This window comes from Crinia signifera, chromosome 9 (genome assembly GCF_055691185.1).
Source record: "Crinia signifera chromosome 9, ASM5569118v1, whole genome shotgun sequence".
Classification (NCBI taxonomy): Eukaryota; Metazoa; Chordata; class Amphibia; order Anura; family Myobatrachidae; genus Crinia; species Crinia signifera.
In genome coordinates this window covers 31,553,330-31,656,133 of record NC_139225.1, presented here as the reverse complement: position 1 = coordinate 31,656,133, position 102,804 = coordinate 31,553,330, and the positions used below count along the sequence as shown (strand labels likewise).

Here is a 102,804-nt window from a genome sequence, read left to right as displayed (position 1 = left end):
CTAACCCCCTTCCTACCCAATCCCTCTCTGCCTAACCCCCCCTCTCTCTCTCTGCTTAACCCCCCTCTCACCCCATCTCTCGCTATGCCTGACTCCTCTCTCACCCTCTCTTGGCCTGACCCCCCCCCTCTCTCTCTCTCTCTGCCTTACCCCCCTCTCACCCCATCCCTCGCCACTTTCACTGGCACCAACTTTTCGGGGGCACCAACTTTTATCTTGCCTCCGGGCTACATGGACGAACTCACGCCACTGCAAGTATGAGTAAGGGATACACTCTTAAAATGCCCCAGGCTCCCAGTAATTCCTCCACCCCATAACCATACCAGTACTACATATACTGCTACTACACCCTTCCCTGTGATAGAGAATCGCATCCAATGTAATGGATCCCTTGGAACGCAATTACTTTTAATTAGCCCAAATATGGAGCTGCTTATGGTCACTGTTCTTCAAAGTGTAAGAAGGGCCATCATTACCAGTCCAGGGGGAAGAATGGGAGAATATTATGTACTGTATGTTACTAATTATTTATTTAGGGAATATACATGGTTGCCCAAGGCTGAATACTGAAGGCTTTGGCCACTGCTATGCTGACAGACAACAATCTATTTCATGCCCAGAGAAGCCTGGGGCTGGGTAGGAATGGGTAAACAATACAGGATAAATGCCACAGAGCAATGTCATTGGATTTGACATGATGTTTGGGGTGATTCAATACGGCCTTAAGGCCTCCTACTGAGATTGGCTCTCGCTGCAACATGAACATGTCAGGAGACATTCTGGCCATGCATGAAGGCATGGATTGCGTCCAGATCCTTGTTGCCCACTCCTTTCTATCTCCCCATAGTCCGGACCACGTCTCTAATGTGTAATACGCTGACAGTGGCTGCTGTGCGGTTTCATAGCAATAAGTAAACTCAGCATGAATGGGCATGTCATTTCTTTCTGTATAATTACTGAACAATGGTCCTAGAGGGAAATGCTGTCATGGAAGGGCTCATGAATAGACATACTGTACACTGCAGTACAGACCTGTCAGAACAATGCACTAAATGCATTATCATTATACGTACATATAGTGATCCAGATCGTTCCTGTCACTTTGTCCAGGCAAGCTTTCAGATAGTTATGTACAAGCAAGCAGAGACACACATGGACACTGGGGATAGAACCAACGACAGGTGCAGTGGTGTACGTTCGTCCCAGTTGCCCAGAGGCAAGATAAATATTGGTGCCCCCCTAATAGCGCTATTAGTAAGGTAGTAGTAGTACGTTTATTTATAAGGCGCCGCAAAGTGTCCGCAGCGCCGTACATAGCAAACAAAAAAACAAATTACAAGGTAACGTACAGGGTGTGTTGAAAAATACAGTATAAATAGGGGTATAGCTGGTAGAACTAAAATCAGCATCAGTTCAGAAGTAGGTGTGGAAATTGTCGAGGAGACTGAAGATGAAGTAGAGGAAGGGAAGAACAGGACAGGAGCACAGGTGAGGTAATGAGGTAGGGTGAGTACGTGAGGAAGGAGGGCCCTGCTCATAAGAGTTAACATACTAAAAATAGGTGGGTGGACGAACGAAATACAATAGGATAAGTAGGAACGGAGGGGAACGGAGGCAGGATAGGAGGATCAAAAGAGGTTAGGAGGAGGGATAGGCTAGTCGAAAAAAGAGGTGTACGTTCGTCCCAGTTGCCCAGAGGCAAGATAAATATTGGTGCCCCCCTAATAGCGCTATTAGTAAGGTGTCTGTCTCTGGTAAGACAGGTCATGGGGTCTAATACAGGATGTTAGGAGGTGGTGTCAGCCAGAGAAGAGATATCAATGCCTTTTAATTAACTGTTTCAAACTCGCAGGGGAGGAGGGGTGCCCCTTTGGGAGCAGGAGCCCCATGGCAGATTACCCCATTGCCTCCCAGAGTTATGCCTCTGGACATGAGCTATCAAAGGGGTCCCTGATATCATAGATCCAAATATGGAAAAAAAGAGTGTCCCCTCCACTGGCGCTTTGTAAGATGATACATCCCTAAGTACTGGGATACGATTCTCCTAATATACGAAAAACAGCAGGTAGATGTAATAAATACCATACGCCCCTCTTTTAAATACATACAATCCAAATTCCAAAGAAAAGGGATTCACCGTATCCACATGTAAGATGGTCCCACTCAGGTGTGATGGGTGGTTGATGATAATAGGTCCCCCCCCTAGATGGTGGAGAACATGGACAGAAAATCCAGTCCTCAAATTCGCAATGACAACGGTGATCCCGGGATTCGCCATCGGCAACAAGGAATGCTGGGTAAGAGGTGCATGCGTCCAAAAACACTATCCAGGAAAGTCCAGGCTTCAAGCGCTTTCGACCTCCACTGAGGTCTTTCCCAAGAAGAATACTCTTCTGGAGAAAGACCACAAGGCAGCTTCAAGCGCACTTTTACTTGAAACTTTTTGTGGTACTTGTGGATTATCACAGCTCCCATCGCAGGCCATATATAGTGGCATGCGATGGGATGCGATTTTTGCCGTTTTTGACAAAATCGCATGCGATCGCATGCGATTTTTAACAGAAAAGCATCCAAATGTATTGAAATTAGTATGAAACATGTTCAATGGCCCCCAAATGGCATTTTTGAGGCTGTACCACCCCCAATATCAACGCGAACCCGAAGCGTGGCGAGCGCAGCGAGCCCGCGAGGGGCGGCGGTACGCGTCCTACGACCTTTTCATACCCCCACTATCCACGTCGGCGTGGAGTTGAGAATAGAAAGTGTGGCGAGCGCAGCGAGCCACTGAGCCCGAAGTGTGGCGAGCGGACACGGACACCTGTGAAGCCCGCGAGGGGACGCGGATACCTGTGAAGGTATCCGCGTCCCCTCGTGGGGCTCGCTGCACTCGCCACGCTTCGGGCTCGGTGGCTCGCTGCGCTCGCCACACTATTCTATTCTCAACTCCACACCAACGTGGATAGTGGGGATATGAAAAGGTCGTAGGACGCGTACCAATGCGATGCGATTTTTTCATGTACGATGCCCATCGTGGGAGCCGTGATACTCCACAAGTACCCTTTTTGTTTTAGTCCCTGATACGATGTTTCAGCCATGCCAACTCCTGGGGTACCTCTAGGGCAGAACAGGGCATAGAGAGAGCAAGTCAGAAATGGGTGAGGTTTATTTTTTGATTCTTAGGTCCTGATCCTGATTTGCATAGAAGACAGTCACAATCCCAGATGCCTATGTGAGTAACCAGGATGGTAGGGGTGTGGCCTAACAATGGAGGCGTGGTCACAGTGCCGCACACTGCACAGAGCGGTGCCATGTGCCACCTCATAGAGATCACTCGCTGGGACATCACCCAAACAGGGGGTCCCCTTGGACCCTCTCGGCACTTCTGCTTACAACTTCCTCATGCTTGGTGCAGAAGATGCCCGAGGCAGGCAAAAAATAAATAGATCCCAGATAAAATGCCCCATTTTTGCGTTTGCGGCTGCAAAAACGCATACAGTAGGTCTGGGAAAATTTTCGGGATCCTATGTGTTTTCTCCAGCAACAGTAACATTTTCTGGGTGTAAATAACAAGGAAAGATGTAATTTCACAAAAAAATTAAGTTTTTCATTTTTTTTAAACTTTTCGGGGCTATCTGAACATCCCCGTGACAAAAAAAAAAGGTAATTCATGTAGTACAGTTACCTGTGCTTACCTTGGACAGGCAATTAAGTACATTTAAACCAATTCAATGCCTCAAAACTGTCCTAAATGACCACTCTATTCACTTCTATGGAATTCTGAAAACAAACAAAAAAACATCTTCAGTATTACATGTTTATATAGAATAGTAACTTGGCATGGCCATTGGTGGTAAGGATGGAGATAATCGTATGGTTTTAACCCTAACAGATATTTACATGCACAGCGCGAGGCAGCTCACAACTCACAGACAGATTTATTAAGCCAGTAAAGTGATAAAGTGGCTAAATCAGCTCCTAATTGTAATTTTTATAAACAGCCTAAAACTTGACACTTAGGAGATGATTGGCTGGTGCTTATCAACGACCACTTTATCACTTCACCAGGCTTAATAAATCTGCCCCAGAGCCACACCCTGGGCACCCTCCTTCCATAAGTGATCCTGTTACTTACAGTAACTGCTCTTCTAAACTAGAAATTATCTTTATTTGCTTTTGTGATGTTTAACCCCTTCCCGACATTTGACGTACATTTACGTCATGGCCGGGATGTACTTCCCGACGCATGGCATAAATGTACGTCATGGCTTTAAACTGTCACTGCGTCTATAGACGCGGTGACAGTTTGGAGATGTCTGCTGTCTCTGACAGCAGACATGTCCCAGCATGTCCAGGGGGGGCGGCGATGCCTCCCCCCCGTCGGCGATCGCTGTGATTGGCTGTTCAAATGTGAACAGCCAATTACAGCGTTTTCTGTGTACCGGCGAATAACGTTCGCCGGTGACACAGGGATCGGTGGTGATTGGTGCTGTAAAGTACAGCACCAATCACCACGGGGTGTAAGGGTGACACTGGTGTCACCCCACCTCACCCCACCCGCCCCCAAAGGCCGTGATTGGTCCGTCGGACCGACGGACCAATCACAGCCATGGAGGGTGATTTAAACTAACGGTGACTGCACTGCAGACGCCATTCCGGTCTGGAATTGCGTGCAGTGCGGTCACCGTGCCTATCTGCCGTGATATACTGACCTGATCCTTGCAAATACTTACCTGATCACTGCTTGTAGCGTGCTGGATGCTTCCTGGATCTTGTGACTTCTTGTGACTTCCTGTGTTGTGCTGCTGCAGTGTGATAGAGTTATAGATAGAGAGATAGAGAGAGATAGTGACAGAGAGTGCAATATTTTGTGTCTGCTGCCCCCCCCCCTGTTGTGCTGATCAGTATATCTGTGCTGATCAGCAACTTTTTGGGGGTGCTGGTTTTTTTTTTATATATATACAGCTGTGCTGTGTGTGCAACTGACTGCTGCCCCCCCTTTTGTGCTGATCAGTATAAATTAACTGATCAGCAACTTTTTGGGGGTGCAGAGTTTTTTTTTTATATATATATACCTGTCAGTGCTGCTGCTGCAGTGTCATAGAGTGATAGATAGTGAGAGATAGAGAGAGATAGTGACAGAGAGTGATAGAGAGTGCTATATTTTGTGTCTGCTGCCCCCCCTTTTGTGCTGATCAGTATATCTGTGCTGATCAGCAACTTTTTGGGGGTGCAGGGTTTTTTTTTTTTTTATATATACCTGTCAGTTGCTGCCAGTTGCACTGTCAGTTGCACCAAAGGTTGTGCACCTGCTGCCCCTCACTGGTAATCAGTGTCGCATCAGTGATCACCTTTTTTTTTTTTTTGAGGGTGCTGTGGGGTCTTTTTTTAATTTTTTTTTTACACACACTGTGATTTTGTGGGTGTCCTGTGGCCACTGTGCGCTGATCAGTGACGTACATCACTGATCAGCTTTTTCGGCACAGGGTTGATCTATTTTTTTTTTTTTTTTATCAAATTCCTGTTGCCTTTGAGCGCTGTTCAGTGACGGACGTTACTGACCAACATCTGTGCTCAATTTTTGGCGCAGGACCTTTTTTTTTTTTTGCACTACATACACACTACACACTACATACCCCCCCGGGTTGAAATAAAGTTTGTACTCCCCCTACACTGTACACGTGTTGAAACATTTCACTACCAGAAACACAAAAATAAAAATGGCATCCCAAATGTCATCCCAAATGTCATCCCAGTCATCCAGAAGAATGTATTCAGCGGAGGAGGCATATGCCATGCTTGCCTCTGACTCTGACACAGCCAGTGATGCAAGCGGGGAATTTGAAGGATTCATCTTAAGCTCCTCTTCCTCCTCTAGTGATGAGGGACCCCCTCAAAGACGCCCCCGTAGAGCAGCTGAGAATAATTGATCTCGTATGGACCCCACCACCAGACAATTTTGAGCCCCAGGTTCCTGAGTTTTTGGCCATCCCAGGAATCCAATTTGATTCCACAGGTCTCAGAGAAATTGACTTTTTCAAATTATTTTTCTCTGATGATTTTATAAATTTAATGGTGGACCAAACTAATTTATATGCCCAGTAGTTTATTGCTCAAAACCCCACGTCATCATTTGCTAGGTGGACCCCTGTAGATGCAGTAGAGATGATGACGTTTTGGGGTCTGGTGTTTCATATGGGCATGGTAAAAAAGCCAGAAATTAGGCAATATTGGAGTACAGATGTTCTGTACAGCACCCCACTTTACCGTATGGCCATGACCCGGACTCGTTTTGAGTTAATCCTTAAATTTTTGCATTACAACGATAATGCACAGTGCCCACCCAGAGATGATCCCACCTTTGACCGGCTATTCAAAGTCAGGCCGGTCATTGATCATTTCAGTGCCAAATTTGCAGAGCTGTACATCCCAGATAAATTCATTTGCATAGACGAGTCCCTTATACATTTTAAAGGAAGGGTTCAATTCCGCCAGTACCTTCCCAATAAGAGGGCAAGGTATGGCATAAAAATGTATAAGCTGTGTGAAAGCACCTCAGGGTACACCCACAGGTTTAGGGTATATGAAGGGAAGGATTCAAGAATTGAACCGCCAGAATGCCCCCCCTCCCTCGTAGGTGTTAGTGGAAAAATTGTCTGGGATTTAGTGCACCCCTTCCTGGATAAAGGTTATCACCTCTATGTGGATAACTTTTACACTAGCATCCCCCTGTTTAAGGCCCTTGGTTCAAGAGGTACAGCAGCTTGCGGTACTGTGCGCAAGAACCAAAGAGGCCTCCCAAAAACGCACATTGCCCAAGTAATGAGAAGGGGTGAAAGCAGGGCACAATCCACCGAAAATATGTTGTTGGTCAAATATAAGGACAAGAGGGATGTCCTTATACTGACAACAATTCACGGAGACAGTACCACCTCCGTCCCTGTACGAGGTACCAGTACCCACACCTCAAAACCTAATTGTATCCTGGATTACAATAAGTACATGGGCGGAGTGGATCTTTCAGATCAGGTACTGAAGCCGTACAGTGCCCTGCGGAAAACAAAAATCTGGTACAAGAAGCTGGCCGTGTATATCATCCAGATGGCACTGTATAACGCTTACGTGCTATTCCGTTCTACCAGCCAGAGGGGGACATTTATGCACTTTCAAGAGGAAGTCATAAAGGGCCTAATATTTGGGAACCAGCAGGCAGAGGGCCCCAGTACTTCTAGTACTGGCCCCCGTATTGTACCAGGGCAGCATTTTCCTGATGAAATCCCCTCCACTGGAAAAAAGGGCAGGACACAAAAAAGGTGCAAAGTTTGCTATAAAAAGGGAATAAGAAAGCAAACTATTTTCCAGTGTGACACTTGCCCCGACAAACCCGGCCTATGTATAAAGGAGTGTTTTAAAATATACCACACATCTATGGATTATTAGGTTCATCATTTCCCTGTGCTTCGGGGGTCTTGCTAATGCCACATAGCACCCACCATTCATTCCACCAGAATCTGAGCCGCAAAATCCAAAAATCACTCCTTCCCTTCTGAGTCCTGCCATGCACCCAACTGGTATTTTTTGGTCACATGTGAGGCATTGCCGTACTCGGGAGAAATTGGGGCACAGATTTTGGGGTGCTTTTTCTCCTTCATACCTTATGAAAATGAAAAATTTTGAGCCAGAACTGCATTTTTGTGTAAAAAAATGTAATTTTTCATTTGCACAGCCCAGTTGTATCAAAATTGGTGAAACCCCTGGGGGTTTGAAATGTACACTATACCCCTAGATGAATTCCCTGAGGGGTGTAGTTTGCAAAATGGGGTCACTTGTGGGGGGGTTCCACTGTATTGGTGCTTTGGGGGTCTTGCTAATGCGACATAGCACCCACCAACATTCCACCAGAATCTGTGCTGCAAAATCCAAATATCACTCCTTCCCTTCTGAGTCCTGCCATTTTTTGGTCACACATGAAGCATTCCCGTACTCGGGAGAAATTGAGGCACAGATTTTGGGGTGCTTTGTCTCCTTCATTCCTTGTGAAAATGAAAAATTTTGAGCCAGAACTGCATTTTTGTGTAAAAAAATGTAATTTTTCATTTGCACAGCCCAGTTGTATCAAAATTGGTGAAACCCCTGGGGGTTTGAAATGTACACTATACCCCTAGATGAATTCCCTGAGGGGTGTAGTTTGCAAAATGGGGTCACTTGTGGGGGGGTTCCACTGTATTGGTGCTTTGGGGGTCTTGCTAATGCGACATAGCACCCACCAACATTCCACCAGAATCTGTGCTGCAAAATCCAAATATCACTCCTTCCCTTCTGAGTCCTGCCATTTTTTGGTCACACATGAAGCATTGCCGTACTCGGAAGAAATTGGGGCACAGATTTTGGGGTGCTTTGTCTCCTTCATTCCTTGTGAAAATGAAAAATTTTGAGCCAGAACTGCATTTTTGTGTAAAAAATTTAATTTTTCATTTTCACTGCCCAGTTGTACCACAATTGGTGAAACCCCTGGGGGTTTGAAATGTACATTATACCCCTAGATGAATTCCCAGAGGGGTGTAGTTTGCAAAATGGGGTCACTTGTGGGGGGCTTCCACTGTATTGGTGCTTCGGGGGTCTTGCTAATGCGACATAGCACCCACCAAAATTCCACCAGAATCTGAGCTGCAAAATCCAAAAATCACTCCTTCCCTTCTGAGTCCTGCCATGCACCCAACTGGTATTTTTTGGTCACATGTGAGGCATTGCCATACTCGGGAGAAATTGGTGCACAGATTTTGGGGTGCTTTTTCTCCTTCATACCTTATGAAAATGAAAAATTTTGAGCCAGAACTGCATTTTTGTGTAAAAAAATTAATTTTTCATTTTCACTGCCCAGTTGTACCACAATTGGTGAAACCCCTGGGGGTTTGAAATGTACATTATACCCCTAGATGAATTCCCAAAGGGGTGTAGTTTGCAAAATGGGGTCACTTGTGGGGGGCTTTCACTGTATTGGTGCTTCGGGGGTCTTGCTAATGCGACATAGCACCCACCAAAATTCCACCAGAATCTGAGCTGCAAAATCCAAAAATCACTCCTTCCCTTCTGAGTCCTGCCATGCACCCAACTGGTATTTTTTGGTCACATGTGAGGCATTGCCATACTCGGGAGAAATTGGTGCACAGATTTTGGGGTGCTTTTTCTCCTTCATACCTTATGAAAATGAAAAATTTTGAGCCAGAACTGCATTTTTGTGTAAAAAAATGTAATTTTTCATTTGCACAGCCCAGTTGTATCAAAATTGGTGAAACCCCTGGGGGTTTGAAATGTACACTATACCCCTAGATGAATTCCCTGAGGGGTGTAGTTTGCAAAATGGGGTCACTTGTGGGGGGCTTCCACTGTATTGGTGCTTTGGGGGTCTTGCTAATGCGACATAGCACCCACCAAAATTCCACCAGAATCTGAGCTGCAAAATACAAAAATCACTCCTTCCCTTCTGAGTCCTGCCATGCACCCAAATGGTATTTTTTGGTCACATATGAGGCATTGCCGTACTCGGGAGAAATTGGGGCACAGATTTTGGGGTGCTTTGTCTCCTTCATTCCTTGTGAAAATGAAAAATTTTGAGCCAGAACTGCATTTTTGTGTAAAAAATTTAATTTTTCATTTTCACTGCCCAGTTGTACCACAATTGGTGAAACCCCGGGGGGTTTGAAATGTACATTATACCCCTAGATGAATTCCCTGAGGGGTGTAGTTTGCAAAATGGGGTCACTTGTGGGGGGCTTCCACTGTATTGGTGCTTCGGGGGTCTTGCTAATGCGACATAGCACCCACCAAAATTCCAACAGAATCTGAGCTGCAAAATACAAAAATCACTCCTTCCCTTCTGAGTCCTGCCATGCACCCAAATGGTATTTTTTGGTCACATGTGAGGCATTGCCATACTCGAGAGAAATTGGTGCACAGATTTTGGGGTGCTTTTTCTCCTTCATACCTTATGAAAATTAAAAATTTTGAGCCAGAACTGCATTTTTGTGTAAAAAATTTAATTTTTCATTTTCACTGCCCAGTTGTACCACAATTGGTGAAACCCCTGGGGGTTTGAAATGTACATTATACCCCTAGATGAATTCCCTGAGGGGTGTAGTTTGCAAAATGGGGTCACTTGTGGGGGGGTTCCTAACTTTTAGCATCTTATGGTGCCTAGAACCTACATGGTGCCTAAAAAATAATCTCATAAAAAGGAGGCTCCAAAATCAAGTAGGTGCTCCTTCTATTATGAAGCCTGTGGTTTGGTCAACGTGCACACTAGGGCCACATATAGGATATTTATGAAAACAAAAGAATTGGGGGAATCAATTTTTAGTCACATTTCTCTAGTAAAATGTACTGTGTTCCTTAGAAAAATGTATTAAAATTGAAAATCTGCAAAAAAAATGAAATTTTGAAATTTCACCTACACTTTGTTTTAATTCCTGTGAAACACCTAAAGGGTTAACAAACTTCCAAAATGCTGTTTTGAATACTGTGAGGGGTGCAGTTTTTGAAATGGCATCATTTATGGGGGTGTCTCACATACAAGTCCCTCAAAGTCACATCAGAACTGAACTGGTCCCTAAAAAAATCAGTGTTTGAAATTTTCTTGAAAATTTGAGAATTTGCTATTCATATTTTAAGCCTCCTAGTGTCCAAAAAAATTAAAAGGAGGTTGAAATAATGATGGCAACATAAAGTAGACATATGGTCTATGTTAGTTATTAACTATTTTGAGTGGTATGATTATTTGTCTCACAAGCAGAAAATTTAACATTTTGAAAATTGCAAAATTTTCCATTTTTTTTACGACATTTTGGTATTTTTCACAAAAAAACACAGACTGTATCGAGCCAAATTTACCACTAACTTGAAGTACAATGTGTCACGAGAAAACAATCTCAAAATCACTGGGATAAGTAAAAGCAAAAAAAAGTTATCCCCACTTAAGTGATACATGTCAGATTTGAAAAAAAGGGCTCTGTCAGGAAGGCAAAAACAGGCTGCGGCGGGAAGGGGTAAAGACCATTTGTTTCTGCCTTATATTATTTGGGGTAACCAGTCCTCACATTTTAGAACAGAACTTGATATGAAACATGACCATTTCTTATGGAAATGCCGTCACCCATTGCATTTTCTTCAAAACCTAATAACACCAACAAAACATAAAAACACTCAACAAATGTGATTATATCCACTTAAAAACCTTAGCCTCTCACTGAATATCTTATGGGCAAGGATGTAACTACCATAGGTGCAGGGAGTGCGGCTGCTATGGGGCCCAGAGCTGAGAGGGGATCAACCTCCCTGTCACAGTTACATGTGTTATATTTGGTGCAGGGGTGTGCAGCTTCATTGGGGCCCAGAGCTGAGAGGAGCCACCTTCCCTGTCACAGTTACATGTGTTATATACAGGGGTGTAGCTGCCATAGGTGCAGCTGCTATGGGCCCAGAGCTGAGAGGGGCCACCTTCCCTGTCACAGTTACATGAGTTATATACAGGGGTGTAACTACCATAGGTGCAGGGAGTGCGGCTGCTATGGGGCCAGAGCTGAGAGGGGCCATCTTCCCTGTCAGTTACATGTGTTATATACAGAGTGTTGCTGCCATAGGTGCAGGGAGTGCAGCTGCTATGGGGCCCAGATCTGAGAGGGGCCACCTTCCCTGTCACAGTTACATGTGTTATATACAGGGGTGTAACTACCATAGGTGCAGGGAGTGCGGCTGCTATGGGGCCAGAGCTGAGAGAGGCCACCTTCCCTGTCACAGTTACATGTGTTATATACAGGGTGTAGCTAACATAGGTGCAGAGAGTGCAGCTGCTATGAGGCCAGAGCTGAGAGGGGCCACCTTCCCTGTCACAGTTACATGTGTTATATACAGGGGTGTAGCTACCATAGGTGCAGGGGGTGCTGCTGCTATGGGGACAGAGCTGAGAGGGGCCACCTTCCCTGTCACAGTCACATGTGTTATATACAGGGTGTAACTACCATAGGTGCAGGGAGTGCAGCTGCTATGGGGCCCAGAGCTGAGAGGGGCCACCTTCCCTGTCACAGTTACATGTGTTATATACAGGGGTGTAGCTACCATAGGTGCAGGGGGTGCTGCTGCTATGGGGACAGAGCTGAGAGGGGCCACCTTCCCTGTCACAGTTACATGTGTTATATACAGGGTGTAACTACCATAGGTGCAGGGAGTGCAGCTGCTATGGGGCCCAGAGCTGAGAGGGGCCACCTTCCCTGTCAAAGTAAGGTGCTACAGTATATGCATGTTTCACCAGTGAGTGGTACATTTATTTATTAACAGTTTCTTATATAGGGCAGCATATTCCGTTACGCTTTACAGTAGGAGGTCCTTACAAACATAGAGGCCCTTACAAACTTTTGCTTTGTGACCTACAAATATCTAGTTGCTCCACTGCTTCCGGGAATTGAAGCTATATTGTTCTTTGTTTTGCAGATCACCTAAAAGTCCAAAACCGGATCCATTTAACCCTTTTCCTCCCGCAGAATTGACCACCACCTGCAGATTCTGTTCACATGCGCTTGCACACGGAGTTCATTCACTCTGTCATCATTCCAACTGTAGAAATATCTGCACTGTACAGCAATGCAGAGACCAAATTGCCACACAACTGAATGACGTTGTCTGATGGCCAGATGGGTGAGTATACACCCCCCACCCCTCCGCGCTCTATGGACTGTTTTTACGGAATGTCACATCATGGCTGGCACGAGCCTCCACTGGTTTCCTGGGTTACGTAAGCATTGCTGTATCACCATGGAGACGTAACCCTGACACACTCACTCACTGCACCCAGCTACGCACCCCTCTCTCTCCTAGCATTATGTCACCAGCCTGCCATTTGCTGTCAAGGAAACAGAAAGCTGTTGCTCACCTTGAGGCCTTCCGAAGGCAACGGAGCAGAAGGGGGGTGGTAGCGATGTGTGGGAGCAGTGTGCCGCCTGCCTTCCAACCATTTGGCCCCCGAGCTCTGTGTCTTGTGAACTAATTCCTTTACATGAGCGATTTACCCTTTAAACCTTTCTTTCGTTTTTAAATTGTACAATTTTTCATATCCCTCATAGTCATTTTTTTTTTTATTGTATCACAACTTAAATGCGCTCCCACGGCCAGCCTTTCCTACCTGGTTTACTCTCCTATTTACAATCCTCCTTTAGAAAACCCTAGCCCCTGGAGAGAGATAAAGTGGAGAGAAATAACTAACAACCATTTAGATTCTAACTGCCTTGTTACAGGCGGTGTTTGAAAATGACAGTTAGGAGCTGATTGGTTAGAACTTTAGAGTCTATATACCAAGTTTTGGAGAGAGATAAAGGGGATAAAGAGATCGAGCCAATCAACTCCTGTCAACACCGGGTGGGATCAGTGGTGTAACCACAAATTAAGCCCCCACCCTGCCAAAAAACAAACAGAGACGTTTCAGGGAGATTATAGTTGGTAATAGAATTTTGCAAAGTGCCCCATTGAGGGGCGTTTCATGCTCCTCCCAAAGGGCGTGCCTAGTTCCATATATCGGGAGATTGTGAAAAGAGATTGTGAACGTAGCACCTAGAATCGTGGGTGTGTACTGCTACATCTGAGAGGAGTCTTTTAAAATTATTTATATCCAAATGTAGATGATCCCCAAAGCACTTACTAAAATGCTGGGAAATGGTGCTGATGATTCAATGTAAATGTATGTATTGCTCATTCCATTTTCCCCCAAAAAATGTAACAGTATAATGTGGGCTAGGTGAAATGAGGGCGATTGTTAGACTAATAAGGGAGAGCAGGAGATTGCTGCTATTTCAGGGAGTCTCCTGCAGAATGCATGAGGGTAGGCAGCTATACCTAAGCCTCTCCATCACCCACTACCTGTACCAGATGCACTATGTTTCAAAAGTGATACAATTAGGAGTGATAAACAGCCAGCCAATCAACTCCTGCTTGCCATGTCACAGACTGTGTTTGAAAAATGTCAGACAGGAGCTGATTGGTAGGTTGTTTTTTCACTCTCCATTTTATCACTTTTGAAGCTTAGTGCATCTTGCCCTCAGTCACCCACTGCCTCTCTCCACCAACTCAATGTCTCCCACAGTTTCACCTAAAGCCTCTCTCTCTGTCCCTGCTTTATGACACCCTCTCCCTGTTACCCACTGCCTATTTCTATCATCTGCTCCCTGTCACCCACTGCCTCCCTCCATCTCCCACTCCCTATAACTCTTTGTCATCACCTGCCTCTCTCCTTCACCAACTCCATGTCACCCAAAGCCTCTCTCTGGCACCTGCTCCATGACACCATCTCCCTGTTACCCACTGCCTATTTCCGTCACCTGCTCCCTTTCACCCACTCTAAGGACTAGCCTATCTGCTGCATTTATTTTGATTGCTTACCATCTTAACAGCTGCAGTTTTAAAAAGGAATAACATCTTCCAGGATTTTTTTTTCCTCTGGTGCCGGTGATGTCACTGATCACATCTATGCTGGGAAAACTGGAGGATGCAATAATGAATAATAGGAGGTCATCTGATGTTGCGGCATAACACCCTTCTACGTACAGTAACAATAATGTCAGCATTTATTTTTGTGCAATGCGTCTGTATTGTAATTTGTTGACTTTGGTTTAGTATAACCTCTTTCTGTTCTATTCCAAGCTATGCAGCTTTTTGCCTTTCTGAGTTTTAATTTGCAAACAGCAAAGAATGGCTTATAGTCATTAAACACTCATCAAAACCCAGTCTATTAACACGGATTACCCTAATACCTGGTCTTTGCTTGGCTCCTCATTTATTCTGCCTAATTGACTGTGGTTGGCGAAGTTTATTCGCTGATTGACAGAGTTGTCCTAAAGTCATCCATCACTCCTTTGACATGTTTTGGATTTTTCACTTCCTACCTTCATCCAGGGCCGGCGCCACCACTAGGCAGGTTTAGGCATTTTTTCAAAAAGAGAAGGAAAGGGACTGTTTGGAGGGGAACGCACTAATGGTTTACTTTTAAGATATAACTTTTATTAGGTTATTTCTAAAAATTTCCTGTTTTTCAATACAGGAACTAGATCAACAGTGAAAGAATAGAGGTAAAATCACATACATAGACATAAACATTTAATGTGTTTTTTAGAAAGAAAAGAAAAGTGGTGTGTTTAAAAAATACACATAGGCCAATCCAGAAAATGTATGCGTCTGTGACTTGATCAGGTAGGTTGCACAAGTGTTCTATCCCCTTACTGAGTGCGGTGTGCAGTAACTGGAGTACACATCACACTGAAGACAAATGGTTCACTGATCCACAAAAAAATATATTGAATCAAGGAGCTATCATGTGACATATGTCAATTATTTTAGTGGTTTTTCAGTGCCATTTTGTTAATTAATTAACACATATATACATGTATATTGCCTCCTATGTTTTGGTATTGGCAGGCAAAAGGGGTTGGCTTATGATGCCAACATATGAGGTCTATATTTATCAGGGTCAGGGAAGAGTTGGTTTCAGAGACCCACCGCTGGGTTCTCTCCAAACTAAGTCCCTTTAGACCTTAGCCTCACTGGGAGTACACTGTGCAACACAAATATCAATTTTAGTCAATTAATTTAACATTTCAATTATAAGTCAACACAACATTCTGGTATTGGCCTGTGCCAACCTAAACCTGGCCTTGATAAAGCTGTTTTGAGACAGTGAAACGCATGTGTTGGCACAGGCCAATACCAGAATGTTGTGTTGACTTATAATTGAAATGTTAAATTAATTGACTAAAATTGATATTTGTGTTGCACAGTGTACTCCCAGTGAGGCTAAGGTCTAAAGGGACTTAGTTTGGAGAGAACCCAGCGGTGGGTCTCTGAAACCAACTCTTCCCTGACCCTGATAAATATAGACCTCATATGTTGGCATCATAAGCCAACCCCTTTTGCCTGCCAATACCAAAACATAGGAGGCAATATACATGTATATATGTGTTAATTAATTAACAAAATGGCACTGAAAAACCACTAAAATAATTGACATATGTCACATGATAGCTCCTTGATTCAATATATTTTTTTGTGGATCAGTGAACCATTTGTCTTCAGTGTGATGTGTACTCCAGTTACTGCACACCGCACTCAGTAAGGGGATAGAACACTTGTGCAACCTACCTGATCAAGTCACAGACGCATACATTTTCTGGATTGGCCTATGTGTATTTTTTAAACACACCACTTTTCTTTTCTTTCTAAAAAACACATTAAATGTTTATGTCTATGTATGTGATTTTACCTCTATTCTTTCACTGTTGATCTAGTTCCTGTATTGAAAAACAGGAAATTTTTAGAAATAACCTAATAAAAGTTATATCTTAAAAGTAAACCATTAGTGCGTTCCCCTCCAAACAGTCCCTTTCCTTCTCTTTTTGAAAAAATGTACACTATTGACTGTGAGGAACTGCACCCCCAGTGTATATATACATAAAAATTGGGGTTCTTCATAAAACCTTTAAACATAACATTTTTTGGTGTGCAGGTGGGCTACCAGCTCCCCAGTGGGGCAACAAAATACAGGTTTAGGCATTTGCCTAGGGCGCCGGCCACTGGAGGGCGCCAGTTTGCAGCAAGAGGTGCCCGTGGAGGTGAGTGGCACCGCAACTCCCCCCCACCCCCCGTACAGCGGTCGGGGGGCGGGTTAGCACCGGAGCATCCCCCCCTTGACTGGGGCGCTCTGGTGCCTTACACCGGCACTGCCTTCATCTGTACAACTTTTAGACATCCACACCTGAGGAAGGATTTTATACCCGAAACATCACATATACGGACATCACAAGGGAATTCTAAAGGAGACCTACGCATCAGGATTCCTTCTCAAGCCATCTGCGGTGTTGTCGAGCCTCTTGCCTGGGACTATGGGGGGTCATTCAGACCTGATTGCACATCTGCAAATTCGCAGGCCAGGCTATAATGGAATACCTGCACATGCGTACAGCTCGCAGTATGCATGCGCAAGGCCATCCTGCAATAAAATCCTGTGTAACTTGCCAATGGGAGTCTGGGGGCGTTGGTTAGCACTATTAATAATTAACTTGCACTATAAATAGTAATAGTACTATTGATTTGTATGGCTCAGCATCAGCCACAAAATGTACAAACTCATGGTGATGTCTGGGGTAATCTAAAGACAGAAGAAAGTCATATATCCGCACCAGCTGGGAAGGAACATGTGGATCCGAAATCTAGAGTCACCTGACGATATAGCTGCTGAATTGCATATATATAACTAAACCCCCCAGCCTGTGGTGGTGGTGGGGGGGTAGGGTTTGCTGGCATGGTGGGTGATGGATGCCATCCTGCCTGGGCTCAGGTAAGAGTAACTGCCCCTCCCCTTCTTGGTGCCACTGGTCCCATGTTGGCTGGCTCTGCAAACAGAAATCTCCTGTAAAATATGATCTGGCCAGTGAGATCAGCTGTATGTGTCCAATGGGCCCGGCCAGTGTGATCAGCTATGTGTGTCCTCTGGACCTGGCCAGTGTGATCACCTGCGTGTATCCGCTGGATCCGACCAGTGTGATCTGCTGTGTGTGTCTGATGGACCCAGCCAGTGTGATCAGTTCTGTATGTTCATTGGACCTGACCAGTGTAATCAGCTATGTGTGTCCAATGGACCCGGCCAGTGGGATCAGCTGTGTGTCCCCGATGGTCCCGGCCAGTGTGATCAGCTGTGTATGTCCAATGGCCCGACCAGTGTGACCAGTTGTGTGTGTCCAATGGACCTGACCAGTGTGATCAGCTGTGTGTGCTCAATGGACCTGACCAGTATGATCAGCTGTGTGTGTCCGATGGACCCGGCAGGTATGATCAACTGTGTGTCTGATGGACCCAGCCATTGGGATCAGCTGTGTGTGCCCAATGGACCTGACCAGTATGATCAGCTGTATGTGTCCAATAGACTCAGCCAATGTGATCAGCTGTGTGTGTCTGAGGACCAGACCAGTATGATCAGCTGTGTGTGTCCGATGGGAGCACGAGGAGCGTCGGGACCGCAGACAAGTAGATCTGTAGGTCCTGGTCACAGTCCCGGCAGAGGTGGCGGCAAGTGGAGGGGTGAGGCAGGGTTGGGAGGGTCTGAATTTGTCTAGGGGGTCTTACATTTTCTGGCGGTGGGGGCACATATTTTATAGTCACGCCACCGCTACAGCTCCCCCTGCACAACGTATGCACCTGCTGTTTGATACACATATTGTATCTCTATAACTATGTTGTCATATTTTTGGTTATTTTCTTGTTTTCGTTCTGCTTCTACTTTGAAAAGTTTGAGATTTAGAAGATTGAGTGTAATATATTCCATAAATCTTTCTTGTTTCCTGCCATGGTAGTCATAATATCCTGCAACTTAAAGAGCTTTAACTCATTCTACAAGAGGAGGAAAGCATTTATCGATTATATGAGAACCTGTCTTGAGATACTTATGGCTGGGTTCTAAAATGAGTCTCTTGGATAACATCAAAAGAATTTCCATAATCGTCACAATCAATATATATATTTTTTTAAAACCCGCTACAGTGTGGTTTAGATTCAGTTCCAAAATAAGTTTCATGTTGCTGCTTGTGAGTCCGCTACTGATGAGCGATGGATATTACTGCTAGGTGTCTGCCAGAGTGCTCCTGTGGGCATAAGAATCAACCCCAATATTTCGGAAAGATGAATTAGAACATGAGGCATTTCCACATTGGCATCACATAAGGGGCATGTCACACACACCCATGGGCATCCCACATCCACAGGGGCTATTCAGCCCACTCCTGTGACACCTTATTACCCCCCTCCCCCCCATTAGGCAGAGCCAGCACCAGTGGTAGGATTTTTGGCACCTCCTGTAAACTATACTACTTTGTAGAGGTCTCCTCAGACCTCCACATTTCTTTCTCCTCTACCCCCCCCCCCCCCCCCCAACTAACCCTTGCCCTGGGTGGGGGTGGGTGGTGTTCTGGGTCCATCTTCCCCGTTGCAGGGGCTGGGAAGCTTCTCTCCCCAGCTCAGCACACTCTGCTCAGTGCTGTGTGCTGAGCTGGGGAGAGGGACAGCTGCAGCGGCAGCCTACTCATCTCTTTCCCTGTGTGTGCGATGCCACAACCAAGCCCTTCCCCCTGCACACATTGTTATTTTTTGTCAGGGGGCCATGCCTCCACTGGAGGCCACACCCTCACTGGAGGTCACTCCCCTCCATTTTACCAGGGCCTGGATGACCTGTCGGTGCCCCTACATGTGCATCCTTAGTACATCATCTTCTACTGTATTTCATGCTCTGTGTCTCCTCCCGCTGGATTTGGGTTGCGCCCATGGGAACACCCAGTTTTTCCTGAGCGTCCCCGTAAAAATACTGGGCGTTCCCATGGGAGTTTGGGCAGGGTGCCGGGGGCTGATGTCACATGCCCCAGGGGCCCTGGTTTGACCCCCCTTCCCCCTCCTTCTCTCCCGGGCAGGAGCACACATGTACAGCATGTGCTGTGCTGACAGCAGGCTCAGCATGAGCACAATACACGTTGTAGGTATGTGCTGCTGCTGCTGAGCGGGGGGGGGTTGACAATAACACTCTCCCCTCGACTTTAAAAAGTGTTTTCACCCCCCTAATGTTTTGAGGGTGTGGCCTAATAGTGGGAGATGGTCATGCCTCCCACAATTAGGCCACACCCCAGAAATGTTACCAGTGCCCGGCATACCTCTCAGCTGCCCTGCCTGGGAGGGGAATGTGTCTTCGTGATACATCCCCTTGCATGGTTGGGGGTTGGGAGGGGGGGGGGGGCCATTTGGCAGGGCATGTCCTCTGGGAATCGGTAGGCTGTGAGCTTTGCAACTTACCGAGTCAACCAGAATTAGGGCCTAAAATGCCCATCATGTTGAAGCTGTTGATGTGCTGAGCAGACTGAGTTGGTGCTAAGAGCTGGATCCTTGCATCAGATCATGTGATGCAATGTCTCCGAGTCCCAATCCATGACTGGCATTCACAGAACCACATGGTCCTCCTGGTCTTCTCCTGCTGTGAGGAGAGGGCTGATGCTGATGTGAAATAGTAGCAGGAACAGTGATAAATGGGTCCAATAGGTGTAGGAAGGTCGCAAGTCCCCATACTTTAAGAACATTATATGCTATCAGATGCTTCAACGTGACCCTTGTATATATATTACATGCCATCAGACTTCTGCATGTTTCTATGCCATCAGAATTTTCAGCATACCCCATACATGCCATCAGACCCCTCCATAAGCCCTTGGAGACGCCCACATGCACCTTACATGCCATCATATATCTCCCTTGTACCATTTATGTGCCCTCAAACCATTCCAGTGATTCTTATTGTCATCAGACTTCTTCCCCACCTCATCCCAATATCTACTAGAGAGAGATGGGACATAACGTGCCACGTATAACTGTCCCATATGCCACATGTAGCACGCATGCCAGGAGATAGGTCCATCTGTAAATAACCTTAGTTGAAAGGGATATTAAAGTCTGTTCGTTGCAGTTCTCCTAAGAGGTGGGTAAAACACTGAGGTGCTGGAGACAAAAGTAACATTACTTTGTATATAAATTGTGCCCTTATATATATGTAATTGAGCGCTAAGGTTCCCTCATACACAGTAGCAACACCCAGGTTACAAATTGGACAGCGGACTCAACACAGAACCAATAAAGAAGAAATATCAGCAATATGTCAATATCTCTCGTCCCGAAAATCTAAGGAATTTTTAGGTTGTGATGTACTCTTCACAGCTTGGTCCTTAGTCTAAAACAATGTACTTTTCCATAGCGGAGATCAATTCAGCTACTTGCCAGCAGGTCAGAGAGATGTTATTCATTATAGATGTGAGAGGTGTCATGAAAAGACAGAGGAGACAAACAGGACAAGGACTCTTTCTTTAGAACTAGCGTTAAATGAATATTACATATCAATTCCCAAGCCAGCTAACACCTCCCGTCCCCGAATACAAAATGGCAGCGGCTCAGAACTAAGGGGAAAAAAATTGGCGTGGGTTTTTTCTGACCAGGTTCTACAAGGTAGAAGAGATGTAATAGGAGAAAGTCATTAATTGTAGACATCTTGACATCTGTTCTATCATTCAGAAGAAGAACAAGGGTCCAGATGTCAGTGACGTGGTGGATATTCCAGAGAATGTCATCTCCTCAGCATGTAATGTAACGCTTCCTCTGAAGGCCCCTGAGCACTGTTAGGTTTCCTCCACGGAAATACATTACTCAGGTGAAAGTGACATATAAGGGTATGGCTGAGAGAAAACAACATAAGGAAATCATTGCTTATTATACGTTTCCCCTGTGTCTTTAGAGGACACTGTGGACCAATGTCATTGTCAGACAGTGGCGGCCAATCATTTCCCCTAACAGAGCTGTCTATTTATCAACGACTTTTACAAAGGTCAATTTATCAATTCGCCCTCCGATCCTTCGTCATAGCTATATCACAAATATGAGGATGCAGGGATCTATTCATGAAGCAGTAAAAACGGCACAAGTAAACCATTGGAAAAGTTTAATCACATGATTTGTCTGTGATTAATCATGATTAATCGTATTGTTAGGCACACAAGTGCCGCTTACCTACATTCTCGTTGCCAGGGGTTCCATGCTTGTTGCCAGGGGGATTACATGCTTGTTGCCAGGGGGATTACATGCTCATAGCCAGGGGTTTCATGCTTGTTGCCAGGGGGGATTATATGCTGGTTGCCATAGGGGGTTACATGCTCATTGCCCAGGGGGAGTAAAATGCTTGTTGCCTAGGGGGGTTAAATCTTTTTCTTTCAGGGTACAGCATTAGAGACCCTGCACCTCTCCAAAGATGGCCACCGCCGCAAAGGAGACAGCACCTAAAGGTGCAGGAGTACTTCTAATGTGCCATTTTTGGAGGGGTGCAGGGTCTCTGTAATGCCGTCAGGCTAATTGGCTCCCAAAAAATGAACCCTAGAATGTCTGTGTGCACGTGTACATGTGGTAGGGAATATTGATTGTAAGCTCCACTGGGGCAGGGACTGTTCAAATATTCTCTGTTAAGCGCTGCAGAATATGTATGCGCTATATAAGAAACTGTTAATAAATACATAAATAAATAAATGTTACATCAAAGCTGACTCACTTCTCCACACTTTTCACTGCTTCATACATAGACCCCCTAGCCTTGTACGGCGATAAGTGTGGGATTTATCTTGGATTATTCAGACCTGACACAGTTTCGAATTCGCAGGCCGGGGCTATAATCTAAAGACTGCGCGTGCGCAAGGTCATTCTGCGATAAAATCCTGCTACTTTTGTTTGATCACTGGCGATACACAAGTCGATTGACAGAAAGTAGGCGTTTGTGGGTGCTAACCGGACGTTTTCTGGGAGTGTCAGGAAAAATGCAGATGTACCCAGCAGTATGAAGGGAAGTCATGTGACATCAGCCTGTTTCTATCGCAGCCGCTGAGTAAGTCCTGGGCACACACTGGGGAAATCCTTTGACGGTGAGTGGATTGCAAATGGTTTTGCAACTAATCGAAGGGCTGCTAAGTTTTCGCAGGCTTATTGCAACCTTGCACGGGAAGGGAATTCACTCTGGCTGGGCAGCAGCTATCTGTTCGCAGGGGCCTGCAAAGTAGCAGCCAAGCGATCAGGTCTGAATAACCCCCAACATTCCTGTGGCAGTGCCTTTTTACTACATCAGATCTGCAGCGAGATGAGGGAAACAGATGATAACATTACTGCGTTAAACATTATAGTTAGAGAAACGAATTGTCTCTGAAAGTAATTAACTCGCCAGTTTGTGGTTTTTGAGAAGATCCTTTTCTTTTAAGTAGACAACCACAAAACCTAAAACGTTGTCCCCCTACATAAAACCATATGTTTGGTTGTACGTGTGCATTCAGATTACATGTTATGGAAACCAGCGCAAGAACTGTCCGAAAAAGTTTCAGGATCATGATTATCTTTAACCATATAGTCATACCTCCCAACTGTCCCGCTTTCTGCAGGAACGTCCCGTTTTTTGGGGATGTTCCCGTGTTCCAGCCCATAGGCAAATGCAAGGGGGGTTTCTGGTTGCCCAGGAACCCCCTCCACTTGTAAAGTGTGTCAAATTATGACAATAGTACTAGTATATAATATGATTAATAGAGCTGCCGCCACATCAGTGTATGGGACAGAGCTGCTGCATATGACCAGTGGTAGTAGCTTCTTCTACCAAGTACACCAGGAAGAACAGACAGGAGCCTTATCATGAGGTGGGAGAATATGTGCTTAGAAAGTGCAGTACTGGTTCTACAGTATTATGTTTGTGCATTTATTATGGTACTAGGTGATTCATCGCGCCCTACGGGCGCTCTTCACACCGTCGTAAGGGGCTACGCCCCCTTAATTTGTGAACATTTGTATATGAGAAAGATGGTTAGAATTGTATGAAAGATGCCTGTATTGCAACTTGAGTTATAGGTGAAATGTGTTAAATAGAGAGCATATGATTTGGAAGGGGGTGTGTATTGTTTTGTTTAATTAAAAAGCAGTTACATAGTAAGATGTACATTGATAGTGTGGATGGTACAGTGACATTTGTGGGTGTGTGTGTGTGCAATAGTATAGTAGGATGTTTTTGAGTCAGCGGCTCCCCACTGACGGAGGTCACAACACAGGAAAACAGGATGGGTAGTGATAGGGGTGTGTGGGCATAAGGGGGACTAAAGAGGAGGGTGGGAGACACAGTGCAGCTTCTGCCAGTGGGTGAGGGTCCAACGTGGCAGTACAGGAGTACAGGACGGTGGCCCTGAGTCAGTGTCTCCTCCTACTGGGTGCGAGTTAGGGTGCATGAGAGCAGGAGGCTGGGCTATGAGGCATGATAGGGGTATGTGGGCAACACAGCGTCAGCGACTCCCCAGTTATGGTTCAGGAGAGCAGGAAGCTGGGTAGTGATAGGGGTGTGTGGGCATACGGGGGACTAAAGAGGGGAGCAGGGGTGCCGTGAATTGTGGGAGGGGCGTGGGGGTGCCGTGAATCGAGGGAGGGGGCAGAATTGCGGGAGGGGAGCGCAGGTGTCGGTGAATCTCGGGAGGGGGCGGGGGTCGCGCAAGGGGGTTGCAAATTGCGGGAGGGGGGGTCGCGGGGGGTGCCGTGAATTGCGGGAGGAGGGGTCGTGGGATTTGGGGGGTGGGTGCTGCAAATCGCGGGAGGGGGGGCACGGGGGGTTGCAGCGAATTGCAGGAGGGGGGGTCGCGGGGGCAGGAGGTTGCCGCGAATCGCAGGAGGGAGGGTGCGGCGGGTTGCCGCGAATCGCGGGAGGGGTGGGTTGCGGGGGTTGCCGAAAATCGCGGGAGGGGGGGTCACAGGGTGGGGTGGTGCCGTGAATCACGGGAGGGGGTGGTCGCAGGGGGGGTGCCGTGAATCGCGGGAGGGGTCACGGGGGGCGCCGCGAATCGCCACAAGAAAAAATCAACACAGAAAGGTCAACACATGTAAATGTTGACATAAGTGTTGCATTTAATTGGTGTCTATGTCGACACATGAGAATGAATATGAGAACAATAATATAATAGATTGGCCCTTAAGAGTGAAATCAAATCAAATCAACCATCTTTTTCATTTGTATCCTTAATTTAGCAAAATAAGTTGATTCACAAATCATTGAACTGAATTATGTCCGTTTGGGGGGGATGTACCAAGCACTTTGAAAGTATTTCCATCAAATCGTGGCATTGATATTTCTAACCATCGGGTTCTGATATCCATATTTCCCAACATTACAGTGGGACAGTCCCTTTATTTGGAGACTGATCCGCTGCCCCAACCATGGCTGGCAATGTCCCACAGGCGGGGGGGATGCAGTTGGGGGGAGAGGGATATCAGCGGTGATCGATGAAGAGATTTCCAAATCTTTGTCAAGGCCTGTCTCTGGATTGCACTACATCCATAGTTATACCATGTGGCTGCATTGAGTAGATGCACATGTATTTATTTGGTGGACTCCCTAACACTTAAAGACTTTTCCGGATGGTCTTCCTTATTGTTATAGAGGGTCTATGACATCATCCACTTGCTTCTGACCTGTTGTCCCAGTATAACCTAAGTGTGATCCTTTTTTAGAAATATTATCATTAAAGTTTTTTATTCAAATATCCATTATTGATTGTTTGGAATTTCAAGACAAAGATACCTAGATGTGATTGAAACATCCTTGTGAATTGTGAGTTATCAGTACGCTTATTTAAAAGAAACCTTTACATGAGTGCACCCCTGTTTTTTTGAGTGAGTGAAAAAGGTACGTTTGAAAAAAACTCTCCATACACCCCGTGCATTTTGGTGAAGGCTATCAAAGATACCTTTATGAGCGTTTAACACACACTCTTTATTGTGAGTGTCGTACGTCCCGTTCAAGTACTATCTATCTTCTTTTCAAAAAGTATAAAGTAATCCTACACATTAAATTCTTCTCTTTTTTTCACATACCATTATCTGGTGAGAATTGGAGAAGAAGGACGAATTGCTACAGACAACGCTCTGGATATATCCTAAAAATGTATCTGTAGACTGTGAAAGCGCCACTGTACTCTAACGATGCCGCCTGCAATCAGCAGCAAAGATATAGTGCTACGGATTGTTTAAGGAGGGCCCCAAATAGGTATCTTGGTATCTAGAGCCCCATGAGGTCTAAACCCGCCTATGACGCAGTATCAAACTCTCTGCAATATGAAGCCAATTCACGCGCATGACTAAAGTTTTCCAAATTCACGTGTTTAGAAATAAAACATATATCTGTAAGACATAGAGGGCAATATTTTAATATTTTATATTTGATTGTAAAAAATAAAAAAAAAAGATAATACAAATTCCTAAAGTTGTCCGAAAGTATCCACTGCTGATGCTATTACTGTGTTATACAAAAAAAAAAACATTTATCCATCAACACTGTTTTTGTACGCAAGACAAAACAAACCAACACATTTTTGATACTGTAGCTGGTGATGACAAAAACAGGTACATAAAATATTTTAAGCGTTTTACATTTTTAATCCCAAATCTTTTTTTTTTTTTTGCGAGCGACCTGCTTTTGGTGCAATATTTTTTTATTTCCTCTAGGTGGTAGTGTTGCTTCACTGGTCCATCCTGGAAGCAATTTAAAAAGGCATGCAATTAAAATCATTTTGCATGCTGTTTTTAATGCTGTTTGCATGATCCTGCATGAATTAGGGATAACTAAAGTGCTGTGCCATTATTGCAGGCGTCTTAATCCCTTTACTGCCAGAAGGGCGCTGCAAACTGGCAATGGAGGACTTAAATGCTCTGCACTGCACCGCGGCTGGAGTTTAACTCTTCCGCGGCTGAGCGCGCCCGCTGCGCTTTGCCCTGCAAAGCGTGGGGGGGGGGGGGGGGGAGTGTTTGTGACGTATGCGAGCATTAAAGTAATTAATAAAATGGAAAAAATGAAGCGAGAAGTTTCTGTGGGGTGGTAAATTTTATTCTAAAGTGTCAAGTAATTTACCAAAGACCCCACACTGGTCCCATGATCTGTTAGAAGGAATGTGTGTGCTCATTACAAAACAAAAGTGTCATTTTTCAATAGAAAAGGTACTGTACATGATATGCAATGACAATGTGCGCTGCACTGGATGCAAGCTGTTTATAAATCACCAATGCATTGCAGCCTGACTATACACAGACGGCACTTAGAGGGTAATTCAGGCCTGCTCGCTAGGATACGTATACTCGCTGCCTACCGAGCATGTACTGTAAATGCCACCCCGCCAAACGCCTGCCCCCCGTCGTCCGAATCAGATGTGCATGCACAGAGGAGAAAACATTCAATGTTTACTCAACATCGAATGATTTTTACTCTGTTCATAAAGAAAAGTACTTTTTAATAGAGATGCGCAGGCTCTGATTTACTCTGATTTCAAAGCAGGATCTTATTGGCTATCCCAAATCACATGACAGTTGTTGACAGTTGATAGCCAATAAGATCTTGATTTGAAATCAGAGTAAATCAGAGCCTGCGCATCTCTACTTTTTAATAGACGCTTCCTGACCAATTTAGAGCAGGCACTGACGTCATGACGCTCCAGACAGGCAGGGCCGCGCCTGCGTTTGCAGGTGTCCGCCCAGCATTTCCATTGGCTAATAAGCTCACCAGTAAGGCAGGGTTACAGAATTGTGGCTATAAAGGTTTAGTGCAGCTTTTGCCTACCTGAAATTCGGCAGAACAGAAAAGTTACCTAAAGCGTGGGATTTAGTTAAATTTTCTTGTGGCGCGTCATTGGCTTTGTGTTTATTATATATTTTTTTCTTTATTTTATTGTTTGTACTCTTTGTTGGATTCTTCTGTTCTCCTCGTTACATCCTCTCTCATACATGACTTCCTTTGGTACTTTGGTTAATCTTTCCCCAAATTACTTCCTGTAGTTTCCAAACTGGATGGCCAAGCGGTCAGTGACGCAGCGGAAGGTGGCGGGCTGCACCTCCCAGTAAGGAACCGGGTTACTGAAGAGGCTGATTCCGTTGTAGTAAGCGCGCTTCACGCCAAATCCCACTGGGCAGAAGTCATTGACTCCGATCTGGGTGATGTTGTTGGCGTGTAAGTAGATGACCTAGTCAAAAAACAAAACAATAATGACAAAAGGCAAACTTTTTTTCAGGCTCGACACTAAACAAATTCCAAATAATCCTCTGATCCGCCACACCGATGGAAGCCGCAAACTACTGTATAGATGCGCATATGATGCCTCGATGATCGTCCGTCTGTCGGCAGATTTCGGAAAGGTAGCTTGTAAAAATTATCCAGATTCTGCAATCCCTGCCGGGATTGGGGGATCGGGATTTTTACACATTTAGGGCCAGATGCACTAAGATTTAAAAGTGATAAAATAGAGATTGATAAACAGCCAGCCAATCAGCTCATACCTGACATTTTTCAAACACAGCCTGTGACATGGCAGGTAGGAGCTGATTGGCTGGCTGTTTATCACTCTCCATTTTATCACTTTTGAAGCTTAGAGAATCTGGCCTTTAATGTGCTCGATCCCCCCATTTTCCCAAATTCACTGCAGATGTTTAGGCCCCTTAAGTAGTACCATTGTCCTGCCGAATAGGGTCCCGATTCAGAACTGCTCCCTAGACAGCGTGTATTCACTGACGTCCCGACAGTCATGACCCTGGCCCGTTCTGGCCCCGCTCGCCTGTTTATCGGCAGGCGGGATTCAATGTCCCACCTGCCGATCGGCAAAAAGGGGGCGTGGCAGCATATACAATTGCGAGATACGGCTGTGACTTCGACAATCCACGGCTGTTCTCGGCAAAACGGGCCCGACAACTTTTAAACTCAGGTCTGTTCTGCCAAAAAAACTCTTTAATGCTGTCAGTAAAGACAGCACTGATTAGGTCCCGCCACCATTTCCCCCGTCGGAAAGAGCAGCGGGGGATTGAATACCCCCAAAGTCCCTTTGTTTCCTTGTTTTGTTTATAATGTTTCAGTTTTTGTTCTCTGCTTGTTGGGGCCTTTTGGACCCATCTTAACAAATTATATTATTATAGATGGGAGTCCCCATATGAACATCCCATCTGAAATAGCACTGCCATCTTAGTAAACATCCCCCACAGTGCCTAGATAGACAGTCAATAGGTTGACCCCAAAGGTCAACATGCAATAGTTCGGCAGGGTCAAAAGGTCAACATGGGAAAATTTGAAAGGGTCAAAAGGTCGACCGGGTCAAAAAGAGTTTTCAAATTTTCTGAGTGTCAATGTCGACAACTGTCGGCATGGCCCCCCATTAGTGTAAAGGCATACATTATATACTCCCTCTATGCCAACATGGCTGGTGAAGTAAGAACAAGCCGGTTTAAAAATATCATGAAAAACAAATGATTTGAAGATTGTAAGCTTGCGAGCAGGGCCCTCCTACCTCTATGTCAACCCAGTTTGTTTTATCACTGTTTCCAACTGGAAAGTGCAACGGAATATGCTGCGCTATATAAGAAATTGTAAATAAATAATAAATGTCAACCTTGACCCGTGTCTACCTTTTTCATGTCGATATTTTACCATTATCGACCTTTTGACCCTGTTGACCTTTTGACCCTTTGAGGTAGCCTTATTGACTGTCTATTTAAACACTGCAGATCTATCAACCGGAGCTGATAACTACAAGAATCCGTGTACAGCCTATAGAATGAGGCCTTAGTGCGCGCCCATCCCCATATCTGTGATGTGAAGGCCGTTACCTCAGATCCATCGCCGCACCAGCCTCCCCTGTGGTACAAACTCAATGCTCACATTTGTGACCTTTGCTAATTGCAAAGCACGGTGTTAAGACCGAGCTGTAAAATATGTGGTTTGCAATCTGCAGCTTCATGTGCGACCGGTAAATGCCAGCTCCCCGGCTCCCACCAACTTAGAGGTAAAGTTCAGCTTCATTTAAAAGTGTCAAATATATCTTGTGGGTGCAGCCCGTGGCTGCTCGCACATAAGCACCGGGGAGAAATCTGTGTTTTTCTATAACAAACCTGTCCACGCCGTTAAGGACATTTCCAGTTTCTTCTCCTGGACACTGAATTTATTTTCTCCTTCCATAAAATGTTATTGTTGTTGCCACGATTAGTAGACAGCTATTTGTTTATGCTTGTTATATTATTATTGTTAGTATTGCGCAGTGTTAACATTTGCAAGATCGACCTGCGCAGATGTTATTGGGTCCTACTTGTCCCCCTAAGAGAACATCCGGTGTGATGTTATTGCATTAGAATGCATTATGCTTGCAGCAGTGGCGTAACTATAGTCCCGCAGCCCCCGCGGTGGCGGGGTGGCGCTAAGAAGGTGGGAGGACGGGGGGGGGGGGAGTCTGCGGGACTATAGTTCCCACCGTCGCTTCTGCCCCCCCGAAAAGTTAACACCCTCCTTACCCCATTGCCGTCGCCGCCTCTAACCCCGACACGCAGATATGTCGGGTCCCCGGCTCTCCCGGCTACAGCTGCTAATAAGTGACACTCGGAAAATGACTGCCCCAATACAGCAGACATTATGGTTGCTAGAGGAGGCCACCGCCTCCCTCTAGCATCCTCAAAAACTGTCTGCATTATGGGGGCAGCCATTTTCCGAGTGTCACTTTTTATTAGGAGCCGGGGACCCAATAGATCTGCGTGTCTGGCGGCAAAGGGGTAAGGAGGGTGATAACTTTTCTGGGGTGAGGGGGTTAACTTTGTTTTTGGGGGGGTGGGGGCTCCCAAAATTCCCGGCAGGGGGGCGCTTTAAATGTAGTTACGCCACTGTTTTGCAGACACTCCCTTGCTTTAATGGGTAAGCTTGAATCTTCAGTGACGGTCCCTAGGACCATAGGGAATGCTGGGAAGTGGGTGTAAGTTCAGTGCAAAGTGTGTTTGGAGCCTCTGAGTCCCAATGATTGGAATTACAAGATTATGAACATAACATCCGGGAGGCTCCTGAAAATCGGGTGGCACTCCTGACCCTGCAGAAAAGTGAGCAAATCTCCTGCTTTCCATACAAGTTGTTCTCAATACCAAGGACCCCTCCCCATTCCTGCTCCCAGAGGAGGGGCAGCAAAATTGGTTAGTATGAATTTGGGTGCAAGCCCCAGGGGGCAATATATCTATCCTTGGAGATAGGTGAAGTGGAGAAGTCACTCAAAGCAACAAATCTGCCCCTAACTGTCACTTATCTAGCACAGTCTTTGAAATTACTTTTAAATGCTGATGAGTTGCATTTGTTTTTGTTTTGTTTTTAAAGAGAAATGTATGTTGTATACTCACTTGTAGGAATTTCAGGTCGGGCAGCCCTGCGGGGACCTTGGAGAGCTTGTTATTGTCCAGATGGAGCTCTCGCAGAATAGGGAGGGTGGAGAGACTTCCGTTCTCGACGTTTCTGATGGAATTGGACCCAAGTCCTAGCCTGAAATATAACAGACGCAGTCATCAGATTACAAGTACTGTGGTATGGAATTAGGGTTGGAACGAAACACCAGTGGTTGGGATCTGGTAAATTTACTAAGCTGGGAGTTTTATTGCAGATGGGATGTAGCTATGGACAATCAATCAGATTCTATTATCTTCTACAATGTGCTAAATAAATAAGTACAATTCGATTGTTGCTATGGGCAACATCCCATCTTCAGTAGACCTTCCATCTTAGTAAATGTGCCCCTCAGAATCGCAACAGCATAATCACAGCACTCAGGATGCCACAGAGTCCGGTATTTCAACTGTAACAGTAAATCAAAGCAATTCCTCCTGCAGACTAGTCGTAACTGCCCCCTCGTGCCCGCCTAACCCTAATGCCAACCCCACACAGCCTAGCCATAACCCTCCACCTAGTGGAGGGTGGGGTTTTCTGTTCTTGAGAGAGATGTTCCTTGCCCTATGTTCAGTGTGTCTTTGTTGTGATGAACAAAAATGAAAGCAGCGCTCTCAATGAATAATATGGTCAAGTGAATCAATTAATAAACATTTGTAATAAACAATTTAAAAATATATTTTAAAAATATATCAAATAAAGATTGAAGATATAAGCATGTGCAATCAAATATTTGGACACAATGGTATTGATAACCTGCACTGATCCAGAATAACAGTCTCAAACGAATGGAGTCCCAATGGTGTGTATTTCCGGGGCATCGCTGAAGGGATCGGTCCTGAGTTGGATGTTAGGACCAATCTTAAACCTCACGATTGGCACGACTGGCATCTCCCGATTGGTGGGGGTCTCAAAACATCTGGTGAATGGGACCAGGTGGTCAGATGAATAAGAAGGTGGAGCAATGGGGCAAGTGGCAGATCGTAATCCAATGTTGTGGAGAATTATTCTGGGTCAGTGCAGGTTATCAAAACCATTGTGTCCAAATATTTGATTGCACACGCTTATATCTTCTATCTTTATTTGATACTAACTGACCCTCCCGGCGTTGCCTGGGAAAACCTTGGGGTTTTTTTATTTCCAAAATTGCTGAAAAATGTCATTTTACAGTATGCTGTGCCAAGACCTAAGATTGTAATTTGTTATAGATTCCACCATATTGTTAGAATGTGTTTGCATTGATACTCAATGACAGCAATGAAATCAGGTGTGTTGTTGCTTGAAACACAACGCTCCTGAGTTGATAACTTGTATAACACATACATGAATTCCACATACACTCCTGAGATTTAGCACCTATGACATACCCTCCAACATCTGAGGTCAGAAATCGGTACAAAATCAGAAAGGGATGTGGCCACTGGAAAGGAGGCATGACCATACCTCCATTTCTATACTTTCAATGGTACAGTTTCTAGGGTATGTGTTAGGATCCGCCTCCAGCGGATCTGTGTTATGCGCAGATTCACATATTCTGTGTGTAGTTTCATGTTCTCCCTGGGTTTATCTCAGCCTGTGTGTGTGTGTTTACTCGCTAGTGGCATCCAGTGGTCAGCCTGGGCCATTGCAGGTTACTTTCAGTACTGTGTGTTCTGGACTCAGGTGTCTTGATTAGGCTCCTAGCCTGCAGTGCACACCTTTAGGCAATGTGTAATCAGCACCACATTGTGCTCACTATATAAACCCTCTGGTTATTCAGGCCCATGCCGGTTATAGCTTTTGTACCTCAGGGTCTCTAGTGTTCCTGGTTCCCAGTCTCCGTTATTCCTGGTTCCTGTTCCCAGTCATCCTGCATCCTGTCGTTGTTTCCCAGCTGTGTCCTCCGTTCAGTCTCCTGTCCTCCCGGTGTCCGTGTGTCGTCCTTTATCCGTCTCCCGGTCCCTGCAGCTCCTGTTGGTCTGTGTGGGATCCCTTCTCCAGCGTGGTGCTTCCTTCGGCTGGTTCCCTGCCTTGTCCGCAGCATCTCAGCTCCAGCTAAGTTGACTAATCATTTGCTTATTGTGTCAGCGTATAGTGTATTGTTACACCTGTTAAGCATTAGCACAGCGGGTTCCTGTTTAGAGTGCTATCCACTGGCACCCCTCTCCGCAGGGCAGGGTGGTCCTCGCCTCTTTGTTTGTTAGATAGGTTTCCCCTTGTTCATCACTGGCCTTGGCGTGTGTGTTGTCCTTAACATAAGACCAGGTGGCATTGAGGTGGAAGCCTGACTAACGGGCTCCCACGAACGCGGCTATTATTGGTGAAGCCTAGCACCCCGCACACACACGTCAACTCCATCTGAGTACAACGGAGGTAGGGCAGGCGAGGTTACTCCACTCCTAACATGATAACCGGCCATAACAGATAATTCTGGAGCTGAGTTCTGCCCTCTCAGTCCTGCAGTTTTCCTGTCTTGTCACAGTATCTGTTTTGTCACTGTCCTTGTCGAGCCACTTTTTGTCGTGTCATTGTTTGTTGTGTCTGGTCTGTAACCTTGCACGGCTATATCATGCAGGCCATGCAAGAAACTTTAGCGGCTCTAAATTTGGCATTTTCTGCCTTTAAACCTGGGCAGTTAGAGGTTTTGCAGCAGTCCTTACTGCAGTTGCAAAAACTCCTCACAGAAATTTTTCTGATCCTCCCAGAGGTCACAGGGGTTCATTCAGCCCCTAATGGGACCCTGCCTAAGGAGGTATTAGGCAGCAAGTCCTCAGACCCAGAGGTTCAGGTAATGCATAGAAGTGTTCTACGGCCGAAGCTCCCATCGGAGGAGCGTCAGCGGCGTAGAGACTTTAATCTATGCTTATACTGTGGAGATTCAGGCCACTTTGTGCAAACTTGCGTTTTGCGCAACTCCAGTGGTGGCAACAGGGTGTTACCTCTGGCCAAGTCGGGGCAGGTTGTCAGATCTATGCCTGCCTACACTGTGGCAGAGGAGCGCTCTACTGAGTCTCCCAGCAAAAGCGCTCTGATTAATACGGTTGGTCCAAGTGCTGGGAGTCCCCATTTTGGGTTTAATAATCAGCAGAGGAGGTGCTCCCCGCATGATGGGATTTCTGTTCATATTAAGTCAGAGTTGCAAACCCTTAAAGGGAAAACCCAGGTGATTGACTCAGATATCGGGGGCCCGCCGAGTCAGTCAGATGCCGGGGGCCCGCCGAGTCAGTCAGATGCCGGGGGCCCGCCGAGTCAGTCAGATGCCGGGGGCCCGCCGAGTCAGTCAGATGCCGGGGGCCCGCCGAGTCAGTCAGATGCCGGGGGCCCGCCGAGCAAGTCTGACGCCGGGGGCCCGCCGAGTTGGTCTGACGCCGGGGGCCCGCCGAGTTGGTCTGACGCCGGGGGCCCGCCGAGTTGGTCTGACGCCGGGGGCCCGCCGAGTTGGTCTGACGCCGGGGGCCCGCCGAGTTGGTCTGACGCCGGGGGCCCGCCGAGTTGGTCTGACGCCGGGGGCCCGCCGAGCAGGTCTGATGCCGGGGGCCCGGTGAGCCGGTCTGATGCCGGGGGCCCGGAGAGCCGGTCTGACGCCGGGGGCCCGCCGAGCCGGTCAGATGCCGGGGGCCCGGAGGCCGCAGCCCCGAGTGGGGGCCCGGAGGCCGCAGCCCCGAGTGGGGGCCCGGAGGCCGCAGCCCCGAGTGGGGGCCCGAAGCCTCAGTTTGCAGCCCCAAGTGGGGGCCCGAAGCCTCAGTTTGTAGCCCCAAGTGGGGGCCCACAGTCACAGTTTGTAGCCCCAAGTGGGGGCCCGAAGCCTCAGTTTGTAGCCCCAAGTGGGGGCCCGAAGCCACAGTTTGTAGCCCCAAGTGGGGGCCCGAAGCCACAGTTTGTAGCCCCGAGGGAGGGCCCGGAGGCCGCAGCCCCGAGTGGGGGCCCGGAGGCCGCAGCCCCGAGTGAGGGCCCGGAGGCCGCAGCCCTGAGTGGGGGCCCGGAGGCCGCAGCCCCGAGTGGGGGCCCGGAGGCCGCAGCCCCAGAAGGGGTTCAAGTTGGTGTTGCCCCAGAAGGGGTTCAAGTTGGTGTTGCCCCAGAAGGGGTTCAAGTTGGTGTTGCCCCAGAAGGGGTTCAAGTTGGTGTTGCCCCAGAAGGGGTTCAAGTTGGTGTCGCCCCAGAAGGGGTTCAAGCCGGTGTCGCCCCAGAGGGGGTTCAAGCCGGTGTCGCCCCAGAGGGGGTTCAAGCCGGTGTCGCCCCAGAGGGGGTTCAAGCCTGTGTCGCCCCAGAGGGGGTTCAAGCCTGTGTCGCCCCAGAGGGGGTTCAAGCCTGTGTCGCCCCAGATGGGGACTCTGTCCATCTAGTCCCTAAGAGGGATTCTGATTGTCCTGTCTCTGAGCAGAGTTCCAGCCATGTCGGTAACATGGAGGGACCATCTGTTGGTCTTTTTGTTGCTGCCCAGCCAGAGTTTCACTATAGTGCTGCCCACTTAGAAGTACGTCACAGTGGTGATCAGCCAGAGACTCATTATAGTGCTGCCCAACCAGAAAGACCATCAGACTTGGAAGAGGTCATAACCTCTAAGGGGGTCCCTAAAGTCTCAGCCTCAAGGGCCATAATTCCAGCTATACAGACCAGTCAGTTAGCTGATAATGAACTTACTGTTGATTCTTTGAACGATATCTCTACATCTCTAGTCTTTGATGGGGACTTAGCCCAATTTGTTGCACTCGCGAACCACTATGTCTCCATTATGGAGTCCAGACCATTTTTAGGTATCACTTCTGATAATATTGTGTCCTATATGATCTACTCCTTCAGAGGGAAGCCTTCCAAATGGGCGTTCGAATTGATTAATTCTGAAGATCCCCTTCTTAAGGATTTCCGGGCATTTAGTGATGCTGTAGTGAAAAAATTTGGTCCCAATAAAAGTGGTTCAGATGCCTCTGGGCCGACCATCTTGTCTGCAGAGACTCCATGTTTAGGAGAGTCAATACAAAGGGCCCAGCCCATAGCTATTGCCTTGACTGCAAGATGTGCTTTTCTATCTTCCTTTCAGAGCCATTCAAAGAGAAGGAAAAAGAAGAATAAGCACTGACCTTTTGCTTTGTCCTGTTTGTCATATCTGTTTGTCTGGTTTTGTTGTGTCCGTAGGCCACCTTTGAGAGGGGGGCACTGTTACAAGCTGCAGTCACAGCTTGTTTCTGTTTGTTGGTTGATACCCCCATTCCAGGGTTTGGTATTCTCCATGTAGTGGAGAACCTGGTATTGGGGTCCCTTGACCCCTCTTCAAGGGGGGGGTACTGTTAGGATCCGCCTCCAGCGGATCTGTGTTATGCGCAGATTCACATATTCTGTGTGTAGTTTCATGTTCTCCCTGGGTTTATCTCAGCCTGTGTGTGTGTGTTTACTCGCTAGTGGCATCCAGTGGTCAGCCTGGGCCATTGCAGGTTACTTTCAGTACTGTGTGTTCTGGACTCAGGTGTCTTGATTAGGCTCCTAGCCTGCAGTGCACACCTTTAGGCAATGTGTAATCAGCACCACATTGTGCTCACTATATAAACCCTCTGGTTATTCAGGCCCATGCCGGTTATAGCTTTTGTACCTCAGGGTCTCTAGTGTTCCTGGTTCCCAGTCTCCGTTATTCCTGGTTCCTGTTCCCAGTCATCCTGCATCCTGTCGTTGTTTCCCAGCTGTGTCCTCCGTTCAGTCTCCTGTCCTCCCGGTGTCCGTGTGTCGTCCTTTATCCGTCTCCCGGTCCCTGCAGCTTCTGTTGGTCTGTGTGGGATCCCTTCTCCAGCGTGGTGCTTCCTTCGGCTGGTTCCCTGCCTTGTCCGCAGCATCTCAGCTCCAGCTAAGTTGACTAATCATTTGCTTATTGTGTCAGCGTATAGTGTATTGTTACACCTGTTAAGCATTAGCACAGCGGGTTCCTGTTTAGAGTGCTATCCACTGGCACCCCTCTCCGCAGGGCAGGGTGGTCCTCGCCTCTTTGTTTGTTAGATAGGTTTCCCCTTGTTCATCACTGGCCTTGGCGTGTGTGTTGTCCTTAACATAAGACCAGGTGGCATCGAGGTGGAAGCCTGACTAACGGGCTCCCACGAACGCGGCTATTATTGGTGAAGCCTAGCACCCCGCACACACACGTCAACTCCATCTGAGTACAACGGAGGTAGGGCAGGCGAGGTTACTCCACTCCTAACAGTATGTAATTACAGGCGCTGAGTGCGTGGAGACCGGGGTGGGCGTTACTTACCGCGCCATAATTAATAAAAAATTCAGTGCTCCCTGCCACTGCCGCTCTCCCCACCGATCCTGCCTGCAGCAGTCTCTGAGGTCTGGAGATCTGTAAAGCACATGCACCGGCAGTCTCTTCCAAACAGTGGGGCAGCCCCTGAGTGTGGGAGCAGGTCCACGGGCCTGGCCACATGACGTCATGACGCGAGGCTCGCTACCTGGACTGCAGTGCACCACTGGGAACGGGTGCAATGGGTCAAATTCTTCCCTACACCCGCCGGGCCAATCCACTGATCCAGCTATCGCTATCATCAATGGTTGTATTGATAAGGTTTGGAGTGTAAGAAGTTGAAGAATAAGACTGAGATAAAGATTTGCCATGTTAACGTGTACAATTTACTCAATAAATCGTGAAAATAAATATAAGGGTACTTATGTAGTATCTGGGCGCCCGATTTAGAAATCGGATCGGGCACATCGCATCGCATCGCATGTGACCAAATCGGATGCGATGCGATGGACCCGATTTTTCCATAGGATTCAATGTTAAAATTGTCTGAGCCCGAAGCGTGGCGAGCGAAGCGAGCCCCGCGAGGGGACGGTATTCTGTGTCCCCTCGCGGGGCTCGCTACGCTCGCCACGCTTCGGGCTCGGTGGCTCGCTGTGCTCGCCACAGGTTTATATCCAACTCCATGCCCACTTGGATAGTAGGGGTATGAAAAGGACCCCTTTTTCCCATTGAATTCCATGTTAAAATGGACTCAGTCCATTTTAACATTGAATCCTATGGAAAAATCGGGTCATCGCATCGCATCGCATGCAATATGGTCGTATGCGATATCGCATCGCATCGCATCTGATTGTATGCCTTAACTTAAGGCATACAATCAAAAAATCGGGCGCCCAGATACTACATAAGTACCAATATAAGTGTACATAGAAGTACAATCAAGAAATAAAAGTAGGATTAAAAAATAAGTTCTGATTCAAACTGATAATTGTTTGGATGGGGGTGGGTTACGAAACAAATCTATGGGTGGGGGGGTATGGATATTGTGGGCATAATTGGTGTTTGGTACACCTACAGGGGGTCCTCAATTGATGGGATTTTCACTACAGTGTCACCATAGAGGGATTCCCAATTGGGGTCCAGGTGGTCTTTTAGGGACCCTTTACAATCTCGTAGGTCTCTTCTCCTTGAGCCTATGGTCTCTTTTAATGATAGTCAATCACTGAGGGAGACCGTAGGCTCCAGGAGAAGAGACCAACAGGATTGTAAAGGGGTCACTAAAAGACCACCTGAACCCCAATTGGAAATCCCCCTACAGTGACACTGTAGTGAAAATTTCTCACCAAATGGAGAACCCCTGTAGGTGTACCAAACACCAATTATGCCACCAATATCCATACCCCCTCCACCTAGATATTTGTTTCGCAACCCACCCCCATCCAAACAATTATCAGTTTGAATCAGAATTTACTTTTTAATCCTACTTTCATTTCTTGTACACATATTTTTTTCACGATTTATTGAGTAAATTGTACACTATAACGTGACAAATCTTCATCTCAGTCTTATTCTTCAACTTCTTACACTCACAACATTCAAACAAATACATGCAGCGCTCATGCCCATCGACCAAACATTATTTATGAACCAAAAGGGTCTGGGAAACCCTTAAGGCAGAGCAGTGCCTAACATCCAACTGACTAACAGGGTGAGTGCAGTGTACCCACTTTGTATTGATCAATGAAGATCATCAATGAAGGCAAATTAAAACTTGGTGTTTTTTAAATTTCTAAGTGAAATTTCCCAAAAACGGTTTCGAGGTGCACACCACCGGGTCCAGAGGTATCTTGTTGCTAAATTTGGTGACTCTGAGTGGTGTGTCCGCAATGCAACAGACACGCACGCACGCACACTCTTCAACTTATTATGTAGATATTTTTAAAATATATATTTTAATTGTTTATTATTCATTGAGAGCGCTGCTTTAATTTTTTGTTCTTCTCTTTTCCTATCGAGGGACTGACCATCCCTTACAAAAGAAGCAGCCTTAAGTAAGCGCTTCCTTAATAAGCGCTCCATATTAACCGTGGTTATATATTTTTTTGTTGTGATGCCTGTGACTCACCTGTATAAATTGGGATACTGGCTAAAGTCTCCCATTTCAATCGCCTGGATCTTGTTGTGATCAAGGTGGAGCTCGTTTAGACTGCTTGGGAGACCTGACAAGAGAAATGCATTAACTTGGGGGAGAAAAAAACACTCCTTATGCCAAACACGTTACATAATGTTATATCCTGGAAGGGTCTAGGGGACACATTTATCATTTAATATATGTGGCTAATTACCCGAAAACATCCACTTTTGGCGCGCTATCTGCAAATATTAGGCATCCCCCAAATGTATCTTGGAGGCACAACAGCAGGAAGGTTTATATGGGGGATACAATGCTGCCTGATGTATCAATATTGGGAAGCATCCTATCAGGTCCCGGGGCTACCTATGCATACCTCCCAACAGGACCCATTCCAGGAGGGACACAATGTTCTGTTTCTGGACTTCCTTCTTAATATTTGATTGCCATCACCTGCTTTAACCCCTTACCGACGCAGCATGTTTTTGCCTTCCTGACAGAGCCCTTTTTTTCAAATCTGACAGGTATCACTTAAGTGGGGATAACTTTTTTTTGCAGGTTCATTGATCAGAAAGGGGCTTCACCACAGGTGATGGTAATTATTAATTAAGAGGGAAGTCCAGGAATGGAGAGGGTCATGTTGGGAGGTATGCCTATGGGCTACTTACTGTATCGCTGGCGAATCTGATTGGTTGCTATGGTGGCAACACCCCATTTTCAATAGCACTCGCATCTTGGTATATATAAAAAAGAAAACAGTGTACAATCCGGAGAGTGTCTGTCCGGGTGGGTGGTCCGTCTGGTGTGGGAACATTGACACGGGAAGGCAGATATTACAGCATCCTTGTATGGTCCGGGGACCCTTAATGGAAGGGACCAAATGGGGAGGATGTAATCTCTCCTTCCTCATTTCCCCAGTGACGGCTGTCACATGCACCTGCCGGATGGTTTACCCCTGGATAGGCAGCCACCCTCCCTTGGGCGAGACACTACAAGGTTTGGAATGGCAGAGTTTGATGAATGGGGCCTGTCCGGTCCAGTGTTCAGGATCTGTCATAGCAATAAGTATTCCACAATAAGCAGACAGACAGAATCAGTTGCCTGTGGTAATAAGGTGATAAGCGTCTGGTGTATCTCGGATAATACTAAGGAGAGAAGAAGGCAGGAGGACCCTGCTTGTGTGGGTGTTTTGAAAGAAGGAGGGATTACCACCTCATCTCTTTAATTCCGGACACATATTAATTACACAGGTTCTGTGGCTGGCTGACTTCAAGACTCCATTTCACCTGGTTTTAAACTGCCACAGGCAGTGTCGGACTGGGGCACGAAGGGCCCACCAGGGAAATGCACTCACAGGGGCCCACCAAGGGGGCGTGGTCTTTTTGAAGGGGTGTGGCTATCTGACCAGAGAGGAGTGGCTATACACTATAGAATTTTGGGCCAATTTCATCCGATTTCTGCACTTTGGGCCGAGAATCGGGCAAAATTGGCCCAAAATCATAGGTGTGTGACATTTGATCCATAAATCCCCCACGTTGATAATAAAGCACATAGGTCCCATAGATAATACAGCAAATACCACCCCCCCCCCAGATATTACAACACATAGGTCCTCCACACACAGATAATAGTACAGCACGTATGTCCCCCCACATATAATACAGCACATAGGTCCTCCACACACAGATAATAGTACAGCATGTAGGTCCCCACACATAATACAGCACATAGGTCCCCCACTCAGATAATAGTACAGCACATGGGGCGCACCCCCCCCCCCCCAATAGGTGAATGTAGAAATATGGTAATGGCTGTTCCCAAATCCAAACTCTCAAGCAAGGGTGACCTTTGCGCGGCGTAGCCGTGCGGCAAAAATGGGGCGTGGCCTCATAGGACGGAGGCGTGGCATTACAAAATTGTGCGTGGTATTACACTTTAGACCACAACGTAATGCCCATTGGGGGAGGGAATTGCTCGTTGCCAAGGTGGGGAGGAAATTGCTAATTGCCAAGGAGGATGTCATACTACTGGATGCACCTAAAGAAATGACAGCCGGGCAGAGAGCCGGCTGTTTAGTCTAATGAATTGCTTGTTGCCAAGGGGGATGTCTCACGCTGCTGGACTCACCTAATTGAAATAAATGACAGCCGGGCAGAGAGCGCTGTGCGCTGCCCGGCTGTAGTCTAAGCAGTAACATCGATATTTTCAGTTCTCGCACTGAGGTCTGGCAGCCAATCAGGAGCAGCTACCAATATCACCAATGCCGCTCCTGATTGGCTGCCGGCGGTCCAGAGGGAAAACTGAAAATATCGATGCCACTGCTTAGACTACAGCTGGGCAGCGCACAGCGCTCTCTGCCCGGCTGTCATTTATTTCAATTAGGTGGGTTCAGCGGCGTGAGACATCCTCCTTGGCAACAAAGCAATTCCTTATGGTGTGTACACACGGGGGCGATATGGATTCCGATGTTCCCGATTTAGTGAACATCGGAAGCCATATCGCATGTTGATTGGTGGCTTTTTAGGGCTAATGAGCCTGATGCGCTGCCGATGTGCGCTCCCAAGTGAGCACAAATCTGCAGCGATATAGTGAGGGCAGGCAGATCTGCACTATATAGTCCAGGGCTGGGCAATTGCGGCCCTCCAGATGTTGTGGAACTACACATCCCAGCATGCCTTGCATCTGTTTCAGCATGGCCAGATAGCAAAACTAATGCAAAGCATCCTGGGATGTGTAGTTCCTCAACATCTGGAGGGCCGCAATTGCCCAGCCCTGATATAGTCTAAATTGTGCCCCTGCCGCATGCCGTGCGATGCGAGTCCGGATACCAGCTGATCGTATCGGGACTCACATAGCACGGCATATCTGCCGTCTGTACACACCTTAAGACTAGGTGGTCCGGTGCACCCCTTAGATTCGCCTTTGCCCTCCCATATAATACATTACATAGGTCCCCCACTCAGATAATAGTACAGCACATAGGCCCCCAATAAAATACATTCCATAGGTCCCCCCACTCAGATAATAGTACAGCACATAGGTCCCCCCATATAGTACATTACATAGGTCCCCCCACTCAGACAATAGTACAGCACATAGGCCCCAATAAAATACATTACATAGGTCCCCCCACTCAGATAATAGTACAGCACATAGCCCCCCCATATAGTACATTACATAGGTCCCCCACTCAGATAATAGTACAGCACATAGGCCCCACATATAGTACATTACATAGGTCCCCACATATAGTACATTACATAGGTCACCCCCACTCAAATAGTACAGCACATAGGCCCCCCCATATAGTACATTACATAGGTCTCCCCACTCAGATAATAGTACAGCACATAGGCCCCCCCATATAGTACATTACATAGGTCTCCCCACTCAGATAATAGTACAGCACATAGGCCCCCACATATAGTACATTACATAGGTCACCCCCCACTCAAATAGTACAGCACATAGGCCCCCCCATATAGTACATTACATAGGTCCCCCCACTCAGATAATAGTACAGCACATAGGCGGCTAATATAAAATAAAATAAAACCCAAGCCAAAGAATTAAGAAAAAACCAACACACCTACAATATTGTCAAAATATCAGCAGACAGATCAGATGGTAAAAAGCAGCCAGCCAGTGACTGCCATTCACGCACGCTTACCTGAAGCTGAAGCCTAGGTCACACGGTGCTATCCGTCCAGGCAGGCAGTGCGGGCAGGAGCCTGGTATAGGGCATCCAGGACCAGATTCCAGAGGACTCCAGCAGAGCGCGGGAAGGGTGTGACACAGCACCAGTTACAACTTCCCCCCCCCAGACAGTAAAGCGCGGGCAGGTCCTGGAAGGATCACCTGACATGACAGTCGTCATGTGCGTCGTGTCAGGTGACGTCAGCCCGCCCCACAGCCGCGGCCGCCTGAAATGACGCCAGCCCAGCACAGCAGCGGCCGGCAGCTATCAATCAGACAGCCAGCAGCGCCAGCGTGAGTCTCTCACGTAATTGCCGTCCCACCCGCATCCACCGCCGGGGTCAGTCATCCGCAGCGGATGACACTGACTACCCGGCGGCAACATTGTCAGGTAGCAGCCACAGCAGGCCCCTCCCCCTTTAAAAGTGGGAGGAGTTTAGAGTGCATGGGGCCCACCGGGGAATCTCCCGGTTCCCCGCCAGGCCAGTCCGAGCCTGGCCACAGAACCTGTGTAATGAATATGTGTCCGGAATTAAAGGGATGAGGTGGTCACCCTAGTGGTCAGAGGCGTTGAGTAGTGGGGGAATACTGAGGTAGAGGGTATTTTAACCAATAAAGAATGGAACCAGTGAGATCCTAAAGATCCACACTTGATTTGATGCCAGTGTAATCCTTGCCCTTCGGTATTATAGAGGCTGAAAATTAGCCGTCCAGCAAGTATAACAACCTTCTCTAAGGGTTCTATGAGATTTTGAGCCTGTTCCCCTCCTGCTAGGAATAATTGAACAGATTGCAAGACTTGAAAAACAGAGGTATAACTGGTTACCTTTAGGGATGCCCGTCAGTTTAGCTTCTGAGATTCGCAGGTAATTCAATTTCAAACCGTCGAATGCTCCAGAATCAATCCCGCCATTCTGTAAAGGGTTTCCCCCCAATTCTGTAGTGAAGGTAACAAATTACATTTTATCAAATTGAGAGTTAATCCCCCCCCCCCCCTCCAAAGCTTTAGTGAAAACCTCTGGCGTACCTATCTCTGGCTATTACAGGAGCGGAGGGAGGGTAAGAGGACTGTGAGAGGGACGGGTGTGGTATGGCACTCCGACAGTCAGGATCCCGTCTGACAGGGTCTCTTCTCCCCAATAGTGGGAGAACAGAACTTGTGGCGAGCGCAGTGAGCCCGCAAGGGGCATCTGAGCGCTCGCCCCGCTGTTGGGGTACCAGCAGTCAGGATTCCGATGTCGGTATCCCGACTGTACTAGCGTCTCCACAGCTTTAATGCACCCTTAAAGCTTACCTTTTTATGAAAGCGTCCCGGCCCTCTTGATATTTTCCTCTACCCCTTATCCATATAACATTCCCAGTTCACCCTTTAACTATTATTATGCTCTCTCCCTTAGTATGACAGCTGTTATGGGCAGTGCCCAAAACCTCTTTGTTGCTCCCCACAGTTGCTGACTTTTCAGCTGCCCAACCAGGAAGCGGTAGCAGGATTTACATAGTGGGGGGAGCCATAACACATTAAAGTAGGCCATGTTTTTTTGGGATGTGATGTTATGCTTACATCACGATGATGCCATTCAGAACAAATCACCTCAACCACCACCGACTTCACTCGGGAACTCTGGTAGACCTACCCATTCCTCCCAACTTTGCAGCAAGGTAAAGAGGAACATATACACGAGCTGCAGGAGCTCACCCCAAAATAAGAGGGATGGCTTCTTGGTCAGGGGGCACATGGCCTATGATCTTCGCACTCCCACAAGGCCACACCCCCATTTTTCTGCTGTGGGGGCATGACAAGCATTCGGAGAGAGGCTGGCCACGCCCTCTGTCCCCCTGCCTCCGGAAATTGACACTGTGTGCATAATAATAATAGTAATAATAATAATACTAGACAGGTAACATAAAAATGATTATATGTGCTTCTTTTTCCACGAGAAGACAACAATTAATGTGCATCTCTTATCATTCAGTTATAAAAATATATATATTATACGCCCTGTGAGTAACGCAGATTTGTTGGTGAGTAGCTATGTATACGGTCACAACATACAGATAGGCTTACCGATACAGTTCATGTTTTTGAGTCCATTGAAGACATCCTTCGGAATCTTCTTGATATTGTTTTCATGAATGCGGAGTTCCACCAAGGACTTGGGCAAGCTCTTCGGGATCTCTTCCAGGCTGTTTTTGGAGATGTACAACTTCTGCAGCTTTTGCAGTGGTTCAAAAGCCTTCTCGTTAACTTTGGAGATTTTGTTGTTTACTAAAACCAGGGCCTGAATTAATTGAAAACAGATGAAGTAATTTAATTATATTGTGGCCTTTTGTTTGTTTATCATTACTGTATGTCATGCTGACATAAACCTTCAGTAATGTTCAAACACTAACCTATTGTGTGGGAGTTGGAATAGTCTTTAGAGGGTGATTGGCCCTTTCCCGAGAAAACAATACTACACTACCACTGCATGCACCAATACTATTCTAACACTGCCTGCAACACTACTACACTAACACTGCCTGCAACACTACTACACTAGCACTGCCTGCTACTCTACTACACTAACACTGCCTGCTACACTACTACACTAACACTGCCTGCTACACTACTACACTAACACTGCCTGCTACACTACTACACTAACACTGCCTGCAGCACTAATACACTAACACTGCCTGCAGCACTACTACACTAACACTGCCTGCAACACTACTTCACTAACACTGCCTGCAGCACTACTACACTAACACTGCCTGCAGCACTACTACACTAACACTGCCTGCAGCACTACTACACTAACACTGCCTGCAGCACTACTACACTAACACTGCATGCATCAATACTACACTAACACTGCTGCTACACTACTACACTAACACTGCATGCACCAATACTACACTAACACTACCAGCAACACTACTACACTAACACTCCCTACAACACTACTGCACTAACACTGCCTGCAGCACTAATACACTAACACTGCCTGATACTCTACTACACTAACACTGCCTGCTACTCTACTACACTAACACTGCCTGCAGCACTACTACACGAACACTGTCTGCAGCACTATTACACTAACACTGCCTGCAACACTACTCCACTAACACTGTCTGCAACAACACTACACTAATACTGCCTGCTACACTACTACACTAATGCTGCCTACTACACTACTACAATGACACTGCCTGCTACACTACTACACTGACACTGCCTGCTACACTACTACACTAACACTGCATGCAACACTACACCAATAACACTGCCTGCAACACTACTACTCTAAAACTGCCTGCAGCACTACTACACTAACACTGGCTGCAGTACTACTACACTAACACTACCTGCAGCACTACCACACTAACACTGCCTGCAACACTACTACACTAACACTGCCTGCAGCACTAATACACTAACACTGCCTGCAGCACTACTACATTATCACTGCCTGCAACACTACTACACTAACACTGCCTGCAACACTACTACACTAATACTGCCTGCTACTCTACTACACTAACACTGCCTGCTACACTAATACACTAACACTGCCTGATACACTACTTAACTAACACTGCCTGCTACTCTACTACATGAACACTGCCTGCAGCACTACTACACAAACACTGCCTGCAGCACTACTACACAACCACTGCCTGCAGCACTACTCCACTAACACTGCCTGTAGCACTAATACACTAACACTGCCTGCACCAACACTACACTAACACTGCCTGCAGCACTACTACACTAACACTGCCTGCAGCACTACTGCACTAACACTGCCTGCAGCACTAATACACTAACACTGCCTGATACACTACTACACTAACACTGCCTGCTACTCTACTACAGGAACACTGCCTGCAGCACTACTACACGAACACTGTCTGCAGCACTATTACACTAACACTGCCTGCAACACTACTCCACTAACACTGCCTGCAACAACACTACACTAATACTGCCTGCTACACTACTACACTAATGCTGCCTACTACACTACTACACTGACACTGCCTGCTACACTACTACACTGACACTGCCTGCTACACTACTACACTAACACTGCATGCAACACTACACCAATAACACTGCCTGCAACACTACTACTCTAAAACTGCCTGCAGCACTACTACACTAACACTACCTGCAGCGCTACCACACTAACACTGCCTGCAACACTACTACACTAACACTGCCTGCAGCACTACTACATTATCACTGCCTGCAACACTACTACACTAACACTGCCTGCAACACTACTACACTAACACTGCCTGCAACACTACTACACTAACACTGCCTGCTACTCTACTACACTAACACTGCCTGCTACACTACTACACTAACACTGCCTGCTACACTACTCAACTAACACTGCCTGCTACTCTACTACATGAACACTGCCTGCAGCACTACTACACAAACACTGCCTGCAGCACTAATACACTACCACTGCCTGCAGCACTAATACACTACCACTGCCTGCAGCACTACTCCACTAACACTGCCTGCACCAACACTACACTAACACTGCCTGCAGCACTACTACACTAACACTGCCTGCAGCACTACTACACTAACACTGCATGCATCAATACTACACTAACACTGCCTGCTACACTACTACACTAACACTGCTTGCGGCACTACTACACTAACACTGCATGTACCAATACTACACTAACACTGCCTGCTACACTACTACACTAGCACTCCCTACAACACTACTGCACTAACACTGCCTGCAGCACTACTACACGAACACTGTCTGCACCACTATTACACTAACACTGCCTGCAACACTACTACACTAACACTGCCTGCACCAACACTACACTAATACTGTCTGCTACACTATTACACTAATGCTGCCTACTACACTGACACTGCCTGCTACACTACTACACTGACACTGCCTGCTACAGTACTACACTAACACTGCATGCAACACTACACCACTAACACTGCCTGCAGCACTACTACACTAACACTGGCTGCAGCACTACTACACTAAAACTACCTGCAGCACTACTACACTAAAACTACCTGCAGCACTACTACACTAACACTGCCTGCAACACTACTACACTAACACTGCCTGCAGCACTATTACACTAACACTGCCTGCAGCACTATTACACTAACACTGCCTGCAGCACTACTACACTATCACTGCCTGCACCCATAGTACTACAATAACACTGCCTGCTACACTAACACTGCCTGCAACACAACTACACTAACACTGCCTGCACCAACACTACACTAATACCGCCTGCTACACTACTACACTAATGCTGCCTACTACACTACTACTCTGACACTGCCTGCTACACTACTACACTGACACTGCCTGCAACACTACACCACTAACACTACTACACTAACATTGCCTGCAGCACTACTACACTAACACTGGCTGCAACACTACTACACTAACACTGCCTGCAGCACTACTACACTAACACTGCCTGGACCAATACTACACTAACACTGCCTACAACACTACTCCACTAATGCTGCCTACTATACTACTACACTGACGCTGCCTGCTACACTACTACACTAACACTGCCTGCAACACTACTACACTAACACTGCCTGCAACACTACTACACCAACACTGCCTGCAACACTACTACACCAACACTGCCTGCAGCACTACTACACCAACACTGCCTGCAACACTTCTACACCAACACTGCCTGCAACACTACTACACTAACACTGCCTGCAGCACTACTACACTAACACTACCTGCAGCACTACTACACTAACACTGCCTGCAGCACTACTATGCTAACACTGCCTGCAACACTACTACTCTAACACTGCCTGCACCAATACTACACTAACACTGCCTGCTACACTACTCCACTAATACTGCCTACTGCACTACTCCACTAATACTGCCTACTGCACTACTACACTGAGGCTGCCGTCTACACTACTACACTAACACTGCCTTCTACATTACTACACCAACACTGCCAGCAACACTACTACAGCAACACTGCCTGAAGCACTACTATACCAACACTGCCTGCAACACTACTAAACCAACACTGCCTGCAACACTACTACACCAACACTGCTGGAGGGCGCGATGAATCACCTAGTATGATAAATAAACTACAATTACAGACCAATAAATGGTAAATGCCCTCGAATGGCTTCACCTTGTAAAAGGTGTGAAGTTACTGTAATGCCTCTAATAGCAAGCCATCAGTGTAAGCCAGAAGTAGCACAATGACGTTAGGCATTCGGCAATGTGTTGGAACGTGAGCTTCTACTACAGTATATAAAGTAAATGTAAGCGTTTCTCACATATAGGCTGGTCAGTCCCTTAAAGTCGTCCTTTTTTATTTCCATAATTTTGTTGTTCTGTAGGTCCAGGAGGGTGGTGTCCTTGGGAATGTTCTTGGGGACACTTATCAGACCTAAAACACAAACAAGTGCTGCTTAAGCCACTGCAGAATTAAAGACCGCGGCTTCCACGTCTATGCATACACTTTGAGCCTGATTCAGACCTGTTTTCTAGGCTGCATATGTTCGCAGCCTAGAGAACAGGTAAACACCAGCCGAACATCCCCCCCCCCACCGCAGAAATCCCCTCTCAAACATGCAAACGGATGTGTACGTGAACACCCCCCTCACATGCGGCTGCACCAGTGAAAAATCATGATTTTTACCCATTCGCAAATAAGTCAGTCTAGACTGAGTTATTTCAGACGGGGACAGACGAATTTGGGGACAGATGCTTCCGGGGTTTGCACATGCGTATAATCGTGCACATGCATATAATCGTGCAAACCCCAACCATATGGGTTTTATTCACAGGCTAGCCACAGGAAGCCACCTTTTGGGGCGTCACCTGGCCGTTCTGGACGGTCAGAGAAAATGCAGTGTTTTCAGGGAAGTCATGTGACCTCAGCTCCGACACCGATCAGCCTGTTTCTATCGCACTGGCCAACAACCCCCGGGCCTTTTAACTAACTTTTGGTACCTTGTTAGGCCGGGGACCGGGTCTGGAAGCTCCTCTCTCCTCTCTCTCCATATCACGCGCAGCATGCAGCAAGTCTCGTGACTGTGCCGCTGCTCTTCGGTCAGTCACTCTCAGTCACACACGGGGAGATGTCATTACGTCACTCCACGGTTGGGGGCGGGGCTCCTTCCTTTGCCGAGTCCCGGCGGCTGCTTAGTTAAATGATGGGTACTTGTGTATTATAGCGGTGCCCCCGATGTACATCGTACGATGAACGTATCGCATCGCATCACATGCCATGTACCCGATGGCATGCGATGCGACGCGATTTTGACCCCCTATACGATTAAAAATTGTATAAGCACCCTAAAGGGTGCTTTTGAGCAACCTTATGGGTGCTTACAATGTTAAATGCACCCCCACGCCACCCCCCCACTATAAACGTGAACCCGAAGCGTGGCAAGCGCAGCGAGCCCGCGAGGGGCGGTGGTACGCGTCCTACGACCTTTTCATACCCCCACTATCCACGTCGGCGTGGAGTTGAGAATAGATTAGTGTGGCGAGCGCAGGGAGCCACCAAGCCCGAAGCGTGGCGAGCGGACGCGGATACCTTCACAGGTAAACGCGTCCCTTCGCGGGCTTCACAGGTATCCGCGTCCCCTCGCGGGGCTCGCTGCGCTCGCCACGCTTCGGGCTCGGTGGCTCGCTGCGCTCGCCACACTAATCTATTCTCAACTCCACGCCGACGTGGATAGTGGGGGTATGAAAAGGTCGTAGGCAGTGTACCGCCGCCGCTCGCCACGCTTCGGGTTCACGTTTATAGTGGGGGGGATGGCGAGGGGGTGCATTTAACATTGTAAGCACCCATTAGGGTGCTTAACATTGTATAACCACCCATTAGGGTGCTTATACAATGTTTAATCGCATCGCATCGCATCGTATGGCATTGTATGCCATGTACAATGGCATACAATTTGAAAATTGTATGCCATCGTACACTAACCAACGAAATCGCGTCGCATCGCATACCATCGCATGCGTTATGGTATGCGATGCGATGGGCGCCACCAAAATACACAAGTACCAAATGATGCTGCAATGTGCCGTCTCGGGCAGCAGGCTAATCAACTTGGAGCCGGGCTGCGGGCGGGCGGCCGCGGGGGTGAGTGACTGCTACTGGGGAGAGTTGCCTGGGCCCTACCCTTGGTCTGAGCTAGCAGGGCCCGGGACTCAAGTAGCCCCAGACCCCCCCTGTCGGCGGCCCTGAGTACATACACCTTTTAGCAGGGAGATGCCAATACACAACAATGATGATGATGGTTATGACTGTTGGGAACCGGTCACCTGTGCTACATGTTGAGACTAAAACTATGCATCAAGCTGTCAACAACTCGGTGTAAGTGTTTCTTGAGTCCGGTGTGGACACACAGATGGGTCAGGAAAACCAAATAGTGCTTTTTTGCGTTTAGAATAACATACGTACACATTTCACCTTGTTAGTTGTGTCTTTGATGCTAATGGCTGATGACATCTCCATGTCACACAATAGTTGGACTTTCCACCTATTTCGGCTCTAGTAACCTAGTTCATGGTTCATCTACATCAGGGCCCTTATTTCAGTTGATTCGTCCGGGCATGTATTCGTATGCAGAGCATTTCGTTCCAATAAAAAATGGTGCAGCGAACAAACTCATGTAGAGTAGGTGTAATGTGGGTGTATGGATGGGCGCGGCAGCAAAACTGGGCGGCAAACGGGGCGTATACAAGGGTGGTGAGTGACTACAAGTGGGGGGCGGTGGCTTTGCTTCACTGTGCGAGCGCTCGGCTGTTTGACCTTAAAACCACTCGCTCTGTAATGTAATGCTGTGTACACACGGGGGAGATATATTGCTCAGCCATATATTGCTGAGCAATATACGGCTGAGCAATATATTGCTCAGTTTCTACTTTACATCAGCGACCAGAGATGGTCGCTGATGAAAAAGAAACTGCCGGGGGGAGCCCGGCAGTGGTAATCAGCTGGTCGCAGGAGCATGTTCCTGCGACCAGCGATCACCACAGGGGCAAAAACGGGAGCGCGCACCCGGCGATATATCGCCGGTGCACACTCTCACTGCGGGCAATATGGTCGCTTAGCGACCATAGTTCCTGCGATTTTGCACAGCTGCTTCTCGAACCCACATTCGCACGGGGCATCAATTGATAAACTACATGCACCGGCATGCAATACACACCCATGCAGCATACAAGTGTCTCTCATTAATTGATTAACTAACTACATGGCAGCCACACTGGAAGCACGGAGACACAGGGGTTTTACTACTCGCACAGGACCCTCATCAGTTGGAGGTTGTTATAGGGCGGACCCCCACTTAATACATTAACTGTTCTGTATAGAGTGTTATGGGAGGTGTGCTACCACTGGACATCAAATATGAGAGAACATGATGAGGAGAAAAAAGTATGTCCTTATGTGGTGCACCTATAGAGACTTGCACGAATAAAATATTACTTTTAATAATGTTTTAAGAAAGCGAAATATAAAAACACACACACAACATAAACGCAGGGTGTTTTAAAATAACGGCGGCTCTCTGTTCCTCCACACAAAATTATTAATCTGTAATTCAATGACAGGAGTATGTAGCCAACACTAGTATTATTATAATCAGGTATATATTTTAGTGTTTAATTGGCTGAGATCCTTGTATACAGGTGCACCCAGTATGATTAATAAACACAAATCAGTGTCGGCGGTGTTGACACAGTTTTAAATGTCTTTGACAGATAGCTCCTCAAGTGATCAGGGACCTGTCAAGATCACTACTGTTCACCTAATAGTGGAGACCCCTAATCAGATTATCACTAGGGTCAAATCATGTAATGCAGTTAACCCTTCAAGGAACCAATGTCGACAGATGCTTTTTCATAAATGCAGGTTTATACATTAGGAGGTGAGTAACGACTCACAGAAAACATATACTGTCTAAATTGTTGGCTTAATTGCCAGGTTCTGGGGAGATCCACTAATGATAATGAACAACTGTTGATGCATCACCCAAATTTTCCACTCTATCTCCTCATGTGTATACGCTGGAATTGCTTTGAGGAGGTGGTTGTGGCCACTATATAAGTATGGGAGATTCCTTTAGGGGGAATAAGTGGGGAATTTCTGCATCAGAACATCTATGTCATTGTACACTAGTGGTATAGTGAAGTATAGGGCATGCAGATGTCAAAAACATATATACTGTTGGTGAATTTCCAAAAAATCGTGTTATTTATTGGTCAGTGGCAGGTCTTGTTAGAAAAATTCACCATAACTTGGGCTGCTGTAGTGTTACTGCTATGGATTCAAAATGGCACTAATTGGAAATTGCCATCATACAACCGCAGATCTGTGTCGGATCTTATATTAGTCAGAAGAGGGGATATGCTGGTGTTCACCTCAATCCGACATACATGGTATACAGGTGTCATCATGTTCTCACACTGGAAGCACACTTTTAAACTTTAACCATTTGCAGGTCTCTTCATTCATATCTGTTATATATTTGTTTGTTTTTACACACAATTGCACAATTACACATGTAACATTAATTTCCATCACATAGATCAGGGTTGCCGACTTTAATATTCTCCTCTCCGGGAGAAGCCCGGAGAGGAGAGTTTCAGCAGCTGCTCGGGGGGCGGGGCTTGAGCGCGACGTCACTAAGCCCCGCCCCATTGTGGTAAACAGTTGCAGTCACGGATCTCCGTGGAGGGGGCGGGGCTAAAATGACGTGATTTTGCCATTTTAGCTCCGCCCCCTCCTCTGAGACCCGCGGATTGCGGCATTTAAATGCCGCAATCGTGGGTGCAGCGGGGGTCCCCCCTGAATCTGGGAGGGTTGTCCACCCTTCCGGGGGGCCGGGAGGGGGACCCGATTTTCTGGAGACCCCCGGTAATTCCGGGAGGGTCGGCAACCCTGACATAGATTGAGAGTTACTTAGGAAAATGGCACATTCAGAACACAAGAAATACACATGAAATAAGGGTTCATTTGTAGTGTAATTGTGGAAGGCAATTAGTTAATGGAATTCAATAAACACCATCCTTTAAGACACATTGGTTAAAGGGAGGACAATGAATTCTGAGCGAGTATGTGCTGTGGCGTGTGAAACACCCTCAGAGCCTGTTCGCTGGGCCGGCCGCTGTAGGAGCATAGGAGCGGTTTTGGTAAAAAACATAGACTGACTCATGATAGACAGTCATATGGTCAACCACTAAAGGTCGACAGGTAAAAGGTCGACATGGTTAAAAGGTTCACATGGAAAAGGTTGCCATGGTCAAAAGGTTGAAAGACAAAAGGACGACATGGAAAAAGGTCGACATGAGTTTTTAATGTTTTTTTTTAGGGTGTCTATGTTGACATAGGTCAACATGGACACTAAGTGTACCGCATCCCCTCGCATGGCTCGCTACACTATTATATTCTCCCTCCACATCCTAGTGGATCGTAGGGCATGAAATACCCCCTGTCGGCACATGTCGGCCTTTTCCATGTCACCCTTTAGACCATGTCAACCTTTAGACCCTGTCGACCTATTGTGTGTCGACCTTTAAACCATGTTGACCTTTTGCCTGTCTACCTTTTGACCCTGTCTACCTTTTGACCCTGTCGACCTTTTGACTGTCGACCATATGACTGTCTATCATGAGTCTGTCTATGAGCAGTCCGTATACCCATAGGAGCAGTCTCTGTACTACTAGGACAGGATTTAGGAGTGCAGATAACAGGCTACACAGGACCAGACACATCAATCTAGATTGCATGTGATGGTGGGGGGGGGGGGGGGGTTAGCTCTCTCCTTCCTCATCCTATACATCCTGTCATTGAAAAGCTCAGTCGATACTCCATAAAACCTGATACTCCTGTGTGTCCAGTACTATTTTTCTGGAAAAATAGGTGCAGGAACTACAGGTCTGGGGTTAAATAAAAAATAATATATATAACAAAGAGAGGGAGGGAGAGATAGATGTATATATTGTATTTAGAAACAAAGGCACTCACAGGTGACTTTAAAATAAAACTTATCTTATGGAAAGTACATTTGTAGTTCCTGATGATGTCATATTTAATTAGAGGTTCAGGAACTGAGTTCCTGCTGGTTCCTGCTGAAAAATAGCACTGTGTGTGTCTGTCTGTACTGCACTCTGTCCTGCTCATATTCTAGCTGCCTGGTACTTCCTTCTGCTGCTGCACAAGAGGGAGAGCTGGTGAGGTCAGTGTACACCAGCCCCGCTTGACTGAGGAGGGAACGTGGCACAATGACCCCTGTGGCCCCAATTAATCTGGCTCTGGGTGTGGTCCTAGTCTCCTTAGTCAGATGAAAAAAAGTTCTGATGGTGCAACTGATAGTGTCATCCAAAAATGCAGCAAGCAGTATATAAACTCAGAATCTATACTTTTTTTTTACTGTATGTGTGATCTTTTTTTTTTTTACATTGTGATCATTACAGTCCCAGAATGTACTAAGGAGTTTCCAGAAAATGTCAAACGTACATATACCACACAGTGTGCGCTCGTAGGACGTTTTATTCTCCAGGGAAGCAGTTATACAGAGCGCTAAGGTTGGTAATAAGCAGGCAATGAATGTGTGTGTGTGTGTGTCATAGTTGCCTACCCCCCTGCATTCTGCAGCAGACTCCCTGAAATAGCAATCTCCCTCTCTCCCTCATGAGTTTAGCAATCTCCCTCATTAGTCTAGCAATCTCCCTCATGTTACCTAGCCCACAATACACTGTTACATTTTTTTGGGGGAAAAGGAATGAGAGTCAGATACATTTACACTGAATCATCAGCACCATCTCCCAGCAAATATAGTAGCAAGTATAGTAGCTGTTATTAACTGCTTTGGGGCTCATCAACATTTGGATATAAATCATTTTAAAAGATTCCACTCAGATGTAGCAGTACACACCCACGCTTCTAGGTGCCACGTTCACACAGAGGCGTAGGGAGGGCGGAGCCATCGGAGCACACGCTCTGGGCGCAGTTGGGGTGCAGGGTGCCGCCCCCCCTCCGCAAATGAGGTGGAGTCCTGCTGCCCTGCAATAATTAATTTCACACACGCAGGGCAGCGTGCGCCGGCGGCTGCCCTGCCCGGCGCCTGCCCCTGTCTGCCCTGCTCACCTGGTCCAGGCCTGCCGACGTGATGGGGTCACGTCACGTGACTCACTGCTCAAGTCCCTAACCAAGCTGCTGCTGCTGCTCGGGCCGGCTCCCGGGCATCGCTGAGCAGCAGAAATAAGGAAGACTCCTCCCAGTCCCCTGCCTCTACACAGAATGTCTGTGCTGTGCGCTCCTCAAGGTAGATTTTTTTTTTTGTTTGTTAAATAAAGATAAAGAATTAAGGGAATAATCATGGGGTCTGGGGGTTTGGTGGGGTCCGGGGGGGGGGGGGGGATCTCTCTGGTTTATGCTGCCACCCTGCTCTTCTCAATGTGGATTTTAGTTTTTTACTAAAGATAAATAATTATGGGGATAATCATGGGGTTTGGGGGATTTGTGGGGGAGGGGGGGGGGGGTGAATCTCTCTTATATGTGTCTTGTATAGCGCAGCAGTTTCTGTTACAGTGTCTTATATAGCGCAGCAGTTTCCGTTACAGTGTCTTATATAGCGCAGCAGATTCCGTTACACTGGCTTATATAGAGCAGCAGATTCCGTTAGTGTCTTATATAGCGCAGCAGATTCCGTTACAGTGTCTTATATAGCGCAGCAGATTCCGTTACAGTGTCTTATATAGAGCAGCAGATTCTGTTACAGTGTCTTATATAGCGCAGCAGATTCTGTTACAGTGTCTTATATAGCGCAGCAGATTCTGTTACAGTGTCTTATATAGAGCAGCAGATTCCGTTACAGTGTCTTATACAGAGCAGCAGATTCCGTTACAGTGTCTTATATAGCGCAGCAGATTCCGTTAGTGTCTTATATAGCGCAGCAGATTCTGTTACAGTGTCTTATATAGCGCAGAAGATTCCGTTACAGTGTCTTATATAGAGCAGCAGATTCCGTTACAGTGTCTTATATAGCGCAGCAGTTTCTGTTACAGTGTCTTATATAGAGCAGCAGATTCCGTTACAGTGTCTTATATAGTGCAGCAGATTCCGTTACAGCGAAATATGACCTTGCTCCGGGCACCATGGCATCTAGCTACACCGCTGCGTTCACAATCTCTTTTCACAATCTCTCCAGAGGGGGAACTACCAAGGGTGCAGCTGGTATGGGGCCCGGCGGATAGGGGGGCCCTATGGACAGCAAGCAATCCCCTGCACCTCCTTACTAGTTTTATTACATTATAAGAGACCAAGGAGCCGCCACGTCCGCCTGCACTGCCGGGAGATTGAGAAGCCGGGCGAGTGTCGCACTGTTACGGGCTGGTTCGGGGGATAAGCCGCTGGATAGAGTGAGGAGCAGAGCAGCGGTCGCCGTGTTGCTGTGCCAGGCAGGGATGCGCTGCGCCGGCGGGTTGGGGTAAGCTGCTGGATAGAGTGAGGAGTCGGTCAGCGGGCGCCGTGTTGCTGTGGCTGTGCCGGGCGGGGACGCGCTATGCTGGCGGGTTGGGTGGGGTGGAGGGCACTGAACCTGTCTGCCTGTCTGCTTTGAAGACAGGAGACCGGAACACTGACACCAGAAGGCCCCCACACCATCATTGGGATGGCTCGGCCGTGGACGCACATGCCAGGCTTTCCAGCACAGCACATAGTGGCTGACTGCTCTGAGTGTGAAAAGAGTGACATTGAGGGTCCGGCAGGGAGAACACAGTCCTGCTGGCTGCTGCTGCAGCTTCTCTCTGGCGAGCTGGGCTACATGTTGCAGCAGCAATATTACTATACTGAAATAATACATTTAAAATGTTTTATTTCGTGTTTTTTTAATACAGTATGTGTTTCTCTGTTTGAGCTATACAAATGTAATGTTTGCTGCAATGTGGCTTGCTGCACTGGGCTGTGCCTATTCACACGCGGTGATCGCACAGTCCGGCACAATATGCCGCATCGCAGCAAACATTAACATGGCTGCATTCAGTTGCATAACTTTGGTCCCACAGACCCTGCGGTGGCTTGGGGGAGCAAGCACTGGCGGGGACTGTGGGAAGCGCCGCTGCCAGGATGATGCTGCGCCGGATGCAGTCTGTATTAATAGCGGACACATCACTGGGGCTAGCTGTGCCGTGCGAGTCCGCCCCCAGTATAATGTGTAAGGGGTATTGCGGTGTGTCACATAATATGTAATGGGCATTGCGGTGTATCACATATGTGTAATGGGCACTGCAGGGGGCCCCATTATAAATTTTGCTATGGGGCCCACAAAATTCTAGTTATGCCCCTGAATCTCTCCATATATGGAAGTAGACACGCCCTTTGGGTGGAGCATGACACGCCCCCTCAATGGGGCGCTGTGCAAAATTCTACTACCAACTATAATCTCCCTGAAACTCATTTTCAAAAGTAGGTGTGTGTGTGGTAGTGGTGGTGAAGGGGGTAGGGGGAATATAGAGCAGTTGGCTGGGAGTGGATTCTGCAGCTGGTTTCCTGGATGGGGTCCCACGTAGTTCACTTTTATTTTGACTAGATAGGTTGTATAGATCCAGTACCAGCTTTATGGCTCACTAGAGCCGCAGCCACAGACTTCTAAGCACGGAGCTTAGAGTTTGTTTAAAATTTACTGTTAGAAATCTAAATAAATCAATTGCTGACACATGTGAGCAAACATTTCCATCCCGCCTGGGTATCTGGCCGGGCGTGTGTATTTTCTTTAACTAAAAACCTTAAAATTGGGCGAAAAATATTTGTGTAGTAGGAAAAGTGGAAGTGTCAAAATTGTTTTAACTTAATGTGGGTCCAATTTGGGAAAATCGAGGACGAACAATTAAATGGATTATCTATCTATCTATCTATCTATCTATCTATCTATCTATCTATCATCTCCCTTTCTCAGTGATTTTCACACTTTTTACCTTGCGGGACACTAAATAAGACTATAAATCTACCAAGGCACACAATGAGATCCCTGTCATGATTAAGCGCCATTCTGATGCTGGAATGGGCCTAACTGTACCTACAATGTTATTGATAAGTGACCTGCATGTATCTTGTATTTTTATGAAGAAATTGTGGGTAAAAAGGTTATTTCAACAACCCCTGCCCATCTGTTTGAAACCTCAACAGGAAAGCAGAGGTTATCTATTTCCCCCCTGCATCTATAAAACCTGTATTGAAGTCCAGGGTCTCTGGCAAATGTCTTCCCAGACCAGAAGAGATGTCAGAAAAGCAATTCCCTTATAACTCTAGAATGACACCTTATTTGAGATAAGAATTAGGAGGCCCAGGGGGGTGATTGAATGGCTACATTGCTCATCTTCAAAAGGGAAGTCAATTAGCCAGCCCCTGGTTATATCCTAGGGAAACCCCTGGACAGGGAAATTCCTGAGGTGGGGGCTGTGATTGTGTGTGTTTTGAAAATCTTAAAAGTGTGTGTCTCACAAGACATTTTGGTTCATTTTCCTTGGGATGATACGGGTCCGATACCTGTCTCTGAAATGATCCAGTATCCGGAGAGATTTCCACTCCAAACCCCGCTTCATGCTGTGTGTCCTTGAAGTGGTTTGTTTCTTTATTCCCATTTTGTTTTATTTTGAAATTGTTTTTACGTTTGACTTACCTATTAATCATATATCTTGTAACTTATGTTTCTGTAATATACTGTAAGCCTTGTAGTGTTTTCACTTAATTAAAAAGTCATAATTAGTTCTGGTATCTGCTGTTTTCCAGCCCAAGCCTCTGACGAATTCGCCAGGGCGCTACCCTGTAACTCATAATTTGGTGTGTCGGCAGAATCAAAGCTGTCGCGGACTAAGTCCAAAAAGCTTACTTTGATTGGTGGCAAGCGGAATCGTGGTGAAATACGCACACGCTTGGGATACTCAGTGAAGGTGTCACGTGGCCGGGATACTCAGATTGTCGTATCTGGGGAATCGCCGACTAGGGTCGTGACAAACTGGTGGCCAGCGGTGGGGATATTTCAAAAAGCAATTTTTGTTTTTTATTTGGATAACTTAAGTGAATACATTTCACCAGATACCAAAACTCAAGGCTTATGTAGTAGTGTAAGTCACCGTAAAAGCATTTTCTGTTCCCCATCCCTGTTTTATTGTTTTGGAGAAGTAACTGCAGCGAAATGGCAGCTACTTATAAGAAGCTCGAGAAGAAAGAGCTTGTGGTGCAATGCCAGGAGAAGGGTCTGTCCAGCAAGGGGCAGACCAAGGAGCAGATGATCCAAGCCCTGATCGATGCAGACCAGAAAGTAGCTGGAGGGAGTCAAGAGGCTTCCAGGTCTGTGGTGGTGGATCAATCAGGTTCCGGAACAGAGGAAGAGGAGCAGCCGACACAGAGGATTGTGGAGACCGCCCGACGCGGATCGGACGCGTCCGATGCTTCTGGTGCCAGCTCTGCCTTGGATCTGTATATGCAAGCCGCCCTGAAATATTTGAACGAGCCCGATGCAGCCACGGTTCTGCGGCTTATGGAGCAATTTAACAACAAAGAGGCTGCCGAACGCAAGGAAAGGACAGACCACCAGCTCCAGTTGGCACTCGCTGAACTGGCTCGCCAGCCTGTGGCGGCAGACGCACATCCCCATCGACCGCGTCGGGATCAATTCCCTGTGATGGAAAAGGATGGTGAGCTGGACACCTTTTTCAGGACTTTTGAAAAGACCTGCAGACAATTTCAATTGGATGCCAGTCTGTGGGCGAGTTATTTAACCCCTTCTCTCCGGGGAAAAGCATTGGATGCATTCGCTGACCTCCCCAGGGAAGTGGATGGGGATTACGCTGAAATTAAGAAGGCGTTGCTGGCCCGTTTTAACATCACTCCAGAAGCTTACAGGCAGAAATTCCGAGGGTTAACCCGCACTGCCTCTGATACCTATGCTGGACTGTCTGCACAGTTAAACACCTTCCTGCAACAATGGCTGGATGGACTGCAGGTGAAGGACTTTGCTGCGTTAAAAGACCTCATACTGCAGGAGCAATTCATCTCCCTGTGCCCAGCAGATGTCAAGGAATGGGTCCTGGATCGAGATCCAGAGTCAACAGAGGAGGCCGCTAGCCTTGCGGACAAGTATGCTGCTACCCGGACCGCCACTACCAGGAAGAGTTGGGGACCACCGGGGCAGCCGGCCTGGAAAGAAAAGCGACCTGGAGGAGCAGTTTCATCACCCGCTCCTGCAGCAGTAAACCCCGTCCCAACGCAAGTGAAGAGGGTGGGGGGAAAGCCGGTTTGGGCCACGAGCCGCCGGTGTTATGTGTGTGATGACCCAGGGCACCTCAGTGTTAATTGCCCAGTGAAGAAGAAGCTGGCGCCCTCCCCTGCAGGGAGCCAGACAGCGAAGCTGGGGCCTGCCGTGTTGTTTGCACGAGGACCCCAGGCCGGAACCAGTGAGAATCTGCAATCGGTGGTCGTAGGAGAGCAGGTAACTGTTGGGCTGCGAGATACGGGGGCAGATTTGACTTTGGTCCATCCCACCTTAGTGAACCCAGAGAACCTTATTCCTGGAAAAACTATTGCCGTACGTGGTGTTGGGGGAACCCACTCCGAAGTAGCACTGGCCCGAGTATACTTGGACTGGGGGGTGGGCCGAGGTTTCAGGGAGGTGGGTGTGCTGCCCCATTTGCCCGCAAATGTGTTACTTGGGACTGACTTGGGCCGAATGCGTGCTACCTATGTGACTGAACCTGATGTTAACGATGCAATGTTGCCAATCTGCCCAGCTAACCCTATTCTTCCCCAGGGACCTGAGGATATAGAGGTTTTACCACTGGCCAATTGTAAGCCAGCAGGATTGGTCCCATGTGTTGTGGAAGATGCACAGGCTAATTTGCAGGTAGTGCAGGATGCCTTCCCAGGTTATGATATTGATGTTAATGATGACAATGTGATGTCTTGCACTACTGTGGGAAATGTGGTACCAAGTATAATAAGTGACCCGGTGGGTCCTGTGTGCACTGCAGACCTGTCAGATAGGGGAGGGTCGGTGTGGGCAGCTGTAGTCACTACTCGCTCCCAAAATAGGGAGAGAGTGTCCCTTGCTGCAGCTTCCCCCACAGACCCCCCTTCTTCTTCTCAGGACACAGACACCCAGCAGGAGGCCCCTGCACACCCTGAGGGCTCAATAGAAAGTGAATCTTTCAAAGCCGAATTGATAACGGATCCCTCTCTGGCGAGTCTCAGGGCTGCTGCAGCAGCAGCTCAGGAGTCAGATGGCTCCCAGGGTACTCCCAGGCTGTACTGGGAGAATGGTTGTTTGTATAGAGAGTATGGAGTCCACAACACCCCACCAGGGCAAGTTACAGAACGTCAGCTGGTCATACCCCAAAGGTATAGGGAGGGTCTGCTTAAGGTAGCTCATGAAATTCCCCTCTCTGGACACCTTGGGGTTAAAAAGACCGGGGCTCGCCTGCATAAGTTCCACTGGCCAGGTATGATGAAAGAGGTGGACCGGTATTGTCGGACCTGCCATACCTGTCAGATAGTGGGGAAGCCTGGGGATGTGGGCAAGGCCCCCCTCATTTCTTTCCCTGTGGTATCAGAACCCTTTGAGCGGGTGGCTGTAGATATTGTAGGGCCCCTTGCAGTGCCCAGTAGCTCTGGAAAGGAGTACATTTTGACAGTGGTAGATTATGCCACCCGTTACCCCGAAGCGGTGGCCCTTTCCTCAATTAGGGCTGACAAAGTTGCGGATGCCCTTATCACCATATTCTCCCGGGTAGGGTTTCCCAAGGAGATGCTGACAGACCAGGGGCCACAGTTCATGTCCAGCCTCATGGAGAGCCTCTGCAAGAGGATGCACGTGGATCATTTGATCACATCCCCTTATCATCCCTCGGGGAACTGCCTGGTTGAAAAATTTAATGGCACCCTGAAACAAATGCTCCGCACGTTTGTAGAGTCCCAGGGAAGAGACTGGGAGCGATTCTTGCCGCACCTCCTGTTCGCATACCGAGAGGTCCCTCAAGAATCCTCTGGTTTCTCCCCCTTTGAACTCCTGTACGGGCGCCGTGTGCGCGGTCCCTTGGACTTGATCCGAGAGAACTGGGAGGGGAAGGCAGCCACCCCTGAGACCTCTGTGGTGCACTATGTCATGCAGTTCCGAGACAGGCTGCAGACCCTGACCGAGTTGGCACAGGGCAACCTCAAGGCTGCCCAAGCTAGACAAAAGCGCTGGTACGACCGGAATGCCCGGGAGCGCAAATTTGCAGTGGGGCAGAAGGTTCTGGTTCTGATCCCAATGAGACAGAACAAACTGCAAGCCGCTTGGGAAGGCCCGTACACGGTACTCCAGTGCTTGAATGATGTGAACTATGTGGTTGCCAGGGACGAGGGCAGGAAAAGACATAGGGTATATCACATCAATATGCTCAAGGCCTACCAAAGCAGGGACCCCAGCGTGCTGGCAGTTTGTAGTCTCCCAGAGGAGGAACAAGAGCCCGACCCACTATTAGATCTGACAGCGGCAGCGGCAACAGGGGGTACCCTGAACGAAGCCCAGTATGGGAAGGAGCTGACAGAGGTGCAGCGACGTCAGCTGACCGACACCCTGCACCCCTACCAGGCCTGCTTCACAGGGAGGCCAGGGAAAACTCACCTAGTTACACACCAGGTAGACACGGGTAACCAAACCCCTCTGAGGCAGCCAGCATACCGAGGCACATTAGAGGTGTTACAAGCAATGAGGCGGGAGGTAGATGAAATGCTGAGCTTAGGGGTGATTCAGAAATCCCGCAGTTCTTGGGCTGCGCCCGTGGTACTGGTCCCAAAGAAATGTGGTGGCACCAGATTCTGTGTGGATTATAGAAGGTTAAACGAAGCCACAGTGTTCGATGCCTATCCCATGCCCAGAATGGACGACCTGCTGAGTCAGCTGGCTGCTGCGCGCTATGTCACCATTATGGATCTCAGCCGTGGGTACTGGCAGATCCCATTGTCACCTGAGGCCCGCGAGAGGTCCGCCTTTATCACCCCTTTCGGCTTGTATGAATTCCTCGTCATGCCCTTTGGGATGAAAAACGCTCCGGCGTCCTTCCAGCGCTTGGTTAATGGCCTGCTGGAGGGCCGGGAGGACCACGCCGTGGCGTACCTGGATGACATTGCAGTGTTCAGCCATACCTGGGAGGAGCATTTGGTCCATTTGAGTGATGTGCTACAGCAGATCGCTAGGGCTGGCCTAACTATCAAGCCAGAGAAGTGCCAGCTGGGCATGCGTGAGGTACAGTACCTGGGGCACCGGGTAGGCGGGGGCATTCTCCGTCCAGAACCAGGGAAAGTGGAAGCTATCACTGCCTGGCCCAATCCCAAAACCAAGAAGCAGGTTATGTCCTTTTTGGGGACAGCAGGGTACTATCGCAAGTTCGTGCCACAGTACAGCACAATTGCGAAGCCTCTGACCGACCTCACAAAAAAGAAGCTGCCCCACTTGGTAAACTGGACGGCAGCTTGTGAGCAAGCCTTTTGCTCATTGAAAACAGCCCTGTGTGAGGCACCTGTGCTGCAAGCCCCTGATTTCAAGCGCAGGTTCATAGTGCAAACAGATGCCTCTAACTTTGGACTGGGGGCTGTGCTCAGTCAGGTGGATGACAAGGGAGGGGAACACCCCATTATGTTCCTAAGCCGAAAGCTACTTCCTCGGGAGGTGGCCTATGCCACCATCGAAAAGGAGTGCCTTGCCATAGTCTGGGCCCTCCAGAAACTGCAGTCGTATCTATATGGTCGCGACTTTGTTATCGTGACAGATCACCACCCCTTGCGCTGGTTGTCTAGAGTCTCCGGTGACAATGGCAAGCTACTACGGTGGAGCTTAATTTTGCAACAATATAACTTCACCATTCAGCACCGACAGGGTGTACACCATGGTAACTGTGATGGACTGTCACGTCAGGGAGATGACAGCTTCCCATCCCAGCCAGGTACGGACAAGTGTCCGGGCACAGCATGAGAGGCTGTGGCCAGCTGTGGCCACTGCTCCCATGCTGATCTTTAAAGGGGGAGGTGTCATGATTAAGCGCCATTCTGATGCTGGAATGGGCCTAACTGTACCTACAATGTTATTGATAAGTGACCTGCATGTATCTTGTATTTTTATGAAGAAATTGTGGGTAAAAAGGTTATTTCAACAACCCCTGCCCATCTGTTTGAAACCTCAACAGGAAAGCAGAGGTTATCTATTTCCCCCCTGCATCTATAAAACCTGTATTGAAGTCCAGGGTCTCTGGCAAATGTCTTCCCAGACCAGAAGAGATGTCAGAAAAGCAATTCCCTTATAACTCTAGAATGACACCTTATTTGAGATAAGAATTAGGAGGCCCAGGGGGGTGATTGAATGGCTACATTGCTCATCTTCAAAAGGGAAGTCAATTAGCCAGCCCCTGGTTATATCCTAGGGAAACCCCTGGACAGGGAAATTCCTGAGGTGGGGGCTGTGATTGTGTGTGTTTTGAAAATCTTAAAAGTGTGTGTCTCACAAGACATTTTGGTTCATTTTCCTTGGGATGATACGGGTCCGATACCTGTCTCTGAAATGATCCAGTATCCGGAGAGATTTCCACTCCAAACCCCGCTTCATGCTGTGTGTCCTTGAAGTGGTTTGTTTCTTTATTCCCATTTTGTTTTATTTTGAAATTGTTTTTACGTTTGACTTACCTATTAATCATATATCTTGTAACTTATGTTTCTGTAATATACTGTAAGCCTTGTAGTGTTTTCACTTAATTAAAAAGTCATAATTAGTTCTGGTATCTGCTGTTTTCCAGCCCAAGCCTCTGACGAATTCGCCAGGGCGCTACCCTGTAACTCATAATTTGGTGTGTCGGCAGAATCAAAGCTGTCGCGGACTAAGTCCAAAAAGCTTACTTTGATTGGTGGCAAGCGGAATCGTGGTGAAATACGCACACGCTTGGGATACTCAGTGAAGGTGTCACGTGGCCGGGATACTCAGATTGTCGTATCTGGGGAATCGCCGACTAGGGTCGTGACAATCCCCACAGGAAAAAACACAGTGGTCCCCACATGAAAAAACACAGTGGTCCACACATGAAAAAAAACAAACCTATTGGCCACCATATAAAAAAAACAACAATCACATACTTTGGCCCTTTACATGAAAAGAAGAGACCAATATATAACAGTTGAACTGGTGGTGGCTGTAAACTGGTTTGGGCATCTCTAGATCTGGGGACACACTTGAGAACAGCTCAAGGCAAACTAGTGTGCCACGGCACAGTGGTTGAAAAACACTGCTCTATCTATATAAAAGGCTAACTACTCCTCACCTCTATGAAATGAAGTACCACCAGTGACCACTAACAGCCACTGCATGGACCAAATTACTCCTTTGTGTGCTACAAGATGTCATAACATAAAGTGAAAGCACGTTCCCTGATCTGTTTCAAACTTTCTGGATATGGAGAGAGGGAGGTAGGAGCAGATAGGGACTGGAGGTGCAGTGGAGGGTTTGTGGGCTAAAAACGGTCACAGCTCGAAGAAAAGGTAAAAACTGTCACAGCTCAAAGTGAAAGTACATTGCCACATCATTTTGACGGACTTTTAAATAGTATAGAAAGAGAGGGAAAGATAAAATAACCTTGTCCCTCTAGTCCTGAATAACCCTTAAAGTACATACTATGACATTATCACAGGAAAAAAAAATATGAGCCAATTTAGTAATTTAAAAAAACAAAAAATGATTCTGCACAACTTAGATGTATTTGGCAGCTTTCATAAACTCTACAAATGTCTGATGAGCTGTCTGCTGGCAAATCCCCTGTGATGTATCTTGTCAGGAGGAAGACCCCTGATCTCATACGGATGTTACAAACCACTTGAGGGGAAGACATTGCAGTTACTGCCAGCATGGCATCCCCGGGGGATCCTGCACAGACAGCACTTTCCCTTCATGGAAATTACATGTGATCAGTGCAACCTGCCCATTTACAGTAATACTTTTATTAAACAAGTTGTCTTAGCATCCACAGCTGAAAGTACTGATGACACCCAAAGTCGACTCGGAAGCAAATGCCAAACTTCTTTTTAGATCTTCTTTTTAAATCTGATTGGTTCTATAATCCTGCACCGCTAGTAACTATAGTCCAAGGGTGGGATGCTTTAAAGTGAAAATGTGGTAAAGCCCTGTTTTTTTGGGGGGGGTTTTACCGTATTTTCATATGCACTAAATCCCCTCCATCATGGCACCGCTGCGGAGGGATTTGCCAGCACTGTGTGAGTGTTCCACCATGGATTCCTCCCAGCATGCCCCGCGGCCGGCTCTGTCACAGACCCAGTGCCCGTGCGATTAGTATGGATGCGATAACCTGGGATATGTGGCGACGGATGTTGGAGCATCCCACCCTAAGTCTAATCATTGATACATATGCCACTTATTGGGCCATGATATATACCTCCCAACTTTAAGGATGTGCTGATTGGGACTCCTGGCACCACAAAGCGGCTTGCTCCCAGTAAGGGGGCATGGCCTATCCGAAAGGGGGTGTGACTTTACTGGGATGATGCTCCCACAAGGCCACGCCCCTGTTTTGCCACCTTGGGGGCATGGCTAGTGCTCTGTAAGCTGCTGGCCATACCCCCTGTACCCCTGCTTGCCGTGAATACACTTAGGTAAATTTACTAAGATGTGAGTTCTATTGAATGTGGGATGTTGCCCATAGCAACCAATTAGATTCTAGAAAGTTATAGATAGAATCTGATTGGTTGCCCATAGCAACATCCCACCTTCAAAAAAAACTCCCATCTTGGTAAATTTACCCATGGCCTCTATGCATTATATATCCCAGCCTTGATGAAACGCTGTTCCACCCATCAACTAAGTATAAGCCTAAAACTAATAAAGTAGTCCCAGATCATACTTGCCTACTTTTGAAAACTAGTTTCAGGGAGATTAAAGTTGGTAGTAGAATTTTGCACAGAGGGGGTGAATCATGCTTCACCCAAAGGGCGTGTCTAGTTCCATATACAGTATGGTGAGATTGTGAAAAGAGATTGTGAACGTGCCACTTAGAATCGTGGGTGTGTACTGCTACATCTGAGAGGAATCTTAAATATCCAAATGTAGATAAGCGCCAAAGAAATGGTGCTGATGATTCAATGTAAATGTATCTATCTCTCATTCCTTTTTCCCCCAAAAATGTAACAGTGTAATGTGGGCTAGGTGAAATGAGGGAGATTTCTAGACTAATGAGGGAGAGAGGGAGTATGCTGCTATTTCAGGGAGTCTCCTGCTGAATGCAGGAGGGGAGGTAACTATGATATAACAGTGTAATGTGGGCTAGGTGACATGAGGGAGATTGCTAGACTAATGAGGGAGAGAGGGAGATTGCTGTTATTTCAGGGAGTCTCCTGCAGAATGCAGGAGGGGAGGTAACTATGATGTAACAGTGTAATGTGGGCTAGGTTAAATGAGGGAGATTGCTAGACTAATGAGGGAGAGAGGGAGATTGCTGTTATTTCAGGGAGTCTCCTGCAGAATGCAGGAGGGGAGGAAACTATGATGTAACAGTGTAATGTGGGCTAGGTGAAATGAGGGAGATTGTTAGACTAATGAGGGAGAGAGGGAGATTGCTGCTATTTGAGGGAGTCTCCTGCAGAATGCAGGAGGGGAGGTAACTATGATGTAACAGTGTAATGTGGGCTAGGTGACATGAGGGAGATCGCTAGACGAATGAGAGGGAGATTGCTGCTACGTCAGGGAGTCTCCTGCAGAATGCAGGAGGGTAGGTAACTATGATGTAACAGTGTAATGTGGGCTAGGTGACATGAGGGAGATTGTTAGACTAATGAGGGAGAGAGGGAGATTGCAGAATGCAGGAGGGTAGGCAGCTATGGTCCCAGATATGTTGATAGCTTTAGAAAATGTTTTATTCTTTCTTGTGTGTAACGCAAACCACATTATATAGTTTACTAACGCTGGATGGTTTCATTATAATCAAGTATCATTGTTAGAGTATTGCCGAAGGGGCCATTAGGAAGGAAAGGCTTTTTTTATAGTTAAAGCATTGTAACATTCCCATCTCTCACCAGCCAATCATATCTACCGTAAACATTCCGATCCCATAAATCAGCGGCTGCTTCCTCTCCTCGGTGGAGTGAGATGCTCTCTAATGGGACCCTAAGCACCGCTCGTCTGAAGGTTTTCACTGAGCGAAGGAATTCAAACAAAGCTATTTCTTTGCCTTTCTAGAGTAAAGCAGCTGTCCCTTAAGGCCTGGGAAATACTTTCGTGTAATAAAGCCCTGACTATGTACATATGGCTGGATGTTTATTCTGCCTTTGAAAAGATCCAGCTCTCAGCGCTGTCCAGCTGCACACTGACACATCTGAAAATGTGGACTTTGCCCGATGCAAAGTAACTGTGAAAGATGGCATACAGTATGTACTTAGCGCTGTGCAGTTCTTATGCACTAAACATGCCAATTGGGACAATACTCTAAGCAGGATTGGAATACAGCCTATATTAAACTGCACCTTAGAGGGAATACATACATTGGTGGATTTCTTTGTAGCTGAGGACCAGGGCTTTCCAACGAGCCCAGCCCTGTGTCTCTATCCCCCCGGGAACTGGAGATATCGCCTGGCAAAGCTGTAATGTTTTCCCCATAGGATAATATGGGACCTGTTAATTCCGACCCCACTTGGTTCCAATGGCTGCCAGTTTCCCCCCTGGCATCACAGAAGCTTGTGGTTTATCTCATGCAATACCAAATCGCTGGGCCTTCAATAAAATACCAGGCTGGTCCATATCGGTCAATCGGTTCCAGAGATATTGCGGGTAAACTGAATGTTTTTTTTTTTAAATGTAATTTCATCGCTGTTCATGTTCTTTGAGGGCAGATTACTCTGGAACCAAACGTTCCAGTTCCACTGGACGAGAATCATTCAAAGCACACTCAAAAGTTCTTCATTATGATACTTGTCTCATGTAAATGGGTCAGTTGGTTCTGAAGATATAGCCGGTTAAATGAGATAACTGGTTAAAGGGGGGGAGGGGTGGTTTTTTCTCCCCCTCGCACCAGAAAATGTAGGGACTAGGCTGGTGTAAAAGGGGCCAACCTGGTAATGCATTTTCTGGTGTGAAAGGGGTATTATTTCAAATAGCCGGGATTTGTAGTGCTCTGAATACAGCCAGGCTCTGCCACTGTCAGTGGATATAACTTCTGACTGGCGGCGGCTGTCCCCCATTTTCCGCTAACATGTATTCCCCCTTAGCAAAGAGCATGTAATCCGACATGGCAATGAGCATGGAACCTCTCAATGAGCATGGAACCCTTGGCAATGAGCATGTAGATAAGCAGCACTTATGTAGCATAATTTTTAATAGGCATTATGGTGTTTGGCATAATACATAATGGACATAATGGCGTGCAACTTAATGTGTAATGGACAATGGCGGACAATGTCCCTGTTTATGAAGCGTATCGTGAATTTTGGCTTAATCAGTGTGGCATTGTGTGAATTTTGGCTCAATCCATGTGGCATTATGTGAATTTTGTCTCAATCCGTGTGGCATTATGTGAATTTTGTCTCAATCCATGTGGCATTATGTGAATTGTGTCTCAATCCGTGTGGCATTATGTGAATTGTGTCTCAATCCGTGTGGCATTATGTGAATTTTGGCTCAATCCGTTTGGCATTATGTGAATTTTGGCTCAATCCATGTGGCATTATGTGAATTTTTGCTCAATCCATTTGGCATTATGTGAATTTTGGCTCAATCCGTATGGCATTTTATGAATTTTGTCTCAATCCGTGTGGCATTATGTGAATTTTGTCTCAATCCGTGTGGCATTATGTGAATTTTGGCTCAATCCGTGTGGCATTATGTGAATTTTGACACAATCCATGTGGCATTATGTGAATTTTGGCTCATTCCATTTGGCATCATGTGTAAGGGGCAAGTATAATGGGGTCTAGTATTTTTTTGCATAATGTGTAGAAGTTGGATATGGTGTGGTACACTACACTCAAGGACACGCCCCCTGTTGAGTGGCCACACCCCTTTTCATTCGGCGCGCACACAACTACATCCTTCACTTTTGTCGCATGGTGGGCCTGCATACTTTAAATGCCAGGGCCTAATTTTAATCTAATTCCCACCCTCTCTGCCGCTCTCTTAGCATGTACACTGGCACCACTAACACCGCCCCTCCCCCACCCAAACCCTCTTTTATCATGGTGCCCCCCCTGTCATTTTATCCTGGATCCGCCCCTGGATACATATGATATTCAAAATCCAAAAATTGCATGAATGTGTGTGCGTGTACATGTGGTAGGGAATATACTGTAGATTGAAATATTCTCTGTAAAGTGCTGCGGAATCTGTGTGCGCTGTATAAGAAAGCAAAGGTTTGGAAAGGTCTCTTTGTAAAACCTAATATTTGAAAATGGATATACAGTAGCACATATTACTTTGGGAAGGTGGCCCCTCTCAGCTCTGGCCCCATAGCAGCTGCACTACCTGCACCTATGGTAGCTACACCCCTGTATATAACACATGTAAATGTGACAGGGAAGGTGGCCCTACTCAGCTCTGGCCCCATAGCAGCTTCTCTCCCTGCACCTATGGTAGCTACACCCCTGTATATAACACATGTAAATGTGACAGGGAAGGTGGCCCCTCTCAGCTCTGTCCCCATAGCAGCTGTACCCCCTGCAAGTATGGTAACTATACCCCTGTATATAACACATGTAACTGTGACAGGGAAGGTGGCCCCTCTCAGCTCTGGGCCCCATAGCAGCTGCACCCCCTGCACCTATGGTAACTATACCCCTGTATATAACACATGTAACTGTGACAGGGAAGGTGGCCCCTCTCAGCTCTGGGCCCCATAGCAGCTGCACTCCCTGCACCTTTGGTAGCTACGCCCTTGTATATAACACATGTAACAGTGACAGGGAAGGTGGCCCCTCTCAGCTCTGTCCCCATAGCAGCCGTACCCCCTGCACCTATGGTAACTATACCCCTGTATATAACACATGTAACTGTGACAGGGAAGGTGGCCCCTCTCAGCTCTGGGCCCCATAGCAGCCGTACCCCCTGCACCTATGGTAACTATACCCCTGTATATAACACATGTAACTGTGACAGGGAAGGTGGCCCCTCTCAGCTCTGGGCCCCCCTAACACTGGCCACCTACCGTGACCGGGCACATAGCAGTGGTGCAAGGGGGGTGGGGGGGGGGGGGGGGTGTTCAGTTTGTTCTGGGCGGGAGTGATGCGTCCTTAGCAGTATGACCTCTTATCCCATCCCAGCATTGCAATCCCTGCAATTTTGGGGCCAAGTCCTGAGCTTCTGCAGATCCCGGGATTGGCCACCCTAATCCTGGAGATCCAAAACTTCCCCTGAGGAACATTCAGTGACTGTCGCATGATGTCATGACATTGCATGGACTATCACAAGTCCCTTTGATGAACTTTGACAAGATAAAGAATGTTTGTAAAGTAAAAGGGGCAGTCAATTTACTTTAAATGTGCCACAGGTAGTAAGCCTACTTCCAAAAGACATAGATTCTGACAGGGCCGGATTAAGGCTAAGGATTCTTTCATACATCGGTCGGGAACATTGCGACCATCGAAACATCAATTTTTTAACAGCAGGGAAGGGTACGGGGGGGGGTGTCCTGCTGTGCTGACCAATCAGCATCAGGGCAAATGCTGGGAGAGAGCACGGGGAGGCAGAGGGACCTTCTCTTCCCTCTGAGAGTGTGCTGCCTGTCCCTGGGGGGCCCCCCACAGACTGCTTTTTAAGAGACTGCACTGATTTATAAAGCAGTCTATGGGGGCCCCTAATGTGTGGGGGCCCCGGGACGACCGCCCCTGTTGCCCTTTGGATAATCCGGCCCTGGGATTTGTACACAATGCCAATGTGCATGCAGCGGAGCATTTATCAGTAGACCATGCATGCGCCAAGGTATTCTATCAATGGATTGTGGGAAGGAGGAGGGCCCCAAACCAGTATCTTGCCTACGGTAGCTCCATGAGGTCTAAATCTGCCTCCAGTGACGGACTGGGCCGCCAAATCGGCCCTGGCATTTTTGCACGCGCTCAATCTTTGACGCGTGGGCACATGCATACACGTGCGCACACATGCACCGCACATGCTTACGCTGCCTCTAGACTCACCCAGGTCCGAGCACTGCACCACACGCAAGTGACACTGGCAACCAAATGGACATATGTCGAAGTCTGGCATACTTGGAGGGGCTGAGTATATTGAGTCATTCGTAGGTCTTTCAAAACCAGAGCCATCCTCTGCTGCCTCATCTTTCATCATCGCGAATCCATCATCCATGGAAAAGTCCCAGAATCCTCTCTGTTCAAAGGGCAGGGCATTGCAGAGGATCACCCAGGCGCACAGGAGAAGTAAGGTTTTCATTATTCCAGGCGATATCCTTAAAAAGAGAAAGAATATATGAATTGGTCAGTTTATTTATTAATAGTTTCTTATATAGCGCATACATATTCCACAGCGCTGTACAGAGAATCTTTGAACATTCACATCAGTCCCTGCCCCAATGGAGCTTACAATCTACATCCCCTACCACATGTACACGCACACACAGACATTCTAGGGTTCATTTTTTTTCGTCAAAAGCCAATTAATGTATATTTTTGGATTGTGGGAGGAAACCGGAGTACCCGGAGTAAACCCACGCAAGCACAGGGAGAATATACAAACTCTGCACAGTTAGGGCCATGGTGGGGAACGAACCCATGACCTCAGCGCTGTGAGGCAGTAATGCATCCATTACACCATCCGTGCTGCCGTATAGTTGTATAAAGTATTTCCAAATGGTAGTTTGTCATGCTGCAAATTGTTTTTACAGCATGTTTACAGTTTGCAAATATATTTCATTCCACTGCCTCCACTGTGAAAAATAGAAAACTATACAATCTCCTAATAATAGATGCATCCGGTGCATTGATTTGGGTGCCCCGCACCTGCACAGTGGAGGAAGCCATTTTGTTGTAGAACAGCGGGAGTCTCATGCCAATGATTCATTAGGAGGTCAGCTCAGAGAGTGCCTCTAGATTATTCAGCCTAAAGATGTTAAATAGTTGTTAATGTTGAAATAGTTTAGGAGAAGCCTTGTGGGTAATACAGACCTGATTGCACGGCTGCGAATTCGCATCGCCAGCGTTCAGTTAAGCCGTCGCCTCGCTATAGTGAAATCTCACCTTGCAAATTATTGTGCTCTCTGTGAATGGAAGCGTATGGCTATAAATGTCCAAAACCCATCATAACAGGCTCACCATCGAATGGCTGTGCTATGGAAAAAGGCATATCCGGCCTGGCGCTGACACTACACACCCTCCCCTGTAACGCTCAGGCACGCCTGCGTTTTCCCGGACACGCCCCGTTCATTGCTGGCCGGTGTCGCGCAAGCATACTGCAAACCGTGCGGCCTGATTCAGACCTGTTTGCTAAGCTGCATTTAATCGCAGCCTAGTGAACAGGTAAACACCGCCCGGCCGAACACCCGTTCCCATGGAGCCCAAATCCCCTCATTAGCATGCAAGGGGATGTGTACGGGAACACATCCCCTCCCATGCGGCCCAAAGGTGTAGAAATCATATGAATGTCGATGATCTCTGAATTTGTCATGTGACGTCAGCGGCCCACCCTGAGCAGGCATTGCCACTCCTGCAGGAGAACGTCCATGGTTTTTATGCGGACGCCCATAACAGTGCGTTCCCCTGCTAACACCCCCTGCCCGTCCCTTTCCTCCCCTTACATTGCAAACAATTTTGCACAGGGGGTTTGCACATGCGCATTTTCGTGCATGCCCATGCGCAGACCCCCACCATCAAAAACAGGGCCAAATTCAGGCCCAACTGAATGGGTCTGAATCGGACCCTGGGTTAGGAGCAGCATCAGTGCCTGGATTTTGATTGGTTATAATGCAGTCCCCACGGGACAGAATACAGTCGGCCCTTCTGGACAATGCAATAAGAACCGCATAAGCTTTTCTATTGCAGTTTCCATAAAAGTAAAGGCTAGAAAGAAGGGAATAATTTGCCTGAATTCTGCGGTATGACGCTACCCTTAAATAACCATTCTGTATCGGAATGTCCATCAAAAATAGCTGGCAAATTATAGCCTGCGCCCGGCTGCCGACTTGGCAATTACAGGAACAAGCTGTCCAGAGGACAGTTACACACTGAGCAGAAGCAGTTGGTTTCTGTGGGGGCATAAGCTGTAATTTAAAGACACTTCTTTGCGTAGGTGGAGTAATTAGGCCTCACCGACATACAGGTAAGGGCAGCAAGTTGTCAGCAACAGCCAACATCGATTTCTTACTGACATTTATTACACCATGTAACATTTTCATTACTGGTGCCGCACAACTGATAGCGATCCACCTGGGTAATTAACATAAACTGGTGCCGCACTGATAGCGATCCACCTGGGTAATTAACATAAACTGGTGCCGCACTGATAGCGATCCACCTGGGTAATTAACATAAACTGGTGCCGCACTGATAGCGATCCACCTGGGTAATTAACATAAACTTTTAATTCTCACCTAATAAAATAAAATAAATGAAATATATTACGGTGTTTCCGGTCCACGCCAAAGCTAACTGTTGAAGACTCCCATATATATATATTGAGGACAGTCCTTTAATTGATTCTGAGACAGATCAAAATCCCAAACTATGGTCACTAGAGTAGTTACCTGTCCTTACCATGCAGAAAAAGATGACAGGGGGCGGGGACACGTGCCTTGTAGCCCCCCCCCCCCCGAATCCGCCACTGGCCGCGCCATCCATGAATGGGTTGGGCACTGCCTATTGTGTGTTATTTTCACTTTGATCTTATTCTGTGCCTTCTGTTTATTTCTTATTGTAATGTGATTATGCTTTTGTTTTGTATGGATTTGATTCAGTTTACGCTAGTGCGCAGTCATCCAGGACCACTTCCCCGGAAGAGTGGCACCCTTTCAGCATTCTGCCCACTTCCTAGAGAAGTGGGCAGAATGTGTAGATACTGTAAATACAGGGAATCTGTGGTACCTGTGCATACCAAAAATCGCCCCCAAAAACAGACCAGATCCGGGCTGGCGAGTTCGACAGTGAGATGATCTGTGAATGGTTTTGTCCACAAAAAAGTGTCTAAAAGTAATTTAAAAAAATTACCCCCGTGTTTTAGGAACCAAGACCAGCCCAAGAGCCCGGTGCTGTTTTATTTGGGAAACCAGGCTCATTGTGCCGCAGGTTCAGCCATTCCAAGACGGGTGTAATTTCCTATTTGGAGCCAAGAGTGGAGATAGCCGTTGGTGGCCGCCTCCACTCACATTCACTACCAGCACCCTGTCCCGGGAACACCCAGAAACATGCTCTAAAGCAGGGTTGCCGACTTTCAAAAAATCCTCTCCGGGAGAAGCCCGGAGAGGAATCTTGCATTACGAGTTTTGGGGGCGGGGCTTAACGGTGATGCCATTAAGCCCCGCCCCATTACGGCAAATAGTCAAAATAACTGATATCCATGGAGGGGGCGGGGCTAAAACGACACGATTGTGCCGTTTTAGCTCCGCCCCCTCCCCTGAGACCCGCGGATTGCGGCATATAAATGCCGCGATCGGGGGGCTCAGTGGGGGTCCCTCTGATTCCGGGAGGGTTGCCCACCCTTCTGGGGGCCGGGAGGAAGGACCCGATTTTCGGGAGACTCCCGCAAATTCCGGGAGGGTCGGCAACCCTGCTCTAAGGGTCCGTTCGCAGCTGGCGTTTGTTCCCACGGGGACCGATGTTTGGCGCATGTGCAGCCGCATTTATGCGCATGTGCATATGCCAGGTGGTGCATGCATCCTGGTGGGTGCACACACCCAAGGCTGCGAATAGTTGCTCCCTTTGGAACGTAAAGGCTGGGGTTTCCATGGTAATTGGCCCATGACAGCGGACCTCAATGTATGTCAGCTGCCCGGCTACTTCCTCCCGAGGGTGCACGCAAATGACCTGAGAGTCACTTAGATATGCGTGCATGTTCCACATCATTCGATGGTGGGCGACCATCGAATGATGTGGGTGTTCACCCACAGGCTGCAAATGGAAGTTTATGTTAAACATTCATTTGCAGGCCCTGCGCGGGAGCACATGCTGCGAGGGGGGCGGCAGGCTTAACACCATTCGCAGGGCGGGGTCTGAGCGAATCAACCAGAATAGCCCCCTTTGTCTGGTGTGTTTGGAGAAGCTTACACGGATCAGTCAGGTCCCTGCAGCATTTCTGTTTGTTAAAGTAAAAGAAGGGGTTAAAAATATTTACTTTGAAAACTGCGTGGGATCCCCCCTCCTAAGCATAAAATTGCATAGGGTTCCGCTGTTTTTAAAGTATCAGCACCGAAGACTTGGGCTGGTCCTGGTTCCAGAAATACAGCTGGACTATGATGTCCCCCAATTTTTTTAAACCAGCATTGGGCATCACTAGTCTGTAAGACATACTTGCCTGCTTTTAAAAACTACTTTCAGGGAGATTATAGTTGGTAGCAGAATTTTGCACAGCGCCCCAGGGGGTGTGTCATGCTCCACCCTAAGGGCGTGTCTAGTTCCATATATGGAGAGATTGTAAAAAGAGAATGTGAACGTGGCACCTAGAAGCGTGGGTGTGTACTGCTACATCTGAGAGGGATCTTTAAAAATTATTTATATCCAAATGTAGGTGAGCCCCAAAGCAGTTAGTAAGAGCTACTATACTTGGTAAAGTGCTGGGAAATGGCTCTGATGATTCAATGTAAATGTATCTATCTATAATTCCTTTTTTCTCAAAAAAATGTAACAGTGTAATGTGGGCTAGGTGACATGAGGGAGATTGTTAGACTAATGAGGGAGAGAGGGAGATTGCTGCTATTTCAGGGGGTCTCCTGCAGAATGCAGGCAGGTAAGCAACTATGCTGTAAGATGATGTCACAGCCTGGGGACACATCTATACTGGTCCCTGTGGCCTTAGCATTAACCACCCAACTAGTCAGCCATGGGGGGAGTGGGGACCACCTCTTTAAAGGGTCCGTGGTCCCCCCACTGGCTTAAGTCCAGTACTATTCCTGGCACCCTTGGGCGGTGGGTGCAGAGTTTTTAACAATATTGTGTATACAAGGGTTAATATTGTGTTTTATCTGTGGAACTACAGGTCCCAGTAAGCCTAATCCAGTGTAGCTCAGTCCTCTCCGGTCCATGTAGGCATCCAGGGGGTTAAAAAAAAATTCACATTTTTCAAACAAATCGAACTGAAGAGAAAGAATCATTCTCTTCCCCTGATTGGAGGTCTTGTGTCACTTGGGGAGCCATCAGCCAATCAGAAAGAGCTCTGCTGTCACTGAAGTGGAACTCATACTGTATGGGGATGTACACACGGAGCGATCCTTCTAAGCAATTTTGACTACATAGTCAAAATTGCTTAGAAGGTTCATAAAGATTGCTGTCAAGGTTAGACAAATCACCTTATAATATCGCTTAGTAAAAAAGAGTTGCCAGGCAAGAATATTTTGACAAGATCGCTGGCTGTCTAGTCAAAATCACTGGTGTTCACTGCTGAGGGAGATCATCACTAGGCAATCTGCAATGAATACCAACCAAGTCTGTTAATTCTGGGATAGTCAAAATAGCTTAGTCAAAGCCGCTGTTGTATCTAGTCAAATCGATTAGTCAAATCGCTTATTTCAAATCACTTAAGTCGCTCACTAGGAGAAATCGCTCTGTGTGTACACCCCTTATGCTTCTATTGGGAAATCTGTGGTTTGCCTCAAACCACAAAGGTTAATTAGGTCAAACCACAAGCTTCACCTAATTAACCTTTGTAGTTTGTGGTAAACTGCAGGTGATTCGTCATATTCATTCCTCCACTATTCCAATGCCCAGATTACCGGCACTGGACAGCTACATAGAGGTCTGCGGGAGGGGGAGGACACTTGCCTATGCATGGGCTGGAAGTGCCACCCTATTTTCGGGAGCCTTCTTTCTTTTCCAGGAGAGTAGGCAACTATAAGTGTGCAGTACTCCAAAACTGTGACTACGGCTGCAGTGTGCACATGTAGAGTAACGCATTAGGCAGGAGGTAGCACATCCCTGCAGACCCTGGGTCCTAGTGCCGAGTGTATGCAGCATACGAATTAATTCATAAACTGGTCACACATGCAGCAATATCTGACACTTGGCAGGAATCTACAGCAGCATATGTTTCCATATGGTCATGTTGATAAATCCCGTAGGAAGGCAACAGCCCTAAATTTATATATACAATTGCTGTAGACCCAACTAACAAGCTGCCAGGGGTGTGGCTTCACGATTTCATCCTTGTGCCAAGTGGGGGGTGGGGCTGCGACAACGCGTTTCACATCAACCAGTCCCCCTCGAACCACACAGTCCCCCTCGACCCTGCGTCCAAGAGTGTTCAACAATTTATGGGAGCCCCCCGGCCTTTCCCAGAGTGTGACTATAAGTTCTTAGAATGACTAGGCTAGAGTAGGGCTGAGATTACATGTTACAATACGGCCAACAGGACTGGATGTGCAGGAACAGCGTGGAAAGCGTTAAAGACTGGAAATAAAGGCGCAGCACCAGGCAGTTTCCGCTGCGCTTACTTCATGTGAGTTTTCTGGGCAGGCTGCTAAGTGGGAGCAGAACACACAGCAGCAGGAAACTGAGATCTTGTATGACGGTAAAGTGAGATGACCACATTCAGCCAGCGGCAGATAAAACCTGCTATGGGCCCTGGCCGGAACACCATGTAAATTCTTTACCGATGCCGGAGGCACACAACCTCTATTAATGTCTGTTGTGGATCATTAAATAACATACACAGTAAGATTCATGACCTCGGTGGTTGCAGTAACCAGGGGATGTATGCAATGTCAAAGTTGTATGCAGTGGAGTGATTCATTTGGTGGATTTATTTGCAACGTCACTCTGGGACAGCCACGCATTTCAGACACTGTCCCGTTGCCACGAGTGTGGGCGGCAGTGTCCAATTGGCATGAGGAAGGTTGGGTGAGTACTCAATCACGGGCATGTACAGTGCACGGAGAGCCTTGGCCGCAGCCAGCTCCGGCTTCAACCTCAGGTCTTTAGCACTGACCATGTAGCTCAAAGAACTGTGAGGGGCACTTTGCACATACATTACATACATGATCACAGGTATGTTTATATGTGCCGGATGGGTCTCCCAGGTATTGGTATCGCTGATTATAGCGGGGGCCGTGCAGCGCCCATAAACAGCACATTTGAACACTCCTAAACCTGCCCTGGAACTCCTGTGCAGCCATACCTACAGTACTTACTAGAAACTATCGTCCATCGATGATTCAAAATCATCGATCATTTATGGTAGAATACTGTAGAACAGGCATGTCCAACGTTGGCCCTCCAGATGTTGTGAAACCACATCATGAAACAACAGCATGCTTTGCAATAGTTTTAGCATTCTCTAATAGCAAAACTGTGGCAAAGCATGCTGGGATGTGTAGTTTAACAACATCTGGAGGACCAACGTTGGACATGCCTACTGTAGAATATGTAGAATACTTTGCCATCGATGGCAGAGAACCAGATGGCATCCTTACATTGATGGTTTAGCCTAACCGAATAGGTCACTAAGGACCTAAGCATAGCTTTGTCCCCAACACCCATGAAGCCCAAGGTTCTGATTGGCCCATGGGCGGGGCCGGTGTAAGGCTTCTCAGCACCCTAGGCAAAACGTAAACCTATTGCACCCCTCATACTGCCACCAATACCCACTTTCCAACCACTTAAGGTATACTTGCCTAACATTCCGGAATGGCAGGGAGGCTCCCAATATATTTAGTGATCCTCTCAGCCCTCCAGGAAGGTGGGCAAGTCCCCTGCTTTCCCAGGTGGCCTCCCTTTGCCACCCACAATAGAATACAAGGAGGAGGTGGCAGCAAAGTAGGGAAGTATGCCTCAAGTAAAAGTATGCAGGTGAGGTCTTAGAAGTTCCAGAGCAGCCACACACATTACATACAACAAGGATCCTCATAGACATCAATGATTTTTTGATAGGCAGACTTGGTGGCGCCCCCCAGATCGTGGCACCCTAGGCAGCTGCCTAATGTTGGAGCCAGCCCTGCCCATGGTCCAGGTAGTCAAAGCAAAGGGATGGACATCAATGGGCGAAATCATAAATCATGGGTCCTCACACTGCGGCCCTCCAGATGTTGTGAAACTACAAATCCCAGCATGCCTTGCCACAGTTTTAACACTCCCTTATAGCAAAACTGTGGCAAGGCATGCTGGGATTTGTAGTTTCACAACATCTGGAGGGCCGCAGTTTGAGGACCCATGCCATAAATGGTCTTTATTATGCTGATTCTGTCATTGATGACTGTTTGCGCCATCGATGCCAGCCACGCCGGTGGCCATCCCTATTAGAAGCCTGGAGAGGAAACTGCCACCTGTACTTCTGGAGATGGGGACCGATCCTGATATCATCAAACCCCGCCTCCAGTACAGCAAATACCGTGATTCGTGGGTATTGGAGGCAATTTGCATCATTCTAGCTGCAAACCTCCCGGAAGAGCTGAGAATTGCAGAATTTGACCGGGGGCATCAGGGGGGATGTGCGGGTCTGGGGGCATGTGGTAAGCTTGCCGACCTTTCCTGGGGGCTGGGAGGTGGACCCAATTTTGTGAATTTCTGACAGGGTAGGCAAGTACTGTATGTGTACAAACTAGCCAATAGGAGTCCGGGGCGGAGCTTAATAGTATATGTAACATGCTGATTCCTGGGCGCTGTATGGCCAATCGGCCGAACAACTGCTGGAATGTCGGGTGTGCCAGAGTTATTAAACAAAGTAGCACCGTGAGGCCACGCCACCGTCTCGCTTCTCGCTAGGTCGTGACCTTATTAATCAACAGTTTCTTACAAAAACTTTAAAACAGACACTGGAGAATAGCTCTGTGTGATCTACAGAAAAGACATAGCACCCCGCCCCCCCCAAAAAAAAAAGAAAAGAAAAAAGAGGCGCTACATGTTCAATCAGTAAAACATAAACCACTTCCAAGGGAAGAAACAACTACAAAGTGTATATTAATCACATATGTATCAAATTAACACACTTGCATACGAAAACATACAAGGAATAATAACAGAATGTATTTAATATAAATCAAGCAGTAAAATGTAAATAAAATAAACATGTAGGAATCTTATGATGCAATAAAATCCATCAACAATAATATCTCCTAGGGCTGAGAGATTATTGCTCCTATGTGTTTGCGGACATCCGTAACCGTATATGGGCTAGAGGGGAAAGGTCACCTTCCCAGAATCCTCCAGTGTTTATGTTTACTCCAATGATAGGGGGACAGTTGTTTCCATGTATCACTGATGTCTGATATGTGGCTATTCTTGGCATCCACCCATCCATGAGATGTAGGGTATACGGTCGTTAGGGCGACGCTATTAAGATTGACATACATTGGGTCGACCACTGAAGGACGACAGGCCTTAGATCAACACATGAAAAAGGTCGATATGCCTAATGTTGACAGGGTCAAAATGTCGACACAAGCATTAGGTCGACATTTGGAAGGTAAACAGTCAAAAAAGGTCGACATGGGTTTTTTGTGTTTTTTTTTAGCCGCCATGTGGCGACAGGTGGTACTGGGGCGTGGAGGGAGAATAGAATAGTGTACCGTGCGTAGCGAGGCAACGAGCCTGATGCGTGGCGAGCGCAGTAAGCCATGTAAAGGGATGCGGTGCACTTTTTCGGTGTTCATGTTGACTGTCGACATTAAAAAATCCATGCCGACCTTTGTACTCTTAACCTTGCCAATGTTGACCTAATGGCTGTGTCAACCTTTTTGACCCTGTCGACCATAGGTATGTTGACCTTTTTTATGTATCCACCTAATGCCTGTTGACCTTCAGTGGTGGACCAAATGTACTGTATGTTGACCTTAATTTGGTCGACCCAATGACCAGATAAACCCATACCCAGATAAACCGACCGGAGCACTAATGGTATATACACACTATACGATAATTGTTAACGATGTTCACAATAACCCCATCATTAACTATATTATTGTGCATATCATCTAGTGTGTACTCGGTAAGCTGTGAAACTCGCAGCTTACTGAGTGAATGTAACGCCGCCCTCCCGCCGTCGTTTTCTCTCACAACCATGCGAGGTAATGTGTCACAAAGCCACACCCCCTCGCATGTGCCCGCAGCCAGGAAAAAATCATTCGATGGTCGCCGACCATCGAATGATTTCTCCTGGGCTCGCAAAATATAAGTCAGTGGAGTATATGTGGGCAGCGGGACGAAGACAGGGCGGGCTGGGGACGTCATGTGACATCAGCCACCCATCCCCGACCCGCTTCGTCCTGCCCGAAATCCCATGGGAATGCCAAGTGTTTTCAGGGGGACACCTGGCTGCCCCACACCCCCAGCCGCATCGCTCCGTGCAAACAGCTCAGCGACTATGCAAGTCGCCGAGCCGAGTCCATTCGCCCAGGGACCCTGCACATAAATCATTATGCGCAGTAACAAAACATCGGTCCCCTGTGCGAACGCTCAGGGGACCGAATTAATCTAAATGACCCCACATATCATATCATTGTTACCCAGTTTGTTTTATCCCTGTTTACAATTGTAAAGCGCAACGGAATCTGCTGCGCTATATAAGAAACTGTAAATAAATAAATAATGTCAGTCTTTGACGATATCATCAAGGTCCGCATGATTAACGGGGAGCAGGTGACGTCACTGAACGATATCATTAGAGGTATCGTTCAGTGCGTCTGCACTATGGGGCTAATTCAGCATGGATTGATAATCAGAGAATTTTGAAATCAAGCGATTATCGAACAACATTCGTCCTAAATGAATTGCACATGCGGAGGGGAATTAGTGACTGAAAATGCTTATGGGTCGTAAACGTAATGGAGCCGCAGTTTGACTGACAGGAATCTGGCATTTGGGGGCGGTAACATGCCGTTTCTGGGTGTGTCTGAAAAAAACTCTTGGGTGCCCAGGCATTTACAGTGTGAGGAGGTTCTGTAACATCAGCGCTGACCAATTCCACCCTGTCTCAGTCACAGGTTAGAGAAAATCTCAGAACTACAGTACAGTACTCACAATTGCCCAGAAGCCAAAAACTGATTGATGGTTTGGGAATTGCACATGGAGTGGATACAGAATAACACAATTTAGCAAAGGGCATCTTGACTTTCTGTCTGGGCGGCGGCTTTCTCCTCGCAGCCCACTGCGAATTCCCACATTATCAATCCATGCCGAATTAGCATACACACTATCATCATCATTTTTAGTATGTTCTTATTGCCATAATATTTGCTGTATTTTGCCAGCTGATGTCTTGGAAGTGTTTTATGAAATGATATTTAAAATGAACTAAAAATTATATTATTTGCTTCCTTCTAATTTATTTTTTATTCTGCATATTTTTATGTGGGGGTAGGGCACTTCCATTATTGTTGAAAGCAGCAGGGAGGGATATAGGACAGCACACTGGAAGTTTGATTGGCACCAGGTATTTGTTTATAATGACTATATCGTTTGCCCGTGAATTCCGCGGAACTCTTTAATGGTATCACTCGCAGAGCGTATAGTGTTGTGTGTGCGCATGTTCTAGATTAGGAATTTTTAACAACTAACGCGTTTCACAATGGTCTTGTGACTTTATCAAAGCACAAGGATCCTACATGTGTATGTGATTATACTGTATTTGTTGCCTAGTTCATTTGTTTCCTTAACTGCTTTTTCTATTATTATGATTATTATTGTTATTATTATGTTTGTATGCAAGTATGTTGTTATTTGATACATACAGTTTGTCATCTTTCTGTCATTAAAGATATACATTCTATCTATCTATCTATCTATCTATCTATCTATCTATCTATCTATCCTATCTCTAATATATCTATCGCTAATATATCTATCTAGCCATCTAATTTTCTATAATTAGTTTTCATCCAATCAATATAAATTGATTATTAATTCTAATTTATAATTAATTTATAATAATTTGGTCAATATTTGTGCCCGATCGGTTATCTTTGTTTAGTCTAATTCTATCTATCTATCTATCTATCTATCTATCTAATTATCTATCTCTAATATATCTCTTATATATTTGGCTACATCTGTCACTCAAAGTGTGTCTGGAGATATAACCCTGGGTGGAGCCTCTGACTCACATGACTGACTCACATGACAGAGAACCAGCCCAGTGAGCCCACAGACAGTGCCAGACACCCTCTGCCTCTCCATGTTACACAGCAAAGACACAGCTACACACCAGACACACCAGGTGAGCGCCCCACACCTCCATACCTCCCAACATGACCCTCTCCAGGAGGGACAGAATGCTATGTTTGTGGACTTCCATCTTAATTTATGATTGTCATCACCTATCATTTTAAACAGGGTAATTGATAAGAAAGGTGTTTAAGCACAGGTGATGGTAATCCATAAATTAAGAAGAAAGTCCAGAAACAGAGCAATGTGTCCCTCCTGGAGAGGGTCATGCACCTCCCTCCCTCTCCCCCCCCATTCACGGCATCCCCACGATTAAATCGCACATGCAAAACACTGACATGGCTATGGTCGACAATGAAAAAGGTTGACAAGATTTATTTTTCACTTTTTCAATGTTTTCATATTCATTCTCATGTGTCGACATGGACACCAATAAAGTGCCACACTTATGTCAACATTTACATGTGTTGACCTTTCTGTGTTGATTTTTTTCTTGTGGCGATTCGCGGCACCCCCCGCGACCCCCCTCCCTCGATTTGCAGCACACCACCCGCAATTCCCGGCACCCCCGGTGACTCCCGCGATTTGCTGCCCCACCCCGTGACACCCCCCCTCCTGCAATTCGCGCCAACCCCCGGGCCCCCCCCCCTACCGCAGTTCACGGTGCCCCCCACGACCCCCCCTACCGCGGTTCACGGTGCCCCCCACGACCCCCCCTACCGCGATTCCCCACCCCTGACCCCCCCTCCTGTCATTGTGGCAACCCCCCGCCCCCGCGACCCACCCTCCCGCGATTCACTGCAACCCCCCGCGCCCCCCCATCCCACGATTCGCAGCACCCACCCCCCCCGCGACCCATCCTCCCGCAATTCACGGCATCCACCCACGACCCCTCCTCCCGTGATTCGCGGACACCCCTAACCTCCTCCCTCCCCCACCCCCGCGCGTGATTCACGGCAACCCCAGGATTAAATGGCACATGCAAAACACTGGCACGGCTATGGTCGACAATGAAAAAGGTTGACATGAGTTTTTGAAGATTTCTTTTTCTTTTTTTGAATGTTTTCATATTCATTCTCATGTGTCGACATGGACACCGATGAAGTGCCACACTTATGTCAACATTTACATGTGTTGAACTTTCTGTGTTGATTTTTTCTTGTAGCAATTTTTTTCCAGTGACAACTATGAACTATGTGCACGTCAACCTACACATCATCAACCAATTCTTTGTATAATATATAACACCTGTTCTGTTTTACTGTAGGTGTTTTAAGTCAGACCTTTTACTGCTACTATTACTGTTTATGTAAATGCATTCTGAATGACAGCAACATCCTACCATCCTTCTACAAGAATATATAACCAACTAGGTGATTCATCGCGCCCCGTGCCCCCCCTCCCGCAATTCACGGACCCCCCGCTCACCCCCCCTCCCGCGATTCGCAACCCCCCCTTGCGCAATTCACGCCCCCTCCCACGCTTTGCGGACTCCCGCGATTCGCCGACACCTGCGCCCCCTCCCTCCTTTGATTCGCGGCACCCCCGACGCCCCTCCCGCAATTCACGGCACCCCTAAGCTCCTCTTTAGTCCCCCGTATACTCACACACCCCTATCACTACCCAGCTTCCTGCTCTCCTGAACCGTAACTTCCACCACTGGGGAGTCGCTGACGCTGTTTTGCCCACATGCCCCTATCATGCCTCATAGCCCAGCCTCCTGCTCTCATGCACCCGAACTCCCACCCAGTAGGAGGAGACACTGACTAAGGGCCACCATCCTGTACTCCTGTGCTGCCACGCTGGACCCTCACCCACTGGCAGAAGCAGCACAGTATCTCCCACCCTCCTCTTTAGTCCCCCTTATTCCCACACACCCCTATCACTACCCAGCCTCCTGTTTTCCTGTGTCGTGACCTCCGCCAGTGGGGAGCCGCTGACTCAGAAACACCCTACTATACTATTGCACACACACACCTAAACAACATGCACACACAGCCCCCCCCCACACCCACGAATGTCACTGTACCATCCACACTATCAATGTACATCTTACTCTGTAACCGCTTTTTAATTAAACAAAACAATACACACCCCCTTCAACATCATATGCTCTCTATTTAACACATTTCACCTATAACTGAAGTTGCAATACAGGCATCTTTCATACAATTTTAACCATCTTTCTCATATACAAATGTTCACAAATTAAGGGGGCGCAGCCCCTTACGACGGTGTGAAGAGCGCCCGTATGGCGCGATGAATCACCTAGTATATATATATATATCTAATATAGCTCTCAATATATCTACCGCTAATATGTCTGTCTGTCGGCCCGTCCATCCGATATACAGTATATATATGCTGAATTTTTTGGGAACCTCTGATGTCCTGGTGCGACATTCTGCAGTCGCCACTTGTCCATTATCCCGAATACTGACTTAATTACTGAATTAGCATCTACCTGAGTAATCTTTTGGCCATACCCCCTGACATTTGTATAACAGGACTCAGGACTACTCCCGTTCCTGGAATCGGGGCATGGCTTTGGAAATTCGGGGCATGGCTTTGCAAGAATGTCCGCAATATCGAGGCCACGCCTTCGATTTGCGGCTTTGGGGGCATGACCGTTGCTCTAGGAGCTGCTGGCCATGCCCCCTTTCCTCAGTCTATCTGTATAGAGGCTCTGCACATGCCCATAGCATCTATTCACCACTGCTCTGCTAAGCAGAGCATTATATGACTGGAGGGGGGTCTCCCAACTTCGACACCCATTGTGGGACACTGCTGGCCGCGGGTGGGACACGGGACAGTCAAAAAAATCTCTACTGTCCCGCAAAAATGTGGACAGTTGGGAGGTGTGTTTAGGCTACAATAACATAGATCCACTGGATTTATTCTGGTTTGGTGGGTGGTTATCTGCGAGACCCCTGCACATATGGTTTCTGTTTTAATGCTGCTTTGCTTATTGCAAAATTCCCACAACAGGGCTTATCGCCATGCACAAGCCAAGCCCCAAAAATGTCATCTGTTATATTCTTGGCCCGTGTGCAGTGTGTCAGCACATTTCTACTAAGGGGCCTTCTGCTGTCTCACTGCGCAGTAACTAATCCTAGTGTGATGATAGGAATGGGCTGCTCTGTACATGGACTTCAGCAGCTGCTATTAAGTAAGTTGTTTTAGTAAGGAGTAGAAAGACTTAGGGGCCCATATATTAGTTCATATTTGTGGTTAAATCCCCAAAAACGGGTTAGCCGCAAACATTAAGTATGACCTGAATGTATGTAGGAGGGACCGCAGCAATAATCTCCGATCCCTGCTGCACCGCCGCTGGCCACATCCCCCATAGGTTACTATGGAGGATGCCAAGCTGGCCGATGTATCAACATCGGGCAGCAGCGAATCGGGTCCCTGGGCTACCGCCATTCTGAGGTGGCAGTACCCCATTGTAGCCTATCGGCGGCAGTGAGATCAGCAGGGTCGGCAGGAGGGTCAGCCCTGTCTCTGCGCGTTTGGGATAATACATTCCGGCAATAGGAACGCATTTAACAATGCAATCCTGGGCTGTAATTTTCTGCCCAGATCGTATTAGAAATGTGATCCAATGATAAATGGGCACCTAAAAGTTTGGCAGAAGCAGCCAACACCTCTCAAGAGGGGGGTGTCCGGGGGTACAGAGATGTGATTGGATGCCGGTCCATGAGCACCAATGGGTTCTCAACGAGGCTTCTCTGTGGTGTGGTGTAGGCAACAACAAAGGCACTCTCCCTGGGGCTGCTCTGTGGTGTGGTGTAGGCAGCAAGGGCACTCTCCCTGAGGCTGCTCTGTGGTGTGGTGTAGGCAGCAAGGGCACTCTCCCCGAGGCTGCTCTGTGGTGTGGTGAAGACAGCAAGGGCACTCTCCCCCGAGGCTGCTCTGTGGTGTGGTGTAGGCAGCAAGGGCATTCTCCCCGAGGCTGCTCTGTGGTGTGGTGTAGGCAGCAAGGGCACTCTCCCCGAGGCTGCTCTGTGGTGTGGTGTAGGCAGCAAGGGCACTCTCCCCGAGGCTGCACTGTGGTGTGGTGTAGGCAGCAAGGGCATTCTCCCCGAGGCTGCTCTGTGGTGTGGTGTAGGCAGCAAGGGCACTCTCCCCAAGGCTGCCCTGTGGTGTGGTGTAGGCAGCAAGGGCACTCTCCCCAAGGCTGCCCTGTGGTGTGGTGTAGGCAGCAAGGGCACTCTCCCCAAGGCTGCCCTGTGGTGTGGTGTAGGCAGCAAGGGCACTCTCCCCGAGGCTGCCCTGTGGTGTGGTGTAGGCAGCAAGGGCACTCTCCCCGAGGCTTCCCTGTGGTGTGGTGTAGGCAGAAAAGGTCTCCCTCAGGCTGCTCTAAGGTGTGGTGTGATTTAGGCAGCAAAGGCCATCTCCCTGAGGCTGCTCTGTGGTGTGATTTAGGCAGCAAAGGCCATCTCCCTGAGGCTGCTCTGTGGTGTGGTGTAGGCAGCAAAGTCCATCTCCCCGAGGCTGCTCTGTGGTGTGGTGTAGGCAGCAAGGGCACTCTCCCCGAGGCTGCTCTATGGTGTGTTGTGATTAAGGCAGCAAGGGCACTGTCCGCGAGGCTGCTCTGTTGTGTGGTGTAAACAGCAAGGGCACTCTCCTCCACAGGCTGCTCTATGGTGTGGTGTAGGCAGCAAGGGTGCTCTCCCTGAGGCTGCTCTGTGGTGTGGCACACTGGCAGTTGATGTGACTCCCCTCTTTGAATTTTGGACTATGCTGGAGCCCCACCTCTGTAACTGCCACTGGTAAGGAAGTCCAGGAACAGAGCATTTTGTACCTAATGGAATGCGTCATGTTAGAGGGTATGAAAACACTGAACAGATCACAGCGACCACCTCATGCCTGTCAATCATTTTGTGAATGCCCCAGCGAGTGCAAACCTTGCTGAAGGCATTTGCTCCGAGGGGGTGTGTGTGTGTGCACCTGCGCATGAGTGACTATGCGCATGCGCACTCCCCCACCGTCGGAGGCGGGGCCAAATTCACTGAGCAAGTCTGAATCGGACCCAAGATTTGCTGCATCGCAACTTCCCTCTGAAGAAAAGTAGCTGCAATCTGCTGCTTGGTTGCTATGGGAAACACCTCCACATATCAACCTGTCCTGTTTAGACAGATTGCTAAATCTACCCCACAGATTGTTAAATCTATACGTGTTTAAGCTCACTAGTTAATGCATTCTTCAGGCGTGAGTCACTGGTGAGGAAAGCCGGAGCTTGTTTCCAGCCTGATCAATCATTATGCTGCTGATAGGAAACAAGTCCATAAGGAATAACGGAATATTTTGACGCAAGCCATGTGTTCGCTGGAACATTTTTAGATGCGGCTTATTTGAAAGACTTTTTTGTGATACAGCAAGAAATAGAAGGAATGTTTACAGACTAGAAGAAAAGAAATATAATTGTTCTTTTTTTTTCTTTCCACAACAACCACATACCTTTATCATCAAGAGATCGCGCTCAGTTTTATAGTACAAGCCTTAAAAGGGCAGAAGGAGCCAGACAGATAATGTACAGTATGTGATGTCACTGGTATTTACAGTTCGACACATTCCAACACATTGCAACAAGCTTTTCTAGAGTTTACCTTGTGCATATTTGAAGGCAATTATCATTATCTTGATAGTGCGGATAATGGGGGTTATTCAGATCGGATCTATTTACCAGCGCCCTGCGATCACCCTGCGATTGGATAGCTGCTGCCCACTGTGAGTCAAATCTTACCCCGTGCAAGCCTGCAAATTGGTTAGCACAGTTTGCGGAAATGAGCTGGATCGGAAAGTTGCTGCACATCTATTCACAATCACTCAGCAGCAGCCTGATTGGGTAGCTGACGTCACATGACTTTCCATCAAATGCCTGGGCACGCCTGCCTTTTCCCTGACACTCCCAGAACACAGCCGGTTGCCACCCCCAAATGCTGGCTTACTGTCAATTAAGGTGGGTATGGCCAGCTATAAAAACTTAGCAGGATTTTATTACATGACGATCGTACGCATGAGTACGGGATGCGGTCAATTTGCCGGCGGTCGGGATCCCGGCGTTCAGAATCCCGACACTGGAATCCCGACCGCCGAAATCCCGAAACTTTCTCCCTCCGTGGGTGTCCACGACACCCACAGAGGGAGAATAAAATAGTGTGCCGAGCGTAGCGAGGCACCGGGCCCTCTGCGTGGCGAGCGCAGCGAGCCCGCAAGTGGGGGCGATCCACGTCCCCCCCATGTCGGGATTTCGGCGGTCGGGATTCCAGTGTCGGGATTCCGACCGCCGAGATCCCTACCGCCGGGATTACGTATCGGATCCATGCGTACTATGCATGCAATCTATCGAATTTGCAGCAGTACGATCAGGTCTGAATAACCCTCTATGATTTTTGGCAGAACTATCACCTTTGGGAGGAAAATAAAAGAATCCAAAAATTAGCATTTGTTACAGTATACTCGACCTAAAGCATGTTGACCTTTTGACCAATAGTGGTCAACCTATCGACCTTTTTACTGTCGACCAAACGATCCACAACCCGTGAATCTGTAGTGGAAAGGGGGTTACTCAGCTCGTCTGACCATGGAGCCGTTTACAGTGTAGTGATTGGCTCACATCAAAAACATGTCTGGGACAGTTGTCACTGGGGAAGGAGAGATAACAGCCTTCCTGTATGGTCCGGCATTGGGAATAAGGTAAATCCTGGGTCTGACCTGGCTTAGAACCCTGTTCCAAATACTGGACCAGTTTGATGGACAAGCAGTACTAGCTTTGAAAATTCGCGTTTGCGAAAACGGGCATCCCGATGCCATCGGGGTTGGCTACCTGGCTTCCGTGGGCGGGCAGCAGATGTCGCCGGATGTCAGCTACCTGCCCTGTTCACGGAACAGGTCGCCAGTAATCTAAGGCACCAGGTAGTGACATTAGTGAGCGCTTCCGCAATCATTCGATGATTCAGGGCTCGCAAAGCAGAAAACTAACGCTGCTTTGCAAGCCAACCAGAATGAGGGCCAAAGTCACTTTACTTGCAAACGTGAATCAGGCCCAATGTGCAGCGGAAAATGTGTATCGCCTGCACCTTATGTTTCTGCGTTTCATTGTGTTCAACTTCAATTGGTAGCTGCCCTCTATGAACCAGCTGTTGGCTTAAGAACCAGGAACCTACTTATCAAACTCTTCTGCACTTACCAAGTAGGGAGTTTGAACAATATTTACTTTGGTTCAACGATGCATCCGCTTAGATATTTCCACTGAAAAAGGCTTATCTCGAAGGTATTTTTGAACAAGCGTTTTTACAGTACACTCTGAAGCTGTTATAGGAAATGAGAGGCTGCGTTAACATACTGTACTTGCCTACTTTTGAAAAAGAAAAAAGTAGACATGTCCAAGAGCCGCGCCAAAAAATAGTTTTACATTATTTACTTAGAGGGGGTTATTCAGACCAGTCGATAGGCTGCACATGCGTATGCCCGTAGTACACATGCGAGGCTGTCCTGCTACTTTTTTGTGCGCTGGCCGTACACAAGTTGTCGTTTTCTGGGAGTGTCAGGGAAAATGCAGGTGTTTTTTTAGTGAGGGAGTGTGACGTCAGCTCCAGCCCCGAACAGCCTGATTCTATCGCAGCCGATGAGTAAGTCCTGAACTACGCACAGACTACATACACTGGGGAATCATTTGATTGTGATTGGTTGCAAAGGGATTTGCAGCAAATCGCCGATCCAGCTAAAAGGTTGACATGAGGTTTTTAACCTTGACAAAGGTCGACATGAGTTTTTCATGATTTTTTTGTAAGAAACCGACTTGTTCATACTTGGGGTGTGGTATGGCGGTCCGACAGGGGAGATCCTGACTATCAGTATCCCGACATCGGAATCTCTGACAGGGGGGCGAGCGCAAAGAAGCCCCTTGCTGGCTCGTGGTGGTCGTGGACTCCCACAAGGGAGAATAGCCCCTGCGAGTCGGGATTGCCCCTGTCGGAGCACCGGCAGTCGGGATTACGATGTCGGCAATCATCCTGCACTCCATACTTTACCATCCATGTGGGCATGGCGTTAGATTATAATAGTGTGCCGAGCGCAGCGAGCCATGTGAGATGGATGCGGTACCAGTAGCGTAACTAACATTTTTGCGCCTCCCCGCCGAAAATTGACATCGCCTCCCCCCCCATAGCACCCGCCCGCCCACCCACCCAAGTAAAGTTAAGACCCTCCCGAACCCCTCCACATGCCGCCGCTGCATTCCTGGTCCGGCACCACAGATATCCTCCTGGCTCCGTCTCCTGCAGTTATGAAAAATTACACAGCAAAATGGCTGCCCCTAATAGCAGACAGTTTTTAAGGACGCCGCCTCCTCTAACATTCCTAAAAACTGTCTGCTGTATGGGGGCAGCCATTTTGCCGTGTAATTTTTCATTACACAACAGGAGGATATCTGCGGTGCCGGACCAGGCAGGTATGTGGCGGCGGCATGCGGAGGGGTAAGGGGGGCGGCTCTGAGCAGTGTGCCCTGATGAGCACCGGCGGCGCCCCACTGGCGCTTGCTCCCCCAAGTAGCTGCTGTACGGTAGCTACACCACTGCGCGATAAACTTTTACGGTGTCTATCCTGACAGTTGTCGCCATAGACAACAGCAAAAACATGAAAAACTCACATCGACCTGTGTCAACCTTTTGCATGTCAACCTTTTGAGTGCTGACCATTTGACCATGTTGACCTTTTGACCCTGTCAACATGGATTATAGCTCGACCTCAATGGGTCTAAACCATTGATGGTTTAATGTCACTATTAGATAATTTTGCCATTGACAGTGGCAAACCAATGATTTTCTTCTGCCAACCTGTTACCCCCCATGAGTTGGTGCCCAAACTTGAAACAGCTACAATGCACCCATAAAGTCCTACTCCCAGGTATAGACCTGGCAACCTGAGTCAGTTAAGACCATCATATGGTGAAGCTATCAATGGTCATCCATTGCACTGGTAATGAGCAATGGCCTTCTGTAGTTATGCTGATCACATGACCACACCCCCAAGGATGTGGTCATGTGATCAAAATAACTACAGAAGGCCATGCCCAAACCTTGTGGGTGTGTCTCCACAACATAAGGTGGCATGAAAACACACCCAGGTTGTGTCTACATACCAATCGGACATGTCCACTTAATAATCGGGCATGATCACATCCATGTCTACTGGACAAAAGGGGCTTGGCATCAACATATACACACCCCCAGGGTATACCTACAAAATAATGGGGTCATTTCCATATTATGAAAGTATGTTTTTATGTCTTGAGCCAGAGCAACTCCACACAGACCCTAAAGGATTCCATTCCGAACATTCCTCTCGTGGCTTTGTTTAGTCTACAAACTTTACTTTTCCTTTTACAACATCTGCCAGATTCACGTAGTTGTTAAAAAAATTAGAACTTACATTAAGTACAAATATGTATTTTATAAATATGTGTATAATAGTGATAAGAATAATATGTATTTTTAAGCCATTTGCTTCCCAGCCAGGAAGCGTGGCACGGCATAGGTATTTGGTGAAGGGGCGTCACCCACGAATGCATTATCATGGTCCCGCCCCAACTAGAGATTGCTATAGCTGCCAGGGGGGCAGGGTTAGGATGACACAATACTGTGCAGACATGCCATTGGCTGCCCAGACTGCTCACTTCACTCAGAAAGTGGGCATCGTTTGTTGAATGCAGGCAGATTCGGGCAACTTGAATACTCTTCTGGGCAGCCAACATTTGGGAGACTACGCAATTTGGATGTATAAACATTTTTCCTTCCACATATGAACCTAGTAGTTTCTGTCCCATTAGGAAAAATTGAGCTTATTTTCATTACAGATAAAGGGCAAGATGTACTAAGCCTTCAAAAGTGATAAACGGTTTATTACTCTCCACTTTATCACTTCAACCAATTACTTTATCACTTCAACCAATCAGCTCTCAACTGCAATTTTTTAAACACAGCGTGTAACACGACAGGAACTGATTGGCTGACACTTTATCACTCTCCACTTTATCACTTTTCAAGCTGAGTACATCTGGCCCAAACTCACAGCCAATTGCCCTACATATAACCTTAGCAAATGATGTGTGACTGGAAATAATGTTCCATTCCCCTATCAGTCCTACCGTGACATTTGCACTTATCATGTGTTTGTCTGACGTCTGTCTGCTCAGAGGATTACACCTGAGGAATGCTCTGTTATCCATTAATAATAATAATTTTGCACAACCCTGTACTTAATAACACCGGTAGGATGTCCTACAATCCACTGGCTTGTAGGATGTGCTTGGAGCCTCTCACTGGCATGATACGCTATTGGGACTAGTAGTTTCACTGACCCTAAAGAGATACATGCTTCTTGCACATGTTGGGTTTCGCATATCTACATCACAGAGGTGGAAGTGGCTGTCAAAGTCCTGATTTAATGCTGTGTACCCAGCAAGATCGGTAGCAAAGGGGTCCCGAGGGGGTACTGGGGCCTTTTGTCTTGATAGCGATGTCCTCCATCACCCTTCATGTACAGAAGGAAGCCGCTGATACTGGAAGGCGGAGAAACGCGTAGAGGGCGACGGGACAACTTTGTGGCAACTGGATACAGTTTGGAGGATTAATACACTCAGCGACCGCAGTGAACTGCTAAAAATCATTTGGTCCTATTTACTCCTAAGTATCGATAGCCGGATCCCCACCTTGATGAAAAGGATACAAACCCTCAGAAAATAAGGCCCTTATTCTAATTCGGACGGTACGGCCCGCGTGCGGCCGTACCGCCGATGTTTTTAATCTGCACATGCGCAGAGGTGAATCTGCGCATGTGCAGCCCCCTTCGCCGCAGACGTATTTCGTCCGCCGCAAAGGGGGCGTATAGGGGCGTGAGAGGCATCATGCCCTCATTTCCCTATGTGTACGCCCCGCGTTTCATGGGCGTTCCCATGCAAACGCGGGGCGTATGCATGGTAATGAGGCCATGACGCAACTCATGGGGGCGGAAAGCTGACGTCGCCGGATGTCAGCTTTCAGCCCCCATACAAGCTACCACACGGACGATTGTCCGTGTGGTCTCAGCTTGCGGGAGCTGCCGCGGCGTGCGGACCTGCCTTCGATGGTCGACGACCATCGAATGCAGGGGGCAGCTCCCACCATGGTGGAGGCGTACGCCTCCACCATTTTCATGCGGATCGGCAGCCGTCCGTGTACGGACGGCCGTGCCGATCCGTCTTGTAGGCGGGGATTCGTCTGGTGCGGTCGGAGCCGCATATGCGGCTCGACCGCACCAACCAGAATAAGGGCCAGTGAGTTAAATCCACTAACATGTGCACATGAGTGGGGGACAGTCACTCCTGATAATTGGGAGATTTTTTACTAACCGTTTTTTTATTAAATGTTATGGACTAACAAGTTGAACACAGTTCAAAAGTATTCTACTAACAGTCTAAACAGAGCATTGTTATATGTGTGTTCGTCTTGTTTGTCACAGTGGCCACTAACAAATATATGAAATTGATTATGTTTTTAATTTTGATTGATTTTTTAATAAATTGTATATGATTTTGCAAAGCGCAGCTCCATTGTCTTTTTTCTTGTAACCTCACATTCTAAAGGGGTTGGTAATCCCCCTTATTGGGAGCTGCTGCAGTGCAAAATTAGACAATCAGCGCTCAAACCTTTTCTCTTTTTTTCTGAGATTGTCGTACCAACCCGCCGGCAAAATCGTTATGTATATCGTCCGGTGTATACCCAGCTTAACTCTCCTTTTCCAATGTCTGTCCCACAGTCAACAAGAAAACTGCACAAGTACTCCCTTTAGAGGCCAAATCATGGCGCCCTTGCACTCGCCACTGCGTGTATGCTGGAACTTGTAGTCCTCCAGCGGCTGGAACCTCAGATTGCTTACCCTTTGCAATCAAATTGCAGGCTGGGTTTGAAAAATGACAGGATCTGATTGGCTGCTGCGCTATCACCTTCCACTTTATCACTTCATCAGGCGTAGTACATCTGCCCCTTATATAACTTTATCATAGTCAATATGAATAGTTATGACTGGAAAGCTTTGTCAGACTGCGCAGCTGCGAGATCTCGGGCTTTCTCTTTGTTAGCAGTTTCTTGGCTCTGGTTTTGGCTGCGGTTATAGGGCTGAAATAAACAATGTAGGGTATGAGGCGTTTACTGATGGGGGCAGTGGCTCCTATAACACAGACCTCCCAGTTAGTGATAGCTCCAGCTTCGGCTGAACCCAGTCAGGCCTCTTAAATTGTGCAGTGATGGCAACAGATTATAGTTCCTAATCAATAGCCATTATGGGGTGTATATACGAAGATGGGAGTTCTGTTGAAGATGGGATGTTGCCCATAGCAACCTAGCAACCTATTTATTTATTACCAGCTATTGATATAGCGCACACATATTCTGCAGCGCAGTACAGAGAATATTTGAACATTCACATCAGTCCCTGCCCCAATGGAGCTTACAATCTATATTCCCTACCACATGTACACGCACACACAGACCTTATAGGGTTCATTTGTTGCGAGCCAATTAGCCTACCAGTATATTTTTGGATTGTGGGAGGAAACCAGAGTACCCGGAGGAAACCCACGCAAGCACAGGGAGACTATACAAACTACACACAGTTAGGGCCATGGTGGGAAACAAACCCATGAGCTCAGTGCTGTGAGGCAGTAATGCTAACCATTACACCATCCGTACTGCCCAATCAGATTCTCTCTATTATCCTCTAGAAGGTGCAAAATAAGTAGAATCTGGTTGCTATGGGAAACATCCCATCTTCAATAATAGAACTCCCATCTTAGTAAATGTGTCAGAGACTTATGCCATGGACTGTTACTATACATTTTAGTCAATGAACAGTTTAGTGTCCAGAAAACACTTGTATATTGTCTTTAGCTTTTACTAGTTATTGCTGGCATTGTGTTGGATAACCCGTGAACATCATTTTCTGCATTATACTGTACTATTTTTATCCTACACTTTTGATGTTGAAGAACTACAAGACCAAGTATGCCCTTCCAGGCAATGGCAAAAGCTGCCATAGATTTTTTATTATTATTATTATTATTAGTGTTTATTTATATGGCACGACAAGGGTTCAGCAGCGCCTAACAATACATAAATGAGCTTAAAAATCAAACAATGAAATAAAAAATTACAGTAGAAGGCAATTTAGCACAAGTACATGGTAAATAAAGACAGTTCCGTCAGGGTACAGGACACTGAAGTAATAATTAGAGTGGCAGAGAGAGGCGCCCTGGTAGAAACCTAATGCAGGTGTTGGACTTCTGAGATGCCACTGCCACACTTCCACCTGAGCTTCTGGAAAGTCGGCATTGGTGTCTGTGTGGGTGGGTGGTGGGGGAAGCAGTTTTACCTAGTGTGCCAGAAAACGTTGTACCGGCACTGAGTGGTGGCTGAATAATATCAGAAATTATCAACGAGTTTTACGACCAATTTTTTTTTTTTAAATTCCATAAGTTAGAAGATAGGCTATATAATAATAAGAATAATGATAATAATTGCACAATAGTAGCAAACTAACTATTGCATGACAATTGCTGACTGATCCTTCTCAGACCAACTTATACAGAATACACCATTCTGTAGAAGTTGGTCTGTAGAACTTGCACAACATCTGCCCTGCCAACACAACGCTCGCACATGTTAAGCCTCACTGGAATCCTGGGGCTTCTCCGCTTGTGGTCACTGGGATGTAGCCCGGCTGGTCCTGACCGAGCACCGCAGCTGTCCCATTCATACACTTCGGAAGTGTCTGCCACTATCTCTGCAGCCCATTCAGTAAACCCAGCAACTATGCTCACACAAGAATTCAATGTATCAAACTGCTGCATCCCAGTGGGGCGATGGTTACTGTACTTGTCCCTGTTCTCCCAAAACGTTCTCTCATACCTTTACATCTATGCAATAGTAGTTGTATTCTAACATCTCTTAGATGCTACATGTGAGACGATCATCGCCGTTATTAGGAAATATTGCAGAATTGACTTTGCTATCTCATAGAGAACGAGGATGCAGAGAATGGACAAGTTTAAAATTAGAGATGTGCAGGTTCGGATTTACTCGGTTAAAATGAATAAAAAAGAATCGGTATTGGCTGTCCAAGGACTTCACAGTTTTATCATGCACAAAAGAACACACATTAAACCTACAGAGAAGAAGTTTCCACTCTACCTTTTCTTTAGCGTCAAATAAAGGTCCCTTTCCAGCCGAAACACTTCAAATGCCTTTTTTTAAGTCCCGAGGAGACGATTCCTTCCAGAGGAGTTTATGGTTTCTCCTTGTCTTCCAACTCTTGTGTGTAAGAGAACCAGGCACCCACCCGTCTGCCCCCCTTAGTCTGACTGACTGCACTAGGAAAGTTTCCTGCAGAGTTTTGTGTGTGAGGTTTAAGGATGTAATTTCCTTGCACACAGCAATCTCTCAATGCTCCGATTGCTTCCACCTCCTCCTCCCCACTCAAAATATAATGCATGTAAACCACGTCGGGTTCCAGTGACATGTGGCTTTTATCATCGCACCTGCCAACAAAATAACCCTCATCTGCCTCTCTGCGTCCTTCCGAATGTTTATCTGCGATGAATAATATCCCGAGGACTTTTATAGTCCACAATATAAAACCGATTTCTGCGCTTTGCTTTGATTATTGCGAGAGGACGGCTGTTTTCATATCCCTCTCCGGAGCGATGTCATCGTGAGGTTTGTTTGTGCCTTCGGAATTTGTTTTGCGGATGGAGCCATGATATTAAATGCACGTCAAGCAGTTTGGCCATTGTATTACTGTCATCCTCGTCTTGGACTACTCCAACCAACATGCTTCCATTCTTACTTGGACTCTTTCGGGTCCATCGTATACATATTTTTGGCCAGATAAAGTAGAGAGAGATTGAGGGGTCTATGGACGAGATGTCCTAAGCCTTGAAAAGTGATAAAGTGGAGAGCGATAAACCACCAACCAATCAGCTCCTTGCTGTTATTTTACAAATGCAGGCTGTGACATGAGTTAGAAGCTGATTGGCTGGCACTTAATCGTTCTCCATTTTATCATTTTTGAAGGTTAGTACATCCGGCCCAGAGTCTCTTGGAGAGAGATACAGTGGAAAGAGATAAAATACCAGCCAATCAGCTGGTTGGAAGGATGACACAAGCATTAGGTCAAGGGTTTTTCACATTTATTTGTCCATAATTTCTACGTAAGTTGACATGGACACCGTATCAGTGTACCTCGTCCCCGTGCTTCAGGCACAGTGCTTCCGCACGCTATTATATTCTCCTCAACGCCTAGTGGATCATAGTGTATTAAATACTGACTGTTTTGGTAAAAATAATGTAGGAGGGCCATGCTCACAAGCTTACAGTCTATAAGGAAATAGGCATTGGTACATAAGGATAGGTGCTGTCTATTGCATAGTTGTCCACCGGAGGGGTTCTATGTGGTCTGCTTGATATCACATCACAACAATCAGGAGCGTAACTTTCAGAGACAATTAGGGTGGCCAATCCCGGGATCGGGATCGGCGGGATCCCGGGATTTGGCCCCCAAAACGCCGGGATTTCAATCCCGGGATTGGAGTTTCCAATCCCGGGATTTCGGGATTAGACTGCGCATGCGCGCAGTCTAATGCCGGGCAGCGTCTGAGCATTGCTCAGACGATGCCCGACTTCTCCCGGCAGCACTGCGCAGCGTGACCTCTCAGCGTGAGATCAGAGGTCACGCTGCGCAGGAAGAGGTCGCGCCCGGCATTGTAATGCCGCACCGCCCGCCCAGCCAGCGCACCCACCCAGACAGCCAACGCGTCCACCCGCCCGCCCAGCCAGCCAGCCAGCCAGCGCGCCTACCCAACCAGCCAGCGCATCCACCCGCCCACCCAGCCAGCACGCCAGCCCGCACCCAGCGGCATTGACGACCCGTCCCCCACCCAGCAACCCCTCAAAATGTAAGTAATTTTGGGGCAGTCTTTTTATTGGGAAAGCCAATCCCGGGATCCCGGGAATCCCGGGATTGAGCATTTTTCAATCCCGAATCCCGGGATTGAAAAAAATGCCCCGGGATTGGCTTCCCTAGAGACAATGGATGCACCTGCCCCCGGGCTCCAAACCATAAAGGGGCACCTGCATGTTCAGCAGCACCCGTGTGGTTCACAATGGGATTGAGGTGCTGCTCTTTCAATGTAACTGTGTGTCGTGTCGCACTCGCTGCTGCTGCAGAGTTAATCAGCTCTGTCCCAGGAGCCCCTTGAACATCTGCAATAGGGGACATGAAAGCTCCTGCTGGGTACCGCTCAGCCTGTGCTTCATCAAGCACAGATAAGTGCTGATTTACACTGCAGACCGCTGAAACTCGTGAGTCTGACCCTGCGACTGCTGTCACACCTTTTCTTAAGCGGAGGGGGACCAGATTCCAACTTGCCTCCAGGACGACTGGGATAAACTTATGCCTCTGACAGCAGGGGCGGATCCAGGATAAAATGACAGGGGGGGCACCACGATAAAAGAGGGTTTGGGTGGGGGAGGGGCAGTGTTAGTGGTGTCAGTGTACATGCTAAGAGAGTGGCAGAGAGAGGGTGGGAATGGGATTAAAAATAGGTCATGGCATTTAAAGTACGCAGGCCCACCATGGCGACAAAAGTGAACGATGTAGTTGTGCGCACGCCGAAGGCACGCTCCGGGGAAAGGGGTGTGGCCGCTCAACAGGGGGCGTGTCCTTGAGTGTAGTGTACCACACCATATACAACTTCTACACAATATGCAACAAAATACTAGACCCAATTATTCTTGCCCCTTACACATGATGCCAAATGGAATGAGCCGAAATTCACATAATGCCACATGGATTGAGCCAAAATTCAAATAATGCCACACGGATTGAGCCAAAATTCACATAATGCCACACGGATTGAGACAAAATTCACAATACGCTTCATAAACAGGGACATTGTCCGGCAAAGGCGCGCATTAAACATTTACACCATAATGTCTATTACACGTTAAATTACACACCATTATGTCCATTATGTATTATGCCAAACACCATAATGCCTATTAAAGATTATGCTACATAAGTGCTGCTTATCTAGATGCCCATTGCCAAGGGTTTCATGCTCATTGCCAGATGTTCCATGCTCGTTGCCATGTGGGATTACATGCTCATTGCCAAGGGGGAATACATGTTCACGGTAATCGGGGGACAGCCGCCGCCAGGCAGAAGTGATAGCCACTGACAGTGGCAGAGCCTGGCTGTATTCAGAGCACTGCAGGTCCCGGCTATTTGAAATAATACCCCTTTCACACCAGAAAATGCATTCCCAGGTTGGCCCCTTTTACACCAACCTAGCCCCTGCCTTTTCTGGTGTGAGGGGGAGAACTTTTGAGTGGGCTTTGAATGATTTTGGTCCAGTGAATCTGGAACGTTTGGTTCCAGAGTAATCTGCCCTCAAAGAACACGAACAGCCATGAAATTACATTTCAAAAATAAAAAAATCGGTTTACCCGCAATATCTCTGGAACCGATTGACCGATATGACCATCCTGGTATCATATTGAA

General features: G+C 47.3%; 1 protein-coding gene across 1 annotated transcript; it reads right to left on the bottom strand.

Annotated features, from left to right (window-relative positions):
- Positions 1 to 26,947: 26,947 nt before the first annotated feature.
- On the bottom strand, positions 26,948 to 99,946 carry BGN (biglycan). Its single transcript, XM_083158699.1, has 8 exons — positions 99,435 to 99,946; positions 73,090 to 73,358; positions 49,202 to 49,314; positions 44,927 to 45,140; positions 43,688 to 43,798; positions 39,160 to 39,253; positions 30,790 to 30,928; positions 26,948 to 27,617 (listed from the first exon to the last, which is right to left on the bottom strand). Exons 2-8 carry the CDS (start codon positions 73,340 to 73,342, stop codon positions 27,420 to 27,422), a joined length of 1,122 nt encoding a protein of 373 aa, XP_083014825.1. The 5' UTR covers positions 73,343 to 73,358; positions 99,435 to 99,946; the 3' UTR covers positions 26,948 to 27,419.
- Between the last annotated feature and the right edge of the window lie 2,858 nt (positions 99,947 to 102,804).

What these genes read in the sequence shown, in the direction of transcription:
- BGN (XM_083158699.1), bottom strand. Translation starts at nt 73,342, where the DNA reads ATGAAAACCTTACTTCTCCTGTGCGCCTGGGTGATCCTCTGCAATGCC. An exon ending in CAAAAACATGAACTGTATCG is followed by an intron (nt 43,799 to 44,926) that starts GTAAGCCTATCT and finishes CCTTCACTACAG; the next exon opens with AATTGGGGGGAAACCCTTTA. An exon ending in ACTGACGGGCATCCCTAAAG is followed by an intron (nt 39,254 to 43,687) that starts GTAACCAGTTAT and finishes TTCTCTTGTCAG; the next exon opens with GTCTCCCAAGCAGTCTAAAC.